This window comes from Talpa occidentalis, unplaced genomic scaffold (assembly GCF_014898055.3).
Source record: "Talpa occidentalis isolate TD23 unplaced genomic scaffold, MPIMG_talOcc4v2.1 talOcc4.9, whole genome shotgun sequence".
Taxonomy (NCBI): Eukaryota; Metazoa; Chordata; class Mammalia; order Eulipotyphla; family Talpidae; genus Talpa; species Talpa occidentalis.
In genome coordinates, this window is record NW_023605305.1 from 73,847,617 (window position 1) to 73,986,809 (window position 139,193).

At 47.1% G+C, this 139,193-nt stretch overlaps 5 protein-coding genes, 2 long non-coding RNA genes, 9 other non-coding genes and 1 pseudogene across 21 annotated transcripts; 5 read left to right on the plus strand and 12 right to left on the minus strand.

Annotated features, from left to right (window-relative positions):
* Positions 1–690: 690 nt before the first annotated feature.
* Positions 691–1,309, plus strand: LOC119236640 (transcription elongation factor A protein-like 3; annotated as a pseudogene).
* Positions 1,310–24,726: 23,417 nt separating this feature from the next.
* Positions 24,727–24,798, minus strand: TRNAP-UGG (transfer RNA proline (anticodon UGG)). The gene has a single exon. It is a non-coding gene; the product is annotated as a tRNA-Pro (tRNA).
* Positions 24,799–25,784: 986 nt separating this feature from the next.
* Positions 25,785–39,060, plus strand: LOC129145204 (uncharacterized). Of its 2 annotated transcripts, XR_008550412.1 has the most exons (4): positions 25,785–25,913; positions 35,167–35,260; positions 35,756–35,949; positions 38,452–39,060. It is a non-coding gene; the product is annotated as an uncharacterized LOC129145204 (long non-coding RNA). The 2 variants fall into 2 exon arrangements; XR_008550411.1 differs by having other exon boundaries at positions 35,756–39,060.
* Positions 26,549–26,621, minus strand: TRNAT-UGU (transfer RNA threonine (anticodon UGU)). Its single transcript has one exon. It is a non-coding gene; the product is annotated as a tRNA-Thr (tRNA).
* Positions 32,435–44,029, minus strand: TRIM7 (tripartite motif containing 7). Its single transcript, XM_037500577.2, has 7 exons — positions 43,517–44,029; positions 42,556–42,651; positions 37,377–37,607; positions 36,692–36,714; positions 36,295–36,410; positions 35,737–35,772; positions 32,435–34,392 (listed from the first exon to the last, which is right to left on the minus strand). Exons 1-7 carry the CDS (start codon positions 44,027–44,029, stop codon positions 33,881–33,883), a joined length of 1,527 nt encoding a protein of 508 aa, XP_037356474.1. The 3' UTR covers positions 32,435–33,880.
* Positions 44,030–47,753: 3,724 nt separating this feature from the next.
* Positions 47,754–47,825, plus strand: TRNAA-UGC (transfer RNA alanine (anticodon UGC)). Its single transcript has one exon. It is a non-coding gene; the product is annotated as a tRNA-Ala (tRNA).
* A 612-nt stretch (positions 47,826–48,437) lies between these two features.
* TRNAK-CUU (transfer RNA lysine (anticodon CUU)) lies at positions 48,438–48,510 on the plus strand. The gene has a single exon. It is a non-coding gene; the product is annotated as a tRNA-Lys (tRNA).
* Positions 48,511–59,420: 10,910 nt separating this feature from the next.
* Positions 59,421–59,493, minus strand: TRNAV-AAC (transfer RNA valine (anticodon AAC)). The gene has a single exon. It is a non-coding gene; the product is annotated as a tRNA-Val (tRNA).
* Positions 59,494–61,599: 2,106 nt separating this feature from the next.
* TRNAK-CUU (transfer RNA lysine (anticodon CUU)) lies at positions 61,600–61,672 on the minus strand. Its single transcript has one exon. It is a non-coding gene; the product is annotated as a tRNA-Lys (tRNA).
* A 404-nt stretch (positions 61,673–62,076) lies between these two features.
* Positions 62,077–62,149, minus strand: TRNAV-CAC (transfer RNA valine (anticodon CAC)). The gene has a single exon. It is a non-coding gene; the product is annotated as a tRNA-Val (tRNA).
* A 1,304-nt stretch (positions 62,150–63,453) lies between these two features.
* Positions 63,454–74,547, plus strand: TRIM41 (tripartite motif containing 41). 2 transcript variants are annotated; one of them, XM_037500575.2, is made up of 6 exons: positions 63,454–65,083; positions 69,048–69,143; positions 71,402–71,632; positions 72,183–72,205; positions 72,405–72,532; positions 72,949–74,547. In XM_037500575.2, the coding sequence occupies exons 1-6, from the start codon at positions 64,274–64,276 to the stop codon at positions 73,548–73,550; spliced, it is 1,890 nt and encodes a 629-aa protein (XP_037356472.1). In that variant the 5' UTR covers positions 63,454–64,273; the 3' UTR covers positions 73,551–74,547. The 2 variants fall into 2 exon arrangements, with proteins under 2 accessions (XP_037356472.1, XP_037356473.1); XM_037500576.2 differs by having other exon boundaries at positions 64,224–65,083; positions 72,468–72,532.
* Positions 74,548–75,513: 966 nt separating this feature from the next.
* RACK1 (receptor for activated C kinase 1) lies at positions 75,514–80,189 on the minus strand. The gene is made up of 8 exons (XM_037500583.2): positions 79,966–80,189; positions 78,897–79,068; positions 78,335–78,482; positions 77,999–78,094; positions 77,484–77,594; positions 76,899–77,039; positions 75,960–76,070; positions 75,514–75,618 (listed from the first exon to the last, which is right to left on the minus strand). The coding sequence occupies exons 1-8, from the start codon at positions 80,072–80,074 to the stop codon at positions 75,553–75,555; spliced, it is 954 nt and encodes a 317-aa protein (XP_037356480.1). The 5' UTR covers positions 80,075–80,189; the 3' UTR covers positions 75,514–75,552.
* LOC119237329 (small nucleolar RNA SNORD96 family) lies at positions 78,637–78,715 on the minus strand. The gene has a single exon (XR_005123268.1). It is a non-coding gene; the product is annotated as a small nucleolar RNA SNORD96 family (small nucleolar RNA).
* On the minus strand, positions 79,588–79,655 carry LOC119237340 (small nucleolar RNA SNORD95). The gene has a single exon (XR_005123278.1). It is a non-coding gene; the product is annotated as a small nucleolar RNA SNORD95 (small nucleolar RNA).
* A 123-nt stretch (positions 80,190–80,312) lies between the features above and the next one.
* Positions 80,313–85,779, minus strand: LOC119236636 (uncharacterized). The gene is made up of 3 exons (XR_005123116.2): positions 83,284–85,779; positions 82,659–82,749; positions 80,313–82,556 (listed from the first exon to the last, which is right to left on the minus strand). It is a non-coding gene; the product is annotated as an uncharacterized LOC119236636 (long non-coding RNA).
* A 1,040-nt stretch (positions 85,780–86,819) lies between these two features.
* TRIM52 (tripartite motif containing 52) lies at positions 86,820–92,431 on the minus strand. Of its 4 annotated transcripts, none has more exons than XM_054691693.1 (3): positions 90,990–92,431; positions 89,823–89,896; positions 88,164–88,182 (listed from the first exon to the last, which is right to left on the minus strand). In XM_054691693.1, exons 1-2 carry the CDS (start codon positions 91,767–91,769, stop codon positions 89,864–89,866), a joined length of 813 nt encoding a protein of 270 aa, XP_054547668.1. In that variant the 5' UTR covers positions 91,770–92,431; the 3' UTR covers positions 88,164–88,182; positions 89,823–89,863. The 4 variants fall into 4 exon arrangements, with proteins under 4 accessions (XP_037356476.1, XP_037356478.1, XP_054547668.1 ...); XM_037500580.2 differs by lacking the exon at positions 88,164–88,182 and adding an exon at positions 88,704–88,736; XM_037500579.2 differs by lacking the exon at positions 89,823–89,896 and having other exon boundaries at positions 86,820–88,182.
* Positions 92,432–93,793: 1,362 nt separating this feature from the next.
* Positions 93,794–109,034, minus strand: LOC119236634 (H-2 class I histocompatibility antigen, Q10 alpha chain-like). The gene is made up of 7 exons (XM_037500582.2): positions 108,995–109,034; positions 102,357–102,464; positions 99,275–99,535; positions 97,980–98,255; positions 95,560–95,835; positions 95,342–95,441; positions 93,794–95,039 (listed from the first exon to the last, which is right to left on the minus strand). The coding sequence occupies exons 3-7, from the start codon at positions 99,435–99,437 to the stop codon at positions 95,018–95,020; spliced, it is 837 nt and encodes a 278-aa protein (XP_037356479.1). The 5' UTR covers positions 99,438–99,535; positions 102,357–102,464; positions 108,995–109,034; the 3' UTR covers positions 93,794–95,017.
* Positions 109,035–139,193: the final 30,159 nt, after the last annotated feature.

Here is a 139,193-nt window from a genome sequence, read left to right on the forward strand (position 1 = left end):
ATATATATTCCTTATATATATAACGCTCTCCATAAACTCATGCCATTCGCAGCAATGTGGATGGAGCTAGAAGGAATTATGCTCAGTGAAATAAGCCAGAAGGAAAAAGAAAAATATCGGATGGGTTCACTTATAGCAGGAATGTAGGGGAACCAAATAAGACATCAGTGTGAAAAAATAATAAGAGTACAAAACACAACAAAGCAAAAATGGACAATTACAAATCAGAGCCATACTGCAGGGGAGGAGGAGGGAGAGGGATCAGAGGGAGGGAGGGAGGAGCACAGGGGACTGAGGTGAAGGTGCAGGGGTGCACTGGTGAAGGAAATTCTATGGGGACTACACCTAGGGGAGTGGGGGAAGCAAATATTGTTTAAAAATGAACAATGATGTAAAAAATCAAAATAAATTAATATAAAAAGTAAAGAAAATAGGGCAGCAGCCCCCGCGCCGCCCGCCTGCCCTGCGGTCCAGTCCCGGTGCGGTCCGCTCCCGTCGCCCGCGCGGAACCGGCTCCGGGAGCTGCCCCGGCGGCGGGCGGGGGCGAGCGGGCCTCGGCGAGCCCGAGGAGGCGCCGGCCTGCCCGGCCCCGCAGGTCTGCCCGCCTGCTTCCAGCACTCTGCAAGGCTAGAAGGACTAGCAACCTGTCCAGAGTCCCCGCAGGCCAGGAGCAGGAGGGGAAATCTCAGCATGGAAAAGCTCTGCACGGAAAATGAAGGGAAGCAGGAAAGCGGGGCCGGCCAGCAGAGGAAGTGGAGCCTGAAGGTGGAGACAAGTCTGAGGAGGACGAAATGCCGCACATAAAGAGGACCCCAGAACACAGGAAGCGCCAGGATGAGGGACAGGCAGGTGATGGGGACAGTCAGAAGGGGAGGGAAAGCAGGAGCAGCAGGGCAAGTCGGAGGAGGAGGGAAACGCGCACGGGGAGGGCGAGCCCGAGGCCCCGGCCAGCCGAGCGCGCGCTGCGGGCAGCTGGAAGCGCCGGCCGAGGATTACGTGCCCGGGAAAGCCAAAAGGAAAATGGACAGGGGGACGGAGGATTCCCCCAAAGACTGTCAGGAGAACGTGCTGGAGAGGCCTGCGGGCGGTGAGGAGGTGATGAGAGAATGTGGAGATGTGTCCCGGGCTCAGGAAGAGCTGAGGAAAAAACAGAAAAGGGGGGGGGGCGGGGGGGGGCGGGGCGGGGGGCTTTCATTGGATGCAAAGAGATGTGCAGGATCCTTTTGCCCCAAGGGGCCAACGGGGTGTCAGGGGAGTGCGGGGCAGAGGTAGGGGCCAAAGGGGCTTACATGATATCCCCTGTCTTTAATACCTTTGGCTTCGATATTCCGGTGTCTCTAATGAGAATATTGCTGACCCCGCTTGCCCTGGCAGGCATTTGCCAGGCTATGTGCTTTAACCTCGTGCTGATCCTTCGCGTTAGGTGTCACTCTTGTTACCAGCGGCCTTCTGACCCAGCTAGAGTGCTCTATCAGTAGGGGAGTTTTCACCCATGTGCATGGAAGAGATGTTCCTGGTGCATTGTAAAATAATAAAAAAGGACAGTTTTCAGAACCGCAAAAAATAAAATAAAATAAAAAATAAAGAAAATAAAGAAAAAATAAATAAATAAATTTTTAAAAATAAAAAAAAGAATTTATGTGTTTGGGGGACACAACTGTTCAGGCCTAGCAGCCGTATGGCCCTTCCAAGGCAGAAGTGGCTCAGCACCAGCCACAGGCACTTGGAGAGTAGGAAAAGGGGTAGTTTGCTTTTAGTCTCTGGATCTTGTGATTCTTGACCTTTGAAGTCCAATGGGACAATATAGCTTGCTTGTCAGCAGAGGAAATACAAGCAATATGTGTGTCCCCTGCTTCTTGTGTTAAAAAAATAATAATTCAATGAAGTAAATTTAGAGACCTAATGGGTTTTATTAGATGATTCTTTTTTTTAAAGATTTGTTTATTTTTGCATACAAGAACTGGGGTATAGTTCAGACGTGTGGAGCTGAGAGGATTCACCAGAGATAGTGGGGAGCAGAGCAGTCAGATCCACTGAAGCACACTGCTGAGGGGTGCAGCAGGCAAGACAGGAGAGGTCTGCTGCACCATGTGGTCTGCTCCCTGGCTGGCCTGGGATCCATCTCCTGCCACAGCAGCTGTGGCCTGGGACAGCTTGACAGCGCTGTCTTTTACCCCTGCACCACCAGGGAGGCCCTTATTCGATGATTCTTGAATCGGGCAGCATCTCATCTAATCAGCAGAAAAGGGCTCCAAGGAGCTGCACAAAATGGAAGATTTTATAGTCAGAAAGATGACAGAGGTAAAGTTGTTAGCAAAAGAAAGATTATTTTTGGGAAGATGACCTTCCCTTAGGGAAGGTGCTCTGATCTAATCAGACAGATTACCTCACCAGTGCTGACCAGGAAATTGCAGATTGATTGATGTAAAATTTCACTTTTGAGGGTGCCTCCCTCAAAAGTGAAACCCTCCCTGGCTTAGGGGTTAAGTCTCAGAGCTATCACCCTTTGGCCTGAGTTTGATCCCCTGCCAGAGAGCTAATCCACATAGCACAGCAGACCTCTCCTGTCTTGCCTGCTGTTCCTCTCAGCAGTGTATTCCAATGGATCTGCCTGTTCTGTTTCCCACTCTCTCTGGTGATTCCTCTCACCCCTCCCCCTGTACCTCTGGCCTACATCCCAGTTCTTCTATGCAAAAATAAATAAACTTAAAAACAATAAAATTGGAAACAAGAACAAGAACAAGAAATGTATTGGAAACAAGAACATAGGATGAAACATCAATTTAAAAAATAAATAAATAAAATTCCACTTTTGGGAGAGGCTGAAACTGCAGTTAGGTTTGGTATTAAGTCTTGGTGGGTTTGACATAACTGACTCTGTGTTGGTCTGTTGTTTCTCTTTCAACACTAGTCACCCCTTTGGTATGCCAGTCATGTCTCGTGGGCTCAGAATTCCACTATGTTGGGAGAGTAGCACCAGCCACAAAGTGAGAACAGGTATGCTGATACCTTAGGACTGAGCTGATGGCCCCAGAGACCATGCCTCCTATAGCCAGAATTTCAAATTAATACTTACTCCCAACAGTCAAAGAACCCGGTGATACCCTTTCTCACCCTGGTCCTTTTCTGCATCAAGCAACTTACTCTGAAAATGACAACAGACCAGGAAAGGGAATAGGGTGACCCATGGCTCCTGTCCCCCTTCAGTCTGTTGTTTCACTTCTCAGTACATAGTAAACAATGTCAGCAGGATATGTGTATGAAGAAGTTAAATGAAAACAGTTGCGTTCATCTTGAGCACTATTAGAGGAAGAAGGAAATACTGTTACAGGGAATAGGCCTGGGTTCTGCTGCCTGTCACAACCAAAAGGCCAATAAATAGAGACAGGAATTGAATCTATAAGCACTTTTATTTTTTAGATCGCTGGCCAGTGGTCTGAGAAAACAGAAGGACCATTCTCCCGTCTCATCTGGAACTGGCCTTTTTTTTAAACTTTATTTTTATTTGTAAAGATATATTTATGCATATAAGAACTGGGGTGTATGCCAGAGGTGTGGGGGGTGAGAGTAGTCACCAGAGAGAGTGGGGAGCAGAACAGGCAGATCTACTGAAATACACTGCTGAGGGAAGCAGTGGGCGAGGCAGGAGAGGTCTGCTGTGCCATGTGGGTTGCTCTTTGGCGGGCCAGGGATCAAACTCCTGCTACAGTGGCTACTGATAGCTTCATAGAGCTGTCTTTAACCCCTGCTCCACCAGGGAGGCCCTGGAACTGGCCTTTTTATGATGAGTTAAACAAAAACACTTAGTCATAAACAAACAGCCCATTATAGTTGATGTTCTTGGTATTCACCGTGTTCAGCCCCCAGAGTTTGTTACAGCTTCTCGGTTATCTTGACCTTGGTACATCCTGGCCTGCTTGTCTTATTTCTGATGGTGTCAATGTCCAGTTGCTCATGTGGGCATAAGCAGGGCAGGAATCTCAGTTTTAAAGCAAACAGATCATTGGCCATATAGTGTGTACACGCAACCTCTCCTGGGTGTGTATTTGCAGATTCGTACACAAAATGGTGCCCTTTCCCCTCATCCCTGGCCTCATCAACACATCTGGTGTATGAGTTGCAAAATGAGAATTGTGGAATTTTGGTGATTCTGTTTATGAGTAAAATGTTGATGTTTATATTTAAAACTCGCATTGCACAATATGAAGGTAAACAGAAGATTCGTGCTAATAAGGTAAATTTTAAAAATGTCTTCACTTATGGGGCCTCCCTGGTGGCTGGCACAAGGGGTGAAGTCTCAGCACTATGAAGCTATTAGCAGCCCAAGTTTGATCCCTAGCCAGGGAGACAACCCACATAGTGCAGCACACCTGTCTCACCTGCTGCTCCTGTAACAGGGTGGTCCCCAGGAAAGGGGGAGGTTCCAGGTTTCTTACCCCACCCACAAGGAGGGTGGAGCTGAGCAGGGAGAGAAGAAGCTGCAGAGGAGACTGAGGAAGGAAGGAAGCAGGATGGAGAGCAAGGAGACCTGGAGGCACGTGGAGCAGAGAGACATGTGAAGAAACTGCGCTTGCCTTTTGGTGGTGGACTGGTTGACACAGATGTGGGTGAGACTTGTGGGGAGGTGACAATGGCGGGTTTTGTCTTGATTTTGATTTTGCTTTTTTCCTCCCAGACTTGTCTGGTTGTTTCTGATCCTTTTCTGTGGGTCCCCACTGGAAGATGTTTTAGACTCATGTCAGGCATTGGGGCCTTGCTCTGGGCCAATCCTGCTTGGGTGGACTTTTAGCCACGAGGGGATGGGTAACTTTGGGTGCTTGATTTAGAAACTGTATTCTTTGCTTTTCCTGTATTGTTTACTAATTGTATTAAAGTTTCTTTTTCTTTTCATTAAAGTCTCATATGTTTTGTGCTGATGTGGCAGATGGCAGAACCTATTTAGAGCAGGCAGGTTTGCAGGGTCTGGGGTGCCCCTCTCCCTGCCCTGTAACACTCCCAGTGTACTTCAGTGAATCTGCTGTTTTGCACTTGCTCTGTATCTGTCCCCCACCCCCCCTGTCTCTCTGGCCTACACTCAGCTCTCGTATGCATAAACAAATAAAATAAATCTTTAAAAAAAAAATTCTAGCAAACAAAACACTTTAACAAGTCATGAGATCACAAAAGAGAGGAGAAAGTTTTGTAAAATTTTAATTTTTTTAAAGATTTATTTATGCATACAACTACTGGGATATAAGCCAGAGGTGCAGGGCTTAAAAGGATTCCCCAGAGACAGACTGGGGAGCAGAACAGGTGGATCTACTGAAATACGCTGCTGAGGGGAGCCGCAGGCAAGACAGGAGAGGGATCGAACTCATGTTGCAGTGGCTAGTGATAGTGCTGAGACTTAACCCCTTGTGCCACCAGGGAGGCCCCTTTGTAAAATTTTAATAACTTTAGTAGCTTTAACATTCTTGCTTATTTTGTGTTATTTATTTATTTATTTATTTATGCATACAAGAATTGGAGTGTAGGCCAGAGGTGTGGGGGGTAAGAGGATTCACTAGAGACAGAGTGGGGAGCAGAACAGGTGGATTTACTGAAATCCAATGTTGAGGGGAGCAGTGGGTGAGACAGAGGTCTGCCATGGCCCGGGATCAAATTCATGCCACAGTGGATGACTTGATAGCACTGAGACTTTTACCCTTGTACCACCAGGGAGGTCCTCCTGCTTATTTTGAACACATGTCCCTATATTTTTATTTTGCTGTAGGCCCTACAAATTATATAGTAGGCCCTATCCTTGAACCTGTGAACTTCACTTCCCCCTACTTTGCAGGGACCCCACTTGACCTTTTGGGAGCAGGCCCACTCCTTTCTGCCACCAGTGAGACTGTCTACAGGAGTTCATCTGGGCCCAATTAGACTTGCTGCCCCTGATGTAATCAACTTTTCCCATGCACCTTGGATAGTAGCAGATCACATATATATTTGTTAAATGAATGCAAAGTGAGTGTGTAAAATGTGGAACCAAGCATAAGTATTCTTAGCCATTGCTTTGTGTAACTGCCATTTTAGAATTTTAGGTTTTGCTGGGAAAAGACTGCATTCCAGAGATAGTTTGGACCCTCACTCTACCCTTACTCTCCGGTCACTGATGAGGGTGAACTTGCTGTAATTGGAGCTGCAGGTTGGAGCTGCATCTTGGCCTGGCCAGTCAGCTTAGAATGATAGCCAGGCAAAGTTGGAGAACGCATCCTTGTAGCCAATGAGTAACTGCCAGCATAATTTAACCTTATTAAAAGATCCCTGCTTCCTTTGTTCGGGGCTCTTGGTATCTGCCACTGCGTTGGTAGGTGCCAGGAACCCGGACTCGAGTCTGAAATAAACTCCCTTTTGTGTTTGCATCAGCTGTCTTTGGGTTCTTGGAGGCTATGCTTGCCGAGTCTGCTGACCTCGGGCACAACATAAAAAAAAAAGAATTAAAAGAAAAGTGAATGTGTAATTAGGAATCTTTCATACAACAAGTGAACTCTGACAAGTTCTCAATCACTTGCACAAGTGGACTCAATTCTTTTTTAAAAAAAGATTTATTTATTTATGCATACAAGAGCTGGGGTACAGGCCAAGTGGGGGGGATGGCGGGGGGAGGGGGGGAGAGGATTCACCAGAGAACAGGAGGATTGACCGAAATACACTGCTGCCAGGGAACAACCTTGGCAAACTGTCATGTCAGGGGTTCCTGTAAGGATGAGACAGCGTGGACGAATCTGAGGGATTGGGGGGAGGGGGAGGGGGAGTGAGAAGTCACAGACATCTAATCAGGGTGCAAACATCATCCTGCTGAGGGTCTCAGCAGTCCTTTATTTATGTATTTCAAGCAAACTGTGAGTGCATAAGCATATGCATTAAGGCAGGAAGATAACAATCATCACATCTTTCTCAAGAACAGCCAAGGGTCTATTTGCCCTCTTGCAGAGGTCCTGACATTTATTATTTTTTATTTAAAGAAGGCACAGTTGCTAAACAAAAGTGTTCTTAGAGTAGTCATTTTCCTTAAACAGTCATTTTATTACTAGCAAAAAGCTTATGTGACTGCAACTAACATTTCTATGTTTGCCATAGTGAACAATTAACTAAGGGCTAGGGGAAACAAAGCACAGGAAGTTACCTGGGGGAAGGAAGACAAAGGGATTTTTTTCTAACTAACCTATAAAGTTTAGACTAACATATAACCATATGATTAAGGCAAAAAACAGAAGGCTTTCATATAAAAATCATCATCTAATAATGTATTGTTTTAATATTGATTCGATATTAAGGAACTAAGGGCCTGGAGGGCGTTAATGCCAGGCAAGCCGCACTGACTCTTTCCTAGCCCCCAGCTCTCAATTAAGGGAGGAATTCTCCTAATCTAACAAAGAATTTTCTACATATTATTCCTCTACTTATCTAGTCAGCCAAGTTTCTGTATCTAACTTTAAGATCAAGGGAAAATTTCTTTCTCTGTAAGATTGCTCATTGTCGTTTTAAGGAACTAACAAATATCAGGGGCAGGGTTGAGATGGTTATAGCTTTTGGTTCCCAGAATGGTTACTACGTGACATATTGTTACAGAGCAGCCCTGATATAAAAAGGGGTTGCCTGGCTGTGGGTCCTCACCCGCCCACTTAAAAGGGACTTATTAATACTTCACTACAGGCACACACAAAAAGTTAATAAAAGGTTTATTTACAAGGGAAAGAGAAATGAGGAAATGTACAACTCAGGGAAAAAATAGGGAAATAAAGTCTTTAATGCGTCCTACCCGATCCCGCAGACCTGGAAACCGTTGTGCCCAAGATCAGCAGACTCGGCGAGCATAGCCTCCAAGAATCCAAAGACAGCTGATGTAAATGCAAAAGGGAGTTTATTACGGGCTCGAGACCGGGCCCTCGACACACGCCGATGCCACGGCAGAGGTCGAGAGCCCCGAACAGAGGAAGCTGGGGTATCTTATAGGGTCACGAGTGGCGCGAACTTTGAAAGAAGCTGGCAGTTACTCATGGGCTACTACAAAGACATTTTGGCGCGCGCGGTTACAGTTTCAAACTGATTGGACGGTTAGAGATGCTGTCCCATTTATGGACAGGATTGCCCTCATTGGCGGCTGGGGTGGTCTGCTTTTTTGTCACCAAGTGGAGTGAGGGTTGTGACTGCTGAAACTATCTCCGGAATGCGGCTGGACAAGGACTAACATATCAAGGTGGAGGATATACAAAATGGCGAAACCTCAGCTAAGCTTGGTTCCACAGAAACCCAAAGGCACTCCAAGAGCTGGCCGAGCTGTGAGCTGGCGGAGAGCCAAAAAAGTGCCCCCCCAAAGCCCACGTGTTTGGTTTTATACCAAACTTGGCTGCTTAACCCCACCCTCAGTTTCCAGCAACCTTCCCTTTGACGGTGATGGGATTTGTCTCTCCCAATGCCTTTTGGCTTTGGTCTGGAGTGGGGGTGGAGTCCACAAAGCCTGTATGGAATTAGCTTTAGGACATCCTTTTCCCCCTAACAATATCAGTAGTTGTAACATTGACTAATTTCAAGTGCATTATTTGTGCTGCCATGGTTATTATCTCTACCAGTCACAAAACTGTTGTTGACTTATTCTTGAATGCATACTCTAACAGCTACCATACCAATTGTCACATCCAGAGGAATCAGCCCTAAACAAACAGGAAGAGTTTAGCAGGAGCCAGCTCTGGCACCTCCTAGTGTTATAGAGCAACCCCGATATTAAACGGGTTCCTGGCTGTGGGTCCTCACCCACGCGCTTTAAAGGGACTTATGAATACTCTACTACAGACACACGCAAAAGGGTTAATAAAAGGTTTATTTACAAGAGAAAAAGAAATAAGGAAAATATACAACTCAGGGAGAAAATAGGGAAATAAAGTCTTTAATGCGTCCTACCCGATCCGACGACCTGGAAACCCAAAGTCACTCTCAGAGCTGGCCGGACGCTGCTAGCTGGTGGAGAGCCAAAATGGGGGAGCCCCCCAAAGCCCACGTGTCTGCCTTTTGTATCCACCTGGCTGCTTAACCCCACCCTCAGGTCCCAGCCACCTTCCCTTTGGTGGTGATGGGATTTGGAGTTCCCAGTGTCTTTGGCTTTGACCTGGAGTGGGGGTGGAGTCCACAAAGCCTATATGGAATTTGCTTTGGGACATCCTTTTCCCCCTAACACTAGCTTATTAGGAATTTTCTTACACCTGGAGCATGTTTGCATCTGCCACCAACTGCTATCTTTAACTTTAAAGTCAAAGAAATTCCTTCTCCATTTAGCCCTTGCCTCAAAAGACCACATCTCCATATTAAAGACTTGGCCAAGGGATGTTTACAGCCTTTTGTTCTGAATGTTGAATGACTGCCTTTTGGCAGAGAATTACTAATTTTATAAAAAATGTAATATTTGTATCACGCAGTGCCATTTGTCATCAAATTGTTACTCAGTAATTGATCAAAAAGCAGTCGTGGTTTTACTTTTAAATGTGTATTTTTAACGATGGTAGAAACTAGCCATAAACAAATAAGGAGAATCTAGAAGGAGTTATTTCCTTTTAACTTTTTGCTTTTTATGACTTTGAGGTTTTTTTTTTTCTTTCTTCTCTGCTTGTTTTTTCCTTTGGCCTATGAGTGAAACTGCATTTGTATGAGATATCCCACGCGTGATAAATGGTAACTAAAGAGCTCTTTGTGTCTATATATATGTTGTATGTCTGTATGTCCTTTCCTTGTGTCCTTGTCTTGGCCTCCAGTGGTTGACAAATTGGTACACATGGTGCCCATAGACGTTGAAAAAAGAAAAAGTGTCTCCAGTTATGAGAAAAACTAAAGGTTATGGTTTGATTGTCAACATTGTACTACTGAACTAAGCCGGTGCCTTCATAGAGATTGACTATTGTTGTTTCTGTTGTTTTTCTGCTATTTATGGCAAAGCTTCCCAGAAATCTAAATTCAAGTACAAATTTGGTAGTCTGTCATTTGGCTGATGCAAGGAAATTTTGTGGAACCTCAGTAGAGCTCCTGAGACACTCCACAAAGTTTCTCCCTTTCCTCCTGGGAAAGGCGTTAGATGAATTTGTTTATTTGGCTTACCCAGTGAAGTAAAACTGGAAGGGAAGCATTGTCACTTGGGAAAATGGTAGAACTTTGGCGTGTACAGAAATGTTAACACTGGTTTTCAAAAATGTGTATAAAACCTCTCAGTACCTGATGATATGTATGTAAATTGTCAATAGTGATTGTCGCCTTGCAATATTGTATACTTCAACTGTTTAATATCTACAGAAATTGTTTCTGGAAATATAGGGAGAAAAGGTCTCAACAGATTCCTATTGATGGAACTGTGGAGAGTAAAACTTTCCTACAAAGGACTGAATGGACCTGGAAATACACCTGATATTTACTAAGTTTTTCTTTGACATAATACTGGTACTTTTTTTTGCATTTTCATCTGAATCCACAAAGTTTTCTTGTTTTGGTGACCAGGATATGCAGCAAGGTTGCAATTTTTTTTCTCCAGCAAAGCTAACTTGTGTTTGCATTTTGTCTCCCCTTGATACCAACACAGCATACAAATAGTGGTAGTAATCTTTTACTACTTATCTCAGAGTTTGGTTTTTTTTTTTTGGTTTTTTTTTTGTTTTTGTTTTGATTTTTTTAATATAATTTTTTTTTATTTTTATATTCCCCATACAATTGTAACCCCCTTATTTTGACCCCAATCCCTCCCTCCCCACACCCCACCCCCCAGAGAGTGTCTCTGGTTCATAGTTGTTTGTTGATTTTGATTTTTACTTTCTTACAGTTATTCTTTTTCCTGGTCCCTTATTTAAGTTTTCTAGATTTCTGCTATGAGTGAGACCATCCGGTATTTTTCTTTTTCTTTCTGGCTTATTTCGCTGAGCATGATCCCTTCCAGCTCCATCCATGTTGCTGCAAATTGCATGTGTTTATCTTTTTTGAATGCTGAGTAATATTCCATGGTGTATATGTACCACATCTTCTTGATCCAGTCATCTATTTTTGGGCATTTTGGTTGTTTCCAAAGCTTAGCTATTGTAAACAGTGCTGCTATAAACATAGGTGTGCAGGTGCTCTTTGGAATTGATGTTTCTGTGTACTTTGGGTAAATACCTAGGAGTGGAATTGTTGGATCATATGGAAGCTCTATGTTTAGTAGGTCCAGAAATCTCCACACAGCTCTCCATAGTGGTTGGACCAGTTTCTCAGAGTCGGTTTTTGCATAACTTCCATAGGGATTTTGTTTGCTTAAACTAAAAAAATTAGACATGAGTTTCCTTGTGTGGCTTTGAGTGGAGTTCTTCCAGAAAGTTGAAACAGAGCTGAAACAAGAAGAGGAGAATGTGTTTGCTTTGTTCATAGCGTTCCAGAGACCTCCAAAGGTGAGGAAGCTTGCCTCCATTGGCAGGACTGGACAACCCAGCCAACGAAAAAGTCCTGGTACCCTCGGGAAGAGGAAAGCCCAGGTGGAGTCTGATGAGACCAACTTTGTTCCTGAAGCCTACATGGACCGGATGTCAACGGTTCGCTCTGATCCTATATGGAGTATTCCAACAAAGCCAGCTAAAATTGCTCTTTAGTTATTCTGCCCTGTGACTTTATGCAAAAATGGGTAAAATGGTTTAAAAGTAGATTTAGTTTGCAAACTTTTGCTATGTTGTTAAAAGTTTGGGATCAAGGTTGAGAAAATTTGTGTTTTACATAAATTCAACCAATTTTAAGATTTTTTTTTCCCTGTGATTTTGATATATTTGCTGTCTTGTTTTAGCTAATGCTCCAGATTTTTTTCTTTTGGCTTGGATAATGGACTATTTTCCAGTAATTGAAAACTGTCATACTGGACATTCATGGACAATGCTGCTGACTAATTGTTGCTTCTCTTACACACATTGTAACCCTAAAAAAAGAATATCTCCTAAGACTACACCCTGAGATTTGTGCCACCATAGATATGGTGGAATAAAAATTAAAAGGGGGGATTGTAACAGGGTGGTCCCCAGGAAAGGGGGAGGTTCCAGGTTTCCTGCCCCACCCAAGGGAGGGTGGAGCTGAGCAAGGAGAGAAGAAGCTGCAGAGACTGAGGAAGGAAGCAGGATGGAGCCAGAAGGAGACCTGGAGGAGGCATATGGAGCCTAGAGACACGTGAAGAAACTGCACTTGTCTTTTGGTCATGGATTGGGTGACGCAGATGTGGGTGAGACCCATTGGGAGGTGACAATGGCAGCTTTTATCTTGATTTTGATTTTGCTCTTTTCCTTCCAGGCTTGTCTGGTTGTTTCTGACCCTTTTCTGTGGGTCCCCACTGGAAGATGCTTTAGACTTGTGGAAGGCTTTGGGGCCTTGCTCTGGGCCAATCCCATTTGGATGGAGTTTTACCCATGCGGGGACAGGTAACTTTGGGTGCTTGATTTAGAAACTAGATTCTTTGCCTTTCCTGTATTGTTTCCTAATTGTATTAAAGTTCCTTCCCATTAAAGTCTCATGTTTTGTGTTAATGCAGTGGATGGCAGAACCTTATATAGAATAGGCAGGTTTGCGGGGTTTGGGCTGCCCCTCTTCCTGCCCTGTAACACTTTCACCCACACTTCTCCTGCACTGTTTCCAAGACTCTCAATCCCTGTGGGGCCATGGTTTCTTGAGCAGACTGATGAAAGTTATGGACTTCTTTTGAGAATAATGTTTTTATATATGCACAAAATACATAAGATTAGGACAGAACCCAACTATACCCACTTAATAGCATATCTAATAATTACCATAATTTTAAGTATATATAAAAGATGGTTCAAGTATCTATAATAACTCTAATGAGATGTGAAAACATTGGTTTACTGGCACTTGAGTCTCAGGTCCTTTTACTCCTTCTGGAATTGTAACAGGGTGGTCCCCAGGAAAAGGGGAGGTTCCAGGTTTCCTGCCACACCCAAGGGAGAGTGGAGTTGAGCAGAGAAAAGAAGATGCAGAAGAGACTGAGGAAGGAAGGAAGTAGGATGGAGAGCTAAAAGGAAACCTGGAGGAGCACATGGAGCGGAGAGACACATAAAAAAACTGTACTTGCCTTGTGGTTGTGGACTGGGTGACACAGATGTGGGTGAGAGACCCGTGGGGAGGTGACAATGGCAGTTTTTGTCTTGATTTTGATTTTGTCTGGTTGTTACTGATCCTTTTCTGTGGGTCTCCACGGGAAGGTACTTCAGACTTGTGACAGGCTTTGGGGACTTGCTCTGGGCCAATCCCGCTTCGGTGGACTTTTACCCACGAGGGGATGGGTAACTTTGGGTGCTTGATTTAGAAACTGTGGAACTGAATTGTTACGCGCTTGACCATTGTTTCATCATTTTGTGTGTGTAACCGCCATTTTAGAATTTTAGGCTTAAGTTTCGCTTTCCGGAAGATGATGCCTGCATTTCAATGATAGCCCCACACCCTCACCCTATTGCAATCATTCAGTAATAAAGAACTCAGACCATGTCAGCTCCCAACGAGGACTAAGCAACCTTAAAAGGAGACTACAGTGTCTTTGGCCAATCAATTTGAACTTTGGGTAGCGTGCATTAGCGCGCCAAGGACAAAGGATGCTTTCTTGTAACCAATGAGCATCCGCCACCTTGTTTTAAAATTTAAGCCTGCTTGTAACCCTATAAATATCTTCCCGTTTCCCCAGTTCGGGGTTCTCGGCATTCACCGCTGCATCGGTGTGCTTCATGAGTCCGGACTCGGGTCTGTATTAAATTCCCTTTTGTGCTAGCATCAGCCGTCTCTGATTTCTTGGGTGCTTTGTTTGCCGATCGTGGGCATAACAGAAACTATATTCTTTGCTTTTCCTGTATTGTTTCCTAATTGTATTAAAGTTCCTTTTCATTAAAGTCTCATATGTTTTGTGTTGATGTGGCAGATGGCAGAACCTATTTAGAGCAGGCAGCTTTAGGGGTTCTGGGGTGCCCCTCTCCTTGCCCTGTAACAGAATCAGTAACCCGCATTAGTAAAGGAAGGAAAGATTCAATTTCAGTGGGAGATGTTTTTCCCTTTCAGGCTCACAGACCTCGCTGTCATTCTCTCCCCCCAGGTGAGCCAAACCACAGCCTGTTGTCTGGATGAATCCTTCATTTTCAAAGTTGCAATCATCGTTTGTCGCCTGTAGAGGGCGCCAATAGCAAGACCCTCCTCTGGTCCGAGATAAAATTTGGGAAGCCCGCAATCTGAACATCAGTTATACAACTGTTATAGGGTAGGGAGAGGGGCACCCCAGAACCCCCAAACCGGCCCACTGTAAATTGGTTCTTGCCATTCACCCCATCAAGACAAAACATACTCTAGTGCATGAGACTTTTAATGGAAAGGAACTTAAATACAATTAGTGTGCAATACTGAAAAGACAAAGAATAGTTTTCAAATCCAGCACTCAAAGTTACCCATCCCCTCGTGGGTAAATGTCCAGCCAAACAGGATTGGCCAAAGCAGGGCCACTGAGGCCCGAAAGCCTGCCACAAGACTAAGGCACCTTCTGGTGGGGATCCATAGGGAAGAGGCAAAAAGGGCCCAGCACGTCTGGGATAAAAGGAGCAAAATCAAGATAAAAGCTACCACTGTTAACCTTCCCATGGGTCCCTCACCCACGTCTGTTTCAATCAGTCCAAGGCCAAGAAGCAAGCACAGCTTCTTCACATGTCTCTCTGCCCATGTGCCTTTGTTAGGGGGAAAGGATGTCCTGAGCTAATTCCATGCAGGCTTTGTGGACTCCACCCCCACTCCAGGCCAAAGCCATCAGGACATTGGGAAAGACAAATCCGTCACCACCAAAGCGAAGGTGGCTGGGACATGAGGGTGGAGTTAAGCAGCCAGGGTTGATATAAAAACCAAACACGTGGGCTTTGGGGGGCTCGCTCTCTCGCTCGCCTCCTGGCTTCACGGCTCCTGGCTTGCGGCCAGCTCTCAGAGTGCCATTTGGGATTCCAGATCAGTAGATCGGGTAGGACGCATTTAAAACTTTGTCTCCCACTTTTCTCCCTGAGCTGTACATTTCCTCATTTGCCCTTCCCTTGTAAATAAACCTTTTATTAACCTTTCATGTTTGCCTGCAGTAGAGTATTGATAAGTCCTTTTAAGCGCGGGTGAGGACCCACAGTCAGGCAACCCCTTTTGTATCGGGGCTGTCCTATAACACCTTCTCCAGGTCTCCTTTTACTCTCCATCCTTTTTCTCCTTCCTTTTCCAGTCTCCTCTCCAACTTCTCCCTGCTCAGCTCCACCCTTTCTTAGGTGGGGTAGGGAAACTGCAACCTCCCCTTTCCCAGGCTACCACCCTCTTACAGGACTAAACTGGCTTAATAAAAAAAAAAAGTCGGTTATATTTTATGAAAGATGTGCATTGAGCTAAGGGTGAGGCAGTCAATGTGGCTGTCATTTCAAGCAGGCCAGGTGTGGTGTTGCAGTAAGTTGTCTCAGGGCCACCCTGCACTCCTCTTACAGTACCAATGTCAGTTTCTGGGTTTATTGCTCTTCAATACTAACGCAAGATGTCATGGATGAAGTTTAAGAGTACAGAATTTGGAAAGAAGTCACCACAAGACCAGAAACCTGGCTCAGGCAAGGCCAAAACCTGGAGGAGGGATAGAAGTGACTAATATAGTCATTAAAACAGCTACAGAAATTAAAAGATCCTTAGGCCAACTGCTATAGCAAACATCAGATGCTATGGGAGTATCACCAGGCCTAGACTAGAGATGGGGATATGGAACCAGAGGCCGCTATAGACAATCACTGGTCCTTACAAACCAACCTAGTCACACCCTACATGTAATTAGGTTAATAAAAGTTAACAATTCCACAAAGGAGTGAGACCCTCCCAAAGAGAAGACTCTATCAGTGCAATTTCTGCCCTGGCGAGGGGCAACAGCCCTTCTGCCCACCTGTGACTCTGTGGATGCTTCACTTCTTGACCTTCTCCCTTTGCAAAGCAGCAGAGGTTTCTCCCCAGGCTGCCTGCCTGTGCCCTATGCAGGCCTCTCTTAGCAAACCTGTCCCTTTTGGGGCAGCTCTCTTTGTCTGCTTGTGTCGGTCCAAGCATTCTTCACCCTTCTCTCCTTTTTATAATAAACCTGCCCTTTTGGATATAACTAACGCCTCAGTCTCATGGAGAAATTTGCCAGTGCTGCTGAAAGAGAAGCTCTGGTGAAGCTTTTCCCAGAGGTAACCCAAGGACCACACTCTCTGAACCCAACATCTCTTCACACTGACTTCATCATCACTGGGTGAAGCAGGTGAAGAGTGCATAAGATCACCTTGTAGATTTCTTTGCAACTTTCTGTGGATCTATAAATATTTCAAAATATAAATGTTTTTCAATATGGTATTGGAATAAAAATAGTTACATAGGGCCTCTCTGGTGGCGCAAGGAGTTAAGCACGGCACTGTGAAGCAATTTGCAGCCTCTGCAACACCAGTTCGATCCTCCCCCAGCCAGGGAACAACCCACATGGAGAGGCAGACCTCTCCTGACCTCACCCGCTGTTCCCCTCAGCAGTGTATTTCAGTCAGTCCACCTGTTCTATTCTCCACTCTGTCTCTGGTGGGTCCTCTCACCCCCCACATCTCTGACCTGTACCCTGAAAGGTCGATGCAGGGGCCAGGAATGAGGAAGCCCACATAGAAAAAAAACAGATGGTCCTGACACCAGTACCACTGATACCATCAAACCGAAACTGAAGCCATAAACAGGAGAAAAAAACTCGGTTCCATGAAAAACAACTTTGTTCCCCTTAAACCTGTTTCCCCACCTGCCAACCCAGTTTTCCTGCCTAACCTCTCCTCACCCTATAAAAGGGACATATCTCCCCACAACTGGTGCGGTTTTACTGACCCACACCTTGGGTCTGTGAGGTCCGCCCCGGGGGGCAATAAATTTTCCCTTCCTTTGAGAAATTTAGCCTGGCTCTCCTTTTCTTTACTGTGCCAAACCTTTCATACCCCAGTTCTTGTATGCATAAATAAATAAATCTTTAAAAAAAATAGATAGATGGATCAACAGAACAGAATCAAAAGCCCAGGAATAAATGTGTATATATGTATATATATATATATATATATATCCATAATTCATGATAAAGGGCTCACTCACGACCATACAATTGGGAAAGGAAAGTCTCTATTAACAGCCACTGCTGGAAAAACTGGATGGCCAGATGTAAAAAATGAAGTCGGATCTCTCTCTCTCTAACTCCATGCACAAAAATTCTAAATGTGTTAAAAACTTAGGTATAAGACGTGGAACAACAAAATATATAGAAGAAAACATTGGTAATGTTTCACGACATCAACGATAAAGATGTTTTGGATACTTAACCCTTACAACTAAGAAAATAGAACAAAACTGAACACCTGGGATAACTCAAATTAAAAATCTTTTTCTTTTTAAAGATTTATTTATTTATTTACACAAGCACTGGGTATAGTCAGAAGCGCGGGAGGGTGAGAGAATTCACCAGAGCCAGAGCGGGGAGCAGAGCAGGCAGAAGGACCGAAGTACACTGCTGAGGGGAGCAGCGGGCGGCAGGAGAGGTCTTCGCGCCATGTGGGACCCTCCTCCAGTGGCCGGGGAGCAGCTGGGGATCGAACCGGCGCTGCAGAGGCTGCGGGCAGCTTTGCAGCCCAGCACTCAACCGCTGCGCTACCGGGGAGGCCCTCAAATTAAAAATCTTTTATACTACAGAAGAAAATATACTGGCCTCCCTAGTGGCGCAAGGGGTACGCATCACTGTGAAGCTATCTGCAGGCTCTGCAGCACCAGTTGGATCCGCTCTGGGCCAGCCAGGGAGCAGCTCACCTGGTGCAGCAGACCTCTCCTGCCTCTCCCGCTGCTCCCGCTGCTCCCCTCAGCAGTGTATTTCAGTCGGTACACCTGTTTTGTTCCCCACTCTGTCTCTGGTGATCCTCTCACCACCACCACCCCACACCTCTGGCCTGTACCCTAGTTCTTGTATGCATAAATAAAGAATCTTTAAAAGAAAAATATATATTTAGGTTAAAAAGGAAATCCTACTGAATGGGGAAAGCATGTTAAATGGGGGAAATATGTCTCATGTTACACAATAGACAACGGATTAACATCCAAAATACACAAAACTTAATTAAAAAACAAGAAGCGAGGCCTTCCTGGTGGCGCAAGGGGTTAAGATGCAATTTATGAAGCTATCTGCAGCCACTGCAGCATGAGTTTGATCCCCAACCAGGGAGCTACCCACATGGCCCAGCAGACCTCTCCTGACTAGCCCGCTGCTCCCTTCAGCAGTGTACTTCAGTCAATCCACCTTTCTGTTCCCCACTCTGTCTCTGGTGAATTTTCTCACCCCCACACACCTCAGGCCTGTATCCCAGTTCTTGTATGTATAAATAAATAAATCTTTTTTTAAAAAGAAGCTAATAAGTCAATTAATAAATGGTCAGTGGATCTAAATAATTTACTAAAAGTAATATTCAAAGGACCAATACACAGGAAAAGTATTCATCATTACTTTTAATAAAGGAGATGCCCACAATGAAATATCATCTCACACCAGTAAGAATGGCAGATCTTAAAAATACCTCCAACAAGTGCAAAGAAAGAGGACCCCTATTACACTGTTGGTGGGAATGCAAACTGGTGCAACCATTTTGGAAAGTGTTCTGGATTTACCTAAAAAAAAAAAAAAAAAAAACCTAAAAATGGGGCCTCCTTGGTGGTGCTGGGTTAAAGACACAGCGCTATCAAGCTATCCGCAGCCATTGCAGCACTCGCTCCAGCCTCTCAATCATCCCCCGCCCCCTGCACCTCTGGACTACACCCTATTTCTCATGTATAAATAAATAAATCTTTAAAAAAAACTAAATATGGAAATACCAGTATTACCCAGCCTCCCACTCCTGGGTATCTAGCCAAAGAACATGAAATTATCAACTTAAAAAATGGCATGTTTTATAATGTTCACTGCAGCATTGTCTACAATAGCTAGGAGGTGGAGCCAACCCAAGTGCCCACTGATAGAAGATTGAGAAGAGGAAATGTTCCTGAAGGAGTTTGTGGAGATGTTGGGTTCTGATAATGGGGTCCTTGAATTAACTCTGGGAAGTTCCACAGAGCTCCCCTTTCAGCAGGACTCAAAGAATTTCCCAGGCAAGTTTCTCCACGAGACAGAGGCGTTAGTAATATCCAAAAGGGCAGGTTTATTATAAAAGGGAAGGAAGCGTGAAGAATGCTGTACAGACACAAGCAGACAGAAAAAGCTACTCCGAAAGGGACAGTTTGCTAAAAGAGGCCTGCACAGTCGCAGATAGGCAGCCTTGGCAGGAGAGCTGCCCTTGCTGCTTTGCAAAAGGACAGTGAAGAGAAGCACCAGCATGGTCACAGGTCACAGACAGGCGAAGTGTTACAGAGCAGCCCCGATATAAAACGGGTTGCCTGGCTGTGGGTCCTCACCCGCGCACTTAAAAGGGACTTATGAATACTCCACTACAGGCACACACAAAAGGTTAATAAAAGGTTTATTTACAAGGGAAAGGGAATTAAGGAAATGTACAACTCAGGGAGAAAATAGGGAAATAAAGTCTTTAATGTGTCCCACCCGATCCGACGACCTGGAAACCCAACGGCACTCTCAGAGCTGGCACTCTCAGAGCTGGCCGGAGGCTGCGAGCTGGCGGGGAGCCAAAAAGGGGGAACCCCTCCAAAGCCCACATGTCTGGCTTTATACCAAATCTGGCTGCTTAACCCCACCCTCAGGTTCCAGCAACCTTCCCTTTGGTGGTGATGGGATTTGGAGTTCCCAGTGTCTTTTGGCTTTGATCTGGAGTGGGGGATGTGTTATAGAGCAAACCCCGATATTGCTGGCTGTGGGTCCTCACCCGCGCGCTTTAAAGGGACTTATGAATACTCTACTACAGACACACACAAAAAGGTTAATAAAAGGTTTATTTACAAGAGTAAAGGAAATAAGGAAAATGTACAACTCAGGGAGAAAATAGGGAAATAAAGTCTTTAATGCGTCCTACCTGATCCAACGACCTGGAAACCCAAAGTCACTCTCAGAGCTGACTGGATGCTGCTAGCTGGTGGAGAGCCAAAATGGGGGAGCCCCCCCCCTCCAAAGCCCACGTGTCTGCCTTTTGTATCCACCTGGCTGCTTAACCCCACCCTCAGGTCCCAGCCACCTTCCCTTTGGTGGTGATGGGATTTGGAGTTCCCAGTGTCTTTGGCTTTGACCTGGGGTGGGGGTGGAGTCCACAAAGCCTATATGGAATTTGCTTTGGGACATCCTTTTCCCCCTAACAAGGAGAGAGAAAACGCAAACACAAGTTAGCTTTGCTAGAGAAAAAAAATTGCAACCTTGCTGCATATCCTGGTCACCAAAACAAGAAAACTTTGTGGATTCAGAAGAAAATGCAAAAAAAAAAGTACCAGTATTTTGTCAAAGAAAACTTAGTAAATATCAGGTGTATTTCCAGGTTTATTCAGTCCTTTGTAGGAAAGTTTTACTCTCCACAGTTCCATCAATAGGAATCTGTTGAGACCTTTTCTCCCTATATTTCCAGAAACAATTTCTGTAGATATTAAACAGTTGAAGTATACAATATTGCAAGGCGACAATCACTATTGACAATTTACATACATATCATCAGGTACTGAGAGGTTTTATACACATTTTTGAAAACCAGTGTTAACATTTCTGTACACGCCAAAGTTCTACCATTTTCCCAAGTGACAATGCTTCCCTTCCAGTTTTACTTCACTGGGTAAGCCAAATAAACAAATTCATCTAACGCCTTTCCCAGGAGGAAAGGGAGAAACTTTGTGGAGTGTCTCAGGAGCTCTACTGAGGTTCCACAAAATTTCCTTGCATCAGCCAAATGACAGACTACCAAATTTGTACTTGAATTTAGATTTCTGGGAAGCTTTGCCATAAATAGCAGAAAAACAACAGAAAAAAACAATATTCAATCTCTATGAAGGCACCGGCTTAGTTCAGTAGTACAATGTTGACAATCAAACCATAACCTTTAGTTTTTCTCATAACTGGAGACTCTTTTTCTTTTTTCAACGTCTATGGGCACCATGTGTACCAATTTGTCAACCACTGGAGGCCAAGACAAGGACACAAGGAAAGGACATACAGACATACAACATATAGACACAAAGAGCTCTTTAGTTACCATTTATCACGCGTGGGATATCTCATACAACTGCAGTTTCACTCATATGCCAAAGAAAAAAAACAAGCAGAGAAGAAAGAAAAAAAAAAAAAAACCTCAAAGTTAAAAAAAGCAAAAAGTTAAAAGGAAATAACAAAATCAAGATTGAAAACCTTTCTGTGTAAAAAAAATACTGGCAGCATATGCATGATCCTAGATGTTAATTCACGTCTCCTAAACTTTGAAAGGAAGAAGATTGGTTAGAGCATTTTAGGGTTTTTTTTTTATCCCCCCCTCAGGGTTTCTTCAGTGAGTCCTTGGGTATCCTGCAACAGTAACTGGAAAAGTCAGTCACATTCAAGTTTTTTTCTGTTTCTTAAACAAATATCTCAAGTCCTCAATGGGTTCACAAGACCAGTGGGACTTCGTCTCTGGGTCAGTTCCTTCTGGCGCTTTCTTAACTCTGGAATGATGTACCCAGGGTTTTATACCTGCAAGTTTCAGAGAAGTATGTGTGCTTAGCAAAACGTCATATGGACCAGTCCATTTTTCTGCCAGCTGGTTTTGGGCATCCCCACTCTGCCAGGTCTTCAGTAAGACCTGGTATCCAGGTCTGAAGGGATGCAATGGTTGATCAGGAGGCATAGAGATCCTCGAGGTTGCAAAGTTGTGAATTACTGCCAGAACCTCCTGGATGTGTTTCACATATTGTGTGATCTGGCAATCTTGTGCTATTTCTGGACTGGCTTTCAGAACTGAGGCCTGGAAGGGTCTTCCGAACACAATTTCAAAGGGGTTTAATTGTAGCCCACTTCTAGGTGCCACTCTTATCCGGAGGAGGGCAAGGGATGGTACCTGGTCCCAACGAAGTTGTGTTTCATGGCACAGTTTTGCCAAGGTTTTCTTTAAGGTGTGGTTCATTTTCTCCGTTTGTCCAGAAGACTGTGATCTCCATGCAGCATGCAATTTCCAGTTGATCTGTAACACACTGCTCACTGCATGAGTAACGTCAGAAACAAATGCTGGCCCATTATCACTCTGGATAGAGTCCGGCAACCCACATAAGGCATCTCTCCCATAGTGAGATCCTTCGTGAAGACGTTTTAGCACTGGATATACCAGGGCCTCCAGGAGGAGTATCATCCCATGGGAGTTTACTCTCCAAGTAGAGCTGGGGTCAAACTCAGTAAAGCCCCATGCACGGGCTCTCTCCTCATCCCGCTCCGTGTATTCAGGAGCATATTGAGTCAGGTCCACAAGAGGGATGAGTGCACCCTGGAGGGCAGAAGGGCAGTGGTTTGGTCTGGAGTGGGGGGTGGAGTCCACAAAGCCTTTATGGAATTAGCTTTAGGACATCCTTTTCCTCCTAACGGAAGAGCCACTGCTCCTGCTCTACAAAAGGAAAAAGTTGGTGAAAAGAAGCACCTGCAGTCACAGGTGGGCAGAAGGACTGCTGCCCCTTGCCAGTGCAGAGATTGCACTGAAAGAGTTTTCTTCTCTTTGAGAGAGGCTCATTCCTTTGTGGAGTGGTTAATTTTTGTTGATTTTGAATAACTATGTAGAATTTGAAAAGGAACAGAGATTCCACAATGGCCCGCAATCTCCATATCCTCACCTCTGGTCTACTGCCCCATGGCACGCTTACAAGGGACTTATAATGAGATTCAACTGCAGGCACACACAAAAAGGGTAATAAAGGCTTTATTTACCCAAAAATTGGGGAAATGATGAATAACTCAGGGAGAAAGAGAGAGAGAGAAATTGGTGAATGAGTCCTTCCAGTTTGCTGAGCTTGGACCCCCCAGTAGCATGCAGAAAGCCCTGGCAAAACCAAGCACTCCCAAGGCCCACGTGTCTGGTTCTGTACCAAACTCCACTCTCAGTTCTCTGCAATCCTCCCTTCGGTGGTGATGAAGTTATGGGATTTGTAATCCTTGGTGTCTTGTATCTCTTTGGTCTGGGGTAGGAGTTGGGTTCATAAAACCTGTCGGTGGAGTTTGTTCAGGACATCTTTTCCCCCAACAGAAGGAGATCGCAACTGAGGATATAGACATATTCTTGCATGGGGAAAATCATCAGAAAAGCAAACTAAAGATTAGGTCACCAGATAATGATGGTGATCGCTGTGTTGTGGGTTTTGGGGTGAATTGTTTATTTTTCCCAGGATTATTTTACATGTTGGGTTACACGGAGCTTGGAAGAGTGGGGGCGGTGGTCTAGTTGGAAATGTAGTACAAATACTCAAGGCCTCAGGCTGAAACACCTTTCCATTTAAAGGGCGAGGCCTCCGAGATCTCCACCAACGCGGCCACTAAAGAGTCACTTCTAAAAGTACTGGTGTTATTACCCACCCCACCTCCGCACACCCCCACCCCTCCACCCCCGCCAGGGCTTCGGGTTTTAAAAACAATCGAGGACTGCAGGGTTTTCCCCTCCTTTGTTAATATGTAAAATAATACCTGCAGGCAGGTGTTTTTTGTTTGTTTGTTTTAATCAGAATGTTGACGGCTTCTCTAGAGTCCACATCCGCTCCCCGAAGGTGTAGGGCCAGAGTGACTCTTCAGTGTCTTCTCCAGAGCCCAGCGCGCAGGGGGGTCCTGGGCCACACCAGGCGGAGCCTGGTGGCGCGGAACCGCCTCGGCGCGGGTGGAGCCCAGACGCCGGCTGTGCGGCCGGCAGGGCGGCGTGTGCTTCTGGAGGGCGCTGGAAGCGTTTTCTGGACTGAAATAGACGCCCAAACGCTGTCCGTGAACGAGGTGACGCAACCGAGCGGTCTAAGGCTCTCATTTCCTTGGGGGCACAGGGTGGGCTCCCAACGCTGCCAACGTGTTGGGCAGCTTCGCGTTTTCTCACAAAAGGACGACCTGGCGGCGTCACCCCCGCTAGGCCGGCCCCGGCCCTGCCCCAGAGTCTGGTGTCGGGGTGTGCCCCGGGCGGGCCCTGCACGGTGGTGACGTGCGGTAACGACGGGTAGCTGGGATCAGGCAGGAAGCGAGCGACTCCCTCTCCGGGCGGCCGCTCAGGTGCGTAAGCAGGTAGATTTGATGGCGGAATGTTCTGCAGTAGGAGCAAATCTGTGTAACAGAACATCTGATTTACCGCTAATGTCATGAATGCATTTCAAATAGTAAGAAAAACCTGCCTCACCCAACGTATTTATGGCGGTTTCGAACCGGGGGCCTCCCACTTGCTAGCCGGCCGTGGTGGCCACTGCACCACAGAGACCTGCCGCGGGGCCCTAGCGGTGTTGTGAGGTGAGTCCCTCCGAGGAGGGGCGCCGCACGAAGGCCGCGTCGTCTCATGGTAGCGTAAAGACCGTCCCCAACGCAGATCGACCGAAACCCCCACTAGCGTCTCCACGTCCAGCCTCTCTCCCGGGACGCGCACTTGGAGCGGCTCACTCGCCCTCCTACCGCATTTGTTCTGAATTCCCAGTCTTCCCGGAATTTTTGTGATGCCAACTTCCCGACCCGGAGCAAAACCGACCGTGTAACAAGAAATATAACGCACGTAGAGCTAATGAAAAAGTGGGCTCGTCCGGGATTTGAACCCGGGACCTCTCGCACCCAAAGCGAGAATCATACCCCTAGACCAACGAGCCAGCTGGTCAGCTTCGCTCCTGTCCGAGATCTGACTCTGAATCGAATTGCTCAGTCGTGGCGGCGGCGAAACTACTAGCTCTGCGGATCTTCCAAAACCAATTCACTTCTGCCCATCGCGACATAGCTCCACATCCCGCGCTGTCCCAGCCGATGCTAATTTGTGCGTCATAAACACTCCATATCCCCTGAGCCACTTGAGGTTTCCTGGATCCAGAGGGGCAGAGACCTCCTTCCTGGAGGGCTCGGAGTCCTCCCGCAGGCAACCCGGGGCGCGGGCCCGGAGGGCCTGGGGCGGCGCCGCGGCGGACCCTGCGGGGTCCCGGCGTGACCTGCGCGGCGAGCCCGGCCGTCTCTCGGGAGGGGGGCAGGGCGAGCCCGGTAAAGGGGCGGAGTTTTTGTTTATCGCTCTATTAAAATGTGAAAAGCAGCGCGTACTGATTGGCGAGACAGTCCTCTGCGGGCACGTGTAGGGCTGAAATGAGATGAGCAGAAACGCCGCCCGCGCGGGGTGCGCGGCGCGGGGGCCGGCGAGCAGCCCCTGGCCCGCCCGGGCGCGACCCCCGGACGGCGGGGAACGCCCCGGGCCTGGGGCGCGGCCCGCGTCTTCGGCCGCGCGGTTACTTCTGCTCGGCCTGTCAGCATTTGCGTGTTTTCCAATGAAATTAAAGAAAGAAAAATGCCCAATTCTCTTCCGGTCTTCTAGAAAGTTTTTCTTTTAACAAGAACAAAATACACAACTAATATATGTTTATTTGATTTATTTATTCATACTATTAACGGAAGTCAACTACACAAACGAGGCCCAGTGAGCTGGGCCCGGGGCCGGGCGCGCCGGGCTCCGGGGCAGCCACCCGCCGCGGCCTTGGCCGCCCCGCGGCACGACCCGCGGGCAAGTGGCCCAGGAGGGGTTGGCCCCGCGCGGCCGCGCCGGCCCAGCCTCGCTCGGGCGCTCCCCCACGCGGAGGGGCCCTCGGGTCGGCCCTGAGCGAGTCCCCGCCCCGTTGGGGACGCGGCTGACGCCCGGACGCGCTCGGAGGCGGCTCAGGAATTGAAAGCCGAGCCCCGGCCGGTGAACCAGAGGAAACTCGCGGGAGGCTGGGGGAGGCCGGACGAGGTGCGGATGGGGAGCGCAAGCGGGGGACGGCGCGTCGGGACCCCGAAGGACGCGCCGGGATAGGCCGGGCCCCGCCCGCCGGGGCATTCCCGCCCGCGTCTCCCGGGGCCCAGAAACCCCCAAGCGCCCGCCTCCCGGGAAGGTCACCGCGGTACCGAAGGCCGATTGTGGGCACCAAGGGGGAACTCGGCTGGGGGAGTTAACTAACCCCCACCCCACCCCGACTAAAACATTCGCAGGCAGTGTGGGGCGGGCTGGGAGGCCCAGTCGCAGATGGGAACATTCAACGAAGAGCGGGAGACCCCCGCGGGCCCCCAGAGGCGGGCCGCGGACGGAAAGGAGCGCCTGCTCCCAAACCCGCCCGTCGCTCTCGCAGCGGGCAGCTGGCGGCGCGGGTGGGGGAGGAGGGGCGAGGGGCTGGGGAAAGTGGGAGAAGCGCACGGACCGGCGTAGGTTGTGGTCGCAAGCTAAGTGTGCCGTGCGTTCAGTTGAGATGCAAAGCGAAGGTAATAAAGGATTGTTGGGCGCAGGCACATGAGGGACAAAATGCACTCCAGTGCCCGGCCTCCCAGGAAGGAAGGGCGCAAGGCATGGTATTTTCCACTTTTCGGAAGAACGGGGAAGAAAAAAAAGTCAGGCCCCAGCGAGATTTGAACTCGCGACCCCTGGTTTACAAGACCAGTGCTCTAACCCCTGAGCTATGGAGCCAGCTGCGAGTTGAGCTTCTGCGCAGCAGTAGTTGACGCTGGCTACGGCACCGCGCAGCCGCAGAGGATCAAATAGATCGTGAACTGGAGGAATCCTTGTATTTTGGGTCGTGAGGGCCCAGCTTTGCCCCCACCGCCTGAAGCGTCCATAAAAGCCTCCCCCACACTCGTAAGCCCTCCGGCTAGCAAAAAAACAAAAACAAACAAAATACAACTTCCCACACACAAACACTGGAAAAGGATGGGGCGGGCCGCGCTGAGGATCTGGGTGCCGTCTCCAGCGCACTGAGCTGGAGGCAGATTGGGCCTTGCTAGACTGGAGGAAGGTTACATAGAGAAAAGAATTCTTATTGCGTGCTAGGACGGGAAGCCCGGGTCAGGGCACAAGGGAGGAGTTAGGAAAAGGTGTCTATAGGTCTGTGCTGTGGAGAACCCAGGTCGGAACTGGTAGGGCGACCCCGGAGTGGGCCAGGCTTTGAGGGCGCAGAGGTGGATAAAGAGGAAGAGGCTGAGAGTGCAGGGGCTATCAGAGTTTGGCATGTGAGGTGTAACCTAGGCTAAGTGGTTAAATTGTTTTCAGACCCTACAAAAGAAAAAAGAAGTTATCTTTCTTTTTGAGGCTTATACTTACAGATGCTGTAACAATCTTGGGCTGAGCTTCTGGGAAGAATGCAAAGAAAGGAGGGGCTATCCAGAAATGGGGCACCTTGAAAAAACTGAATCCTGGCCTTGGACACCTGTTATAAACAAAGTTTTTCTAAGTGGTTTGGAGTGTAGCAGCAGGATGGGCACAGAGGTTTTCTATGATTGGAGCAGACCAGACGGGTAATGGAGAATGCTGGAGCCCTCAGTGGCTTCCTCACGCTTTTATTGCAGCAACCAGGTATATGGCAGAAAGGGGTGTCCCCGGCCAGCAGGCCTTAGGCCTCCCAGCCCCCAGCAAGTCTTCACTCGATTCTCTAACCTTTCTCCTGCCTCTGCCTCTCTTGGCGAGTATCTCAATACTGTAGCCATGGTCCACAGAAGTAAACAACACAACTAAAAATAACAATGTAACAAAATGCAGGTGGCCACATCAGGCATGCAGTCCTAATGGCAGAGGGCAGAAAAGCCTTAAAATCATTTACCCTACAGATAGATGGGACCCTTAATAGGTCCTATAGTCACTGTTAGTATAATATGCTTATTTCTTTTGCTCTTTGGCCCTTGTCTCCTGAATTAGTTTCCTTTGTCTACAAAGGCTGGAGATATTAAAACTTACAAATAATTATAACTCAAGAATATAAACAATTGGGGTGACAACCCCAATTTATCCAGGTAAAGTTATCCAGGGAAAGATTCTGCTCCTCTATGGGCTCCCAAATAGCCACCCATATTTAGCAGGAAGTAGTTCCAGAAGATGGAACTCTACCCATTGCTCCTCAAAAATGAGGGGAAGGATATAGACAGAGGTGGGACTTGTACCCAGCCTGGTAACCATAAATTCCTCTCCCTTGCAGTACTCCTTGTATCCTTGCTTTGCTCCTTTTCTTACAGCCAAAACCAGAAAACCAGGCAAAAGTGGCTGAAACCAAAATGGATGTAGAAGCATGAGTGGTCCCCAGGAAAAGGGGAGGTTTCAGGTTCCCTGCCCCACCTAAGGAAGGGTGGAGCTGAGCAGGGAGGAAAATCTGGAGAGGAGACTGGAAAAGGAAGGAAGCAGGATGTAGAGCCAGGAGACCTGGAGGAGGCACATGGAGCAGAGACATGTGAAGAAGCTCATAGGGTAAATGGTTTTTCAGGCTTTTCTGCCCTCCCACCATTAGGATTGCTCTGACTGATGGGACACCTGCAGTTGTTACATTGTTGCAAACTCTTATTTACTTCTGTGGGCCATAGGAGGAGTATTGAGATAGTCACCCAGAGAAGAGGAAGCAGGAGAGCGAGGGAGAGAACAGAAGCCAAGAGAAGCCCAAAGTGAGGACTTGCTGGGGGTTTGGAGGACCTGCCGGCTTACTGCAACCCCGCCCCACCCCCCTACCCCCCTGCAGTGTACCTGGTTGCTGCTCTATATGTAACAGCACAATAAAAGCCTGAGAAAGCCACCGAGGGCTCCAGGACTCTCCTTTACCCCTCTGCTGGATTAGAAAACCTGCTCAGTGGCCTTCCTGCTCCTACAAAGCTGCACTTGCTTCTTGGTCCTAGACTGGTTGAAACAGATGTGGGTGAGAGACCCATGGGGAGGTTAACAATGGCAGCATTTATCTTGATTTTGTTTTTGTTCTTCTTCCAGATGTGCTGGGCCCCTCCCACCCCTATCCTATGGATCCCTACCATAAGGTGCCTTATACCTGTGGCAAACTTTCAGGCCACAATGGCCCTGCTTTGGGCCAACTCTGTTTAGCTGGGCATTTCCCCCCAAAGAGGATGGGTAACTTCGGGAGCTGGATTTGGAAACTATATTCTTTGTCTTTTCTTTGTTGCACACTAATTGTATTAAAGTTACTTTCCATTAAAGGTCTTACATGTTTTGTCTTGATGTGGCAGATGGCAGAACCTATTTAGAGAGGGCAGGTTTGGGGGTTCTAGGGTGCCCCCCGCCCTGCTCTGTAACAGTAAGACAAGGGTTAAAACACAACCTCATTACCATAGTAAAAACTAGGCCCACCAGCATCATGACAGATCTGGTCCAGAACCAATCTTGGAAGAAAAAAGAACATGAATAATAGTTTCTGGAACACCCTCCCTATTCTTCTGAAATCAAGTTGATGCAGACCTTTTAGCCTCTTCCCTTCCTTAGTAGTCCCCAATGTAAGTCTTTGCTTCTCCCCAATTCAGGGAGATGGCCTTTGTGACAAAAATCTACCATGCCCTCAGGTTTGCTTAGCATCAGATTAAACCTGATTTCTTATCGCCAACTCTTGTCCCTTAAGTTTTGGCTTATGAACAGTGAGTAGCCAGACCACAAAAAATCTTACAACAGAGGTACAAGGCAAGGTAAGACTAGGTCAGGCCTAGGGACCCCCTACTTCCTGCCTCACCCTTAAGATTTGCGTTGATTCTTAGGGGTCTGATTCTATCAAGGCCTGAAAAGGCCCACAGGACAACAGGCCAGGAGACAGGGTAAGAGCTCAGGTGAGGGGCAGAAGACTTAGCCCAACAGAAGTCAGAAAGTGGCAGTTGTAGGTGGTAAATCTGTTACAGGACAGCGAGAGGAGCACCCCAGACCCCGCAAACCTGCCTGCTCTAAATAGGTTCTGCCATCTGCTGCATCAACACAAAACATGAGACTTTAATGAAAAGGAACTTTAATACAATTAGTAAACAATACAGGGAAGGCAAAGAATATAGTTTCTAAATCAAGCACCCAAAGTTACCTTGTAGGTGAAAGTCCACCCAAATGGTAGCAAGCCCTGAAAACCTGCCACAGGTCTAAAGCACCTTTTGGCAGGGACCCATGATAAAGGATCAGAAACAACCAGACAAGTCTAGAAGGAAAAGAGCAAAATCAAAATGAAGACAAAAACCGCCATTGTCACCTCCCCACAGGTCTCTCACCCACATCTGTTTCAACCAGTCCAGGATCAAAAGGCAAGTGTAGTTTCTTCACGTCTCTTGGCTCCATGTGCTCCTCCAGGTCTCCTTCTGGAGCCATCCTGCTTCCTTCCTTCCTCAGTCCTTTCTGCAGCTTCCTCTCTTCTCTTTAGCTCCATTCTCCTTTGAGTGGGGCAGAGGACCTGGAATCTCCCTCTTTTCTGGGGTCCACCCTGTTACAGATTTTGGTTGGGTTGTCCAACCGCCCTGCTCTATGGTCTCTGCAAAGCCAGGTGCCTTATATAACCTGGGTACCCTCCAGCCTGTACGCTGAGGAGCTCAGTGAGAACCTGGTGACAAGAACCTGGGTTCTTGTGGTTCTGTGGCTCACAAGGATCTGGGACTTGTGTGTGGGGTCATAAGGGCACAAAGTTAGGTGTCGGGGTATTATTCAATAAAGTTAAAACTTGGTCTCTGCACTTTGCTCAACTAAACCAGGCTGGGAGACACAAAACAAATAAGAAAGAGGAGCCAATAGGTTGTCATGGGAACCTGGCCACAGGTCCTAACCATCAATGGGGGCTATCGAGAATTTTGGGAGAGATGCAAAACAGAGCAATCAACCTAGCAGGACAACTCCTGTGTGGAAGGCACACACAGAGAGATGTCCCAACAGATAACAACCTGCTGAGACCAACCTTTCAGTCAAGGAAAGCCCATGAAATCAAGGTATAAAGAAGAGAACAAGTCCTCCCTAGGGGCAGATCTCTCCTGTCTTGCCCGCTGCTTCCCTTAGCAGTGTATTTCAATAAATCTCCCTTTTCTGTTCACCACTGTCTCTGGTGAAACCTTTCACCCCCATGCCTCTGTCCTATATCCAGATTCTTCCTCACCGTATTAGGACAGGCATTGCTCTCAGAGACCCGGAGATCTCACAACCCTATAGTCTCCAGACCTCGTCCTATAGGCACCTGTACCAATCACCCCCACCTTCTGTAACCTGTTATATGTGTTGTGAAATTTCAGAATAATTGTTAGAGTAACTGTGATACTCAATCTGAAAGGCATACAAGCCCATATAACATTAGATATGGTGATAACATTAGACAATTTAATTAACAAATCAATGTTAGAAATGGATTTTCTTTGTGAAAACCATGGTTCAAATAGGTGGATTAGCTACAATGTTCTAGAGCTACTCTCCGTGTACGAACAGAACAGAGGACTTCCCCTCTAAAATGCTGCTGTATGCTGTATTCGCACATGCTCCTGGATTCTGATTGTCTGGTGCTATGTGCCGAGTCTGCCTCTAGAACAATGCCATGACTGATTGTAATGCCAAGAAGGACACAGCTAGTTCTATGATCTGGCAGACCTTGGTAGCTTTCTCAGGCTTTTATTGAGCTTTTACATATAGAGCAGCAATCAGGTACATAGCAGGCAGGGGTGCTGGGGGTCCAGGGGGCCGGAAGGCCTCCCAGCCCAGGGGGGAATCTTCACTCTGTGCTGGGCTCTCTACCCTTATCTCTCCCTCTCTCCTGCCTCCGCTTGTCTTTTTTTTTTTAAAGATTTATTTATTTATTTATACAAGCACTGGGTACAGTCAGAAGCGCGGGAGGGTGAAAGAATTCACCAGAGCCAGAGAGGGGAAGAGAACAGGCAGACTGACGAAGCACACTGCTGAGGGGAGCAGCGGGCGGCAGGAGAGGTCTGCGCGCCAGGTGAGACTCGCCTGTGGCCGGGGATTGCAGCCCAGCGCTCAACCACTGTGCCGCCTTGTCCAATATATCAATACTGTAGCCAGGGCCCACAGAAATAAACAATACAACTGAAAATAACAATGTACCAAAATGCAGATGCCCATATCAGGCAGGGTAATCCTAATGGCAGAGGGCAGAAAAGCCTGAAAATCATTTACCCTACACTGTTCTAGAAGAACCTTGTACATAGCATGCTTGAGGCACCTCAATGGGCAAAGCATGGAAACTCCATGACACATGCAGACTACTCAATTGTCACTGTCCCTGAATGCCAACACACACACCTAAACAAACTGTGCAGGACAGAATTAGGTCTGAGAATGACTTTCAGCTAGACTGGTAGTCAGGTAGTGGAGGAGGAAACCTACCACCCACATCTAAATATGAAGTGGCTAATATCTACCAATAAATCAATAATAGGGTATGACCAAGGTCTTTTTGCAACACCAATGCCCTACGCATATGTTCACAGATGCCCGCTCCCAGATCCACATGACCCCGGCCCTGCAATCTGAGATATAAACACACATGCCCGTGTTCCACACGTACATAAAACATGTTCATCCAGTCTGGCAGAAAACCTTGTTAACACTTGGGTTTTCTTTAAGATTTTATTTATTTTTGCATAGAAGAATTGGGGTATGCAAGGAGAAGGGGGGAAGGATTCACCAGAGACAGAGTGGGGAGCAGAACAGGCAGATTTACTGCTAAGAACAGCAGGCAAGACAGGAGAGGTCAGCTATGCCATATGTGAGTTAGCTCCCTGGCCAGGGGTCAAATTCAGGCTGTCTCAAGCTCAGGCTATCTGTCCAGGTGGACTGTAGCAGTGATATCTCTGAGACTTAACCCCTAAGCCACCAGCGGGGGACCCTTCTTAACACCTGTGCTCTTGAATTCGGACTGGAGGAGTCAGGAATGAGGCAAGTCACACCAGAAATGAGATCATACCTGTATTTCCATGTCCCCAATTTACTTCCCCAGGGAGCACTAAACAGGGGACAGTCTACCACCCCTTCACAGAAGCCCAGTCATACAGAAGTTGGGGATAACCAAGGGGATTAGGCAAGGGGATAACACCCACGCCAGCACAGATTCCTTTGTAAGAGGGTCCTTTGGTTTTGGCTACATTTGGCAAGTTCCAGGAGGCACATTTGTGTTCTATGCATTTCTATGCATCTGTCCTGTGATTCAAAATTCCAGAACCCATGGTCTCCTTACCCAAGGGAGACGATCGTTTAGCACTTGAAAGGGGTTTAGACATCTGTGAGAACACAAGACTGTCACTGTGGACGAGGATATACGTATCACTCTCTACTAATAGGCTAACAGGTGACTGAGAGTAGCAATGCCTGTGCTGTTGTCCTGGACTTTTCCCTCATGTACAGATTAAAGGTCTTTTTTCAAATTCTGGCCCAGATTGCCCTCTGAGCTGGGAACACGGTGTTCCTCCCTGAGTAGATAACCTTGTCAGCCTGCTAGATTCAGATCTCTTAAGGCAGAGCTGGTCACTGACAAGAAGTTAAAGTGAAAGTGATTATGAACATGGCTGGCTCAGCCCAAATTCCGTGCAAGTAAGGACAGCATCCAGGACCAGGAATTGCTGCTGTCATGGAACCAGAAGCCGGTTGAGTCAAGTTGGGAAGCTGGTGATAAGAAGGCCTTCTTTTGGGAACTGGGTTCCTTCCCTACCCATAGCCACCTCTTCAAGCAAAATCTATAAGCTGACAACAGACAGGGGCCGAGAGTCCAAGGTATTTTCTCCTCTGCTCAGCTGACAAAAGCCCACTTCCCAGTGGATCACCGTCATGCTCCCATGTTTTGACTGGGGGAAGCCCCTCTGGGGTAGCGTGAGTAGGTGTGTGTGGAGGGCAGTCCCAAAGGGACCTGAGGCTTCCCCACTGCTGGATCTCATCCCCTCCCACCAGCAACCAGGAACAGGAGGAGTCTGTCCTTCACTGGCTCTCTGGGAGGATGGGGGCATTGATCCTCAAGGCCAGATTCTCAAGTAGGTGCCAGTGGAGCAGACAGAGAAAAGGGGAAACACACGCTCGTGGAAGTTGACTCGGAAGGTGTAGAGGTGTCGCATGTCCTCTGCAGCATAAAAGGATACGGCCCCCACCTCCAAGTCCAGGGCCACACGCACTCGGGACAGATGCCCACAGTTGAGTGGCGTCCGCTCAGGACTGGTCACCGCCCAGTACTGCCCATTGTTGAGTTGCAGCGCCCAGACACCCTCCTCAGGTGTGAAGGGCGTGAGGCCCTTGCGGCGCACACTCTCCCGGGCCACTCCAAAGGCCCAGCCATCCTTGGAGCCTACTTCCACCTCCCAGTGGTGCCGCCCGGAGGAGAAGCCACAGGACGCCAGGACTCGAGTGTTGGTGTCAAAGCGGCGCGGGTGGATGGGCAGGTCCTGGGCCCGCTGGCCAAGGCGCACACTCTTAAGATCCAGAGAGAGGATGAGGCGGGGGTTAGCGGTGTCTGGGTCCAAGGTGAGCTCCACTGCAGGACAGAGACAGGGAGGGACGTCACTATGCAGGCCCCTTACACAGCTCCCGCCCTTTTTTTTTTTTTTTTTTGGCTCAATAACTATTTGTTGAAATCTAACAAATGCAATGTACAGATCTGTTTTGGATTCCAATTTAAAAGACAACCCAGGGATTCAAGGACTAGATATTGGAAAGAATTATTGATTTTTGTAGTTGAGATAATGATTTTGTGGTTAGATTTTTTTTTTAAGTCTGTTTAGAGATAACAAATATTGAGATGCTTATGAAAATGGTACGTCTTCTTTGCTTTGTCTCAAAATAATTCAGTAGATAGGGGTGTTTATGAAAAATATTAGCCACAAATCATACTGTTGAAGTTACACTCTGCAGAACATTCACTATGCTCTTTTCTCTACCTGTATATGTTTGAAACTTTCCACAATAAAACATTAAAATATGCACACTTGTAAGTACTATTATGTTCCAGGCCTGTCATAGGTCCTAGGAACCCCATAGTCAAGTTTCTCTGACCACCTGTAGATTCTGAGGTAAGGAGGAGGAAAAACAGTAAATGACAAATGTAGAGGATAAGAGGATCCAGAGAAAAGCTATAATTTCAACTACAGGAATAGGAAGGGCCTCACTGCAAGGGCACACTTGAGGAAAGCCATAAAGGAAGAGAGGAAGCCAGAGGAAGCCACCTGTCTGAGGGAAGGATATCCTAGGCCAAGGAACAGGCAATGCAGTGCAAAGGCCCTGAAGTAGGTGTGCGCTTGATGTATTCCAGGAGCAGCAAGAAGGGTGTATGGCTGCACAGCATGAAACAGAAGAACAGAGGCCAGATCCCATATGACTTTGAAGACCAAAGTCTTGAGTGACAGGTACCAATGAAGGGTTCTGAGCAGAGCAAGGACATCCTTCCCAGATAAATTCTGACTTAGCTGTTTTCATCATGAGGAGTATGTGCATCCACTCTCCGCCCCTGTTCTCCCTGTAGAGCTGGTCCCACTCACCTCAGAGCTCTGCAGGAGTAAGAATCACCTCTGTCTTCAGTCTCTTGCTTCCCCTGGTCCCTCTATACCTCCCCCCACCCCCAGAAGAGGCCTTTGTCTATTAGTGGGGACAGGAGAAAAAGGCTCATCCAGGTAACTGATAAGCCCTCCCCAATCTAAGTATCCCAGGGCATGCCTACTCCCAGATCAACCCACAGCTTACAGGTTGACTGGAACTTCAGATGAGGGGGTAAAGAACAGCAGAGGCAGAGTTGCAGAGGAAGGTGGGCAGAAGGAATCCCTGTGGGCAAAGATTCTCTACGTGATCAAATAACAACTACTCACTATCAAAACCACCATCATACCTTTCTCTTCTTTCTCCAGCTCTCCCCGAAGATCCTCTGAGGAGGAAGACAAAGCAGGGTGTACATGAGAGACAAAGACGCTATCTGTCCAGCAATGACAGAGACATCAAGACATCACCTCCTCTGACATTTATAGTCCCACTGGCTCTCTCACTCTCCAGATACCCCAGAAGCCAAGAGTCAAAGTGCAGATGCTGGGCCAAGCTGGAGTGGGTAAGGGGCAGTATCCTAACTCTGTCTCTTCCTACTTTCTCCTCCTTTTCCTGGAGCTAAGCTAAGCTGAGCTCTCCCTCCTCACTTCCTCTTTCTGCTCACAATACTTTACCCTATCCATCCATCCATCTTCAGGGAAACTTCATGCCCTTGGTGGGGGTGTGAGGGCCTGGATATATTTGCCACTACAGCCTCCTCACATTAATCTGGTCTAGACACACCCCAGCTCCTGTTTTCTCACACAACTTCTGGAAAGGCACATCCTCAGGACCCCAAACTACCAGAAATATACCACCACCCACGTTGTATGGCCCAGCGCTCCCCCACGCTCCCACAGGCCCTTACCTTTGAATTTCTTGAGCAGCCCCTTTAAGACAAAGGTCTTGAGGGAAACATTCCAGACTTTATTCTTCATCTCGGAAGAGACTGTGGTTGGCTTGGGGCTTGGCACATTGCTGCACCTATAGGATGAGACCCAGAAGGAGCCCATAAACACTGCACTTCCACCAGGCTGTGACAATTAGGATGGCAAGGTCTTCTTGGTGAGGAAAGTTAGAAAAAGGAGAGCCTGATTTCAAGTCAGAATGAACACCCATGGCCCAGAAGGTACGTAAAGCAGTGTATGAGGGCTGGAAGCGGTGTTAGGTGAGCAACTGTTGGAGGCATGGCAGTGAAAGACAACTCAATGAAAAAGGAGAAAAGGCAGCTTGGAGAGGCCCAAGGAATTCTTAGGTCCACTCACCTGTTCAGTGTGTTTTTGAATTCCTGGAGAGAAAAATGAAAGAAAACCGTATTAACATCAGGTAAACTATATTCACCTTTGAAACTAGTTCCTTGTCCTGTTTCCAGGGCTATCAGCAAGAAACACTTGTACTAACCATCCCCCACCAGCCTTGGCCTAAGAGGCATTGGCTTCCCACTATGGCTGGTCACTGGGTCTCTCAACATGGTGACCCTGCTGCAGCTCTACAAATGCTCCCTTCATTACAGAATCATTCCTGAGCCAGGTGCTGGAGCCCTCTGTACTTGACTCCAACCAAAACAAGTCACAATCCTTATGCAATGACTGGTCACTCTGGCTAGCACCTAATGATTGTTCTTGACCCATTTGTGATGTGTGAAGTTTAGTAGATTGTGACTATGTTTAAATGAAATAGAAAACATCAAAGTTCATAACATGTAGTAGAGGTACAGAGAAGTTTCTGAGACTTTTGTCTCAAGTGTGTATACACTGAAGAATGATGCAAAATATATTATGGTTCATGGTCAAGAAAGTTTTACCACATTCCTTTAGAGATCTAACCCAAGAAATCCAGGGCACTTTGCTCGAGTCCTCTTTGGTTTTTGATTATGTGATTCTATTAAACTCACAGGATCTCACTCTGTTAGGCTGCTGTTTGCAAAGACTCAGGTCAAGGTAGACTCACCTGAAGGCAGTCAAGGTCAGGCTTTCGCGTTGTCTCCTGGATCTGGCTACTCAGCTTGGAGAGCTGGGCAATCTCACTCCCCAGCTGGGCCAGGTTCTCATTCTGCTTCTGTGTCACCTCCCGTGATACCTCCTCCAGGCGGCCCAGGAGCCTACCCTCCTGCTCCACCAGGAAGGCCCTCAGGGCCTGGAACTCTGCCCCTACCTTCTCTCGCTCTGCAGCCATCTGCTTCTGTCCCAAGTAAGAAAATTGAGAGGCAAGGGCACATAAGCATGGAGCAGTGGTGTTTGGGCAGGAGATTCTGAGTTGTCCCATGGGGCAGGGTTCCACCCCCCCTCTGCTAAGGGGTCAGAGATTCACCCACATAAGCCTGTCCACAGCAAACGCTTTCATTTAAATCCCCCAAATCTGAGTATGCAGCAGCTTCAACACATGCTCTGGCCTCTCCTGTCACACTTGTCCCTGTCCTTGGGTGTCGGCTCTCCCACCAATCTAGGGCCACTTCAAACTTGCCCCAGACCTACTTAGGCTGCTGTTTTCTCATTTGAAAAGGGGAAAGATTAATCAATGCCTCTAGGGGTGCCACTCCACTGATTTAACTGAGGTCACTCTTTCTTCCTCAAACACACTTTGTGCCCAAAATGGAGTTACGTACGTTAAGCCCCACATCACCAAACCTAGACTTAGATGCAGTTTCAGCTCTCCCAGAGATAGACTCTTAAACCAGTCAATCAGGAATCAGCTTATCAGCACTGGTTAGTTAGGTCAATTGCCTGATAAGCCCTTGCTATATCCTATAGGGAAAGTAACCTTGCAATAATCAACCTGCCTTTTTGACTGGTGCAACTTCCTTGTTTCTGCCCCCTTCTGTCTATAAAATCTCTTGCCCTGTAAAACCCTTTGGAGCCCCTTCCTATCTGTTAGATAGGATACTACCTGGTTCATGAGTGGCTGGATGAAGCTAATAAATCTCTAAATTTTACTCAATTGAATTCATTCTTTAACATTCACCAACCCTCCTATTTTCACTTTCTTAAAAAAAAAAAACTATTCTAAATAGACCTTTATTGACCAGGGTGTGTTTTAGGATTTAAAGGCTGAATGGTCCAGGTCACAGGGACATAAGTGAAGTCAACGGTAGGCTGCCTGACTACTGCTGGCAGCAGCCATCAAGGAACATGTAGTCTTTGCTTTTGTGGCAGTCATCCTCTGGTCTCAGCCACCGTAGGAACCTGCTGGTGGTCAGACACCCACTTATTCTCCACCAGGATGCCCAATCAGTTGCAGAGCCAGGTTCTATGGGGCAGTGAGCTCCGTGTGGGGCATCACCACTCTGCCCAGCAAGGCCATCATCTCTTCATTAATGATTATCATGCTGATGATGGAGTGTCTGGCAGGAAGATCCAGCTCAGACAGGGTTTCAGCAGAGCCTCCAAGTTGACTGTCAAGATGCTGCTGAAGGTGAAGAGGCAGATCTGCCAGTGACTCCTCCTGGATCTTCCTAAACATCATGGTTTGAACTTCGCAAAGATCCCACGCTTTGCTATTCATCTTCTTGTTGATAACAAAATGGTGTTAGGTCTCCAGTCATCGATTTTCATGGCCTTGGAAGCAGTGACCATGTAGACAGATCCCCTCCATTTTGCAACAACAACAAAAAACCTCCACTTGACTAAAAATTAGTAATAAATGGAATTAAAGATTATTATTCCTGTATTCTTTCTTCCCTACGCCCCCTCCTCATGAGTAACCATTAACTGTCTCCACCTACATTCCTAGGAACTTGGAAAATTGCTTTTGTTATTACATCGCTAATAAAATTCTGTGTGTCACTGGGGTTGGTAGTGGCATCAGAAACTAACATGCTGATTGCTGAGAATACATCCTGCTGGGAAAGTTGAACACCTGGTCTCAGGTAGTTAGACTGCCCAGCCCCTCTTGAGACCTGGAAATATGAAGCTCTGTACATCCCTTCTCCAATTCCTCCCTTATATAACCATCAGCTCTTCATTAATGATTATCTTGCTGATGCTGGAGTGCCTGGCAGTTGGTGATAGAACTGTTTGCTGGTCACACATTGGTAGGCATCACTCTCATGGGCTGCCACGTAAGGGACCACTGGGGGGCACAGCAAACACCAGATAAACACTCCAGCAGCTGCAGGTTGATGTGCCGATACAAGAGCACCTGCCACACTGCTCCATCTTCTCCTGATCCTGGTTGCACTCCTGGCAAGCTGTGCAGCAGCAGACCCTGGCACAGAAGCTCCTTGACCCGCAGCTTGATGTGTGTTCCTGGTCAGGCTTTGGTGGAAGGCACAGATGCCTGCAGCAGCATGGTGTGGTTGTACAGGATCTGTACTGGCGGGTTCACCAAATGTTGTCTTGTAGGTGGCTCAAGGCATGAGGTTATGGGCCTGATACCAGCGGGAATGCAGTGCACATAAAAAACACCTTTTCTATTGAGCAATTATAAAGGTAACACACACTCATAACACAAAATCTGGGAGATGTATAAGGTTATAAAGAAGAAAGGAATAGTAATGCCAGTGACCACAGATTACAGCCCACCCACAGCAATCCAAGTGGAATATGCTGTATGCAGGCTTCATACTCTATTCTTCCCATTAGTATGATCCTCAGGAGTTTTCAATCCTGTGTTTTCTGATGCAGACCTGTACTCCTGATCCTCTTGAATCTTTATGTGAATGCGCAGGAATGACCTCACACGATAGAACAAGCAAGTCTTCTCACGGCCAGTGACAAGAGAGAAATGACTCTGCCCTTTCAGGACAAGCTTGACTTTCAAAGTTCTTCTTCCCTAAAAATACTAGGGGAGGCTCCCCAGGACCTGCATCATCAGAATGTTAGGCAAGGAGGCTGATGCTGCCTTACAGGTGTTAACTCATTCATCACTGACAACAACCCTATGGCAAGGGTGCACTCTCACCCTATTTTACAAATAAGGAGACAGAGACAGAAGGGCACATGATCAGTAAGTGGGGAGTCAGAAGTCTAATCCATGGAGTCTAAACTTCTTGCAACTATGTCATATGGCCTCCAAGGAGGTAACACAAGTGAAATATTATTTGCCAAAATACTCTGAATAAGGGTTTCACAACCTCAGCACTACTGACATTTGGGGTCAGATCATTCTTTATTTGGAGGGCTGTCCTGTGCATTGTAGGAGGTTTAAACAGTGCCAGTAGCACCCCTGCACCTCTGTTGACAACCAAAAATATCTCCAGATATATTTGGACATTGCCAAATGTGCCCTGGGGGCCAAAATTACCTCCAGTTGAGACCCCTTCGTGGTAACAGCATTTTCAAGCAAAGGTATTCATTCTCCTTATCAGGCAGCAAAGGTTATCCTCTACTTCTATTGTTTAATTTAGTAGGTACTTTATAAAGGATGTGTGGACCAAAAGTGGGGGTAAGTGGGTGGGTGTTGGCAGAGGACAGAATGGAAGGTTCCAAGCAGTGTCAAGGGTTGCTGAGTGGAATTAAAGACAGTGAAGCTGGTCAGGGTGTGGAAGATGCTCTAAGTCATGGATATACCACAGTGGCTAAGGACTCAGGTGCCTACTTGGTTCTCCAGCAGAAGAAGATGGAGCTCTGAAGGAAGGAAAGGGCACTCTTCCTTATGAAGGGAAATGAATGATCAGATGGGAAGACTGGGATGTGCAGCACCACATGCATGTGTACCAGATGCAGTTGAGGGTCAGGAAAGGACCCTGGGGAATCTGAATTTAGGTTCCTCCCCTCCTTCCCACCCATCCCTACTTCCATAAGGGGGCCATACTCAAGTTCCTCTTCCTCCCTTGCTATCTCCAGAATCCAATGACTCTACACTAATAGGCCCCAGTAGATCCTTTTGTTCTCTTAATATCTATTTGTTGACTTAAGAATTTGCAAGTGGCAAATGTGAGTCAGTAGCCCACATCTGCCTACCTTAACCAAAATGAGCCCCATTTCACTTTTCTGTCCCACTGCAAGGAAGACAGAATAAAATCCCAACCCACCAAGGAGTGCTGGGCACATTTGGTTGCGCAGCAGCTGCAGTTGGAAATCAAGTCCCCAAACCTGCAGTCTTCTGCTGGGTTGGAAGCAGCTCAGGCAGATTCTGTGTCCCTTCCCCCTTAGCCTCACTTTCAAAGTTTAAACAGCTCTAAAAATGAAAAAAACGTTTTTTCGGAACTCTTCTGGTGGGGAAAACATGCCCTGGACTGACGCCAGGTTATTTATTTTTTTAAAAGATTTATTTATTTATTTATTATTTATTTATTTATACCAGCACTGGGTATAGTCAGAAGCGTGGGCGAGTGAGAGAATTCACCAGAGCCAGAGCCGGGAAGAGAACAGGCAGACTGACTGAAATACACTGCTGAGGGGAGCAGCGGGCGCGGCAGCAGAGGTCTGTTGCACCAAGTGGGACCCTCGCCGGTGGCCGGGGATCGAACCAATGCTGCAGAGGCTGCGGGCAGCTTCGCAGCCCAGGGCTCAATAGCTGCGCAGCCACCAGGGGAGGCCAGATGCCAGGTTATTTTCTGTATTTTTGTTCCCCACTAATTTAAATATTCTCGTGTTTCTTTGTGGAAACATTAGTGCGTTGGGGCCTCCCTGTTAGCGCAAGGGGTTAAGTCTCAGGACTATGAAGCTATCCGCAGCCACTGCAACAGGAGGCCGGAGAGCTAACCCACATGGCCCAGCAGACCTCTCCTGCCTATCTCACTGCTTCCTTCAGCAGTGGATTTCAGTAGATCTGCCTGTTCTGCTCCCCACTCTGTCTTTGGTGAATCCTCTCACCCATGGCATCTCTGGCCTGTTCCTCAGCTCTTGAATGCATAAATAAATCAATCCTTAAAAAAAGGAAAAAGAAACATTAGTGTGTTCACTTGCAAATAAGCTATATAGGCTTTACTTGAGCTGTTATGTAATACTAGGGTGACTATACCTTGATTCACTGTTCCAGATTAAGCCCCCTGTTCTAGAATAACTCAACACTCCCTTTCACTCTTAAAAGTTCTGATTGTATAATAATTATATGATCACCTTATATATCCTATTAGCTTCCTAAAATTAACCTTGCTGCTTGTTCCACATGCACACACCCCAACACCACACACAGAGCCAGAGCAGTGGGTAGCTCTCTGCTGTTGCACTGGGGAGGCAAGGCTCACCAGGAGCTCCTTGCTCTCCTTCTCTTCAGTGGAACGAAACACCTCATAGTCCTCCAGATCCTTCTTCAAAACCCTCAGTTTGGCCTCCAGGAGCTCCTGTAGGAGGGGAGAAGGGAGACACTGTGGGCAGAGGATTCTGGAACCCCCACATGTGCCTTCCTGGAGTCATCAGGAGAAAGAGAAGGTCCTCCTCATCGAGGAGGAAGAGGCCAGGCTGAAGTTATCTGTGATTGGATAGATACAGCTTTCCTAGAGGACAGGGATATTGCAGGGTGAGTCTAAAAACCCAAGGTGCCACTTCCCCAATGTTGGGCACCACCGGTACCCAGGTCAAACTGAAACGCAAGCGCCCCCCCAGCCCCCCTCCCCTCCCCCAGATGAAGCCGCCTAGTCCTTTCTTCATTCTTCTCCCTCGCGCCGGAAAGCTCTGGGTGGGAGGGATGGAGTAGGGAAAGGCGCAGAGACTGGGAACTGTGTGCCCAAGACCTCCACGCACACCACAGCGGAGACCCCAACCAGGAGGCTGGAAAGGGAGGCTCCCGGAATCAGCAACTTTCGTATTACCCCACCGGCTATCGGCACTGTCCGCGCGCTACGCAGCCCGGGTGCCACCACCCTCTGACCCTCACGTCCCGGGAAGGTGGTCCTGCACTCGGTCCGGGAGGTGAGGACGCCGAGCAGAGCCACGCCCAGAGGCAGGGCTCAGTATAGGGGTAGCAGAATGTGGGTGTGATGAAGACGCCGAAATAAAGAGTATCGCCAGAAGGAGACGCCCTGGGTGGGTGGAGGGCGGCATTCGGCTGCGGGGGTGACAGAACGAGAACCGCCCGGGCCTGGGAGCCAGGGTGTGCAGCCCGGGAGGAGAGGAAAGCGCCCTGCCCGGCGTCGGCTCCGCGGGCGCGGGACGGCGGGCGCGGGACAGGGGCTGCCGAGGGCCCACTCCGGTGGGGCCGGGTCTCACCTTGGCTTCCTGCACCGCCTCGTCGAGCGGCAGCACGGCGTGCGCTCGGTGCTCGCGGGCGCGGTCGCACACCACACAAATGGGGCGCCCGTCGTCCTGGCAGTAGAGCTTGAGTGGCTCGCCGTGCAGCGCACAGCCGACCCCCGCGCCGTCGGAGGGCTCGCGACCCCCCGGCGCGGCCGCCGGGAAGTTGAAGCGCCGCAGCAGCGCCGCCACCGAGGCGAGCTGGCGGTTCGGCCGCAGCTGGCTGGGGCGCGCGGGCTCGCGGCACTGAGGGCAGGGCAGCGGGGCCGACGAGGTGCGGGGCGCAGCCGGGACGGCGGTCCCCGCGCACGGACGCTCCCAGCAGCGCGCGATGCAGGCGCGGCAGAAGCTGTGGCCGCACTCGACCGACACCGGCTCGCGGAAGAGCTCCAGGCAGATGGAGCAGGTCGCCTCGCCCTGCAACTCCGCCGCTAGGGCCAGCGCCTCGGCCCCGACGCGCGGGCCGCTGCGCGGCCCCACCGTCGCCATGCACGGCCTCTGCGCTCCCGGGTCGGGTCGCGGCGGGATCGCACGGCCCCCGGCTCCGATCGCCCAAGAGAGCGGAAGGGCGGGGCTGACGCCCGCGGACTGTGGCTGGAGCCGAGGGCGCGCCGGGCAGGGAGACCCGAGGGTGCGCGTCCGCGGCCAAAACTCCCGGTACCCGGCGGCGCCCAGCGCCTCGGCTCCGCTCCGTAGCCCTCAGTGCCCAGGCTTTCACGTGGCCTTCCTGGTCCCGCGGCGCCCTGTCTGCGTGGCCCTAGAAGCTCTCAGCCCCGCCACGGGTCTTCCTTGGTTGCCCCAGCTTGACCCAGTCAGCAGTGGGAAACAGGCCGGGACAGGTGGGCCCGAACCACACAGCTGGGAGCCCCTCCAGGTCGCCAGCCGGGGCAAGGACCTGCCACTCGCGTCAGGGTGTCAGGTTCCCGGAGTGCAGGTTTCTCCCAGCGCTGTGCTGGGCTAAATTTAGGGTCTGGAACCTGGCCTTTGCCACCCAGCGCCAAGCCTGTCCTTGTATCCACTTCTGTAGTTATCTTTCCAGAGATTGCCCTACCTCACCCCCCGTTTAATCTTTAATTTTTTTTGAACAAATAATAAATTGAAATCGATTTTCCTACTTGGTGTTAACCCTCCCCTCAAATCCTAGCCCTTTCTTGTCCTCGCACCTCCTACCCTCAGGTGGGAGGATTCCCCATATGAGGAGGGTATCCCCCTGAAGAGCCAGTAATGTTTATTACTGCCCTTCTCTCCTCATTCCTTCTGGAGGTCACTCGGATCAGGCTTCTGCACCCACATTCCTCAGAAAGCAGGCTTTTTTGTTTGTTTGTTTTTTTGTCAAGGTAACCGGTGACCTCAGTGATTCCAACCCAAAGGATTCTTCTCAGCTCTCACCTCACCTCCCCTCTCTGATTTTTTCCTACACCCTTTCTCAGGGTGCTGGCAGGGTCAGCTCACACCTCTCTAATTTGTTGTGGTTTCCTAATAGAGCTCTTTTGTGGTTTCCTCATCTCCCGCCTTTGTTCTGTCCTTGAACCTCTCTGTCGCTGCTCTTCCACTTTCTTGGCTTGAAAAGACCCTATCCCTGCTGACTCCACAGTACATGTCTTCAATCCAGGATGCCTGGCCCCACATGCAACTCCCACACATCTCCACTTGTGTGTTGCTTTTTTATTTTTCTAGGGTAACTCTACAAAATCCTGTTTGTTGGCGGACACGTTCACACATACACCAAACAGGCGGAAATAAACAAATACACAGCAACTTCATTGAGGGGAAAAAAAAAAGAAAATTTTTATCTTTAGTCTTTTTAACCATCTCATTAAAACCAACTACTATATAGCACAACCACATACATACACAAAAAAAGTTACTGGGAGGCTTGGAATAAGATTTTTTGTTGTCGTTTTTGCTTTAGTTTTTACAAGTTTTTTTTCTCCCTTGAGATTATTATGAACATGGTCACACCACAAGCAAAGTCAGGAGTGGACAGAATCCTCCAAAAGTTGGTCACTGAGATCATTAAAAATAGCTGACCAGGGCCTCCCCTGGTGGTGCAGGCGGTTCGATCCCGGAGGGTCCCACGTGGCAGGGCGGACCTCTCCTTTCATGCCTGCTGCTCCCCTCAGCAGCGTGTTTGTTCTGTTCCCCGCTCTGTCTCTGGTGAATCCTCTCACCCTCCCGCACATCTGACCTGTACCATGGTTCTTGTGTAAATGAATAAATAAATCTTTAAAAAAAAATAGCTGACCATACCAATATGCACAAAAAAATGTAGATAGAAAGTACAAATGTTACAGGGCAGGGAGAGGGGCACCCCAGACACCACAAACCTGCCTGCTCTAAATAGGTTCTGCCATCCGCCACATCAACACAAAAACATATGAGACTTTAATGGGAAGGAACTTTAATACAATTAGGAAACAATACAGGAAAGACAAAGAATCTAGTTTCTAAATCAAGCACCCAAAGTTACCCGTCCCCTCGTGGGTAAAAGTCCACCCAAGCAGGATTGGCCCAGAGCAAGGCCCCAAAGCCTGTTACAAGTCTAAAGCATCCTCCAGTGGGGACCCACAGAAAAGGATCAGAAACAACCAGACAAGTCTGGGAGGAAAAGATCAAAATCAAGACAAAACCCGCCATTGTTGTCCTCCCCATGAGTCTCACCCACATCTGTGTCAACCAGTCCAGGACCAAAAGGCAAGTGCAGTTTCTTCACGTGTCTCTCAGGTCCATTTGCCTCCTCCAGGTCTCCCTCTGGTTCCATCCTGCTTCCTTCCTTCCTCAGTCTCTTCTGCTGCTTTTCTTCCCTGCTCAGTTTCACCATCCCTGGGGTTGGGCAGGAAACCTGGAACCGCCAGGAACCTCCAGGGCTCCTTCTGGCTCTCCATCCTGCTACCTTCCTTCCTCAGTCTCCTCTGCAGCTTCTTCTCTCTCCCGTCAGCTAGGTACGGGAGGAAACCTGGAATCTCCCCCTTTCCTGGGGACCACCCTGTTACTGCTCCCCTGGGGGTCCAGCCCTTGGCTGCACACAGCGCCCTACACTGTGCTGCTGGGCAGGCGCAGACACCGCCAGATTCTGCTCTTCGTTCTAAGAGCAAAACAACGCAACAAATCTGGTTGTTTCTGAGCCTTTTCTGTGGGTCCCCACTGGAAGATGCTTTAGACTTGGGGCAGGCTTTGGGGCCTTGCTCTGGGCCAATCCTGCTTGGGTGGACTTTTACCCACAAGGGGATGGGTAACTTCGGGTGTTTGAGTTAGAAACTAGATTCTTTGCCTTTCCTGTATTGTTTCCTAATTGTATTAAAGTTCCTTCCCATTAAAGTCTCATATGTTTTTGTGTTGCTGTGGCGGATGGCAGAACCTATTTACAGCAGGCAGGTTTCGGGGTCTGAGGTGGCCCTCTCCCTGCCCTGTAGCAGATTCACTGCGGCCCTTCCCAGAAACGGCCTCCCCTCAGCGTCCTACGGGGAGTCAGGCCTTCACGGCGTCTGCAGGGGCACTTCTGGCCCGCAGCCCCTCGGGAGGCGCCCCCCCACCCCCGCCCCTCGGGAGGCGCCCCCCTCGGACCCCGCCCCTCGGGCTGCTTAAAACCGCGCGCCCGCGCGCCCTCCTGGAGCTGACTCCTTCGGCGCTCGCGAGCTGGGGCTCTGCTCAAGCCTGGAATCCCGGTTTTCTAGAACAGCTCTTGGCACAGAGTGTGCTGCTGGTGAGCTCGTCTTGAATTAAATAAATTCAAACGTGGTTCGAAATTCAGACCGTACAGCGCGGCTCACAGTGACGGGGCCCATCGGCTTCGCCTCAGTCACCGTCCGCCCCGGCATCAACTTTGAGGCTCTGAATTTTAGGCAAAGATTATATAATTTACCACACTCCCCCCCTTTTTTTTTATTTAACAAAAAGTAGCATCCTATATACTGTCTTCCTTACTGTACTTTTTCGGATCACTTTTATTCTGGGCATCGTGCACGGTGGTTTCCGTTTCTGTGCCCACCACCGATCTGAGGTGTTTCTCGGGCTCTTCCCGACACCCGCGCTCTCTCCCCCGCCCCGCGCGGCGGCCAGCGGCGGGCGGCTCGGGGCGCGCGGGGACCCTGGAACAACCCGCCGCGCCGGCGCGAGGTTTTGCCTCTTTAGAGGATCTCCGCGGCCGCCGACACTGCAACGCCCTCCGCGGTGAAATGACTAAGAGAGCAGAGAGAAGACGCTTCCGCCGAGGGGGGATGTAGCTCAGTGGTAGAGCGCATGCTTTGCATGTATGAGGCCCCGGGTTCGATCCCCGGCATCTCCAGGCGAATTGCCTTTTTTTCAACCTGTTTTCGTTCTTTCTAAGCTTTGTATTTTGAGAAGTCGGGCGGAAAACCCAACATTGTGAAGTTTGCACTTGTCAGAAAGGCGCTGGGGCGGCTTCCAATCCATTCCGAGTCTGTGGCATTACCTTTAAGGATTTATTTTACTTATGCATATAAGTGCTGGGGAGGAGGCCAGAGGGGTTTGGAGGGTGAGAGGATTCACCAGACAGGGTGGGGAGCAGAACAGGCAGATCTACTGGAATACGCTGCTGAGGACAGCGGCGGGAGGTCCGCTGCTATGGCGCTACCTTTAAATACCGGCTTAAGAAATCACAGGGTGCGCCAGAGGCGTCTAGATGGGTGTTTTCTCTCTGCGTCGTGTGCTTCGAAGTATAGAAAAGGACTAGATTGCTGATAGAGTGACTAGAAAAGAGAAGGAGGTGGGAGGGAAGGTCAGGCGCTGACAACAAAGTTTGAATCTCCCGGGCTATAAAGAACCCTTTAATAGCCGGTTTATATTTCAACTATTCAATTAATTCAACTTCCAATGTACATTTGGGAGAAGACCTATTGCACCCTGTAGTAAGATCTGTCAGGCAGGTTTCAGAGGTGCCCGGCTAGCTCAGTCGGTAGAGCATGAGACTCTTAATCTCAGGGTCGTGGGTTCGAGCCCCACGTTGGGCGCAAGTTCCATTTTGTTCTAAAATTTCTAAATTGCCCTAAAGAAATAGTTTGTGGATATTAATAGAAATGACTCACAAGAAACAATTGCTTGTATAGTTGGTGTGAGGAAAGGAAAACCAGTTTCAGAAAAGTTCTTATTCAGAATAAGCTTCTTATCTGCTAACAAAATGCTTTTCAAACTTTATTTTAAATACCATTTTTAAGTGTACAGTTCTATGGCTTTAAACACATTTACATTGTTGTGCATCCATCATCATTCGTCTCCAAAACTTTTTCTTCTGCCCCAGCTGGCCCATGATATTAATATTCCATTCTCACCCCCATCCCCATCCTGGACAACCTCCTTTCTTCTTCCTGTTTCTAGGTACCTTATATAAAATGAATCATACAATATTTGTCCTTTTGTGATTCACATCACTTAATGTAATGTCTTCAAATTTCATCCATGTTATGGCATGTGTCAAAATTTCCTTTTCAGACTAGTTACGTTAGATGTACATCTAACAAACAAAAGGTATAATGTATATCTAATAAACAAAAGGTTTTGTTCATTCATCTGTCCATAGAATCTTGAGTTCTTTCCATTTCTTTTGCTATTTATTGAAATGAATGCTGTTATGAACAAAGATGTATAATACCTGTTTGAGTTCCTGTTTTATTTCTGGAGGTAGATAGTCAGGAATGGAATTGATGATCACATGGTATTTCTATATTTTATTTTTTAGAAATCTCCCTACCCTGTTGCACAAAAATTAATTTTAAAACATCTTTTGATTAGGTAATACACTATACTAATAAAAAATTTAACCATATTCAGTGAAAAATGTCTAAATTCCATCTTCCCTCCTTAGGTGACAACATTTATATCTGCATACATATTATTTCAGACTTTTTTTGCGGCAAATGTGTTTTTATTTCCTTCTTTTTTACACAATACTTACAAGTCTATATTTTTAAGATACTTCAATCTCAAATCACAGAAAATATCCTTTTTTCAGTTGCATAAATTTCTGTCGATAAATCAATTTATTTAACACATGACCTACTGATGGATACTTGCATTGTTTCCAACCTCTTATTATTACAATCAATTCTGCAGTTAATAACTCTGTTTTACACTTTACAGCACTGTCATTTTTGCATTTACATCTGCAGGACAAATTTCCACAAGTGAGATTGCAGGGTCAAGGTTTATATGCTATTATAATTCTGGAGAAGTAGATCTAGGATTGGGGCTTCCCTGGTGGTGAAGGGGTTAAGTCTCAGCTCTGCCAAGCTATTGCCAGCCCCACACCTCAAGAGTTTTATCCTCCCCACAGCCCAGCTAACCCATCATGCTCAGCAAACAACTCCAGTCTCCCTCTGCTTTGCACCCTTCAGTTGCACCCTTCAATAGTGTATTTCAGTAGATGTGCCTGTTTTGTTCCCCACTCTGTCTCTGGTGAAGCCTCTCACCCCACCCCCACCGCCCTACCCCCACACCTGGCCTACACCCCAGTTCTTGTATAGATAAATACATAAAAATAAAATAATACAAAAAAAAAAAAAAGAAGTAGTAGATCTAGGATATATTATGCTCCTAAGGGTTGATATTTCCTCCCACTAGCTGTACAGCCCTTTGGGGGTAATGCATTGGGGGTAATGGGCTGTTTTAACTAATGGCTTGTTATTCCACTGCCTTAAACTGCCAGGTTCACTCACTGCCTGTCCTAGGAGATAATACATATTGCACTGCCTACAGGGCACAAACTGGCAGAGAGAGGTGAGGGAGGGGAGGGGAGGGAGGGCAGGAGGGTGGGGAAGAGAAGGGAGGGAAGGGAGAAGCTTTCCTTTTGCCCCTCACAGGAGTGTACTCATTCAAAATAGTCTGATGATCACAGTGACCGTCACATTTATCATTCTAATCCAATTCTGTAGAATAATGTCTTTTCTCTTTTCAGGGCTGTTTTTCATTTGCAAAGCACAATATCATTAGAAAGATCTACTCAGTTATTTCTTCTTTTTTTTCTTTTGTGCATGAGCTGAGGACACAGGAAAAGATGATAAAAAGAGTTTGCTTTACGGTCATGATAATGTTGGGGTTTATGTTATGGGGAATAATCAGGTTGTAGGCCAGAGAAGCAGGGGTAAAAGATTCACCAGAGGCAGACTGGAAACCAGACAAGGCGATTTATTGAAATACACTGCTAAAGAAGCAGCAGGCAAGACAGGAAAGATTTGCCAGTTTTCTTTTTTTTTTCTTTTTTTAAAGATTTATTTATACAAGAAATGGGGTACAGTCAGAGGTGCAGGAGGGTGAGAAAGTTCACCAGAGACAGAGCGGAGAGCAGAGCAGGCAGACAGACTGAAGACACTGCTGAGGGGAGCAGCAGGAGAGGTAGGAGAGGTCCACTGCGCCATGTACGTTTCTCCCTCAAGGGCCAGGAATTGAACCCCCACTGCAGAGGCTGCAGACAGCTTCACAGCTTCACAGTGCAGCACTCAACCCACTGTGCCACTGGGGAGGCCCCAGATTTGCAAGTTTTCAAGAAAAAAAAAAAAAGATTTGCAAGTTTTCTCCCTTGGACAAGAATATTCCAAGCAGATAAAATAAATTTGTATGTGATTTCTATGTGGTCTTGCTGCCATAGAGGCATAATAATTTGTTAGATCAAGTGTGTAGTTTGTGACGTGGTCTACAAAAATGATTAAATATAATTAAAAAATAAATCATCTATCAACTGTCCACTTGATTATTTTCATTTAAAAATCTCACTTGCGGGCCTCCCTGCTGATGCAGGTGTTAAAGACAGCGCTATCAAGCTATCACCAACCACTGGAGCACGAGTTGGATCCCTGGCAGGCCATGGAGCTACCACATATTGTGCCAGCAGACCAGCAGACCACTCTGTCCCACCTGTTGCTCCCCTCAGCAGCGCATTTCAGTAGATTTGCCTGTTCTGCTCCCCGTTATCTCTGGTGAATCCTCTCGCTCTGTCTCTCTGTCTTTCTGTCTCTCTCTCTCTCTCTCACACACACACACACACACACACCACCCCCACACCTCTGGCTTATACCCCAGTTCTTGTATGCATAAATAAATAAATCTTTAAAAATAGAGTAAAATAAGAATCTCACTTGCAAGAGAAAGTGATATCCGGGTTTAATATTTTTATGGCTATTTTCTAACTAGCCTAAAAATATATTCCAGGATCATCTCTTTCTGAAATAGTTGCTAGTTTCCTTTATTGGACTTAAAAAAAATTCTCCCAGGTCTGTGTAGCATTAGAAGAAATGGCTCAACTGTCATCAAATCCTCACCCTGTTAATTTTATTGCTGTTTCTAACATGTCACATCAATTTGAGGGTTCAAGTCACCCAAATAAAAGACAGATCTCAGTCATATCCTGGTGTTCAGAAGAATGTGAACTTTGGGCTAAGGAGGAAGATAAAATGTCAACCAGAGCGATCTAATTCTGGAGGACTGCCTGCAAAGGAGGATCAGCCAAAAAGATGACCCAGAATGACTTGCTCCTCCATTCTGTATCAGGACCAACTGGACTAAAATCACTGGATATTTTGGGAAACCCTCTCTGCTGTCACTTGAGATGTTTGGTGCCTAAGGCCCTTGAGGGGAAAACTTTTGAATGTGGAAAAAAATACATGCCTGTTTTGTGATTACTGTTCAATTTATTGAAATTGTAAATGTTAAAGTTTTAAATTCAACTTACAAATTACTAATATTAATATTGCTATTTTTCTGATAAAGTCAGCAATTTTTTTAAGCAGCAGGAAAAATCCCTTTCACTGGTTCCTTCATTAAGGTTATTAAATGCCATTATCCTGAACATTTAAGCCATTGGTGATGTGGTTATTAGACATTTCAGTCAAAAAGATGACCCACAATGACTTGCTCCTCCATTCTGTATCAGGACCAACTGTATTAAAATCATTGGATATTTTGGGAAACCCTCTCTGCTGTCATTTGAGATTTTGGTGCCTAAGGCCCTTGAGGGGAAAATTTTGATCTAATGGTTATCGGACATTTCAAATAACAATTATAGATTTTTCCACCTGAACTCTCAGAGGCGAAGAGAGGGAGCCATTGATTAGGTGATACAGCTGGAAAACAGAACTCCTTTCTGTACCTCCATTGCTGCAGCTGACTCCTCTTTTAAACAGCAATGCATAGCATTGTTCATTTGCAATACTCCCAAGGAATCTGATGCAGTGAAACAGGACAGGTGTCTCTTTCTGCCCCCTCAGATAAGCATTCCTACCTGCTGCATTTAACAAATTTGTTTTCTTGCAGTTTAAGGAAAAGGAAGGATATCCCTAAGAGGATAATAAGGAAGTTAAACATCAGGTGTTAGCAAAGCAAGCTGGCGCCAACCCAGAATCTCCATATACCTGCATCAAAAGGACATGCTGACCCTTGCCCACTTCCCTTTTGTTTGAGTCCTTTGTATAAATACCCCTGCCCTCTGCCAAAGAGCAGGACAGTGGTCTTTTAGGCAATCTGCTTCCCTCCTCAGTTTGTTGACAAATAAAACTACTTTCCTTCTCTTCAAACTCTGTTTCCTTTTATTAACTGAGGGAAACTGAGTCTGGCGTTCCATGTGAAACTTATGTGCTCATTTATCTGTCCTTAAAAAGTTTGCAGTGAGATCCTACTGTAACTGGAAGACTGGAGTCTGGGCCACCTGTCAACACTGAATGCCAATAAAGTAGAGGCGGGAATTGAATCTTTAAGGTGTGCTATAATCAGACAGCTGGCAATCTGGAAGACAGGGGGTTAACACCTTAAAGAAACTGCCTTAACATTTCATTTCCAGCTGCCTTTTTATAGTGAATTGAATAAAGACAGTTCAGCAGTAAGCAGGTCTTCATTGCTGCCAGGAGGTTGTGATGTCCAGCCCTTGAGCTCCTTATTGCTCTCCTGGATGCCTGGTCTCAGGTTTGTCCCACTGTTCTGAATCTAGTCTTCAGATAGCAGTGGCTCCCCGGCAATCCTCCAGATGTGTCCTTGGGCTGGACAATGAACTCAGGGCAGACAGGCCATAGATAGTATGTGTGTGCAGATTTCCTATGCCAGCTTAGTGTCTCACCGTATCTTCTCCCCCTCCCTAGCCCCTATCATTACAGTGTCACTCACTAGAATGGGAGTCCTCTAAGATTGCAGACTCCACATCCTCCACACATTTTTCTACATACTTGCAAACAAAACAGCAAATGGTGTGGGTAGAACCATCAGAATGCAAAGCCAAAAAGGTTAATTATGGTTCCTTACTTTTCCAGCCCATGGTCTTACCTCTATCCTTGATCCCACTAACTATGCTCCTACTTCAGAGACTTGGAAGTGTCTGCTTCATCTCCCAAAGTTCTCTTTAACAAGATCTTCCAAAGGCTGACTCTTTCCTATCTTACCGACTCAGCTCATTGTCACCCCTTCTGACAAATCTTTCCTGGCTCTTCTGTTCAATACTGCCTGCCCCCATACCCAATCACCCTCAATTTTCTTGAAGTTCTTATCATCTCTGACATTAGTTCTCTGTTTACTTGTTTGTTATTTTAATTGCCCATCAGCAGAGGGGAAGACCCTTGGCCCACCTTTTTCACTACAATGTAAATGAAAGAATAAATGCAGTTTTCTTTCAATAATGGCACATCATTTGTTTGTTGCAAGGATGCAATGAGCTGATAGGTGTTCACTAACACAATGCCTGGTGGATAGTAAGGGCACAATTCATGGCATTTGTAGCTATTAATATTATTTTCTGCAGAGCAACCAAAGAGGAAATGATCAACAGAGTGACTATAGAAGGATAGTCCATGAGAGCTATGATTATAAAGAAAACTGCCAGTGGCACGGGAAGTGATGGAGGTAAAGATAAAACAGGAATAGTGAAAGGACTGGCGCGGTAAAGAGGAGAGCCAGGCCAAGTTTCTGACAGGCAGGAACTTTATTGCACAACCAGGGCGAGGTTCGCAGACCCCCACTGGGTTTCAGAGAAGTGTGCCCCTTGTTGGGGAGAGGTGTCCTTTTACAGGGTGAGGAAAGGTTAGGTGGGAAACTGGGTATGCAGAACCGAGTTGTTTATTTGTTGGGAACCGAAGTTGTTTTTTATTTGTTGGTGGCATTTGGTTGATCGCTATCAGGTCCTGTTTGTGTGGGGTGGAGGCAGCTGAGGCACTGGTGGAATTCCCACTGCAGTTTTAAGGCCCCTCCTTGTGCCTGCAACCTGGGGCCCTCACCAGGCCCCCTGCACCGACCTAATAGTGGAAGAGAAAAAATTGTTGACGTTGACTGATGATTACTTGGGATTTCATACCATTATCATAATACATAATACGTTTTAATGTCCCAATACATTATTCTAATCCTAATAATGGGCTAATACACTTTTATATAAGAAAGCAAATGAAATACAATAACTTTTTAACTGAGAAATTCAATTTTAGGTGCATAATTTTGTACAGTAATGATACTGCAGTTTATTTGAAGAAAAAAGTAAAGAACTGACAGGGGCTAGGGAGGCAGAGAAGATAGGGTGAGACACCTAGCTGGTGTAGTAGGAAATCTGCACACACATATTGTCTATGGCCTGTCTGCTGTGAGAAAATTTTCAGCCCAAGGACACATCTGGAGGAGTGCAGGGAGCCAGTGCTATCTGAAGACCAGACTCAGCACAGTGGGACTAGCAAGAGGCCAGGCATCCAGGAGGGCCTTAAGGAGCTCCCAGGGCCTGGACGTCACAAGCTCCTGGCAGCGGCGAAGGCCCACTTACTGCTGAACCATCATTGTTCAACTCATTACAAAAAGTCAGCTGGAAATGAAATGTTAAGCTGATTTCCTTAGGGTGTAAACCCCCCCCATTAAAGCGCACCTTAAAGATTCAATTCCTGTCTCCACTTTATTGGCATTTGGTGGTGACAGGCAGCCCAAACTCCTGTCTTCTAGCAAATCTACAATTAAATAGAACCCTCTGTGTGAACTCAATTCTTTCTTTCTTTCTTTCTTTCTTTCTTTCTTTCTTTCTTTCTTTCTTTCTTTCTTTCTTTCTTTCTTTCTTTCTTTCTTTCTTTCTTTCTTTCTTTCTCTCTCTCTCTCTCTCTCTCTCTCTCTTTCCCTTCCTCCCTCCCTCCCTCCCTCCCTCCTTCCTTCCTTCCTTCCTTCCTTCCTAAGATTGATTTATTTATGTATACAAAACCTGGGAGACGTCTCCATGGCCAGGGATTGAACTCATGCTATGGTGGCTGTGGACAGCTTCATAGGTTGCATCTAAACCACTCGGGGCCACCAGGGAGGCCCTGAACTCAATACTTCTTTTTTTTAAAAAACAGATTTATTTATACAAGAACTGGGGTACAGGCCAGAAGCACCGGAGGATGAGAGAATTCACCAGAGACAGAGTGGGGAGCAGAACAGGCAGACGGATGGAAGACACTGTTGAGTGGAGTAGTGGGCAAGGCAGGAGAGGTCTGTCGCGCCATGTGGGTATCTACCTGGCTGGCTGAGTATCGAACCCACACTGCAAAGGCTGCAGACAGCTTCACAGTGCAGCGTTCAGCCCGCTGCTGAGCCACCGGGTAGGCCCTGAACTTAATACTTTAAACTATTTACCTAGAGTAATCAGAAATGGGGGAGTCAGGGACTTTGGCACTGCAGTGGAATTCAGATTTTGCTCCTTTCATTTTCTCTTCACTGAAAAAATTGCAAGCTTCCTGAACATTCCCCTGCATCCTAATGAAGTTGTTTTGGAGAGGTGATGGGTTCAGAGAGCCAGGTCCTTGGGTTACCTCTGGGGAAAGTTTCACAAGAGCTCCTCTTTCAGAGGCATGTGGCAAATTTCTCCACACAACAGAGGCATTAGTTATATTCAAAAGGGCAGGCTTATTATAAAAGGGAGAGAAGGGTGAAGAATGCTTGCACAGACACAAGCAGACAGAGAGAGCTGCCCCAAAAGGGACAGGTTTGCTAAAAGAGAGGCCTGCATAGGCACAGGCAGGCAAAGGGAGAAGGTCAAGAAGTGAAGCATCTGCAGAGTCACAGGTGGGCAGAAGGGCTGTTGCCCCTCGCCAGGGCAGAAATTGCACTGACAGAGTCTTCCCTTTGGGAGGGGCTCACTCCTTTGTGGAGTTGTTAACTTTTGTTAACCTAAATATATCTAGGGTATGACTAGTTTGGTTTTTAAGGACCAGTGATTGTCTACAGTGGCCTCCGTCTCCATATCCCCATCTCTAGTCTAGGCCTGGTGATACTCCCATAGCATCTGATACTTGCTATAGAAGTTGGCCTAAGGATCTCTCATTTCTGTAGCTGTTTTAACAACTATGTTAATCACTTCTACTCCCTCCTCCAGCTTTGGCCTGGCATGAGCCAGGTTTCTGGTCTTATAGTGCCTTCTTTCCAAATTTTCTACTTTTAACCTCCATCATTAGGACAGGAAAGATTACAAATGGGTTTGAACCATGAGTAGCTGCTGAGTAACAAGAGTGTTTTTAAATTGTCAGGTATTGCTTAAAGGACAAAAGTTCTCCTTCTGACAAGCAGCTACAGTTTAAACCTCCAAAAGAGATTAATAGTGTTTATTGAAACCAAATGAATCTGTAGCTGTCTAGCCACACTGATAATTTAGCATTAAATGTAACTCCAAAGAAATAGGACTCTCAGCAGACACCAGTGGAGCTTGCTGCCCAGCCCAACTCATTCTTTGGTGTTGCTTTGGCTTTGTTTACTCTTGCCACAAGAAGACATGAGAAGTTTCATGTTAACTGAGGTCCACAAGAAAATGGACCTCAGAGTAACAAGACTAGTGAAGGCCCTGACCCTGCCGTTCCAGAGTTCTGGGGGCAAAGAGGGTCAGCTGGGAGGGACTGCAGGAGATACTTTGACAGTTCAGGGCCTGGGGTGGAGCCTGGGTATGTACTTACTGGGTTAAGTCATCTCAAGTCAGTCAGCAAAGCAGAGGAAAAAAAAAAAAAAAAAGAGGAGGAGGGGAGAGAGATTGGGGATTGGGTGGGTAGGAGAACTCTGGGAGAAATCCCTCAAGTGGTAGAGTTCAGAATCTTCACTCTGTGTTCTTCTGGGTCTCCAAGTTTCATGGCTGGACCCTGACCTTGTTTGATGCAGTGACAAATTTCTTTTCCTGCCCCACTAGATAAGCATCCCTAACAAGTTTGTCTTCTTGCATTCTAAGGAAAAGGAAGGCTATCCCTAAGAAGACAATAAGGAAGTGAAACAGCAGGGGTTAACAAAGCCAGTTGGCACCCAGCCGAAATCTCCATATGCCTACATCAAAAGGACATGCCAGACCCTTCCTAGCTCCCCTTTGCAGACCCTTGCCCATCTCCCTCTTTTGTTAAACTCCTTTGTATAAATACCCCTGCCCTCTGCCAAAGATCAGGACCATGGTCTTTCAGACACAGTCTGCTGCCCTCCTCAGTGTGTCCACAGATTAAACTGCTTTCCTTCTCTTCAAACTCTGTTTCCCTTTATTGGCTGAGGGAAACTGAGGTGGTGTTTGGTATCAGTTGGGTGAGTATATCTATAAATTCTGGGAAGGTATACAAATAAGTATAAAATAGAAATGACTTAAAAGTAGGCAGGATGCTGATAATTTTTGTGTAAGTTGTGTGAATACAGGTGGCCTAACAAATTTGCATCAAAAGGCTATGTTGGGTTATGTTCCATCTGCATTTAAAATGCACAAAGCTTTGAAGATAATTTGAGTTGACTCTGATATTTTATTTATTTGACTTTCAAGTTGGCAGAAATACTGGAAAAGAAATTACTTGTCACAAGAATAAGTCTGCTCCAAGAGGTGGGTAAAAATGTGAAGCTCATTCATCTTCCAGGTATGTCGCGGCACGGTCCGCACCCAGAGCATCTCTACTGACGTGTCTCCCCCCAGGAGCTCTGGACTGGGGGCCCCCCTCTGAAGTCGGCTTCTTTTTCTCCGAGACCTCTGGAGCCCGCTGCCCAGCGCCGGCGAAGAGGCCGCCTGGCCGTGATCCCTCTGGGGAGACTGAGTGCCCTTTGGGCAGGTCCCTCCCTCCGCGGAGGGCACCCCGAGGAGGTGGGGGGGCTGCAAGGCGGGGCAGACGCTCGTGGGGTGCGCCGGGGAGCACTTGAGGGCTGGAGCGTCGGGCGCCCGCAGAGGAGCGGCGGTGGCCGGCGCGACGGGCCCCGGGAGGCGCGCGCTGAGGCGGGCGGGAGCCGGAGCCTGACGCGCGCGCTGGCGGGAGCCGCGGCGTCCACACCAGCCAGTGCGCGGCTGCTCCCGCCGAGCGCCCCTGGACTTTCTCTGGGTGCCTTGTTTCTTGTCCTCTTCTCTCGCCCTTGTAGTTCCTCCTCCGCACGTTTCATCCACCCGTGTGACAGTGGCCTAATCGGTAAAACGGGAGCAACAACATCACCTTCCTCACAAGATTTTTCCTCGAAGGGAGACCCTTAAGACAGGTGGATCAGACACCTATACCCCTGTACTTGGGTCCATAAATAAAATAAATCTTAAAAAAAAAGAAAACAAACACATAAGCTCAGACCCAGTCAGACTGTGGAAGGTGTGATTACCGCTGCTACTGCGGTTTCTGTGAACACTTTTCCTGATTTTCATCCTGTGTTTCCAACTCATTCCTCCCTACAGTTTGTTATTTTACTGTCGTTGCGTGGCGTTTCCTCCGCCTCTCGCATTCTGAGTGGCTGGGACTGAGGGTTCGTTAGATGCAGTTAAATGACATAAACCACCTTCTTGTACTACAGACGTACAGAACTGACCTGGAACGCAATGGGTGAGTGAAGTGCTAATAGACTGGAAAAGACAGGAATACGGACTAAGCGAGAATAAAAACACTTTTACCTATACACACACACACATTTCAATGCAAAATAGTTGAAAAGTCCCGACAAATGAAAAGGAACAAACCACTGTTTCCGCCCGGTTTCGAACCGGGGACCTTTCGCGTGTTAGGCGAACGTGATAACCACTACACTACGGAAACACATGCTACGGCGTCTGCTTAAATATGCTCTATAGTCCTATGACAACGGCCACCACCCGGGTCTCCCAGTAACACCTGTCTGGTCAGAGTCCTTGGACCCGCTTCGTAGTAAAATATCCGTACTCACATAACTATTAGTAATAGTTGTTTATCATATTGCAGAGCGCGACCTGTTAGTGGTAAAATCTGTCACACTTAGCAATTAAAAAGAAAAATACATAAAACTTAAAAAGGAAGTGAATAAAAGCAGCTGGTCTCTCAGGAGGGAGACAACCCGAGGTTTCATGGTCTCTTAATTTGTGCTCTGTTGGCAGTAAAATCTAAAGGATTAACGAAATGCAAACTGCATTTAAAATATATGAGTTGAGTACATTTTTGTCAAAATGTAAATTAAATATAAATAAGCAAAAGGAAATTACAGAATTTTACATACGTACAAAATAATCATAAGTTTCTTCTAAATTATGCAAAATTATCTATTAGCCTTTGAAGAAAAATTTGAAATACCAGATGGTTAAGTTTAAGTGACTTATTAATAGAAATGAAAAATGAACTAAAATAACAAAAAGTGGGGGGGAAGTTGAAAGAATTGAATATAAATATAAAGTCAATGCTATTTAAATAAAACTGAACATTTTATTAAGTTTTGAAAAATATAGTGAATTCTTTTAAGTATTTAATAAAAATAGAACTCATCAATCCTAGCATTCAATGTCCTGAACTGATATGAAGCTTCACGCAGGTAACATGTATACCTACATTTATGCACAGTTAAGAATACTAGTGGTTGTTTAATATTACTAAATGTTTTTCACCCTGCTGACGCTGACTCCAGTTGCGGAAGGAGGCTGAGTAGTGCTGAGTAGGGTTCTCGTGTTCGTGAGGTGGAAGCCCCCTCTCTACTAGGGCTTTGGGCCAAAGGTCCTCTTTTCGGAGTCTATCTAGTTCCAGGTGGTCACCAAGGGCCTGCATAGTCCCTTTTCCCTTGCAGCCTCTTGCGTCAACATAGCTATACAAAACACCTCGGGTGTCATGCTCTAGTCTTACTAGGAGACCAGGAAAAGAAAGGGCTGCTTCAGCGGAATAGTTTTTAGTTCCACTAAATATGGGAGAAAATGAATCTGAAATCACAATTTGCAAACGAATCTGCAAGTATTTGTGCAAAACGAAATGTCAAAGTTCTATTTCCAGCACCAGTTTCTGTCATAAGACCGTAAGACTATAATAACAGTAACTCTCCAGGAACACATGAACTAGGGCTATATTAGAAACTGTCTATTTTACAAACTGACCAAGGCCATTCTGGACTGCCCGCTGAGAGTGTCATACTAAATCGCTAACTCCCCCTTCCACACACTTCTGAGATACAAGGTGATGCTAAGGTCATTCTTCTTTAGCAAGTTGTATAAACCACTATATATGATGAACAGACTTCTTTTATGTCTGGTGTGTATGTCGGGGAGACCTCTGCAGCTGGAAAATACAAAACAGGTCGAATTTGCAGGTCTAGGGAAACAGTTAACACAAAAGAATGAATTTCACGTGAAGTCAAGGAAGAATTTCGTGAAACCAGTAAATTGCAGATGTTTAAATTAGGGTATTTTGCAAAATAACGGATATTTTCACATTAATGAGGAGGGGACATGTGGAGGCTGGCATGTGACATGTGTGGAGCAGCATTTCACGAAAGATAGACTTTTAAAATCGAGCATAAGAGAATAGACTGAAGGCAAGGTTCTAAGATTCCAGAAATCCTCTTTCTTGAAGGGAAATCTAAATATCGAGGGCAAGGGTTGGACGGAAGTCTCACCACTATAATCACTTACGAGGGTGGTTGCGAATCCGTGATGACAAGCAGCGCCCTCGGAGCTCTTTTGGGACAGCTGGGCAAGTGGCAGAATGAACCTAGGAACAGATGCCCGCTTCTCCGTTACTCCCTTACGGCCAGGAGAGCTCTTGGGTTAGGACTCCCTCTCGACTGTAAGCTCTTGTCCGTCTCTGGCGTCCACAGTCTCAGGTGCTACAGCTCATTCCCGTCTGGGCAGGGGGAATGACGTTGTTTTTGATTCAAAAGTTCCCCGCACGGTAGTCTTCCAAAAGTTCTGTCGCCCAACGTGGGGCTCGAACCCACGACCCTGAGATTAAGAGTCTCATGCTCTACCGACTGAGCTAGCCGGGCACATGCGACATGTCTGTTTGCCCCTCAGGAAACCAAGCTTCAGCCTCAGGATTTTGGGCACATTGAAAAACAGCTACATTAAGTATTAGGGAGTGTTTCCTGTGTGCTTGGTTCTGTCCTTTTCCCTAAATATGGGGATCTGAAGTCTATGTCGCATTCTACCATTCTACCTCGGAGAGTGATCCTGGGGGCTTCCGAGGGGAAGAGTAAGTGATCAGCTGAGGTTCGAGGACTGACTTTACGCTGCTAACATTTATAAAGGACCTGCGGTGACAAGTGGCTCTGCCGAGCTGCCGCCTCACTGCCTGTTTCTCCAAAAAAGAGATGTGGATCCACGCGCAGGGCCTGCCTTTCACTTGACTGGCCACTTTCCTCCCAGGCGGGAAGTGATTAAAAGGAGGACCTGTTTCCGCCCGGTTTCGAACCGGGGACCTTTCGCGTGTGAGGCGAACGTGATAACCACTACACTACGGAAACCGACGGGGTACGGGCCCGGGCGACACCGCTTAGAGCATACGCGGGCCCAGGAACGGGCTGGACGCGAGCCGCTCGCACCCGGAGGGGGCTCCCCGCGCAGGCGGGCCGGCAGCTCTCGGCCCGTGGCCGCACTTGTCAAGTCTTCGCTGAGCTGGCGGCTTCCGCCACGCGCCCAGTGCACCCGGGAGGAGTAATGTTTTGGAGGCTTGGGGCCACCCCTTTTAGGAAGTACGCGCGCCCGCCAAGTTTCCCCGGCGCTTGGAGAGGGTAAATGCTGCGCGCCCAGCGTCCCGGACCGCGCGTGCCCGTCACTCGCTGCAGGTGTAGAGTCCAGACGAGCATCACGGCCCTGAAACTAAGCACTTTTCTTTTTCAACAAGATATTTTTCAAAAACATCAAGTATTATTTCTATCGTGCATATGTAGTTGGCAGAGACGCTCTGGGTACTACTGTTTTACATTCCCGCACAGAATTCTTCCAAGTAAACCCCATAACGCCCACCCAGCCCGAGCCACCGCCCTTGGACGGGCGCGCCACGAAGACGCCCCTCACGGCTGTCTGGGTGCGGGGCATGCGGGGCTCAGAGGTCTGGTGAATGGTCAGCGGCACTTACAAAAAAAAAAAAAAAAGTATTTCCCCTTGAAGATAACACACTGATTGGTTCAAAATTCAAGACGCAGCACGACATATGTGGAAAAGTACCCTTCCCGCTCCGGACGCTGCCTCCCCAGAGAAACCCCGCACAGGGTTCTGTCAGAGAGACAATCTGACGTAACAGCGGGCAGCCAAACCGCACGTGCTTGCGTACTAAGTAACATTCTGATCGCTTTAACATTAACTCCATTATCACAACACTGATACTGATATAGTATTACTCTATATTAAGCAATAAAGCTATCAAATACATTTAACAACCTAACTTAGTGTAGAGTCAGCCGCTCGCCTTTTTCGCTTAAAAATGCATCTGGAAAAGAAAGTGTTCTGCGTAAATGCAACGATTTGTCAGCATTCCTTTACTGATGGGCAGTTGGGAAAGTTCATCGAAATGATGCAACAGTGACCAGACGGTAGTTTCTAAATGGGGTGTGGAAACGCCAGCCACCGCAGGGCGCGGGGCAGCGCGCGGGGCAGGGCGCGGGGCAGCGCGCGGGGCAGGGCGCGGGGCAGGGCGCGGGGCAGGGCGCGGGGCAGCGCGCGGGGCAGGGCGCGGGGCAGCGCGCGGGGCAGGGCGCGGGGCAGGGCGCGGGGCAGGGCCGCCGTCCCACCCTCACAGCCGCTCTTTGGACCCCGCCCCCTGATCTGTCTCTGAGGAAGCGCCGGGTCCTCAAACAACAAAGTCCTCCGCCTAGAAGGGCCGGAAGTGCCTCAACGTCCCCGCGGGCCCGCCCCTCCGCTTCCGCCGTTATCCGAGGGGAGTCCCTGGCAGTCCTGTGCGCTCGGCCGGTAGGATGAGCCCGGCCGAGGCGGTGGTGGTGTTGAGGACGGACGGCCATCAAGCGCGTCTACTGTCGCCCGAAGTTTCTATGCAGTGGCGAGGGATGGGGAAGGCCGGGTCTTCAGTTTCCTCTGCGGCTCCCCGCTCCCCCGCATCACACAGACGTAGGCCTCCGTCATTCTAGCCCTTCCGCCCTGTTCCCGAGGGCTTGCTAGAGCGTCTCCTCGCCGTTTCCTGTCGTCCAGAAGCCGGGGCGGGTGCAAGGGTGGGGGTGGAAGGAGGCCTAGCGCAACCGCGGAGGGAACTCCCAAGTTTGGGTGGCTCGCAGCGCCGGAAGTATTGGGAGGGAGGCAGGAAGTGAGGGGGCGGAGCCAGGAAGTGAGGAGGGGCGGGGGTTTATGAGGAAGCCAAGAGAGCGTTGGGGCAGATTTGCACTCAGGGCCTGCTGAGGGACTTGGCGGTAGCGATTAGCTCTGTCCCCTCCCTTTGCAGAGACACGGTTGTCGCGGGAGTAGGAAACTCTGTGGACGGGTGGGCTGTCGGTAGGACATTTCTGGCTGCACTTGAGGCCAGGCGTGGGAAGGCAGGGCTGGGGGTGGGGCCGGGTCGTCAGGGCGCCTGAGAGGGAAGCCCCCCGCCCCCCCACCCCCCCGCACTGCCCGTCTACACTGGCTGAGTGGACACTAAGATGGCTGCCGTTGCCATGGCACCCAACCCTGTGCAGACCCTTCAGGAGGAGGCAGTGTGCGCCATCTGCCTCGATTACTTCACGGACCCGGTGTCCATCGGCTGCGGGCACAACTTCTGCCGAGTGTGTGTAACCCAGTTGTGGGGAGGGGAGGATGAAGAGGACAGGGACGAGTTAGACCGGGAGGAGGAGGAGGAGGACGGAGAGGAGGAAGAAGTAGAGGCTGTGGGGGCCGGTGGTGGGTGGGACACCCCTATGCGGGATGAAGACTATGAGGGCGACTTGGAGGAGGAGGTGGAGGAAGAAGAGGAGGGTGTGTTCTGGACCAGTGGCATGGGTGGGTCCAACTGGGACAACATGGACTACGTGTGGGAGGAGGAGGATGAGGAGGAAGATCTGGACTACTACTTGGGGGACATGGAGGAGGACCTGAGGGGGGAAGATGAGGAGGACGAGGAGGAAGTGCTGGAGGAGGATGAGGAAGAGGAGCTAGACCCCGTCACCCCACTGCCCCCGCCTCCAGCCCCTCGGAGGTGCTTCACCTGCCCTCAGTGCCGAAAAAGCTTTCCCAGGCGGAGCTTCCGCCCCAACCTGCAGCTGGCCAACATGGTCCAGGTGATTCGGCAGATGCACCCAACCCCTAGTCGAGGCAGTCGTGGAAACGATCAGGGCATTTGTCCCAAACACCAAGAAGCTCTGAAGCTCTTCTGCGAGGTGGATGAAGAGGCCATCTGTGTCGTGTGCCGAGAATCCAGGAGCCACAAGCAGCACAGTGTGGTGCCGTTGGAGGAGGTGGTGCAGGAGTACAAGGTGAGAGAAGGAGAAGATGGGAGTTTAGTGGGGCGGAGAGGAAGTAAGAGGAATTGGGAAGGTTTTACCCCCCAAAGAACCTCAAGTACTGGTGAGCTGATTCTCTCTAAGCACTTTTCTGGCACCAAGGTGGGATTTAGAATGAGAAGGACCCTGTACACAGACAAAGCAGACATAGTGAAGATCAGAGAAGACTGGCTTCCTCAAAGAAAATCAGGCAAAGCCAGTGATGTATCACTAAACTGCCTTCTGGGGAAAAACCACTTCTCTTTCACTCTTCCACTGTACCTAAGTGTAGGGGTTCAGGTGACAGGCCCTTAGGGCCTTACTACCAGTCTTATTTTCCTGCAAGTCTTAGGTTTATCCATGACTGAGGCCATTAGAGATGGAAAGAACTTGGAACCTAAAAGAACAAGAATGGGCTCTGAGAAACAGGAGCAGAGATAAGATCTTGAGGTTCAAACCCAAATGCACTTGCCTTCTAATGGGTTCCCCCAACCCGTGATACAACTTGATTCTACCCCTGAGGACTCTCTCTGTGTCTGCCTCAATCTGATGTATGATCAGAGCTACTTACCTTCTCTAGGAATTTTTTTTAAAAGGGAGAGGCTTTTTAATCAGACAGCCTGCATTTGGGTAAGTTTCTGAGTATCTTTTATCATTAACTTCTTCAAGATTGAAAGTTAATGGTTATGGAACACTTACTATGTACACCAGGCACTGTATTAAGCACTTTTCATTTAAAACTGAAACAACCTAGTGAGTTTGATGTAGTTTCTATTCCCATTTTACAGGTTGGGAAACAGATTTAAGTAATACACACCAGTCCACACAGCAACTAATAAGTGAAGGATTTGGTTATGATCTCTCTTCACCCAATCTATATGCTGTCACCAACCATTTGGATGTCGATGTCATTTGTTTGTTTGACTTTTCTGACATGAGTTTTCTTGGAGGCTGATTCTAGTTGGTTAATAGCTGCCTCCTACTTCTGAGAACCTGATTCTCTTTGGACATAGGTGAAGGAGATTTCTCTGTGAGACAGTACAAATAGCACTACTTAGTAAATGTCCTGATAGATTTGAAGCCATGGGACCAGAGGAGAGGATAGCATCTTTGTGATTTGTGCAGAGCTTTTTTTGTTTTATGAGTTGTGTTTTCATACCTTCTGATTTCTAGAGTAACCTCTGTTGGGTATTAACATTACCCCAATTGTGGGGGGGCTTCTCAGCTATGAGTAGAATAGTTAAGACAAACCTAAATTCCCTGATGACAAATAACTGTTACGTCTACACAGTGGCTGTCAACCCTCGCTGATTGTCTATGTTACATCAAAACTACGGTGGATCATACCACTAGAGATTCTGAATTAATGATGGGGGGAAGTACCTTTAGAAAACCCAGACTAGTAAGGGAATCATTGAATTGATAACATTGCCTAGCTTCTAGTTTCTACATTATTAGGGAAGTTGCAAGTGTTTTTGCCCTTCTCTTTTATATCCTTTGATTCTTAATTAAGTGTACCCAACACAATATGCAGTCACTTTATTAACTGAATCCTGAGGTGGACTCTCCATGGGTAGTCCATCTTTTCTCCCCCCCTCCTCCTGCTGGATTCTTCCCGAGAACTTCTGAAACTGGATTTAATTTGTGTTAGCCACATCTATTGAATACCAGCCCAGTAAGGCTCTGCAGTTCAAGGAGACCATGTAGACAAATTTCTGACATTTAACTGATCAGTAAATGTATGTGTGTGTGTGTATATATAAAACTTTCATTACATAGAACTAATTTGAGTGATTCCCTTTTAACCTACAGGCTATTTTATAAGCAAACAGTTTATTACTTTAGGGTATGTATACAGCACTAGCTTGTCACAGTATTGTTTTGTAGAATTTTTTTTTTTTTTTTTTTACTAAATTGGTATTAACACAAATATTCATAAATCAAGCTAAAAAGTTAAAGGTCTTTGGAAATTTTTCAAATAATATTCTGTTTGGATTTGGGCTTATGACATTTTTGTCAACAATTTAGGAAAAATAATGGGATATCTAAGTGTCCTGGATTAGTAGAGTTGAAATTATTGACACTACTAGAGAACAGTAAAAAGTAATATAAAAAGGCAAAACTTGTGGTTTACACTATTTTTATGTAATGGATTGATTATGGCCTTATTACTGTATTTTTTCCTTTCTAAGTCCATTTACCCTGTGCAGTACTGCTTTTTGTACTCTGGGTCAGTGACCTCTTTACTCTTTAGTTCAAGGGTCATTATCAGGCTATCTTTGGCAGCATACGACCTAGGAGGGAACTATAGGTAACAATTACTGCTCTTCAGCTACATGCCAGGCACTGCTAAGTATAGAGACCATAAGATGTAGATTCTGTTATTCCCAATAATCTTTTTTTTCAAAGATTTATTATTTATGCATACAAGAGCTGGGGTACAGGCCAGAGGTGCGGGGGGTGAGAGGATCCACCAGAGACAGAGTGGGGAACAGAACAGGCAGACTGACTGAAATACACTTCTGAGGAGAGCAAGCGGGCAAGATAGGAGAGATCTGCTGTGTCATGTGGGTAGCTCCCTGGCCTGCCAGGGATCGAACTTGTCCTGCAGAAGCTGCGGCTAGCCTCACAGTGCTGTGTTTAACCCCTTGCACCACCAGGGAGGCCCCAATTCCCATTTTAAAATTGACCGAGAGAGAAAGCAGATGGACGGAAAGAAACACAGATATTAAAATAAGTAGAGTCCCTGTCCCAGGAGCTTCTTTGTTGTGGAGGAGGCACACATGTAAGTGATTATAGTGCCTGGGAAATATAATAAAGGTATTATGCGTGTTCTTTGGGGCCACAGAGGAAGCTAGGATGTGGAGGATTAGGACTCTAGTCAGCTAACTGGATTTAATTTAATTTAATTTAATTTTTGCATAGAAGAACTGGGGTGTAGGCCATAGGGGCAGGGGTGAGAGGATTCACCAGAGACAAGTGGGGAGCAGAACAGGCGGATCTACTGAAATACATTGCTAAGACGAGCAGGGGCAAGACAGGAGAGGTAGCTGTGCCATATGTGGGTTAGCTCCCTGGGCGTGGATCGAACTCAGGTCATGGAGTAGTAGTATTGAGACTTAACCCCTCGGTCACCAGGGAGATCCTTAATTGGACTTTATTTTATTTGTTTTTTTAAAGATTGATTTATGCATGCAAGTACTGGGTTGTAAGCCAGAGTGATTCATGTGGGTTGTTTCCTGGCCTGCCAGGCATTGAACTGATGCAGCAGTGGCTGGCGATAGCTTGACAGCATTGTCTTTAACCTCTGTAGCACCAGGGAGGCCCTTAATTGGATTTTAGAAGAAGAATGCCTGGGACCAAATGGACATAAGCAGTCTCAGGCAGTGGAACATCATGGATAAAGGTGTGAAATTATACTCAGGAAAAGACAAATAGTTTTATGTGGCTAAAACTAAGAATCAATGTAGAAGGGTTAGGTGTAGGAGGAAGGCCTGAAAATGTAGAAGCAGTGAAACCTCAAATTTTGTAAGTAGTGGAGAATTGAAAGACTTTTAGCACGAGGCACGGCATCATCAGAAGAAAACTTCAAGGTAAAAAAGGTGGCTTATGAGGGGAAAGGGACCATTGGTAGGAACAATCTTATGGAAGGACTTCCTGGGTTGAGAGGCTCAAGCCAGATCTGCCCCAGGTCTGAATGTGGAACTGTGTAGTTGTAAGAATCCCACCTGAGAAATAGCACACCCAGAGCTGCTGTTCAGGTGTAGGCCCACATGAGGATTGGAGACCTTTGTCATCATCTGAAGAAAGAGGGAGGGAGGGAGTATGATGTTTATTTGGTACCCATGGCAGGGATCAGACTTTAAACTGCAGCCCACTGCAGGGAGGATAGGGGAGGTGGGCTCTGAGAGCAGGGACATCTCAGCTTAGACCATGAACCTTTTTCTCATTTCCTTAGGCCAAACTGCAGGGGCATGTGGAACCGCTGAGAAAGCACCTAGAGGCTGTGCAGAAGATGAAGGCCAAGGAGGAGAGGCGGGTGACGGAACTGAAGGTTGGTAAATGCCTTGATAGGGGCTGACTGGCTATGTGTTTAGAATAGGGTAGAATAGGTAGTCACAAGTAGTGACTAGATCCTCTGAAGAGGGGACACCCAGGTGTGGGAGAGATGGATCTTAGAGAATCAGGAGACATGCTCATTCCTAGGTTCCAAAAGGAATGACAAATGGCCTAGATTGGACAAGTTGGGTGCTTGGGCCAAAGCTGTAGCGTAGGCTTACCACCCCAGATACTTACTCCTAGAACTGGTGCCTCATGCAGCTGTGCCCACAGAGGGCACAGGAAGTAAGGTAGAGTCCACATAACAGTCATCAGAGAAGTCCTAGGGCCCAGTATAGATGACCGGTGGTAGGCAGAGCTACCCCACTCATGAGAGAGGGCCAGTGTTTAATGGAGGGGAGAAATTAGTGAATATTAGCATTGTAGAGGCCAAACATCTTGTAGAGTTTCCCAGTTTTGTTTTTTTTTTAAGTTTTATTTATTTATGCATATAAGAACTGGGGTACAGGCCAGAGGTGTGGGGAGTGAGAAGATTCACCAGAAACAGAGTAGGGAACAGAACAGACAGACTGAATGAAGCACACTGCTGAGGGGTGCAGTGGGCGAAACAGGAGAGGTCTGCTGTGCCATGTGGGTTACTTCTTGGTGGGCAGGGGATTGAACTTGTGCTGCAGAGGCTGTGGATAGCTTCACAGTGCTGTGCTCTGCTTAACCCCTTGCACCATCAGGGAGGCCCATTTCTCAGTCTTTTTTTCATTGTTGCTCACCCTTCTCCAAGGAGTATTTGTATATATTATTCCCCGTAATTCCCACCCCTTACCCACTACCTGTTTGTAAGTCCACTAGGTACTGGAATAGCCTGTCACTGTGAGCTTTGGTGATCAAATTAAGACATATCTTCTGTCCACGCTCTTCCCCACACACTCCCATGCCCAGCACCCTAGTCAGTTTCTGGACCTTGCCACTTCCTAGGACCTAAATTGTCACATGAACATTTGGGACTCTATTGCTGGCCACTGCCAGGCACTGATGATGGAACTGGGGAATCCTCTTGCCTCTAGCCGACTCCCTAGGTTGAGACTTTTGGGGTACAGAGGTGTCAGGATCTGAGTGTCACTGGGGCAGAGAGAATGAAACTTATTTCCTTCATCCATGTAATTAGTCAAGACTCCTCTTCCCACTTTGGCCTGTTACTCTTTGTCCCGGGAATGTCTCTGATAATCTGGCTAAAACCAAAACAAAACAAAACATGCCACCATCCAGTATCACCTAGTCCAGACAAATGGGTGGGAGTGGGCAGAAGTTTTATTTTCTTTAAAAGATTTATTTATTTATGCATATAAGAACTGGGGTACAGGCCACAGGTGTGGGGGGGGGTGAGAGGATTCACCAGAGACAGAGTGGGGAACAAAACAGGCAGATTAACTGAAACACATTGCTAAAGGGAACAGTGGGTGAATCAGGAGAGGTCTGCTGTGCCATGTGGGTAGCTCCCTGGCCAGGGATCGAACTCAGTGCTGCAGTGGCTGTGGACAGCTTCATAGGTTTCGTCTTAACCTTTTGTGCCACCAGGGAGACTCAGAAGTTTTCTTTTATTATCTATAGAAGTACCTATGTAAGAACATCCTTGATTTTGCCTTTTGACTGTTAAAGTAAAAATACTATCTGGCCCTTTGCAGAAAAAACTGGCCAACTCCTCATCTAAGTGGAAAGAGGTCTCCCTTTTCCAAGGTCTCTGGTGTTGGGATCCTAACTTCGTATCTTGATTCCTGAATTTATTTAAATTTTTTTTGCCAACCACCTATTCTGTGATTGGTGCTATATCAAGGTTTGAAGACCCTCTGGCAAATAGACATACCCTGCCCTGTTAGCAAGAAACTTAAGGTGTAGTGGGGGGAAAGGATGTTAAAAATGTTATGTATACATAACATTTCAAATTAAAATGAGTTATATGGGGATGGTCTCTCTCCAGAAATATTTTAGCTTAGACATGAAGAATGGGTGAAGTTAGGTACCCAAGATGTAGATGTGTTGCAGGCAGAACAGAGGTTGGTGAGTTTGGGATCAATGTGCGGGGAGAGAGAAAGTGGTGCCTAGTAAGGCAAGGAAAGGACCTATTTTCATTCACAGGCCTTTCCTGAAACTGGGTATGTGGGGCTCCTTTTCCTTGGATTGGGGGGCAATGGTTGCAAAATTGGAGGTTTGTTTCTGTGTGTCGAGGTGCTATCCTCAATCCCCTTTGCATCATCCCAGAGCCAGATGAAGTCTGAACTGGCAGCTGTGGCCTCAGAGTTTGGGCGGCTGACAAGGTTTCTGGCTGAAGAACAGGCAGGGCTGGAACGACGCCTCAGAGAGATGCATGAAGCCCAGCTGGGGCGCGCAGGAGCAGCAGCTAGCCGCCTTGCAGAGCAGGCCGCCCAGCTGAGCCGCCTGCTGGCCGAGGCCCAGGAGCGGAGCCAGCAGGGGGGCCTGCGACTGCTCCAGGTGAGCAGTGCCCTCTTCCCTGTCCACCCCGCAGCATCCTTGTTTGGTCTGTCAGGCATTCCTTAACCAGCCACCTGTTAAGAGCTGCTTCTCGTCTCATTGGGTGTAACCCACAATGATAGAACCTGAAGACCAAGATTTTTTGAGGCTAGAGATAGAGTTAATGCCAAATGAGGTGGGCATGTGATGATTATGCTCACTGAAAATAAAGGTTGAGTTGTAGAAGGTTTTAAATGAGGGCTGAAAAAGAATTTTTGACAGTAACATCTTTAAAAAAGTGACCAAGTCATACTGTGAATATTCTTTTACTGGGGTTGAAAATTCTGTTTGTGGGCTTATATTCAGGATGAGAAGAATTAGGCATGCTGAGGCATAGGAATTATTCAGATGGATGCACGTTTATTGAGTGCCTTGAGGGTATCTCTTTCTCCCACCCTGTTCAAGTGCAATCCTTTCTCTGGCTGGATTCAGACTGGGAGAAAGGGATGGTCCCTGTGCAGCTGACTCTCTCTTTGTCTCTTTTTCCCCTCTCCCTTTTTGTTATTCCCAGGACATCAAGGAGACTTTCAATAGGTGTGTTCCTACCCTTTATCCTTTGTGATCCATTGGTATCTGGTCTCCCATCCCTGCCTCTCTTGGGTATCCCGCTCCTCTCCTTCCTTCCCCAGGACCCGAGTTTCTGCTTCCTGGACCCTCTTCTCCTTCCCCTCAGCTTCTGCTCTCCCCTCTGGGAATATCCTGGTCCCACCCCCTGCCCGGTCCCCTTCTCTAGGTGTGAAGAGGTACAACTGCAACCCCCAGAGGTCTGGTCCCCTGACCCGTGTCAACCCCATAGCCATGACTTCCTGACAGACGCCATCGTGAGGAAAATGAGCCGGATGTTCTGTCAGGCTGCCCGAGGTAGGGAGGTGACTTGTTTGCACCATCCTTGATCCTTCCCTTCCTGTCCTAGACCTGACAATGGGTTTTGAGAGAAGTTGAGTCCTGGGGGTAGAGCAGAGTAGGGATGGACCTCAGGATAGAGGTAGCTCACCTGGGGTTTCAAGAAAAGAGTAGCTTCTAGGTATGTGTATGGGGGACTAGAAGAGCTAGGACCCAGAGAGATCAGCTGGTTCCTGGAAGTGAGTGGGGAAAGAGGTAAGAGTTCGTTGGAACCCGAGCCTGGCCTCTAGGAAGGAGAGTGGGAAGCTGAGAACAGGCTGGGTAGGGGAGAGAGAGGGCCAAAGGGTAAGGCAGCAGGAAAGGCCCAACCTTGTTGGCTACTAAAGGGGACCAGTCGTTCCACCCCTGGTATATTTGTCTTCCCTCCTCCCAAGTGGACCTGACATTGGACCCCGACACGGCTCACCCAGCCCTGATGCTGTCCCCTGACCGCCGGGGGGTTCGCCTGGCAGAGCGGCGGCAGGAGGTTGCTGATCATCCCAAGCGCTTCTCGGCTGACTGCTGTGTACTGGGGGCCCAGGGCTTTCGCTCTGGTCGGCACTACTGGGAGGTAGAGGTGGGTGGGCGGCGGGGTTGGGCGGTGGGTGCGGCCCGTGAATCAACCCATCATAAGGAGAAGATGGGCTCTGGGGGGTCCTCTGTGGGCAGTGGGGATGCCAGCTCCTCACGCCATCATCATCGCCGCCGCCGGCTCCATCTGCCCCAGCAGCCCCTACTCCAACGGGAAGTGTGGTGTGTGGGCACCAATGGCAAACGCTATCAGGCACAGAGCTCAACGGAGCAAACACTGCTGAGCCCAAGCGAGAAACCACGGCGCTTTGGAGTGTACCTGGACTATGAGGCTGGGCGCCTGGGCTTCTACAACGCAGAGACTCTAGCCCACGTGCATACGTTCTCAGCTGCCTTCCTGGGCGAGCGCGTCTTCCCTTTCTTCCGGGTGCTCTCTAAGGGCACCCGCATCAAGCTCTGCCCTTGATCACCCTGCCACCTGCAAGGGCCCCTCTAGTCAGCACTTGGGGGGTGGGTGGTGGTGGAAGGTGGCCTGAAAGTTTTGGGGGCTCAAAGGCTCCTCCCACCATTTGTTACTTCGTTGCTTCTCACTCCCCCTTGACCTAGGCCCCCTGCTTCTACCTTTAGGAGCCTAAAGAACTCCTCTGGCCTCCAGCAGCTTGGCCTTTTCACCTGTCTATCCAGCAGGTCTGCATGGGTCCCTGATGACAACAGCTATTTGCTCTCCCCTCTGTCCACCCAGGGGTCTAAGTATGGGATAGGGGAGATTGTGATCTTATTACTAAACTCCTGTCCCTACTTCTGCTCTTCATTTGTCAGTTCTGAGATAGAGGGTTTGAGCAAGACTCATGACAGCCCCCATTCCAATTCCATTTTCTGATGCAAATTTTAACTAAGGGATTTGGAAGCCTTTGGGGCTGGGGGAGAAGGCAGGCTGGGCAAAAGGGTAAAACTGGGTTATAAAGAAGTCTACTCTCCTGGGGAAGTAGGAGGGATTCAGCTTTCCTTCCATCCCCAATTTCTACCTCCATAGACCGGCCAGAATTTAGCTTCAGTGAGATCTGGAATGGTCGACATGATTCAAACTACGTACCATTTACACCACCCAATAAATTATTTTCCTGTTTTCCTAGCACTAGGAGCAAAGCTCACCCCACCCTATCCCCCAGGTTATTTTCACTGCCAGGCACCTTTCCTCTTGCAGTGGAGTTCCTTTTGTCAGTTTTCAGCCTCTTTACATGTCACTAGTCGACCCTTCATTTGGTGTGCCCTGATTTAGGAGCCTGGGTGCAGGGGTTTGGATCCCTGGGAGGAGAGCCTTGGGTATAATCTATTTTTCTAGTAACTCCTTGCCTTCTGTCATTTATCAGCTCTTGTCCTCTGCTTTTGGTGGCTGAGGTCAATTTATGTTCCTGGGGAAAGGGAAGATGGGTTGTGTTGTGGAAATAAAGTTTATTTGCTTCTTTTTGGAGTTCATTCCTTTAGACAAACAGGGTAGAATTTAGAGGCCGTGGCTTTCCAGTAAATGAAACACCACAGAAGTAGGAATTATACCTGTCACATTTGGTGGACTTTCTCAGATAAATTTGCTTACTGGTTAGTAAAAGGTACTGTTTACTAAAATACTTGCTGCCTTCTACCACTGCTCCAAGGGCCTAGGACTATGGATTGCCCAACTATCTTTATAACAGAGACTCACAAGTCTAGGGCCTAGGAACACTGCCTTTACCAAAGTCTCTGTGTTAGTGTGTCAGGCTGAACTTTAAGCTAAAAGACACCTCCGTACCATTACCCATGAGGGAGGAAGAGGAGGGTTTGATAGCTGCTTCAATATACTGCATTTGTCATCTGGCTATTAAAGACAGCTCTGACCACATTCATGTCACCAGACTGTCTCATAATTTTTAAGTCTCCAAATATTAATGAAAGGTGTCACCTAGCCTTAATAAAGGCTTAAAGACTAACCCATTTTAACAAAGCCTATTTGTTATACTATCCCTAAATGGCAAGTTTCAGGAAGTCTTCCAAATTGTATATAATCTTAACCTTTGCAAATGAAAAAAATACCTGTTGTGTTCAGATTCAGACCTTAAAACTCTAAATTGATCTGCAACTACTTTAATTGGTCCCTTTTGCTTGAGAACAATTTCTCCAAGCTTAAAAGATGACCCTGAGATTTTTTACACAACACACAAAAACTTAAGGTTACTTGGGTAAACTATCCTGTGCATCTTCCCATAAGTCACACCTGATGGTAGCCCAACTATATAGGAAACTCACAGGCTGAGTCTCCCACCCCCTTCTGCCTAAAGCCTTTTCTCCCTAGCCTGTCAGTGGGCATTTCATTGCCTTGTTAGACTTCTTTTAAACCTGTAAGCAGCATATCTTAGGAAGTAACTTTTTTGCTTATCAGAGAAGCACACTTAAACTCAGAAAACCAGTTTATTTCTAATACTCTGCCATATATTTTAGCGGGTGCCGATTGTCACCTGCCAGACTCGCACCAGGTTGTCTGTGTAGCCAGCAAACAGTGTCTGCAAGAGAGAAATGACAGCAATAGGTCAGGTCAGAGCCTTGGAACTTACAGCACCCCCCCCACAGTGATGGTCTTTTAAATAAGATCCCCACTTTTGATCACCTAATTCCTTAAGGAATTAGTTGGTCAAGTTAATAAAGTAGCCACTGCCCTCCCTGATCACAACTTTCCCTCTGATGCACTCACCAGCACAGCTAGAGAGCCTCCTAAATCAACCCACCTAGTTTTGTCATTAAAATTAAAGCCACTAGTCTTATAGCTGGCAGACTAGACATACTAAGAACAGGTAGGGGAAGAGAGATAAGCTGGAAATAGCCACTGGAGGATAGATGCACTTACCTGGCCATCAGCAGACCAGGCCAGAGAGGTGCACTGGGGTGGTTCTGCCTTGCTGCTGGTACTAATAACTTCTTGTTTCAGTTCATCTACAATGATCTTGCCTTCCAAATCCTGAAGGAGGGGAAAACTCAGGGTTAAGAATGCTATTAATGTTTAATGCTTCTGACGCTTAAAAACAAAACTGAGGACTAAAAAGTTCCCTCTAGAAAGACCCCTTCAGGGCCTCCCCGGTGGTGCAGCGGTTGAACACTGGGTTGTGAAACTGCCCGCAGCCTTTGCAACACCAGTTCGATCCCCAGCCGCCTGGGCGAGGGTCCCATGTGGTGCACAGACCTCTCCTGCCACCTGCTGCTCCCCTCAGCAGTGTACTTCATCAATCTGCCTGTTCTGTTCCCCGCTCTGGCTCTGGTGAATTCTCTCACCCTCCCGCGCTTCTGACTGTACCCAGTGCTTGTATAAATAAATCAATCTATTAAAAACAACAACAACAACAACAACAACAACAACAACAAACCCCTTCATAATAGTGATTCTGAACAGGGTATGAATATTTACTCTGTAGGACACATTTGGAAATGCCTAGCTAGAGTTATTTTGGGTTTGTTTCTAAGACAATTTGCTATAAGCATCTAGTGAGGAAAATATCAAGGATGCTGCTAAATATCCCAAAATGCACAAAGAATGTGTCCTCAACAAAAAAATTTTCTAGACCAAAGTATCAACTGTGCTGAAGTTCAGTAAACTGCTACCATTTTAGTAAATGGCAAACACCCACCCTAGTTAAGTCTTAACTCACTATTCCTGGGTTTCCACTGACAGCCTGACAGCATTCATTTTAAGCATCTCAAATCCACTAAGTGAGTCAGATGACATGTTGAGAAACCAAAACATTGCTAGGGTTTGCTGAGTTTAGCAGCCTCTATAGTTGCCAACACTCACCCAGATCTTGATGCTGGGGCCTGTGGCAGCACAGAGCCAGTAGCGGTTGGGGCTGAAGCACAGGGCATTGATGATGTCTCCACCATCCAGCGTATAAAGGTGCTTGCCTTCGTTGAGGTCCCACAGCATGGCCTGGCCGTCCTGGGCAGACAAGGAAGGTTAGTCAGGGCAATGTCTATTTTCCCAGTAGTAAATCCCCTCGATCTCAATTATTTCCCCCAGTACCCTAAACTCCCCCGGCACCCCTAGATAATTACTTGAAGTACCGATATTTACATCCACACCATCCCTTTAATGTGCGACACCTCACTAACTCTACGAAAGAGACCGACAAATTCTAATCACTATCAGTTTTTAAAACACAGGGCCCTAACCTCATCAATAGCTTCAAGAAACCAACTTTAGAGAAAATGATCTTCTTCTTTTGAACAGTATACCACATTTATACTACTTTCACAGTGAGCTTCAGAAATACCTCTTGGGATGGCTATGTCATTACCTTAGGTTTCTTTCACAAAACACTGTTGTCCAGTGTTCACCCCACCCTCTTCTCCACCAGAGCAGAGGACTCCTGCCCCTGAATACCTTGCCTCCAGAAGCACATAAGGATCCATCTGGAGAGACCGTCACAGTGTTCAGGTAGCCCGTGTGGCCAATGTGGTTGGTCTTCAGCTTACAATTTGCCAGGTTCCACACCTACGTTTGAGGGCAGAGTCCATAGGTAAAACACCTGGCTCACTAACTTAAGGAGTGATCAGGTGAAACGCAGAAGGCACATCACTTGCTAAACAGCATTACTGGACATGGCAGTCTTTTTTAACATCAGCAAAACACACTAAGGTACTTGTCTTGGCCACTTTAGGACAAGTAGAATTAAATCAAGGAACAAATGCTAAGTGCTGCCTTATAGGTGATCCCGAGTTTGCTGACTAGTTACATTAGACCAAACACCAAAAACGTAATATCTGTACTGAGAAAACAGCTAGAGAAAAGGTAAATTGAGGGACAAAAGCTTTCAAAATTGAAGCCTATGACTACCTGGGAGGCCGTGGGAACACATCCTGGCCAGTACAGTCTCCACACCCTGGCTTCAAACTCACCTTGACCAGCTTGTCCCAGCCACAAGATACTATGATAGGATTGCTGCTGTTGGGTGAGAAGCGAACACAAGAAACCCATTCCGAGTGGCTCTCATCCTACAGTGGAGAAAGGAAATATGGGGAAACCACTGTACACCATGAAATTTTATGCCCCCCCACACCCTCACTTATATGGGGTATTTGTTGACAGCCATGTATTTACATCCAGAACCCAAATCTTTTAAGATCACCAGAACATCTTTAGATTTCAGATGAGACATGAAATCACCAGTTAAGGCCAAAGTTAAGGGTGGGAGAGACGTTTCAACATATGCTCTGCATATGCCTTTACTTTACCTGCACAGTGTATTTGCATACACCCAGGGTATTCCATAACTTGATGGTCTTATCTCGGGATCCAGAGACAATCTGCCGGTTGTCAGAGGAGAAGGCCACACTCAGCACATCCTTGGTATGGCCTACAAATCGGCGGGTGGTGGTGCCCCTGAGAGGAAGGACTTGGTCACTCTCTAGATAAAACTTTGCAAACCTTCTTCCAGACAGTTTCCCTGGCTTTGTTCTGTACCAATGGAGCTGTACTATTCATATAACCCAGAACACAGCAGATCATAGCAGGTCCTTGGCTGATTATGTCAGTGAATCCTTTCAGAATTGCAGGACATGTCCTCATTCCCATGTGGGGATCAGCTGACAATGTCATCTGTCATCACCAGGATTCTTTATTATGCCTCTCCATTCAAAGACAGAGCCCACAAGACAAAACCTGTCTAAAATTTCATCTCCCAACTGGACTATCTTAACAAAACTGCTCAACCAGACCATGCCTCAGCAATTATGCACAACTAATTAAACCCAGCTTCTTTCCCAAGGACCCAGAGCTAAGTGAGCAGCTACTTGCGTTGTGAGATCCCAGAGGCGCAGGGTTCCATCCCAGGAGCCTGAGAGGGCAAACTGGCCATCTGAGGAGATGACTACATCACTAACGAAGTGGGAGTGACCCCGAAGAGCACGCTGTGGGATGCCATAGTTGGTCTCATCCCTGGTGAGCTTCCACATGATGATGGTCTTGTCTAATGCGAGGTAAAACAGAAAACAAAACCCAGTTAGGAATTCCAGTCCATTAACTCACCTACTGGATAATTCAGGGTCTCTCAAGGTCATGGATACCCTCCAAATTGAGGACACACAGGGAGAGAGGGAACTACAGAATACGAAGTTATTAGTAAAGACCAACCGATTTACTATTCTAGAATAAAGAAGCAGACAGAGTTAAGAACTACCATGAGAGTTTTACAAAGATTATAAATACCCTTTCAAGATTCAAACCTATTCAACATGTGCCTTACCTGTGCCAACCTAGCACATAAATAGTGCAGCTTGGGTGTGGGTAAACTAACTTTGGGGGTTTCATGTTAACTACTTCTTAAGGTTGCCTTAAGTGGTGAAATTATCACCAGAAAAGTGGCTTTACATGCCACAGTACCGAATAACTTCACTAAAGCGGGTTCCATTCAATAAGCAAGTGCCAGACACGAGTGCCGTTCAAACAGCGTACACCCTGGATGTACACGGGGCAAAGGGCCGGGCGGCAGCTCAGAAACAGCCTCTGGGTCTCAGCATGGGCACTCAGATGGCATGTTGGGCTCATCACCGCTCCGCCCGACTCTTAGGCTCCCGGGCACACAATGCAGGGAGGCAGGTTAAGAGGTTAAAAATGCTTCCATCTCTGCAACATTCCTGGTCGATGTGGGCTAGCCTGTCCCGGTGTTGGCAGAGAGGACGCCTCGCGGGCTTATCCCGGCTGAGGCCTAAGCATGGGTCTGCGCGCCCGAATGCACATACCGGACGGAATTTTCCATGATGAAAATTTTACGATGAAAAGCGTGGCAGAGGTACAGCCACACGACTGGCGCTAGACTCTTACTATCCCCCACCCCTCCATCCTCGACCCTGACCTCAGTTCGTACCTCGCGAGGCAGACAGTATCATGTCTGGGAACTGTGGAGTGGTGGCGATCTGAGTTACCCAGCCGTTGTGGCCCTTGAGGGTACCACGAAGGGTCATCTGCTCAGTCATTGCGACGGAGGTTACGGGAGTCGCCGCAGCGACGAGGATGAACCTGGATAGCTCAGAGAGATGTGCAAGCAGCCGCTCCCGCCGCGGCCCTGCCGAAGAAAAGAACGACCAACCCTCCGCCGGAAGCGGAAATACCTGTCTTCTCGGGCAAGATGGCGGCCCCCATGTTTCACTTCTGCTCAAGATGGCGGCGCCTTGCAGTGCATCGGGCAAGGTGAAATAACAAAACGTCGTGGTCCCCTCCGCTACACAACATATTCTGAGACCAACACGACCGAGTTTTTAAAAGGGCTCCTCCAACTTTGATTGGGATGTGATATCTAAGAAGCGGAAGATGGCAAGTGTACGACACGTCCCCATAAAGATCGCCCAGCGGCTCCTCGCCCCTATGTGGCACAGAGCAAGCCCGGCCCCTTCCGCTTGGTGGCTCGGAGGGGAACGCGGGGTGGGGGCTCGTAAGTGTGAGGTCCCAACTGTGAGTAACGGCGGGCCGCAGGAAAAATACGGCATGACATTTTTAAAATAAGCTGTGTTGTGGTGAACTATTAAGCTCTCACATTTCCATGCGCCGAGGGCTGCTCTTCCCTCAAGAGGCTGTGCTCTGATAGTTTAGCGCAGAGATTAACTCCGGGAGGACTTGGTCCAGGAAGGTATGAGTTACGGAGAGGGAAACACAGAATGAAAGAAAAATTGTCTTGTGCACTGCTGGACCGCCACTCGGCTCCGGTCTAGGCAAGAACTCTGAGCACTCTCGCAGAAACTGAAAGACTGAGAGGAAGGAACTCCCGGGTCAAGCTTCGGAGAGTGATCAAACGCTGACTCGGGGCTTAACCACCCTATAGAAAGGCCTGCGGCTCTGGAGATCCAGGCGTGGCCAGAGGTGCCCCCGGACTGGGAAGCAGGGCTTCCCAGCCTGGCTGCCTTCAACCGCGGGGAGCGTGATTATGTAGTGTCTCCCACTCCCCTCATCCCTGAATGTAAGAGACCATAGCGCCCTCAAAAATTTTTTAAGGGAGAGGGATTCGGATTATAGCGCCTGCTATCTGTGCAAAAAATAAAGGGGGATTATACATAAATATCAACTTCTGTTTGTAATATGTATTTAGTTTCTCATCTGTGAGACTGGAAATATTAGCCCCCACTAGGTTAAAGTGGCTGAAGTGCCCAGGACAATGCCTGGCAGAGTAGTATAGGCAAGTCACTTAGTGATTATCATTTGAATGTCAGGCCATTTTAGTTCTTGAAAATACAGCTTGTGAACAAGACAGATGGGACCTTTTTACTTTCATTTTTTGCGTTTACATTCGATGGGGTGGGGGAGTGGAGGTTGAGGAGGAGAATTGAGCAAAGACACTAAGGTTATTTGGGAGAGAGCCCTGTGGCTATATTGGGGAATAATGTTCGTTAGAGTTATACCTCCATAATGTATTTGGAGGGGGAGGGGGGAAGAATAGGAGGGTGCTATAGATGGAATGGAGTGTTGGAGAAACTTATGTACCAAACAATTAAGTGGAGGTGGGGGCAGGGCAGTTGACAGAGGGCCTCCAAGGTTTGGGGACAAGACCTTGGCAATGCATCCTGGAAGACCAGCCTGCGGGAAAGCAGGCAGAAGTCTGGTGAAAGACAGTGGCAAAGCTGTCGTAGGCTATGGCTGCTGAGGAGTGTGGAGAAGTCCAGGATCTTTCCCTTGAAGCACCAGCTGTCGTTGCCTTGCAGACTTCCCTGCATTCCTCTGCAGCTGCCTTTGGTCTTCTTAATTTGCTGTCCTGGTTATGGCCCTCCTCCCTAGCCTCATGATTATCCTGTGAGGGTCCCAGGCCTTTACATCACCTTCCTTCTTGGTACCCCCAACTGGCTGTCTTAACTTTTCCAACAAGGAACTTTACCCTGACCCAAGAAATTTTGTTTCTCCTGTAGTCATGAGATATCCCCTACTTTCATGCACCCCTGTACTTAGGTTACTGCCCATCACTGGGGTCATGTCAGCACCCCCTGGGTACTCTGCATAAATGGAGAGACGAGTGCCTCCACTCGTCTGTCTGTGTGGACTCAGAGATGTGCTGCCTGAGGGCTTCCCTTCCTTTGGACTTGTACATGCAGAGGATTTCCTTTCCACTCTCTAGAAGGCATGATCCTCCATTCCTCAAAGACTTCACCCAGTGACATTACATTTTTCCTTTATGAAATCTCATTGACTCCCTGTTGCATGGACTTTGCATGTGGAATCCCTGTGGAATCAGCATTCCTGAGGGCCAGGTTTCCCTCACACATTCTCAAGGGATACTTGAAAGATCTGCACTGCTCTGACACTTTCCAGAAGCTGGTTGTTTCCAGGCTAGCCCTACCCTGGGGCCACCTTGCCTCACCTGCCTTGGTGAGAACAGAAGGTGCCTTTAGCCTCCTGTGGGTTTGTGGACGCCCTCCACATGCTGGTCCCATGCTCTATGAGATGATTCTGGCAGCGCCCTACCTTCTATGGTTCCTGAGGGTGAGAAGGGATTCATGTTTTTTTTTTCCCCTGGATCCACTGGGATTGAGATGAAGATGCAAGCAGAGAAGGAAAAGTAGAATGTAGTGGACTTACCGGATGTTCTGGCCTTGTGGAATTAAGGCTTTCCACTTCAGTTTTCCTCCAACTCTAGCCGGACTCCTGTCTTGTAGAGGATACTGGCAGGCTAAGCAAAGGAAGGAGTTGCCCCTTTCCCCCTCAGTCCCAGCTGGACTTGAGCCCCATTCAAGCCTGCTTCCATTAGGAACCTCTCCTGGCCTAGGTTAGCGGCCCACCTAAACTTATTCCTCTCAAGGAGGAATTGGTGTATTCATTCTCAGTCAGCAAAGGGAGCCAAGCCCCTTTCCGGTGGGAGTGATATGACTGAGACGAACCATACTTGCCCCACAAGCCCACATACACCTGTATGGGTTAAGTACCAAACTGCTCTCTGCTCTTCTCACCCAGAGTGCCTTTTTTCCCCCCTCACTGAGGAGATGCATGCTGGAGATGCCTACCAGCCTTTTGAGATTCCTAGCAGAGTTTCTTCCTGTTCTGGCCTGTCCATGTCATGGAGGCAAAATCAGACTTGGATCTTACCCATTTCTCCTAGCCTCCAGGCTTCCCTCTCCCGCTTGTCCCCACAGTTACCACCTCCATTCCACAGAAGCTAAGAATTCCTAGGGAGAAATGGAGAGGCTCTTCTAAGGAAGTCTCTCACCATTCTTTTTCTGGAGGGAGCCCACAGGACCTGCACAAATGGGAAGAGCCCTTTGGGCTTCTCTGCTATTGGCCTATGACTTCTTCTCTAGTTGCAGAGGCCTCCAGCCTCATTCACAGCACTCATGACTCGTGAGAGACACGTCTCCCCTTGAATACTGAGGTGAGGGCTGTTGTAGGTAGTAGGTGAAGGGCTGTGGCAAAGGTGTGTGGACAGAAGAGGGCCTACTGACTGCAGTTAAAGCTCTAGGCATGGAAATCCATCTGTGGCCCTCAGTCTAGATCAGGCTCCTTTGTTTCATCATAGTGATATGGTGTAATATGTATTGGGCCTTCATAGCATTTAGCTCAATCTGAATCCCTCATTGTTCTCCTGAGTGCACTGAGGATGTGAACTAATCTGTTTCTGCTCACATGATGCATTCCTAGCATCTGGTGGAGGGTTTGGAGTCTGAAAGATTCTAACTTTGGTGGTCATCCTCATGGGCCTTTTATATTATTATAAAGAGGGCATATTAAAAAGAGGGCATTCCAGAAAGAGGGTCCAGCATAGGGAAGAGGTATATAAGTGATCTGAAAGCTGAAGCTTGGTAGTGTGGCTTTAAGCGGGAAGGTAGAAGTGCAAGCAAGGAGGGAGCTGCGGGCAGGAAGGAACTGAAGCTTAGGAATCTGGATTTTTTTTGTCCTAAAGCCTAGGGCACTGTCTTGAATGCTGATCTCATCCCTCTCCTCATGTATCTATTCTGTTGTCAGAATAGGTAAGTTGGAAAAATAATACTAGAAAAGGAAGTTCAGAAGCTGAACCAGGAGGGTCTCTAGGAGGATCATGAGAGTCATCCCTTGAAGGAAGGACTAAGGACTTACCAAAGACCTTATGAGTGAGGGGTTGTAATCTTTTTCAACCCTATCTCGCCTTCTTCACTCAAGTCTAGTATTGTGTACTGTATAAAGAAGGTAAACAATGATTGAGGCCTAGGGAATTAAGCTCAAAAAAGTTGGTGACAAGGAAACATGGGAGTATAATTACAGGTTCTATCTCATTCTTCCTATTGAGGTTGGGTGTGGTATTTAATCAATTCTAGGAACAGATATTATAAAGAAATAATTTGTGCATTCATGTATGATAAAAATTCAGTATCCACCTTAGGCAAAAATCTGAAGTCTAATAGTTCTCTAAAAAGTTGCCAAGGCATTCTGTTGGGTCTTCCCTGGGAGTTGGCCTATGGGATTTCCCAGGCCCTAGGCATTTCAGTTTCAGCAGATGTGCAGTCAAGAACTGTAGAAATAGGCATGGTCTAGGCAAGACTATATGAAATGCCTTTAGAAGGCAAGCTTCTGACCTTACTAATGGATTTGAAGTATTATGAGAACCAAAAGGTGATCAAAGGTACCTTTCTCAGCTTTCTACTAAGAAGAGAATTCATATGAACTAGGGTTGGGAGATTATGTTGGAATGGAAACTCAAGGCTGACTAGCTCACAAAATGAGATCCAAGGAAGAGATTCTTCCCTTGTTCTTACCAGCCTGTTGAGAAACTGCAATCTTTGCTGTAGGGAGAGGAAGGGCACTGTATTCTGTGTGCCAAGGAAATGGCAGACGAAAGAGGGGTTGTGTTCTTGGGGATCCTCTTCCAGGCTACCAGAATCCCCCTTTATCTGTCAGGTCCTGCTTTTGGTGCCAAGTGGAACTGTCAACATGACTCAATGTCTTGGATCCTAGTCCTCTGGAATTGAAGGCAAATGCTAGAAAGACCTTAGCATGAACCTCAGTAGGCAGGATGGTATGCTTTAAGGCTATTTCTAACTCAAATCCCTGAGGTGTTCATTTCCCCCTACTATGAAGGGGTGGGGAGAAGTGGAGACAAAAGTAGTAACTTAGAGGACCACTTTCTTCCTTCTTTTCAGGTCTTCTGTTGACAGGAGCACAAACATCTCCTCTTACACTTCTCACATGCAACAGGATTCTCATACTGTACCTGAGGATTTTGATTTGTGGACAGAGATTAACAGTAAGAGTTAAATTTATCACCTCTAGCTTTCTTGGTCTCCTCCTCTTCAGCCCTTTTGTTCCTAGAAACTTGCATCCTTTTCTTTCATCAACAATACCAGAACAAACTACTCACTTACCTGCTTTAATATTAGGTTTTACCTAATATTTCAATTTCAGGCATCAATTAAAACTGTACTTGTATCTTTTTTATTTTGAGGCCCTAGTCCCAGCTCTTTATGGGAAAGGGTAATACAGTTTAATTTTTGGCTATTTTCCGTTTTCCCCTGTCACATCTGCCACATAATTCATATAGGTCTCAAATGAAACTGGCTCAAGGGCATCTTTGTCAGATTTTTTAAAAATACAAGCCTCCTTTAAGTATTTTCTCCTTTTATGCCTAAAAATTACCTTTCTGCCTCCCTCTCCTGATTGGGAAAAGAAGTTGTCTCACTTTTTCATCTTCCCTTTTGTTACCTTTTTTTTTTTTTAAACAAATTTACCTTTTTTTTTTTAATTTTAGTGTAGAACTGGGGTGTAGGCCAGAGGTGCGGGAGGAAAGAAGATTCACCACAGACAGAGTGGGGAGCATAACAGGTGGATCTACTGAAATACACTGGTGAGGGAAGCAGCGGGCAAGACAGGAGAGGTCTGCTTTGCCATATGTGGGTTAGCTCCCTGGCTGGGGATTGAACTCAGGTCAAAGCAATGATAGTGCTGGCTTGACCCCAGACCACCAGAGAGGTCCTCATCTTCCCTTTGACTTGATACTAACCTTGAGGATGCTAAGAACCAGAATTCAACCTGCTTTCTTTGTATAGAACTACTGCAGTTAAGTATGATTTGCTAGCCACTAGCCATAATTAAAATTGAATACTATTAAAAATCCCATCCCTAACTTGCATATCTTTTTTTTTTTAAGATTTATTTATCCTTACAAGAGCTGGGGTGCAGGCCACAAGTCCGGGGTGGGTGGTGAGAGTATTCACCAGAGACAGAGCGGGCACAGAACAGGCAGGTCTACTGAAATACACTGCTGAGGGGAGCAATAGGCAAGACAGTAGGTTTGCTGTGCCTTGTGAGTCAGCTCCCTGGCCAGGGATTGAATTGCAGTGGCTGCAGGTAGCTTCATGGTGCTGAGACTTAACCCCTTGCGCCACCAGGGGGGGCCCCTGCACTGGCCATATTTAAGTAGTTCAAAAGTCATATGTAACTAGTGGTACCTGCGTTATTGAAAAGTACAGATTTAGAGCACTTTCACTCTTGCATAAAATCCTTTTAGATTTGGTGTAGAGGGCTTTTATCCCTATTTCCTGTTTTTGTAATCTCATCAGCCAAAAAATATTTGGAATAGCTTTACCATTACAGGGTAACTTTTTTTTTTTTTTTTTAAGATTTTATTTATTTTTGCATAGAAGAGCTGGGGTGTAGGCCAGGGGTAAGTGTGTGTGGAATAGATGGATTTTCTGAAATACACTGAGAAAGGGGGCAGTGGGTGAGACATTATTATTTAAAATTTCAAAATTAAGTATCATGACTAAAATTAAACAAAGCATAGTAATTTTGAAGGAAAAGTTTATTCAAATGATGTGATAATAATGTCATTTTTAAGCCTTAACTTTTCTTTCCGGGGTGGTGTAGAAGATGCAACAAAACACAAGCTGCTTTTACAACACTTGTACTGTTTTCTCCACATTGCAAAAAAAAGGGGAGGGGGGAACGCTTTTAAGATGTAAGGAGAAAGTGGAAAAATGAATGTAATAAAGCCTTCTATCTGTTTAGACGTTTTACATCCAAATTTCTCTAGAGTATTTATCTGAACGTTTCCAGTCAAAACAGACTGTGAGTTACACAAACTTCTATTGAAGTTCTCCTAGTGCAGATTGAACATCTCCTAGTGAAGACTGAATATGTGTGAAACACATTATTCCCCAAAGCTACAAGTAGGTTTTAATAAGGTCAAGAACACAGCATCCAAAATAGTTGCGGTTACTTCAACTTTTTTCTTAAAATAACACTCATGAGTCTAGTTTTTGAAAGGTCAGCCAAGAAAATGAGACATTTCAAGCATGAATTTGCTATCGGTAGCTGGATTTTTGGCAAGTTTTGCTTAAAGCATTTAATAGCAAGCAGTGATGTTGGTGTTTTTTGCCCCTTGACATTTCAGGGTCAGTTTTATAAGTTTCAATGTGTTATATTCTGCTGAAAGTTTTAATTTTTGAAATTAAATTTTGTTGTTGTTTTTGCTGGTTTTGTTTTTTGTTGGTGTTCCAAAATCATTGTTGTTCTGTTTCTAAGTGCAGCTGAATACAGATCTTTGACAACTAAGGAACCTCAGTATGTAACACAAAACACTCTTGAAGGACATCCACATCTTCAAAAAACCGAGGTAAACTGGGATCAAGTATAAATGGCCTATGATAACGGTAAGGCTGAAGCTTTCCAGTAGATTATGGGCAGATCCATGGGCGTTTATGTTTGGTGGTGCTTGCTGTGGTACATCTTGAATGCCAATTTTTGCCAAAAACCCATATCTAAAAACATGGTATTGCTGTAGCACCAACAAATATACTCCTGTAATTTCAACACTCCTGCAATTTTTTTCCCCCAACTCAGTTCATAGGATACAGCTTCAAGTATATAGTCTTTAGTGGTCAAATTCTAGGCTTGTGAAAATAGCACATTCAGAGTTTTTAAAGCTTTTTTTTTAATTTAAGCAAAGCCCAGTTTTGTCAGTAGATTCATCTCAACTGATAGCAAAGAATGATGAGCTGATGTCTCTTAAAACCCGAAGTCTGAGATGCTCAGTCATCAATTCAAAGTTAATATTGCAGCAGATGAAGAAATTCTGGAATTCTCAATTCCCCCTCAAAGTTGTGGCAGCACTCGGAATGCAGGGTTTCACAAGTTTCTCCTTTGCAATTAAAAGGGCTATTTAATATTAATCATTCATGGTCTTTGAAGATTCCTGTTAACATTCCAATACTGTCCAATCTTAAAGCTCCAGAGAATTGTGCTTTGCAGAATACTCCACTCTTTTTAATGGTGTAAATTTAAGTGTTCAGTATGGTGTCACTGCCCAACATTTTCAGATAACACAACTGAAGAAGCTGACACCTATCTTCTGCACCATAACATGAATATATACTTGGTAAGAGCCTCAATTTTTTTTTTGCTGTCATCTTTTGCTACCTCAATGGAGAAAACAAAACCAAGGAGTACTGGTGATGGAAGCATCTGGTCCCTCTTGTAGAACGATGAATGATTTTATTGGCGGCAGGTGGGTGGCACGGCAATACAGGCATCTAGTTATGCCGGAGCCCAAATAAGTGAAATCTTTGTTCATTTTCTTTTTATACACCCGTCTGCCGCCTAAAACCTGACACCATTTAGTGGTGCCCTTGGTCAAATCTAAACGATCTTACTTTCATAATCCTCTGATTCTAGCTTGACGAGTCAAGACGAACTCTAACTCATGGGATGGACAAAATGGAAGAATAAATAAGTAAGCTTTTCAGGGCTAACAAACCTCTTTGTATACAAAGTTAAACTTTAAAATAACACTGACCTCAAAACAATGTAATTGTCCTGGATATGACAGAAATAGCAGTTATAAATGGCATCACATCTACAACGAACATCTCCTGTGACTACCCAACCTGTCATACACCTCATTAATCTGAGGCCTTACTCTGAATGCTTCTTGTTCTATCTTTATATTCTCACCAGGCAAGTAGTTCCTTTCAATTTTATTTATATTATAAAAAATTGAGTATTCTTTTTAACATTACCACACTAAATATGATTTTATAAGCTATAACTCTCCTCATACCTTGCAATACTGACATAATTTGAGCAGAATTACTCCTTGAGTTCGAGTCCCCAAAACTATAAAGCTTCATCACCTCCAAAGTAAATAAAGTTATATTTAATAAGTAGCTAACAGGAGAGAATTCACTGTCACAAGAACTGTGATGGATAATATATAACATATTAAATAAGCCATTATACCAAAATTGTTCCCTATAATAACTATTGTAAGTCTTGTTCACTAAAATTCTAATTCATGTTACTATTATGTGTGTGTTTTCCCACTGAAAGTAACAAAACTGAAAGGTATAAAGAATGAAAGAGAATGTCAATTAGTTTTACCTCTTCAATGTGGTTCCTACCTTTGGCAACACTATCTACCTCAGTTCTGATCTATCTTTGAAAATAAAAGATTTTTTTCCCCAGAAAATTCTAGCAGATTCAGTGTACTAAAGATCACAAGCATAGGAAATAGTTTTTTCTATGGGAACACTTTATTACTACCTTGGTGAAATGGGTTTGGTGCTGGGGTTTGCCCTTAATGTCAGATTAATATCATGGAATTAGCAATGATTTGTAATTAAAATTTGTGTGAACTGCATGCTTAACAGTTACTATAATATGGGGGGAGTGATGATAATGCTTAATATATGATCCTACAGGACAGTGTTCTGTTTGTGTTTTTACTACAACTGAGATTAAGCAATATATTTTTAACTTAAAGTTTCATAAAACAATACTTACCTTTATTATGCTCTGTGTAATGTGATATTTTCTGTTTCATTTTAAAATAATACTGGACGTGACCCATTAGAGACCTACCAAGCAGTCAAAACCCACAGTTTGAAAATCACTACTGTAGGAGAACCCAAGGAAGTACATTTATAAACTGTAAAGCACTACTAAGATGTAAGCAGCCGCTGCTGAATATCCAGGTTAAGATTTTATGTGCCTGAAGACAATCTTTCTTTCCTTGGGTACTGCTAGGAGTCACATTCCTTTTGTGTAAGGAAGACAGTATTCATGCTGCAATTGAGACAATTGTCTAACACTTAGATCAGGGCTAGGAAAGGAAGGCATTATCCAAATCAGAACCCAATGAAGGGAAGACAAATTAGAGGAAAATAAAATGAAAAATGCAAACATCTGTTTAGTGCTTTATGGTTTATAAAAAAACTTTCACATACATGACCTCTTTCAATCTTAGTAAGCCTAGGGGAAAAGTAAAGCTAAGGGGTTGAGACCTGCCTAAGATTGGATAGTAAGTTGCAGAGCCAGGTCACTTGATCCTAAATCCCTCTTCCACTATAAAATACCGGGAAAGGAAAATGATCAGGACATAAGGTTTATTCTGATCCATTCAAGATGTTTATGCCTTCTGCCTATCTCTACAGGCAAAATGGACCTTACTGAAGCTGTGGGGAAGCAATCCCAGACTCTGGGGGCGGTGTATAGCTAATTAATACAGGAGTCACACTTGCCATTTTGGTCTACCAATACCAGTCATCTGTTCTGATGCTGCTTGTGCTCCGAGAACCCAAATGTCTTAGAACACTGTGGCGTTCCATCCCTGTGTGTTAAAGGTGCTGGAATCTTGATCAGGTATAGCCTAGGACTTACATTAGAGGGGAATTAAGAATAAGGATCTGCCCCTTATACTTGGTACTTTATACGGGAACTAAAAACAGTGGTAGCCTCCCCTCACTTTCATGCCATGTCATATCTTTGCTTCTTCTGGGGAAGCCAATCCGCCTTAGCAATGTCTTTGTCCATTTTTCTCCACAAAAACCAAGAGGTCCAACTAGCAGTTACCTGAGGAGGTAGGAAAATACTGCCATTTCGCAGACCAGCCCCCGCCCCCTTCCTCTCCACTACCTCCTAACCCTCATATACCCTTCCTTTGCCTCTCACCTTGTATTCCTGCACAGCCTCTTCCATTGGCACCACGCTGTGCTGTTTGTGGCTCCGGGATTCTCGGCACACCACACAGATGGCCTCTTTGTCCACCTCACAGTAGAGTTTCAAGGCTTCCTGGTGTTTGAAGCAGATTCCCTGATCGTTCCCACGGCTCCCTCGATAAGGAATGGGGCACATCTGGCTAATTATTTGGACCATGTTGGCCAGCTGCAAATTGGGACGAAAGCTCCGACGTGTAAAGCTCTTTCGGCACTGCGGGCAAGTAAACTGCCGTGGAGGGGTCCGGGTACGAGGCAGGTGAGCGTCAGGATACAGCTCTTCGACATCGTCTTCGTATTCTTCAGGGTAGACGTCAATTCTCAGTTCATGTCTGAAGCCTCCCAGGTAATAGTTCTGATCGTCCTCTTCTTCCTCTTGGTCCCACACATGGTCTATGTCCCAATTCCTCACGCCACCATCACCGACCCAGGATTCATCATCCTCTTGGTCCTGGAACAACTCTTCGTCAGTATCCCCCTGGTACAAAACCTCTCGAATGGAGTTGTCCCATCCACCGATGGCTCCCACGGCCTCGTCGTCTTCTTCCTCCTCCCATTCCTCCTCTTCGGCCCTGTCGTCATCTTCCTTGCCCCACAGCTGGGTCACACACCCTCGACAGAAGTTATGCCCGCAGCCGATAGACACGGGATCCTTGAAGTAGTCCAGGCAGATGGCACACACCGCTTCTTCCTGAAGGGTCTGCATGGGGCTGGGCATAGTGGCATGGCCTGCCATCTTAACGCGCTGCCGGCGGGTGTAGCTGCGTCAGCTCGGAGCTGAGGAGCCGGGGTCGTTCCCGCAAGCCTGTCTGCTAGCTATGCTGGTGACCCACAGCTGTCCTCAACTCTGTTCTCCCACCTCAGGCCCGTAGTGAAGCCGTGTTCCCCTATCCCAGCCTCTTCTCAGTTCAAGGCGCGATGGCTGCAGTCTGGACTCAACAGCTGCCCTCCGAGGGCAGCTCAGGCAGAACCAGGCAGCCCACACTACCTTTCGGGGCTCTACGTGCTAATCTTGATCACACCAAGTCAAGCTGCTCGTCTCTCAGAATTAGTCAGACTCCGCCGAGCTCCCCTCAGAAGCCGGCACTACTCACCCCGCCCCGGGCGACAGAATGTGACGTAGCCGCAGACCCACGCCGCCCGGCTGAGCTGGGCTGCCGGAGGACCACATCTCGATGGTGCTCCAGGGACGCGCCAGCTGGGGGCCCCTGCGGCCCAGCCGGCTTCCCCAAAGAGGGAACACTGGGGAGAATGAGCGGAGGCGGAGAGAAAATCTCCCGAGAGGTGCGAACGACGCTCTAGCTAACCAGACACAGACCGCCCAGCGGCCGGTGCTGAGAGCGGGTACCAGGAAACCGGCCCGGAGGCGGTAGGCGTCCGAGTTCCGATTTTGCGCGGGCCCTTCTAGCCACAGGCCTTTGTGGTATGGAGGACTCAGGCGTCGCCGGGGCTGCGCTCGGGGGCGTGCTCTGTGGAAAATAGGCGGGATCAAGCTCGTGGCGGCGCTGAGTGACTAGAGGTCTGAGTATTTTGTGTGGGAACTTGTGTACAACTTTTTCTCCTCAAACCGATTCATTTTTCTTACTCATTCTCTCCCCCGCCCTTCCACCTTCTCCCCAGAACCTCGGCCTCCTATCCCTGATCTTATTTACTCGCCAGTAATTTTATGTCAGCCTCCTCACACACAGCATGCCCTAGACCGTCTTCTGGACATCTTTTCTTTTCCCTCAAGCCATAATCCTTTCATTCAGTATCATTTACTATCCACTCACCTATCTGTGAACACGTGCACGCATCAACCCAGCTGTCTAACAACTCATTTATTTTTAATGCAGTTATCCTTCCATCTTTTAGATGCATACATAGGTAACTCATCTATCCATTTATCCATCCACTTTCATCTATCCACATATAAGAACAACGGCAACAAAAGTGTAAGTCAACCTTCATCCAAGGTTTTTCAATTTTTGACCCTTGGTAAGTACTTGGCACACATTGATGAAATACAGACTTGCACATATCTAACAGAAACAAAATTTCCAGAAATTGGTCTTTTCCTATGATATCAAGGAACACTCTGTTATATTCTGTTTTACTTTAGTAAAATGCTGTTCGTTTGACCCCTCTGTTCATTGCACCCCTCTCTAATAGGTGTAAAGATACCACCGGTCCTAATGGAATCTTTGGGGTACCTTGGAACTGATAGGGGCCTAGGGAAGAAGGGAAGGGCACCATGCCTAGTATAGGAATCTGCACATATACACCTAGCAGAGGCTTTAAACTGATAATCCTAACCCAATGATGCCTGAATGTGTGCTGGACATTGACACCATCAGATGTACCAGGGTCAAGATAACTAAGAAGCTGATAAGTTCTGGAGGCTGAACATGATGAATACCAGGAATATTAACTGTGACGGGCTGTTCCAATGGGCTTTTTTTTTTTTAAGATTTATTTTTATTTATTTATACAAGCACTGCGTACAGTCAGAAGCACGGGAGGGCAAGAGAATTCACCAGAACCAAAGAGGAGGGCAGAGCAGGCAGACTGACGAAGTACACTGCTGAGGGGAGCAGCGGGCGGCAGGAGAGGTCTGCACGCCATGTGGGACCCTCGCCCAGTGGCTGGGGATCGAACCGGCCCCGCAGAGGCTGCAGTCAGCCTCGCAACCCAGCGCTCAACTGCTGCGCCACCAGGGAGGCCCGGGCTCTTTTTTTTTTTTTTTTTTTTTTTAAAAGATTTATTTATTTATTTATGCATACAAGAGCTGGGGTACAAGGTAGAGATGCAGAGGGTGAGAGGATTCACTAGAGACACAGTGGGGAACAGAACAAGCAGATTGACCGAAGTACACTGCTGAGGGGAGCAGCGGGCGAGTCAGGAGAGGTCTGCTGCCATGTGGGTTGCTCCCTGGCTGAACAGGGATCAAACTCGTGCTGCAGTGGCTGTGGATTGCTTCATAGTGTGGTGCTAAACCCCTTGCGCCACCAGGGAGGCTCTCCAATGGGCTCTTTAGTTATGACTGTCTTTGTGTAACTCATTATAAAAAAGACGAGCTTGACATGAGATGGGAGAATAGTCCTTCTGTTCTCACAGGTCAATGATCATGAGACAGTGGTCCCTCCAGAAACTCATGCATGAGGGAACCAATGCCAGAAAGAATTTAGCCTGACTCCTTGAAGGGAATTAAGAAGAGGCAGGGAGGGGAGCAGCTTCATAGGTTGTTCTGGCATGTGCAGATGACTCATACTCCATCTGTGTGTGTATGGAGGGATACTCAGCATTCTCCCTGCAGGATTGTGAGATAACACATGTTGTCTATCATGGTGTCTCATCACCAGTGTGGTGGCCAAATTGTTTGGAGATCACTGTCCATGCTTTAGTCCATCTGCTCAAATAGGACTTGGGGCAACTCATTTTACCAGCTTGCAATTTCTTTTACCAAGGCTGTCTCATAATAGCTCCTCTATCATAATGCTGAACATACAACAAATATTCCCTACATATCTGCTGGATAAATAAATGAACAGCCCCCACAAATTTCAGCCATCAAGTCCTACTGATTTTTATTTTCTCAAATCTAGCCTTCTGTACCCTTGTTCCTTCCACTCTAGAGCTGACTCACATGGCTTCCAACTGAACAAGTGTGTCAAATTATCAGGGGTTGTGGTTTGGCTGGCAACTCTCAGCTACTGACACTAGGCTTGTCTGCGGCAGAGCTGAGTAGCCCCTTCTCTCAGGGTTTTTGGGAATTAAGAGATCCTCCACCTTCAGGGAGGAGGGTGGGTGGTGAAGCTGGGTCTCCCTGAAACCGGGCAGTGGCTCCCCTCCGGGATTGCAGGGGACGTGAGGGACTCAGCCTGGGCATGTGTCTGTCTCACTGCCCCACCTCCGCCTTGGGTTCCAAGGCATCTCCGTCATGCTTGGGAGTTCCTGGTGCTTCCTCTCCCCAGCTCGCCCATTCCACAGTCAACAGGAGCTTGCTCATAAGAGTCTTTTTTCCTGGCTGAGGGAAAAAGAACACAGAACATGAGACAGGTGGCTTGTGGTCAGAGGTGGAGCTCTGGGGCCTCCCCTCCCCTCCTGTGCCCTTTCCCAGGTCAAGCCTAATGGTCTCCCTTGACTGGAAGATCCACAAAGTACTCAAAGGTGCAGGTTGGGTGCCTGCATTTTTCCACAGGTGGGGACCGGGCTGCAGCTGTAGTTGCTGCTCCCCATGAGGGAAGTTTCAAGGCAGGGGCTGGCAGCAGAGCATTCCTCCCTGTGGGGGTGGACCAATGGGAGGGCCTTTGTTTCTTCTTCACCTACCTTGAAGGCACCGCTTGGTAAAGATCACAATTACAACCAAGACAGTGGCCAGGCTGGTGAAGGTAGCGATGGCAATGAGTCCAGGAGAAAGAGGGCAATTCTGAGGAAAGCAGAGCAAAGGGGTTAGCCCCAGACCATTGGGTGTCTGGGGAGCCTCAGGACCCTCCGCTGACCCTCCTCCCCACCCCTGGCCCCCACAGTCAAGCCCAGCTCCTTACCCCAGGCCACAGTGAGTGTGTGGTTCAGGCTGGAGTGCTGCACGTGGCAGGTGTATAAGGTCTCCTTCCCCTCTGGCACCCACACGGCCGCCCAAGTCTGGTAGGTGCCATCCCCACTGGGGCGCGTCTCCACATTCTCTGTCTCCACGGCCAGCTCCTTCTCATCCAGCCACCAGCTCAGAGAGATGTCCCGTGGGTAGAAGCCCAGGGCCCAGCACCTCAGCAAGGTGCCCCTGTCTTGGGTGGGATGCCTTGTCACCTGCACCGTGGGGGGATCTGCAGTGGGGTGGAGGGAGGAAGACTGATGAGGGCTGCTTTCTGCCTTCCCTCCACCCCCTTCTCCCCGCACCCACGGGCTTTTCTCAGACTTTCATTCTTCCCCTGTGACTCCCTGTGCACATTAGGTGCCCAACAAGCGGCTGTTAAATGAAGGTGAGAAGGAATACCTGTCTCTCCATGGAGTGGGGTGGGCTGTGATGTGGGGTGGGCTCTCTCTGGCTTGAATCCCTGCCTGACTTTTGTCCACAGCCCTCAGTTTCTCAGGGCTTAGTGGGGTGCATTACTCCTGTCTCAGAGTTGTTCCGAATGAGAGTCCAGGCGAAGAGGGGGTGGGCCAGTGGGAGGGCCTTGTTTCTTCTTCGCCTACCTTGAAGGCACCGCTTGGTGCCTTAGTGCATGTGATGATGGCTTAGTGCCATGTGGTCACTTCCCTGGCCCAAAGAAGAACCAGGCATTTGGTCAAAAGTTATGCTGGGGGGCCTCCCCGGTGGTGCAGCGGTTGAGCGCTGGGTTGCGAAGCTGCCCGCAGCCTCTGCAGCGCCAGCTCGATCCCCAGCTGCTCCCCGGCCACTGGAGGAGGGTCCCGCATGGCGCGCAGACCTCTCCTGCCGCCCGCTGCTCCCCTCAGCAGTGTACTTTGGTCCTTCTGCCTGCTCTGCTCCCCGCTCTGGCTCTGGTGAATTCTCTCACCCTCGCGCACTTCTGACTGTACCCAGTGCGTGTATAAATAAATAAATAAATAAATCTTAGGGAAAAAAAAAATTCTAAAAAAAAAAAGTTATGCTGGGTATGTATGTGAGGGTGTTTCGGGGTGCTATTAACATTTGAATGAGTGGATTTGCTAAAGCAGGTTGCTGTCTTTATGTGGGTGGACCTCATGAAAACAGCTGGGGATCTGAAAAGGACAAAGACTGAGTAAGAGGGACTCTTCCTGCCTGACTGCCCTGGGCTGGGACATCAGTCTTTTTGTGCCTTCAGACTCAAAGCATACACTTGCTCTCCTGGGTCTCCAGCTGTCAACTGCAGATCTTGGAACACACATACATACACCCCCCCCCCCCGCCCCACACACACACCCTTTGGTTCTGGTGAAAGGTGCAGAATGCCCCCTGGTGCTGAATGAGAGCTCAATGCTCACTTATTTAACACAGTGCTTTGGGGAGGCGGGGGGGCTATTATTATCACCCATGTTGTACTCATGAGTAAACTAAGGCATAGAGAGGGCGAGCAACTTTCCCAAGGTCACACAGCCAGCAAGCCCTGTGGAAATGGAGACTAAGCTCCACTACACTCTGCTTTCATAATTTTGCCTTTTCCCTATATGTTATTTATCTTGTCTTCCTCATTACTTGTGTGCATTCGCATCCATCACTCAGTTACTAGATATCCGTGGTCTGCTGGGTGCTCCGATCCATTCAGCTTCCCACAGCCTCCCTTACACCACAGTCCAAGAAGCCTCCACCTTGGCTCCCTCAAGCACCGGCCTCCCCTAGTGTCCATCCAAGCCCTTGTATCTCCAGTTCTGCTTCCCAAGATGAGAAGTTTAGGTTGCATCTAAGCCTGGGGAACATATTTCAGATGAGAGGTGTTTGGGAAGAGAAGGCAAAGGGCATCAGTTTCCCCAGTGGTCCAGTGACTGGTGAGGCACTCTATTTCTTGGGCCCTGGGGTTCATTTCCCAAGCACCAAACCACAGGACAATAAGCTCCCAAAAGAATTCATGAAACCACCTGTTTTGACACACTTGCCCTACAGATGAAGAAAATGAGGCCCAGAATGAGAAGGCTAGTTTTCCAAGATGACACTGGAATAGCCTCTGGGGCTGAGAACCTGCTGAGCTTCTCTGCACCACAGTTGCCTCATATGGGAAGAATATTTGAGTTCATTGTATACATGATTATAAATGAAAAAACTCAATTTATATGTTTAAGATGTTTCCTGCTCTGCAGGAGAAAGCTACTGACTAGTTGGCTATCTTTGTAGGCCCCCATGGGATCATCTGAGTCAGAGGGATACAGTCTGTCCTCCCACCCTTTCCCCCAAGGCTGAATGGAAAGGCTGTCAATAACAGGGGCATGGAAAAAAACAAAACAAAACAGGAGCATGGAAGCTATGTCTGAATTGTCACCAGCTGGGCCTTACCTCTTCGTGTGAGGCTCTTGCTTCCCAGCTCCAGGTACCTGAGCAGGGAGATGAGGCAGAGGCCTTCCAGGTAGGCCTTGTCATACTCGGCATAGCAGTGCTCCATCTCCCACCAGCGTTTGGTCTGCAGGGCCACGGACTGCGCGGACACCCAGCTTAGAGTTTCCAGGTCCAGCATCAGGTGATCCTGCCCATCGTAGGCAAATTGCCAGAAGCCACTGGAGGTGCCATCCTCCTGGATCTCACAGCCAAACATGCGCTGAGTGCTGTGCATGCCTGTAGAGGTGGCAAGAAGGCTTTGGTTGCTGGGCAGCATCTGAGAGCTGGAGAGAAGCCCCCACACATGGGGCCTCCAAAGTGTGGCAACATTAGGAGAAATGCTCTCCAGGCAATTTCTTTGAGCACCCTGGGCTGAGAAACTGTTAAGCTTCTCTGTACTTCAGTTTCCTCATATGGTAAAAATATTTCAGTTCATCATATACATACAAAGGAAAAAACTTATTTATGACTGTAACATGTCTCAATGGTAAGTCATGTCCACTTTGGTTGTAAAATGTGAAATCTGGTGATTCTGGCTGTTATTGCTGCCACTGGGGCTGGTCATGCTTATCCTGGGTTCTTGGGCTGATGCAGGCCTCCCCAGTCTTGGTCCTTGGTATCTATTCCTTCCCAGACCTCTGGGGAACTGAGGCTTTTAGCCTGGTCATGGGTATCTGGGCACAGAGCAGAGTGACTGTGGACAAGCTGTGCTCCACACAGCACGTCACTCAGGATCATCAGCAGCCCTGCAAGTGGGGTGTGAGACAAGGGGACTGAGGCTCAGAGAAATGCTTCCTGTCTCTGCTGATACCAGAGAGGGGTCCTCACCCAGTTCTCTCTCCCACCCTGAGCTATGTCCTTAGTTCAAGCTCATCAGACCTCCTTCCCCTGCCTGGCAGAGATGGCATCTGAGAGCCTGGGGTTGGGTGTGATTTGATGCATTCAGGCAGGGTTGGTGCGAGGGGAAAAGCCTCTGCCAGTTTGTTGAGGTCTAGAACCCTGGATGACTATGTGGAGAGGTGTCATGGGCCCTAGCTCCTGTGGATGCTTGCTGCTCAACTGATTCTGAAGCCCCCTGTGGCCCCTGCTTGGCAGTGGGGGAAGGAGGCTGGGGAGACCATGTGGCAGGAGTGTGCCTGGACAGGCCTGACAGAGCAGTCTGTATCCCCTATAGGATAGGCACGGCTGCCTGGAGGCTCAGCAGATAGTGTGAAGAAAGTATGGTTTGGGGAGTCAGCAGGGCCTGTTCCACGCACCGCTGCTCTGGTTGTGGTAGCTCATCAATCTCCGCGTCTCGACCTGCTGCACCTCAGGCCAGGTCCTCTGCTTCTCTGTCTCCTTAGCCCAGTACTGAGGTTCCACAGGTGCCATCCACTGGGCCTGGGGCTTGGCCTCGTCCACACGACTGTCAAATCGCATGAAGGGCTGGTTGTCCACGTAGCCTACAGCCAGGAACTGGGGGAGGCCTGGGCCTGGCTCTGACAGGAATAGGTAGTGTTAGTGGAGGGAGTGTGTACCTGCAGAAATACAAAACGGCTCAGGCTCACATGCACAGCCAGGATCTGTACCGGGCTTGGCCTGTGGAAACCCATCCAGAGTGTTTGCTATCAAACACTGGTGGAAACCCATCCAGAGTGTTTGCTATCAGCAAGAGCAAGAGCTGTGAGTTTCCATAAGAAAAATAATCTTACCCAAATAGTTTAAATAAATAATGAATTGATCAAACATTGAGGCCAAATTCATTCACTAAGTCGCCTTACTCAGGCCCTACTTATACTTTATAATCATCTTTTTTAAGTGTAGCTATCAGGTTTTTTACCTCACAATTAAAAATATTATGATTAAAATGTTTGTTGGTAGGAAGCTTAATTCATGTGGAGCATCCTCAGAAGTGCCTGGACATATCTCTCAGCTAGGACTGTTGCTGCTGAGCTGGTGGCATCTGAGTTCACTCCCCCTTCCTCCTGCTCCCACACCAGACATTGCTAATAGATCTTCTTGCTCTTTAAATCCAAATGCTGCTTCAAGGTTGTTCTCCACCAAGGATCCAGAAGCACCAACTCATTGATTCAACTTGGTTTTTGTATATGAAACCCTGTTAGCAGCCAGTTTTGACTCAAGCTATTATTATAACAAATGCTGTATCTTTAAAAACTCAGTCAAACTTTCTCAGAGATAGTCTTGGTTTGTCACTCCCTTGACTAACATTAAAAAATTTTTGTTCTTCAAGAGTTCCTTTCTTGGGGGCCTCCCTGGTGGCGCAAGGGTTAAGATGCAACCTATGAAGCAATCTGCAGCCACTGCAGCATAAGTTTGATCCCCAGCCGACCAGAGAGCAACCCACACGGCGCAGCAGACCTCTCCTGTCTTGCCCGCTGCTCCCCTCAGCAGTGTATTTCAGTCAGTCTGCCTGTTCTGTTCCCCACTCTGTCTCTGGTGAATCCTCTCACCCCCCACATCTCTGGCCTGTACCCCAGCTGTTGTATGCATAAATAAATAAATCTTAAAAAAAAAAAAAAGGAGTTCCTTTCTTACCAAACTTATGAAATATATACATATACATATATATGTATATATTTTATCCCTCAGCACTCCCTTCTCGGTGTTATTTTTTTCTAGAGCACTACCCCCAGAATCTGCAATTTGTTTTTCTTGTTAATGGTTTATCTCCCCACTGTGGTGCAAACTCCCCAAGGGCAGATGTTCCTGTAGGGATTACTCTATTTTTCCAGTGCCTAGGACATCTTCTGGAACACAGTAGTTGCTCAGTGTTTGAATATTCAAATGTGAACAGAGAAATCAAGAACCTCTGTTTGTTCACGACACTGTTTATGCTGGATTTAGCCACACCACCCAGGCCTCTGCACTGTGTTCCTGCTTTCCAGGCACTCCTGTCCCTCTTTTCTTTTGGTCAGTGTGTCCTCCCTCAGATTTATCTCTCAGGTGTCCCTCCTCCAGGAAGCCCTCCTCATGTCCCCAAAGGTGTCTCAACAGTGTCCTGTGCTCCCTGTGAAGTCTGTTGGCTCTGTAAGGGCAGGTAACACACTGCATCACTCTATTTCCCAAGGCCTCACATCATGCATGGCACAAAGTGGGCATTTACTGAACTGGACAAAAAACAACAGCATGAATAGTAGTGACGATAATCACAACTGTCATTTTTGGAGTGACCGCTGTGTGTTCTGCACTGGTCTAACTGCTTTTCATTCACTATCTCGGTTGATGTTACGATACACGGAAGACATCTGTGTAATTGACTCCATTTTACAGATGAAGACATCGAGGCCAGGGGTGGTCTGTATGGCACCCAAAGGCATCTACTAGAAAGAGGGGAGCCTGAATTCTCTCACCACAGCCTCTGTTTTTTCTCAACTGAGGAAGAGAAGCTCTGTCTCATGGTCAAACAAACCTCCTTGGTGGGAGGGGGTCAATGTTGAGAGTGTTTGAGCCAAGGGTTGAACTTAGGTCTGGGTGTTGCAAGCATCTTAGGAAATGACAAGCGTCTCATGGTGGGGTTTCCTTGCAAATCACTGACTTAAGATCAGAGTGAGGTGCTCCTGAGCTGGCAGCTGTGACAGGCTTGCAGGGCTTGAGGGTGATCTCTATTAGACAGACCCTCCCTGGCTTTGCTCTGCAGCAGGTCAGCCTCCCTGGTGTAAGGGAAGGGAAAGATCCTATGTCCCTGGGTGGCTGCTGTGCCTCTTGGGTAGTGGAAGGTGGGTGTTTCCCATCCTATCTCACTCTTCACAGGAAGCAGTACCTAAGGCTGGATAATGGCCCTTCATTATCATTCTCAGGCCCTGGAACCTGAGAATTTTACCTGCTGTGGGATTTTGCAGATGGGATTAATGAAGGATCTTGAAATGGGGAGATCATCCTGGGTTGTCTAGACAGGACCTAAATGAGTCCTTATAAACAGGGAACCGGAGGGAGAGTCCATGATTGTCACAGGACAAGGTGACATGCAGATGGAGCAGAGAAAGATGGAGAAAGGCACCCTGAGCAAAGGAAGAAAAAGCACAGGGCAGGCTATGGCAAGGTCTCCTCAGACATCATATTCTTAGGCTGCCTTTCTTGTTCTCAGGGAAGAGGTGGACATGGGAAGAAGAGCTGGAGTGGGATGGGGGTGGGGGAAGGTGCCTGAGTGAGGTGCCAGTCCTCTGGAGATCAGACTCCAGCCCCTGGGGCACCTTTCAGAGGCTCTGGATTCTGTGTTGCCCACCCTGGCAAGGTTCTCCCACCCTGACAACTCATCAAATTCCCAGACTGTGCCATCTTGCAGGCTGTGGCTCTTGGCCTCTGCCATCCTGCTCCTTCAGCAGGCAGGTCGGGTCTTACCTCCAGGCTAGGGCTTGTTGTTTAACTTCAGGTTGGCCAGTTTTGCTATCTCCACCTTTGCAAAGGAAGCTGGCTTGTCTTCCACCACGGGCAGCCCCCAGGGACTCTCTGCAAGGGATAAATGTATGGGAAGTATGAGTCTCAAGGTGTAATTATCCTACATGTCTTTGTGTCTGCTGAGAAAATCTGCACTTAGCATGTCAGAGAATGACAGTAAGAGCCCATGGAAGGGAAACATAGGCTCAAAGCCAACAGGCCAAGTTCTAGGCCTCAGTGCCAGGTGTGACTCCTCAGCTTTGCACATAGTGATTTACTGCCTTTTGCTGTGTTCCTGTGATTTGGGCCTGTTTCCACTTAAAAAGGAGGGAAGCCAGGGTTGGGTTCTGCCTCAGAACCACCCAGCAGCCTGGAGAATCTTGCCATCCTGGACTGAGTGGGCCTCGAGGTGGGGACCCGATACCAGCAGGCACTAGAGCTCCCAGGCGATGCTCACGTGCTGCAGGCAGGGAGCCCACGTCCCGCCTGGCCATGTCCACAGACTGAGCTGTGCAGCCCTGACCTCTCCTCTGTAGTATTACTCACCTGACAAACACCTGTGGTCTTTCTACTACAACCCAGGGACTGAGCTGACCGGAGTGTGCAGGGGCAGAGATGAACTGGATAGACATGGTGCCAAGGGGGCTCAGGTCTGGTAGGGAGAGGAACAACTGAACAATTAAGACACTCGGGTCCAGTAAGGCTGACCAGTGCAGGACTGCAGAGGCACCAGGTGCCAGAGTACCCTGGGGCGGGCAGAGCTAGGGGACAGGGGCCTTTTGGCTGAAGCCCGGAGAAGACCTTGCTAACTGGATTACCTGGCAGTGGGTGGCTGAGGGAGGAGCATTCTTGTCTAGGGAATCTTAGGGTGCTATACCCTGACCATCCCAGTCCCCCCAGAATCAAATACTCTGGGGGTAAGCACAGCTTTCTGTAGTTGTAGTCCTTTGGCGATTCTGAGGTAGTTCTAAAGTTTGAGAACAACTGCTCTTGGCAAAAAGGACTAGCAAGTGTGATGCCTACAGTGAGTGTGGTAAAACCAAGGCCAAGGGCAGACTGCAATGGGAGAGATGGGTCTGGGCAAGAAAGCAAGGGCTAGAGTGCCTGCCTGAGCCTTGGTCTCCCTGTCTGAAAGGGCTGTTATAAGTGTTTGCCAAGTTGATAGTGTAAAGTGCCTAGAAGAGTGGCTGGTGTCAAGTTAGTTGAAGGAAGAGTCAGGTCAGTGCTGGTCTTTGGGGCTACTGTTCAGGGGCAAGGTCTGGGCCAGAGGAAGGGTGTGCTTGGCAGGGAGGGGACACTGACTCTCTGGGCTTGCATGAGTCTGCCATGCAGGGCAGGAAGGGTGAGGCAGAACATGAAGAATTTGCGGAAGTACCCACGTGGAGAGAATAAAAGGGGAGGAGTTCTCAAGGGTCATGGTCCTTGAAGTTCCACAGAGCTCTCCCTTAGTTTCCACACACATCTCTGAGGCACCCCCCATCCCCGCATTAATCACATTCCCCCTCCCTAATCACACCAGGTGCCCAGGTTAGACACCAGAGAGCGTCTAACCCCTCACCCCGCATGCACTCCATTGTCCCTATTTTCAATGCTGTATTCACCTAGCTTGCCATTGACCTGTCTCTAGTGTTCCTGCTCCCTGGGCCGGAGGTTAGCTCTGCCTTCTCACCTCTCACATGGTCAGGACTCCTTGCCTTGACTCTTCCCCTAGGCAGCCTGCTGGGGTCCACCTTCTAACCAGTCATGGGACTTTGCTGGACCAAGGGATAATATAGGCACACCTTATTCTATTGCACGTCAAGGATTTTTTTTTTTTGTTCTGCAAATTGAGGGTTTGTGGTAACTCCATGCTGAGCAAGCATACTGGCACCATTTTTATTTTTTTAACAGCATGTGCTCCCATCAAGTATGTTAAGGATACTTGGTAATTCTTGTATTTTAAACTATTTCATTATTATTATACCTGTTATGATGATCTGTGATCTCATAATTGTTTTGGGGTACCACAAAGTGCACCTACGTAAGACAGTGAATTTAACAGATGAATAATATTCTGACTGCTCCATTAACTGGCCATTCCTGTGATCTTCCTATTGCTTGAGATACAACAATACTAGGCCAGTTAATAACTGTACAATTGTCTGTATATTTTCAAATTATAGGAGGAGTTGCACATCTCTCCTTTAATCATAAGCTAGAAATGATTAAGCTTAGTGAAAAGGCATGTAGAAAGCGGAGATAGTTTGAAAGCTGGGCCTCTTGCACCAGTTAGGTAAGTTGTGAATACAGAAGTTCTTCAAGGAAATTAAAAGTACTACTCCAGTGAACACATGAATGATAAGAAAGCAAAGCAGCCTTATTGCTGATATAAATTAGTGGTCTGCATAGACAATTGTATTAGCAACATCATTCCATTAAATCCAAGTGTAAACCAGAGCAAGGCCTTAACTCTCTTCAATTTTATGAAGGCTAAGAGAAGTGAGGAAGCTGCAGAAGGAAAGTTTTAAATTAGAGGCTGGTTCATGAAGTTTAAGGAAAGAAGCCATCTCCATAACATAAAAGTACAAGGGAAGGCAGCAAGTGCTGATGTCGAAGAGGCAGCAAGTTATCCAGAACTAGGTAAGCTGAAGGAGGCTACACTGAACAACAAATTTTCAATGAGGACAAAACAGCCTTCTATTGGGAGAAGATGCAATCTATGATTTCCTTAGAAAGGAACAAAGTCTGGGCCTCCCTGGTGGCCCCAGCACTATGAAGTCACAGCACTATGAAGATATCTGCACCATTAGTTGGGTCCCCAGCCAGGGAGCTAATCCACATGGCCCAGCAGACCTCTCCTGTCTTGCCCACTGCTCTGCTCAGCAGTGTATTTCAGTCAGTCTGCCTGTTCTGCTCCCTACTTTGTCTCTGGTGAATTTTCTCACCCGCTGTACCTCTGGCCTATATCCCAGTTGTTGTATGCATAAAGATTGCTGAAATACACAGCTGAGATGAGCAGTGGGTGAGACAGGAGAGGTCTGCAGTGCCATGTAAGTTAGCTCCCTGGCTGGGGATTGAACTCATGCTGCAGTGGCTGCGGATAGCTTCATAGTGCTGCGACTTAACTCCTTGCACCACACGGAGGCCCAAATAACTAAATCTTTAAAAAAATAAAAAGAAAGGAACAAAGTCTGGCTTCAAAGGACAAGCTGACTCTCTTGTTATGGGCTAATGCAGCTATTTACCAATGCTCATTTACTATTCTGAAAATCCTAGGGCCCTTATACTAAATTCATTCTACCTGCCTCTATAAATGGAACAAAACCTGGATGACAGCACATCTGTGTACAACATGGTTGACTAAATATTTTCAGCTTACAGTTGAGACCTATTGTTCAGAAAGACTCCTTTCAAAATATTAACTGCTCACTGACAATGTACCTGGTCAATCCAAGAGCTGTGACAGAAATGTATTAATGTTTTCATGCCTGCTGAAATAACATTTATTCTGCAGCTCATGGATTAAGAAGTTTTTTTTTTTTTTTTTACTTCAAGTCTTATTATTTAAGAAATACATTACAGTAGGCTGTAGCTACCTGAGATAGTGATTGGTCTGATGAGACCTTTGTCTGATGAATCTGAGCAAAGTGAATTGAAAACTTTCTGGAAATGATTCATCATTCTAGAAACCTTTAAGACTATCCATGATTCAGGCTTTCCCTGGCAGTGCAGTGGTTGAGTTCTGTGCTGCGAAGATGCCCGCAGCCTCTGCAGTGCCAGTTCGATCCCCCACCACCAGCGAGGGTCGATGGTCCCACATGGCCCAACAGACCTCTCCTGCCGCACCTGCTGCCCTCCACAGCAGTGTGTTTTGTCAGTCTGCCTGTTCTGCTCTCCATTCTGGCTCTGGTAAATTCTCTCACCCTCCCGCTCTTCTGACTGTACCCAGGGCTTGTATAAATAAATCCATCTTAAAAAAAAAAAAAGAATATTCATGATTCATGGGAGGGAGTCAAAATATTAACACTCAACAGTTTTTAAGAAGTTGGTTCCAACCCTTAAGGAGGAGTTTGAGGTCAAGATTTCAGTGGAGAAAGTAATTGTAGATATGGTGGAAATAGCAAGAGAGCTAGAATCAGAAGTGGAGCCTGGAAGCGGAAGTGGAAGATGTGACTCAATCTCAAGATAAAACTTTAGTGGATGAGGATTTGCTTCTTATGATAAGCGAAGTAGTTTTTTTGAGATGGAATCTACTCAAACTATTACTGAATATTGTTGAAATAAGAACAAAGGATTTAGAGTATTCATAAACTTAGTTAATAAAGAGGTGGTAAGGTTTGGGGGGGTCTCATCAATTATGAATGATGCTCTACATTTACTGTGGGTAAAATGCTACTCACAGAAATCTTTCTGTGAAAGGGAGAGTCAACTGATGCAGCAAACTTCTTTGTTGTCTTATTTTAAAATACTGCCACAGCCACCTCAGCCTTCAGCAACCACCATCGTGAGCAGTCAGCTGCCACCCACAGTGAGCAAGTTACTTCAGAGCAAAAGGCTATGACTCACAGAAGATTCAGATGATGGTTAGTGTTCTTCAGCAATAGTTTTTTTTTTTTTAATTTATTAAGAGAATTTTCATTAGGAAAAGGAAAAAAGAAGACACTTGCCCAGAAACAAGTGGGCAGAAAGAGAATACAGTAATTTCAAATTAAGTATCTACATTTTTTGGAAACCATGTTTTGTACACTAGTGTCAAAGCAACTAGCGCAATCCATCTGACTTGCCTTACTGTGATATTTGCCTGTAACTGAATCCTCCTCCAAAGGTGGGCTGAGAGTCAGTACTCCCTGCTGTGGCTTTCATGATATCTGTCCCTGAAAGTCACTTCCTCACTCCCCACCTCCTAAAGGGGAAGTCTGGTCTCAGGGAACCTATCTGCCTCCAAGGTGCCATCTCCTTCTGACACTTTGGCATACATTGGGGTTATCCCTCTATTTCTTCCTTCCTATTGGGCTTGGGATTCCATCCCTCTGGGCCAGTCCTGACATTTCTCCATAAAAGGCAAACACACCCATAGCCATCCCTGTCACAGAACCACTTGTGAGCTCCTATATTACACCAGTGAGGTGCTGTAAGAAGGGCAGGGTCTTACCTTGAGGTTCTCAGATCCCCAGGGCCTGTGTGGACTTGAAAATGTGAGTTCAGGAGCCTTAGCTCAGAGGGAAAAATAACCTTTATTTTCACTTACTTCTACTGAAATTTATTTTTTAATTTATTTTTATTTATTTATACCAGCACTGGGTACAGTCAGAAGCGCCGGCGGGTGAGAGAATTCACCAGAGCCAGAGAGGGAAGCAGAGCAGGCAGGACCGAAGCACACTGCTGCGGAGGCTGCGGGCAGCTTCCCAACCCAGCACTCAACCGCTGCGCCACCGGGGAGGCCCCACTAATGTAATATTTTAGTCTTGTCTCCATGATGAAAAGCAACAGAGTTCAGCAGGATTAGCAGCACCTGTCCTTTGGTCCTAGATAGAAGCCACAGTATCTCAAATCACATAACAATTGTTGCAGACACCCAGAAATGCCCTCCTAGTTCCAATTTTTTGTGAATTCTTAGTGTTTATTTCAGGGTGGTATTTAATGCATTATTTAATTCAAATGTGTTAACTTAGAAGCAAATACATTACATATCACAGATGTCTATTTCTAATTTAAATTTTTAACAGTTTATAGAAATCTTATTAGGTTTCTCTGTAATCCTGTGCATTTCACTTTATGTATTAAATCCTGAGAAGGGGGTTCCATGGCACAAAAAAAATTAACAATTTCTATTATAGCTCCCAGTGTTGCCACCTAGCGCCCTCTCTTGGGCTCTATTTTAATCTGTAAATCAAATCAGGAAGCTCTGAGAGCTGTAAAGTCTTCAGGTATGTGAAGGGCTCACCTAAATAGAGCTGAGGTTAAAGACACCAACTATTGTATTATTACTCCAGGATGGTAGTGGATCCCTCCCCCCTGTGCTAACAAACGTCAGGGCATCAGGTGCGGGTACAGTAGTGCATCCCAGATGCGGTCAGGCGGGGCCGGCTCTGTGCACAGAAAGGAAATTCTCGGTAGGTCTGAGAAACCGTTGTTACACCCTTTGCCCGCTGCCCCCTTCTCAGGGGCCGCCTAGACAACCCAGACAGCCTGGCCAGGGGCCGGGGAGACCCGCGCGATGGCGGGGCCTGGCTGAGTTAGTTGGAAGGGACGGGCGGGCCACCCTCAGCTTCCTGCCCTCAAGAGCTTCTCCAGGAAACTGGCGCTGGTTGCGTCCCCGGCGAAAGCTCGCAGCCCGGCCCCGCGACCCGCCCGCCTCCAGCGGCTCCCACCCTCGGGGCGCTCACCCCAATCCCGGGCCGCAGTGGGCGGCGGCGGCGAGCTGGAGCCCTGCCTAGCGCGGGCTCAGGGCCTCCCCCACCCCCGTCCCCCAATCCTTAGTTCTCCAGCTCACCATCCTCCCAGACCACAGGCGGCCCACGCACTCTGGCCGGCCTCTCCCCGCACCGCACCCCACCTCGCTGCTGCGTGGGGTCCTGTGCGGTCCGTCCCCCGCCGCCATCCCTCAAGCAGCCTCTACTCACCTGCCGCGCGCTCCGGGGCGAGACCCCAAAGCAGAGGGAGCCACAGCAGGTGCCAGGTACTTGAGCTCCCGGACACCCGCGGGCCCCAAGCCATCAGGCTTAGGTGCTGCCCAGGGCGCGGGTCCCGATGAAGCTCCTTTTCAGCTGTGTCGTCCGTGACCTGGCGCCGGAGCCCGCCCGACTGCACAGCTGTCCCGCCCTTCAGGGGATCCAAGGTGGGCTAGTAGAGCTCGGCGTCCGCAGGGCGGGGCGCAGGCAGCCTGGCCGGGCCGCCCACAGCCCTGTCTTTGCTGTGCCACCCGCCCGCCCTACTTCACCCCACCCCACCAACTCCGACCCCCCCCCCCCCCCCCCGACTAGCTGCGATCGCCCTCTGCCCCAGCCCAGCTCAGCCCAGCTACGTCCTTGCCCCCGACCCTGGGCCGCTCGTCCTGGGTCCCGCCCGGGCTCCAGTCCTTTATAATCTAATATTTCCTGGCCCTGCCTCCCCTGTTCCGGACCAGCCAGCGCCTCCTTGGTGCTCTGCTGCCCACCTGCCACTCCTCCAGGGCGCCCTCTCCTAGATCTTGGGTGGGGGTTGGGGGGTAGAGGGGAAGGAAAACCCATCCTCTTGGTAATAGTGAGATTCAGTTTCAGTTTACATGGTCTTCACATCCTGGTGAAACTAGATTATGTTTCTACCACTTGGGTAGAGCAAGTGACTGCAATATCTATCACACGATTAAAAAAATCCGTGATTTCTGTTGGGGACTCAGGCACGGCTTCTGCTAATCTTAGTGAGTTTTGCTATCTCCACTCACCGTGGGAAAAAGGCTAAATTGGGCCTCCCTGGTGGTCTAGGGATTAAATCTCAGCGCTATCACTGCTATGGCTGGAGTTCGATCCCCAGCTAGGGAGATGACCCACAAGGCGCAGCAGACCACTCCTCCCCTCAGCACAATAAGTAATTCAATAGATCTATCTGTTCTGCTCCCAACTCTGTCTCTGTTGAGCCCTCTCACCTCCCACACCTCTGGCCTGTACCCCAGTTCTTCCACGCGAAGAAAAGCAGTGGTGTTGTGTGACCATCCTAGGCTGGGCACGTTCACTGTTGATTCTGGCAAATAAAAAAAAGAATCTTGGAGCCTTAGGTGTATCTGATATGCCTTCAGTGCTAAAACAGGGGACCAGACACACAGGCAGGCCCGCAGGCAGGGAGGCAGGCAGGCAACAATTGAGCCTCCTAGCCTCTATGATCTCTGGCTTCTTGCCCGTGGACTGTCCACATTTATAAGTGTGAGTGCATCATGCTCATGCTCCTAAGCACTTTTTGCAATAACATGGTATATCCTGTGGGTAAATGAAACCTGGGAGGAAAACAAAGCCATAGGTGGCAGCCACAGAGGCTGGCAGCAGGAGATGAAAACTAGTTTGAGTTATCCCATGTTCCTTACAATGGTTTTTAGCTGGACAGTTTCTGATATTTGAAAATTCAAATATTCAAAAGGAGGGCTTTGGTAGTCCTGATTGGGGTGGGTGTGTGACGCTCCCCACATATTAGAGGATGAGGCCGAGAATGACATAGGTCCCGCCTTGACCAGTCTTCTGGTCTCGGCACCCTTCATGTCCTGTTAAGCTTCACGAAGGGGAAGAAACCGGATTATAATGATCCAAGCCTAGAACACAACATTTGTTGAGTTATAATATCACCAAAAGAACATAGGGACAGCAAAGTATAGACTTGCAAAGAAAGTCTGCTTACTCAAATAAAAATAAGGGGGAAAACCCTGCAAAATTATTTTTCACATTATTCACAGTGATGTATCTGAAGACATTATTGTTGCAAAAATCAAGGAGAAAGTTATTTTTCTAAGCAATCCAGGTTCGGTAGAACAATCTCATTATTTTTGGTCTGTTTCAAGGTAAAGTATATTTCCCAGAACATACCTGTTTTCATCACTGAAATTTCTACCTGCCAGGAGCCCCACAGTGCTAAGCAAACCAGGACAGTTGGAGGTAGGACTTGATGGACCTGGTCACCCAGACAACCTGACTACAGGTATCATTCTCTTAGGCTTTCCACCTTTGAAACCCTAAGGACTACAGGGCAATCTGAGTCTATGATCAAGTTCAGAAAGGACACTGAGAGGGGTTGGACAGTGTCTAGTGAGGGTTTACCAAGGGCATCCTGACTTTTATCTCCTGTCGAGAGTGCAGGACAGGAGGCTGGCTTTGTGAGAAAGGAAGAGAAAGACCCCATGAGGGTAGCCTCATACAGCACCTCTATGGGAAGGGCTTTCTGAGAGGTCTGGGGATCCATTCAGGCACCCTGCTGTGCACTCCCTGCTTCTCCTGGGGTAGTCACTCTCTCTGAAGCTGCCCATTGGCTCCTCTTGCTTGCCTAGTTACATAGTCTTGGCCAAGAGACAGTAGTCCACTCCTCTGTGGCCCTTTCCAGGGACTTTGGACAAACTTTCCCTCTGATACCCAATGCCAGCCTCAGTTTCCATCTGCCAATAAAAGGAAACAGAGTTTGAGGATGGTAGTTTAATTTGTCAACAAACTGAGGAGGGCAACAGACTCGTGCCTGAAAGACCACCGTGCTGCTCTTTGGCAGAGGGCAGAGGTATTTGTACAAAGGAGTGAAACAAAAGGGAGATGTGTAAGGGGTCAGCATGTCCTTTTGATGCAGGCATACAGAAATTTTGGGCGGGCGCCAGCTTGCTTTGTTAACACCTGATGTTTAACTTCCTTATTATTTCCTTAGGGATAATCTTCCTTTTTCTTAAACTGCAAAAAGACAAAGTTGCTAAATGCAACAGATAAAAAGGCTTATCTGTTGGGGCAGGAAGAGATGCCTATCCTATTTCACCTCATAATCAATCCTACTTTTATTCTCTCCACCAATTGTCTGCCAAGATATCCAGGGCAATTCTCAATGTGTTTGCTATGGGGAGCTCAGAGTTGAACATTCCTATAGCTGTATCTGAGATTCTTAGATCACATATCCCTCCCACTGGGATAGCTTACCTACCAGGGTTGAACACTTCGGCACTGGAGCAGAATCTCAGACCTGCTCTAGCAAGGCGGGGATGCTCACTGCCAAAGTCAAGTCAAGGTGTTTAAATCAATCACCTTATAGGGTCCTCCCTGGTGGGGCAGGCAGCTGAGCACAGCGCTGTGAAGCTGTCCATAGCCTCTGCAGTGCCAGCTTCCATTCCAGCTGGCCGCGGAGATACCCACATGGCACAGCAGACCTCTCCTTGCCCGCTGCTCCCCTCAGCAGTGGATTTCAGTCAGTCAGACTGTTCTGTTCCCCAGTCTGTCTCTGGTAAATCCTCTCAACCTCCTGCACATCTGGCCTGTACCCTGGTTCTTGTATGCATGAATAAATTAATCTTTAAAAAAAAACAATTACCTTATAGCTCAAGCAGTAAGGTAAAGACAAGTCAGTTAACAAGATAATCTGCTGAAATTAACAATATTAGTTACATGGACAACATTACTTCCACAGAACTCACTGGACAAGGATTTCTGCTGGTCAGGACTCCCACAGACTTCTGTTGTATATGTTGCTCTCTGTTGAAAGACCTTAAGAAAACTGGGCTCTCAGGGATCTCATTTGATTGTCAAAAACCCTAGTTGAAGGAAGAAAGGCTCACTCAAAAGCTGAGATGGAGAGTTGAATTTATTGAGACCCTACCCACCACACGGCAGAATAGTGAGGTTGGGATCACCCTCTCACCTAAGAGGAACTATTAAAAAAATACCTTTGCTCACAGAAAGATCAGATGGTCTTTCCAGTCATAGAGTCTCAGGACTTTCCCACAAAGATCTTGAACTAGATGGGTGGCTGCTGAGGGGATGGAGTGGGAGGAATTGAAGGGGAGTGTGACTGGGGAGTACATTTCCTGGCCAGCAGAATGGGTTGCTCCAGCCGGGGAGGAGCAACACTGGGCATTGTGAAATACCTGGAGGAAATTGCTAATACCCACGTGGGTGCAGACCAGGCCCTGACATTGGGAACTTTGCAGGTGCAGACCCAGGAAATGGGGAACTCTGTGGTAGGTATAGGCACCAAAATCTCCTTCCCTACCTGGTTCCTGGGAGAGATCAAAGAGGTGACTGGCTGATCCAGGCCAGATTCAAAACAAAGCCCAATAGCAGAGAAAAGGACTTGTGAGGTAACTCATGGATCCCTTGGGAAAGTAAACAAATGGCACACAGATACTGCAGCCCCTCAGAAACTGCAGTAGAGGTAACGTTGAGGTGGTAACAGCCTTTGTTGAAAGTCATTGTGACAAGGTAGCACATACCTGACCACCATCTGGCCTGGAACAGGGTCACCTTCTGGACAAGCACAACTTGTTCCTGGAGCACAAGCCTGCCTCTCCCCACCTGGAGGCTCATGCTGCTTAGATAGATGAGAACACTTGACACAAAGGAGCAGCAGGGAGGTGGGGAGGGAAGTTAGGGCAACTTAAGCAGAGAATTCAACTTTCTTGGAATAAAAGAAGAGGCGGTAGAGATGAATAGAGTATTAAGACCTCAGACTCGGGCCTCTCTGGTGGCACAGGTGGTTGAGCACCGCACTATGAAGCTGTCCGCAGCCTCTGCAGCATGGGTTCAATCCCGGACAGCTGGCGAGAATCCCAAATGGCGCAGCAGACCTCTCCTGTCTCGCCTGCTGCTCCCCTCAGCAGTGTATTTCGGTCAGTCTGCCTGTTCTGTTCCCCACTCTGTCTCTGGTGAATCCTCTCACCCTCCTGCACATCTGGCCTGTACCCCAGTTCTTGTATAAATAAATAAATCTTAAAAACAAAAACAAAAACAAACAAAAAAAGACCTCAAACTCCCCAAAACCAGTGCGACCTCATGCCAAGGTAAATGAAAAAGAAAAACACAAAATTATGTCTCCAGTGAACACACACAAACACACACACACACACACACACACACAAGCTAGTATGGCAATACACATGCCTGAGAAACATGGAACATCAGAAAACAAGATGAAAAGCAAAATGAGAAGAACAGAAGTCTTGGGGCAAATATAAAGGAATCAGAAATAGAGGACCTATCAGACAAAAACTTCAAAACACAATGTTAAAAATACTGAATGAGCTACAGGAAGGTCAGTTAAAGGCAGATAAGAAGGTGCAAGAACTTAGAAAGGAGATCAAGGAACCAAGAGAGTTCTTCACCAAAGAGATAGAATATATTTTTTAAAAAAAAAACACAAAAACGGAATCTGAGTGACCAGTAGACCAAGTTAGAAAATGTTTTAACAGGAATAAATGGCAGAAGAATGGCAGATTTAAGATGTAGAAGACTCAAATGAACACATTACCTGATTAGAAAAATAGAATCAAGACAAAGGGAAAATGAGGACACTACAAGAAATATCACACTCAATTAGGAAAGGAAAACTAAAGAATAATTGAGATCCCAGAAAATGAAGAGAGAGAAATGGGAGCAGAAATCCTATTCAAATAAATAATAAATGAGAATTTTCCAAACCTAAAGAATGAATTAAATATGGATGTCCAGGAAACAGAAAATCCCAAATTTTAAAATGTGAAAAGACCTACATCTAGACATAGCATTATCAAGCTATCAAAAATCAAAGATGAAAAAAAAAATTTGCAGGAAGCAAAGAAAAAGAAAATAACTTACAAAGACTCCTAAATTAGGATTTCCTCAGACTTCAGCCCAGACACTATTCAGGCAAAATAGATGGAAGAAAGTGTTCACAATCCTACAAGACAAGAGCTGTCAGCCAATAATATTCTATCCTGCAAAATTATCTTTCAAGTATTAAGGTGAAATAAAGGTTTTCCCAGTGAACAGAAGCTAACAGACTTTAGCATCACCAGACCAATCCTTCAAGAAATGTTGAAAGGAGTTCTTCTACAGGAAAAGAAAAAATAAAAAAAGAAAAGCAGATTCCTGAGCAAAATACCAATAGCAACACAACACTAGAATCATGAGAAAGAATGCTAAAAATCAACACAAAACACTAAGAGTGAGGACGAAATGGACAGAAGCTGTATGGTTAAGTGTCGGAAAGCAGGCACCAGGTCATAAAGGACTTAAGACACAAGAATTTAAGTAAAACCCCCATGGTAGCCATTAACCAAAATCCAGCATAGAGATCCAGAGATGAAGAAACAATGATATTGATAGAAATACCAAAGAACACCATCCAGAAAGAGCATAGAGAAACAAATGGAAAAAGAATCAACAGAAAAATAAAACAATCCAAGGCAATACAATGGATAATAAATATTTCATATCAATAATCACTCTAAATGTAAATGGTCTAAGTTCACAGATGAATGAATCAAAAAATTGTGGTAGATATACACAGTGGAGATCTACTCAGCAATCAAAACAGATAAACTCATGTCATTTGGGGCAACATGGGTGGAGTTTGAAGGGATTATGTTAAGTGAAATATGTCAGAAGGAAAAAGATAAATATTGGATGGTTTCACTTATAGGTGGAATATAGAGAAACTGAAGAAAAGGTCAAGAAAAAGACAAAATGTGCAAGCTGACCATAGATCTGAGGCACACAGCAAGGGAGGAGGGGGAGGGGCCAGGAAGAGGAGGGAAGAGCACATAGAACTGTGGTGATGGTTCATGTGTGATGTGGTGGTGAGACAGTTATGGGAACTACACCTGAGGGAAGAAAGCAATTCCTTTACAAAAATGATGTAAGAAAATACATTTATTTAGGAAAAAAGTAACAATAGTGTAAAGCAACCAACCCATTCTGAGCAGGTTTATGAACGGTTCTAGCAGCCACATGCTCTTCGCCGTGGTTTGTAGTCGCTCCAACAGTCCTCCGTACACTCCACTCCTCCTCCCTTAACACCGCACTACCACCACACCACACTCTGCTGCACCACCCTTATAAATCAGTCTCTTAGCTCAGGTGGACCCACTTCAGGTGCCCGCCATCAGGCATGCACCCAGGATCACAGGGCTCCCTCATCTATCCTGATGGCGGAAGGGCAGAAAAGCCTGATATTTTCTTTACCCTACAAATAGGATGAAAACATTTTTCATTCATTGATACTTGGCTTATGAGAGGGCCATTTAAAATCAAAAGACAGGGCCTCCCTGGTGGCCTAGGGGTTATGTCTCAGTGCTACCACCATGAAGGCCCACCACAATGGCCTGAGTTCAATCTCTGGTCAGGGAACTAACTCACATGGTGCAGCAGACTTCTGTTTCACCACCTCTCTCCTGAGCAGTGTATTTCAGTAGATCGACCTGTTCTGCTCCCCACTCTGTCTCTGGTGAATCCTCTCACTCCTCCCTCCCTGCCAAGGAGGTTCAGGTCTGGTAAGGTGAGGGACAAGTGAAGAATTAAACACTCAGTCCAGTAGGCAAGTGGGGGCTGATGAGTGAGGGACTGTAGAGATACCAGGTGCCAGAGTACCCTGGGGTGGGCAGGGCTAGGGACAGGGGCCTTTTGGCTAAAGCCTGGAGAAGACCTTGCTAACCTTGCTAACTCCACAGAGTAGAGTCTTACCTGGCAGTAAGTGGGTGAGGAAGGAACATTCTAATCTAGGGAATCTTAGGGCATTACCCCTGCCCCCCTCCAGAATCCATACTCTGGGGGTAAGCACAGCTTTCTGTAGTTGTAGTCCTTTGGCGATTCTGAGGTAGTTCTAAAGTTTGAGAACAGCTGCTCTTGGCAAAAAGGATTAGCAAGTGTGATGCCTATGGTGAGTGTGGTGAAACCAAGGGTAAGGGCAGACTGCAATGGGAGAGATGGGTCTGGGCAAGAAAGCAAGGGCTAGAACAACTTCCTGTGCCCTAGTCTCCCCATCTGAAAGGGAGGCAAACTAGGGCTATTGTGTTAACTAAGATATTGTAAAGTGCCTAGAAGAGTGGCTGGTGTAAGGGCGTGCGCTGGGAAGCATTTGTCACATCAGTGTAAGTAAGAGGTCAGTGCTAGTCCTCAGGGTTAGAGTGCAGGGGCAAAGTCTGGCCAGAGGAAGGGTGTGACTTTGATTGGCAGGGAGGAGACCCTGACTCGTTGGGCTTGGATGAGTCTGCCATGCAGGGCAGGAAGGGCATGCAGGGCAGGGTGAGGCAGAACAAGAAGTGCTTGTGGAGGCATTCAAGGGGGGGAGGAAAGAAATAGAAGGGTAAGAGAAGTCTCAGGGGTCATCTTCCTAGAAATCCCACAGGAGCTCTTCCTTGGTGCCCACACATGTCTCTGAAAATCCTAGGGCCTTAAGAATTATAGTAAGTCTACTCTGCCATGCTCCATAAATGGAACAACAAAACTTGGATGACAGCACACTTGTGCACATCATGGTTGACTAAAATATTTTAAGCCCACTATTGAGACCTACTGGTCAGCAATAAAGATTCCTTTCAAAATATTACAGCTCATTGAGAATGTACCTGGTCACCCAAGAGCTCCAATTGAGATGTATTACACTATTGTTTTCACATGTGCTAGAACATTTATCAAGGAATATTTTTGACTTTTAATTAATGTATTTAAAAAATCCATTACATAAGGCTATGGCTGCCAGGGATAATGATTCCTTGCATGGATCTGGGCAAAGTAAATTGAAAATTTTCTGGAAAGGATTCACCATTTTAGATGACATTAAGAACATTAACGATTCATGGTGGGGAGGGTCAAAATACCAACATTTAACAGGAGTTGGAAGAAGTTGATTTCAACCCTACAAATGATTTTGAGGGGTTAAGGACTTCAATGGAGAAAGTAATTGTGAATATAGTGGAAATAGCAAGAGAGCTAGAATCAGAGTGGAGTCTTGTAAGAGGCAGGACTGGGCACAGTGCAGGTTTTCTAATCCAGCAGACCGGGTAAAGGAGGAGTCAGAGCCCTCAGTGGCTTTTTGCAGGCTTTTATTGGGGTTTACTAGGTACACAGCAGGCAGGGGTTCTGGGGGGCCAGGAGGCTGGAAGGCCTCCCAGCCCCCAGCAAGTCTTCACTCTATCTGGGCTCTCCGGCCTTCTCTCTCTCTCTTTTGGCTTCTGTTCATTCTTGGCTTCTTCTCAGCTTCTCTTTAGGCTTTTGGCTTCTGCTGGCGTCCCCGTGACGCCGCCCTTAAAAGCCCAGTCTTAGCCCAGGTAAATCCCATCTACATCTGCCCACACCCTATTCCAGATGCCCACCATCAGGCATGCATTCAGGACCGCAAGGATCCATCATCTATCCTGATGGCCGGAGGGCAGAAAAGCCTGACGTTTTTTCCTTACCCTACAAGTCTGAAGATGTGACTCAATCTCAAGTTAAAATTTCAGTGGATGAGTTGTTTCTTATGAGCACAATAGTTTCTTGAGTAGAATCTACTCCTGATGACTACTGTTAAAATAAGAATATTTAGACTATTCATGAACTTAATAAAGAGGTGGCAGGGTTTGAGAGGACGCCAATTTTGAAAGAAATTCTACTTCTACTGTGGGTAAAATGCTACTCACAGAAATCTTTCTGTGAAAAGAAGTCAACCGATGCAGCTAACTTCTTTGTTGTCTTATTTTAAAAAACTGCCACAGCACCCCAGCCTTCATCAACCATCAACCTGAGCAGTCAGCTGCCACCCACAGTGAGCAAGACACTCCAGAGCAAAAGGCTATGACTTAGGGAAGGTTCAGATGATGGTTTGTTTCAGCAATAAAGTATTTTTAAATTAAGGTATCTACATTTTTAAGCTGTTATTGCATGCTTCATAAATTATGGTGTAAACACAACTTTCACAGTTACTGGGAGCCCAAAGACGTCCTCTGCCTTGCTTTATTGTGATATTTGCTTTATTGCAGTGGTCTGCAGCTGAGCCTGCTTATCTCCCATGTGTGCCTGTAGGGTAAATGATTTTCAGGCTTTTCTGCCCTCCTGCCATTAGGATTGCAAGCCTGATGGTGGTCACCTGCATTTTGTTACATTTAGATGTATTATTTACTTCTGTGGGCCATGACTGGAGTGCAAGAGAAGCAGAGGCAGGAGGGAGAACAGGAGAGAGCTAAGAGGGAGAACGCTGGAGAACCCAGAAAATTTGCTGGTGGGAGGCCTGCAAGCCTCCCGGCCACCCCCCTCCCTACCACCTGCTGTGTGTATAACTGGTTGCTGCACTACATGTAAAAGCTCAATAAAAGCCTGAGAAAGCCACTGAGGGCTCCAGGACTTTCCTTTACCCTGTCTGCTCAGATCATAGATATGCCGCTCTGTCCCTTCCTGCCACTACAGTTGGTGTAAGTCTGCAGGATGAGTGGAAGCAGACAGGTATGGAGCCCTCTGAAGACCTCTGGAGGGACTGAGATGCAGCAGACTGTGTTTGCCTGTGACAACGCTGGAGGCGCCATGGCAGCACAGGAGCTGCGGGAAGAGCTAAAGATGCTTGCTTATAGGGGCAGGAACGGCCACTGAGCGGGTTTTCTGATCCAGCAGACTGGGGTAAAGGAGGAGAGAGTCCTGGAGACCTTGGTGGCTTTTACAGGCTTTTTATTTAGATTTACCAGGCACATGGCAGGCAGGGGTACTGGCAGGCCTCCCAACCCCCAGCAAGTCTTCACTCTTTCTGGGCTCTCTGGTGTTCTCTGGTGGTTTCTGCTCTCTGCTCCTCCATTCGTTCTGCTTCTCTCTTGGCTTCTGCTGGCGTCCTTGTGATGCCGCCCTTATAAACTCAGTCTCTCAACCCAGGTGGACCCACTTCAGGTGCCCGCCATCAGGCATGCATTCGGGACCACAGGGTTCCCTCATCTATCCTAATGGCGGGAGGGCAGAAAAGCCTGATACTTTTTACCTTACCCTACAATGCTGCAGGAGCACAGGAGGTGGACAAGTCCAGGAGCTGTGGTAGAGGACCAGCCCACGACCCCTGAAGCAGCAGAATCGTAGGGGAAGAAAGGACCACAATTCAGAGTTCACCTGTGCTGACATGAGGAACAATGGAGGAACTTGGACTGACAATCCCGCCAGAAGGTGGAGGAATTTTGGCAGGTTAATGTTATGTTTTGGGGACCCTGCAGGAGGATGGTATTGTTTGTACACCCCAGGAGATGGGAATCTGGGGGTGACCAGTGGGCCTCGGTGTTTAAAAGCAGCTTGTGTACTGTCCAGCAATCCTAGAGCCACAGCCCAGAGAGGCAATGGACAGATGTAGGGTAAGGAAAAATGTCAGGCTTTTCTGCCCTCCTGCCATCAGGATAGATGATGGATCCTTGCGGTCCTGAATGCATGCCTAATGGCGGGCACCTGGAGCAGGGTGTGGGCATATGTAGATGGGATTCACCTAGGCTGAGACTGGGTTTTTAAGGGCGGCATCACGGGGATGCCTGCAGAAGTCGGGAAAGAAGTAGCAGAAGCCGAGAGAGAAGCAAGAGCAGCAGAAGCCGAGAGAAGGCCGGAGAGCCCAGAGTGATAGACCTGCTGGGGGCTGGGAGGCCTGCCAGTGTACTGGCCTCCCAGCACCCCTGCCTGTCATATACCTGGTAATCCCAATAAAAACCTGCAAAACCCACCAAGGACTCTGACTCTTCCTATACCCGGTCTGCTGGATCACAGAAAACCTGCACTGTGTCCTGTCCTGCCTCTACACCAGATTAGAGGAAGGGGCAGGCATGAGAAGAGCCCAAGATTGGCTGAGGGAGGAAGCCCTTATCAAGGGCCCTCTGAGGCAGAGGAGATGTATCAACATCCCTACTGTAGGGTAAGGAAAAATGTCAGGCTTTTCTGCCCTCCCGCCATCAGGATAGATGATGGATCCTTGCGGTCCTGAATGCATGCCTGATGGCGGGCACCTGGAATAGGGTGTGGGCAGATGTAGATGGGATTCACCTGGGCTGAGACTGGGCTTTTAAGGGCGGCGTCACAGGGACGCCAGCAGAAGCCGAAAGAGAAGCGAAGAACAATGGAAGCAGGAGAGCAGAGAGAACACGAGAGAAGACTGGAGAACCCAGATAAAGTGGAGATTTGCTGGGGGCTGGAAGGACTGCCAGCCTCCCAGCACCCTTGCCTGCTGTGTACCTGGTAAATCTAAATAAAAAGCCTGCAAAAGCCACTGAGGGCTCCAGGACTCTGACTCCTCCTTTACCTGGTCTGCATGGGATCCTTGAAAACCTGCACTGTGTCCTGTCCTGCCTTTACACCAACTTAGAAGGGCAAAATCTGGTGCTGAGATTGGGAAGCCCTGAGTGGCCATTAAGCAGCTTAAATATGCTAAAGAAGGCCAGTGAGTCTCTTAAAATTACCTGTGGGTGATGTCCCGCTCATTGTTGAGTGAGGATGAGGAGCTGAGGACCTCGTCCTTGGAAGACAGGTGGGGAACATGGCTTGTGGTGGAGCGCACAGCCAAAGAAGGGACCCAAGAGAAGCTGCATGTGGAGCTTGTGTCCGTGGATCCCTGACCCATGCGCATGTGCAGTGGGTTGGCCTGAGTGCAGGGGTCTGCGTGTCGCATTGGTGGCTATGAAAGCCGAGTGTTGGAGCTACCGCAGACAGAAAACCCTGGAGATTGATTGGGTGATTATCCCCAAAGTACAGAATCGTCAACCCAAGAGTTAGTGCATCCTGGGGGTGAATGCGGTGTGTGGCTTGTGGCAGAGACTACAGCCAGAAGGTCAGGAAGCCTCACGGCTCCTGGCATGTGAGGGCAGATGCCTGAATGGTTCCTTACATGAGCAGTGCCTTCCGCAGCAGAAGTGATGAATCATCTGCTGGTGCCAATAATAGTGTCTTTTGCCTCTAGGTTGGTGCCCTGCCTGGACTTAATTTGTGTTCTGTTATTTCATTATTATGTATTCAGTTGCCTTCTATTTTCTTTTGTGGGCCATGGCTGCAGTGTTTGTTTGCTAAGGGAGAATTGTATATAATTTATATGTAGACTGTATAGCAGAAAGCCCTGAGGGAGTGGATTGTAGGGTAAAGGATTTTCAGGCTCAATAAAAGCCTGAGAAACCACCAAGGGCTCCAGGACTCTCCTTTACCCATCTGCTCAGATCATAGAAAACCTGCTCTGTGCCTTCCTGGCACTACAGTGCAATAACTGAATCCTCCTCCTACGGTGGGCTGAGACTCGGGACTCCTGCTGTGGTACTCATAGTATCTGGCCCCTGAAAGTCACTGTCTTACTCCCCACCTTCTGAAGGGAAAGTCTGACCTCCAGGAACAAGGCTGCCTCCCTACCTGCCATCTCTTTCTGACACTTTGGCATTCACTGGGATTATCCCTCTATTTCTTCCTCCTATTGGGCTTGGGGTCCCACCTCTCTGGGCCGGTCCTGACCATTCCCAATGTTAGGGGGAAAGGACGTCCTGAGCAAACTCAGTGCGGGCTTTGTGGACTCCACCCCCACTCCATCAAGACACTGGGAACAAATCCCATGATCACCAAAGGGAAGGTTGCGAGGATCTGAGGGTGGAGTTAAGCAACTAGGTTCCTGGTTTGAGTATTTAACTGACCATGTGGCTGGGGGTCGCCCTCTTGGCCACGCCATGTGCTCGATTTTTCACCAGCCCTGCGGGTCATTGGGATTCCAGGTCAGCGGAATGGGTAGGACGCGTTTAGGAACCTATCTTCCTCTTTTCCTCCATGAGTTATTCCTTTCCCCTTCCCTTGTAAATAAATTATTAACCTTTTGTGTGTGTCTGCAGTTTAGCATTAATAAGTCCCCTTTAAGCGCACGGGTGAGGACCCACAGTCAGGCAACCCATTTTATATAGGGGTTGCTCTGTAACACCAACACAAGGTTCGAGGGCCTGTGCACACACCCATGACCATCCCTGCCACACTGAATCTCCTTGTGGCCCTATACCACAGCAGCGAGGTGTTGTCAGAGGGGCAGAGGTCCTTACCGTGGTCCCACAGATCCTCTGAAGCTGTGTGGACCTGGAAACTTGACTTTAGTGTTCTCAACTCAAAGGGAAAATAGTAACTTTTACTTTCACTAACCTCCACTAAATTTTAGCTTTTTCCTCATAATGAATAGCAAGAAGAGTTCCTCAGCAGAATTGACAGGACCTATACTTTGGTTCCAGATGAAGCCACAGTGTTTTCAAATCACATGACATTCATTGCAGACACCTGAAATAGCTTCCTCACTTTTCTTATTTTGGGAGTTCTTAGTGTTTTTTTGGTAGGGGTCAGTTGTCCGCCTGGTTGCTATTTAATGCATTAACTTAAAAGCACATATATTATATATAAAAGTGTCTATTTCTAGCTGAAATAACGTTAACAGTTTTATAGAAAAGTTAATCGGTTTCCTTCGCAGTCCTATGCATTTAGTGTACATGAAATCCCGAGAAGGGGTTCTAGGCAGCAAGCAAGGCTAAGACCCCAGCTGCGCATCTCAGTGCTGCCACCTAGCGCCCGCTCTGGGCCCCCATGGACTCTGCAGAGCAAGGAGGCTGGTCTGAGAGCCCCAGTGGCTTCCAGCAAGTGACGCGCTTACTCACATACACAGAACCCGGCTTGAAGGGTACCTGCTGGTATTGCTGCCGTTATTACGGTAGGGCATCTGTGTGGCCAGGGTGAACTAACTGCGCAGTGGGCACGGTGGGGAGGCTCAGATTGAGCTCTGCGCCCCAGAGATGAAATTGGGAAAGAACGGAAATTCCCGGCTAGGTCAGAGAAATCCTAGCTGCAGTCCTTTATCCCCTAAGTCCTTTTCAGGGGGGTGGGGGCAGGCGCTTGGCCTCACCAAGGGGCCAGGGAGACCCACCGCGATGGCGGGCGGGGTGGGGGGATCTGGCCGGCTTAACTGGAAGGGGACGTGCGGGCCACCTTCAGATTCCTGCCCCCAAGAGCTTCTCTGGCAAACTGGCGTCGGTTGGGTCCTTGATGGAGACTCACAACTAGTCCCCCCGCACCCCCCAGCCCCCAGCGATCCCCACCCACAGGGCCACTCATCCCTAACCTGGGCCGCAGTGGGAGGCAGCAAACTGGAGCCCTGACTAGCTCGGGCTCAGCGCCTCATCTCGCCACCTCTCACCCTCCCTCCATTCTGGGGCAACCCTCGGTCAGTTCTCCAACTCACCAATCTCCCCCAAATCCGAGGTGGCCCACCACTCATGGCAGACTTTTATTTCGCCTCCACCCCACCTGCGCCCACCCGCGTTTGCAGGTGGGGCACCTGTCTATGCTTCACTGTCACCACCCACTGCCGCGCGCTCCGGCACCAGACCCCAAACCAGAAGGAGCAGCGGCAGCTGCCCCGGGCGCGCGCTCCCCGGGCTCCGCCGGCTCCCGGCCGCGGATCTCGCGTGCTGACCCCGGGCGCCGGTCCCCGTGCAGTCGGTCTTTAGATGTGCCGCCCGCGTTCTGGGGCCAAAGCCCGCCTGATCCCACCGTTGTACGGGTTCTTAGCCTGGCGAGAGGCCGACAGGTGCTCTGCGTCCGCAAAGCAGCGGCGCAGCAGAGGGGTTCAGTCCAGGACTCCGGCTCCGCCCCCCGGCTCTGGCCGCGCCCACCCAGCTTGGGAACAGTAAAACAGCTTCTGTGCTTCCCCACCTGCTGGTGAAACGCCTTTTGGAGAGCAAAGCAGGTGTCTGCAACATCTGTCATGTGATTAGAAAACACCTGTGATTTCTATTGGGCACTCAGGTACAGTTTCCGCTGATCCTATAGAGCTTTACCACATCCACTCACCATGGGAAAAAAGGCTAAATTTCAGCGACACGTTAGTAACAACAATGGTTATTTTTCCTATTCAAGTACATAGACCCTCTGAATTCTCACCAGGGATTCCCATGTTCAGGACAACTGCTTTCAGCTGGGCAGTTTCCGATATTTGAAAAATTGAAACATCAGAGGGAGGGCTTGGTGGTCCTGATTGGGATGGGTGTGGATCTTCCCACGCATTAGAGGCAGCGGATGCCTTGTGGGGTCTCGGGCCTCGGCTCGGCTCGCCTGTCCTGTCAGGCTTCCTGAAGTATGAAGCAGGATTGTAATGACCCGAGTTTGGAACATGACATTTGTTGAGGTCTATATTAAGAAAGGAACACATGGACGGGAAGGTATAGAGCTGCAAGGAAAGTCTGGTTAATCAAGTAAAAATAACGAGAATACCCTGAAAAATTATTGTTTACATTAGGATACGATTATTCAATTCACAAAGGTTGTGATGTATATGAAGACATTAGTGTTTTTTGCAAAAATCAAGGAGAAAGTCACTTTCCTCGGCAACTGAGGTTTATTTTAATAGCATGACCTCATATTGGTTTGTTTCAAGGTCTCTGTTTTCCAGGGCATTGCCATTTTTCAGAACACTGAAAATTTTGCATTTCGGGGGCCGCCTCAGCCCTGGGCAAACCAGGAAAGTTGACTGTGGGTCTGGATGAGCCTGGTCATCCAGAAGCAGTCAAATGTCATTTTTGCTTCCATGGTTTGTACTGAATCTTCCAGGAAGGCAGCTACACTGTGGAGGCTGAGAGGTGGCGCTTCACTAAGAGGGGGCGCTTCACTAAGAGGGGGCGCTTCACTAAGAGGGGGCTCACCTTCTGCAGGTGCTATCATTCCTCCCCCCCTTTCTGTCTGTCTTTGTTTTTTGCTCTGGTATTTACAGAAATTTTGCAGCATGTACTTGCAAATGACTACCCACTCATTATGTTGTCTGTATAGTCAAACCAAACCTTTGTACCTTGAAACTCATGTCATTTATTAATTTTTGGTTTTAATACTTTTTTGTGACAAGTAGGGCACTATATTGATTTTAATTTTTAATTCTGTGGGCATGGAGTTTAAATTATCTTTCAATTTCCTTTTAGGATAGGAAAGGATGCTACAAAATCTTTGATATAAGGAGAACTGTTCTGATGAGACTCAGAACAGTACACACAGACACACCCCACTGGTAAAACTCAGGACTGCAGCAGGAAAATAGTTGAAACAGGTGGGGAGAGCCTCATGGAGTCGGTGACAAATGACCTGAATCTTGACAAAGAAGGCAAGGAAGGTAAAAAGCAGTTTTGGGCAGGGAAATGCAGTTTATCTTAAGGCAGGGAGAGAGGCGCCTGGTGCAAAGCAGACACCTTTGCCAGCTGAATGGATGGGTGGATATGGTCACCTTTCAGTGATCCTAAGAGTCATGAGACTGACGTCCAGATTTCCTTAGCTCCGCTCAAGGCCCTCTGTAGTTTGACAACCTGCCTGGTTTCATGGCCTTGTTTTCCCCTATCAGTTCTCTCTGCTCCCCACCTCTCTTGGCCAAGATCTTCATTGCTCCAGTATGAAATCTTTGAGGGGAGGAGGAAGAGCGGAAAATGATGAATAGGATACGTTGTGTGTTTCCTAATTTGCCGGGGACCAGCCTCCAGCAAAATGTCGTGTCAGGGGTTCCTGAAAGGATGAGACGGCCTAGGCGACACATTAAGGGGCTGAGGGGAATGGAATGAGGCAGTGAGGAGACACTGACACTCGATGAGATGCATGTATCTTCTTGCTGAGAGACTCAGCAGGTCTTTATTCATTCATTTTTAGTAAGCAGAGAAAAAAAATACATCATCATGTGTAAAGCAGAAACAATTAGTGTATTTTATTCCCATGGACTACTGGCTCCTAGGGGGTCTCAGCTAGATGGTAGCCTTCAAGGTTAATAGATAAAAAACCAAACCTAACACTAAAACTTATTATTTCAGCTAGACAATTACCTAAGACAGTTGATAGCCGCCAGTACATCCCTATCAGCTAAAACCTAAGCATCAAAACTCTTCTATGCATATGGCCTTCAGCTGGAGACCAGCTGCTACTCAGCTATCAGAACTTTTTCTACCTAGAAACTTCTTAACACAGTTAACTTCATTTAAAAACTTTCCTAAGAAACTTCTAAATAAAAAGGAACTTCTAAAAAAGCAAAAGAAGGACTTACTATAATAGTTGTGCTGGATTGCTTGTCAGATATGTATAATAAATTGTCTCCCATTGTCAAGGGGGCCAAATTGTGCAGTAACTAATTTCTAAACAGGTAATTTTCCATGCCAATTGCTTGCAGTATACTGATACATATAATTTATTGACTAATGTACTTTCTGATAAATTTTTCTCTTTTTATGACCAAGAACAAAAAATAAAGGGATGTTAAATCTTCAGCCCCACGGTGTGAGGCCCTTTAGCTTCGCTGCTTGCCAGTGTCTTATTTGGCTGAGGCATCAAGGCCCCCTGCAGCACTAAGTAGTGTCAGCAGTGTCCTCCTGTGGAGTAGAGCTGGCCTGAGAGCAGGAAGGAAGCACAGTGTCCTCTGGACTGGTTCCCTTGATTTCTCTTATGCCTCCCTCATTCCCAGGGTCAGCTTATGCCATCTTTAGAGAAGCATGAGGCAAGAGAATGTTCGCCACGTCTTCAGTTAGGATGGGGGAGGGGGCGTCGAAGGAGAGAAGAGACGAAGCGGATGGACTCCTGGTAGGTGAGGATGGGAAGCTGAAGTGACCACAATCCTGGTAACTTCCTGTTGAGAAACCTGCTTTATGGAAGCAAGCCATGTTTGAATTGCAAGTGACTGGCTGGGACCTGGCAATCCTGGTGGGACAGCCAGCCTTTCAAAGCTCCCAGATTCATGTTAAAGGACAAGTCTGAGATCAGAGATTCATCCCCTGCTCCACACCCCTCACTGGCCTGGCACGGGCCTCTCCCAGTGCCTCCGCCTCCAGTGCTGCCTCTCTGCATCAGTGTTTGTGGACTGCTGCTTTAATCTGTTCCTGCAGAGAGGCCATCAAGAGACAGGAGGGACAGAAGGACTCAGACCCTGTGGATACACCACTCCAAGTATCCCAATCCAGGAAAATCATCCCTTGATCCTACTTAACTTGTAAGTCCCCATGATGCAGCCCACATTGGCTTCCCACATGCTGGGGAGATGATAGGCATTGGGAGGTGGTGAGAGGAGGACCAGGGAGGAGCATCTTAGGGTTTTTGAAGGTCTGATCACAGGGCACCAGTAGAGACTGTTGATGTAACCATTGTTTTGGTAGGCAGTCACTGTCCCACAGCAGGACGTTGCCCTACTCTCCTTTTGTGAGGCCACCTTCTCATGTGTTTCAAAACCTCCCAGTGCAACAGGAGGACCAGGGGACAGAAGGACAGGAGGATACGATTCTAAGATCAGCACAACACTGACCCATGTATATTCCTGTGGTATCAATGGGCCAGGTGCTGGGTCATTTAGGTGGACAGAGTGAAAACGTTTATCTTCACTCCTTAGTCCTACTTGGTACAGGACCTTGGGGGACTTTTGGGCAAATACGAGCCACATCTCCTGAAGAGGGTTAACTGCACCCTTAAGAGCAGCAGGAATCCACTGTGCTTGCTTTTAAGAAACATTTGTACATGGAAACTTTTCAAATATAAGTTAAAACGGAAAGAATAAGATAAAGACCCCTTCCTATACCCAACACCTGGATTGCAAAATTACGTTTGCTTCTTTTTTTTTTTTTTTTTTTTGGTGGATTCAGTCCCCAGAGCAAATCCTCAACACCAAACCATTTCACCTTTACATACCTCAGGAAATACTTATTTAAAAATGTGCACGCTTTCTTACAGGACTTTAGGACTTTTTTAAAAAAAGATTTATTTATTTACACATACAAGAACTGGGGTACAGGCCAGAGATGTGGGGGATGAGAGCATTCACCAGAGAGTAGGGAGCAGAAAAGGCAGACTTTTGACTGAAATACACTGCTGACGGGAGCAGGGGGCAAGGCAGCAGAGGTCTGCTGCGCCATTTGGGTCAGCTCCCTGGCCAGCTGGGGATCCAACTCCCACTGCAGTGGCTGACGATAACTTGATAGCTCTGTCTTTAACCCCAACACCACCAGGGAGGGCCACTAAATGTGTCTTTTTAGAGCCATTTTTTGGAATCAAGATCCAAACAAGCTGCACTCAGTTACCCTTTGGTCTGTGCCTTCCATGCTGGGGCCTCCATGCTGGGGGTTCCTTTTCAGATGAAGTTTGCTGGTCCTAGGGATAAGCTGCTCTCAAGATTTGGCTACTTCTCTGTGAGATCATTTAACTTGCTTCTTCCATGTCTGGTATTTTCTTCATGTGAAAGTAGCTTTAGAGCCCATTTTTGCCTCTAGTAATCATAATTGGAGAAGATTACATGTACTTGTTCACCTAGATGCTGTTTATAACTCACTGGAGGCAGTGTTCTTATTCCTGGAATTGCTGAGGTTGAACTTTTTCAAGAAAGAAAAAATGCAAACTGACTCAGATCAGGTCTCCAGGGTTCTGTGGCCCCAGGTGATGTAGGAACTCTCTAAAATTGTGGGTCAAATGTTGAATGTGTGCTTTTTCTTTTTTATGGGGAGGAGTATTGGGGTGTTGCTTAGAGATTTAATAATATTGTCAAAGTACCTCTGACCAAGGAAAGGTAAGTGATGTCAGCGGAAATAAATGGAGGCAAGCAAAAGTAAGTGAATTTATGGAGGGAACAAGATTGAGGATTCAAATCTGAGAGCAGCCTCCAGATGGCTCTGGGAAAGCTGCCTGAATTTTGAGTATCTCAATAAGGATAATACATAGTTTGTAAGGGGAAGCATTTCAAGAATTTCTACAAAGAAAATCTGGGACCAAGGGTCCAGTTATTGTAGCTATCCAATGTTACCTATGCATTGAGAAAAACAAAGAGGGATGTTAAAATTTACCCAATCTATTAAGTGTCTTATCTTCTGGGAACTGGAAATTTTAGCATTGTCACATCTAGGAGCTGACATTCTTTGAAGTTACAGATTTGTCTGGAAACAACAGTTCAAAAAATGCTGCTATTTCACAGGGAGGTATTTTTTTCTGGGTACAGTTTCCTCTGAACCACATCAGCTCTGTCCTTTGGTTCACAGTGTCAGGAAGCTTAGAAGTGTGCTTCTCCAAATCATCCCAAATGAAACAATTCTGGGATCCCATTGGTAAAGCAGAGAAGAGAGAGAATATATGTGGGGGAAGGGTAGAGACACAGACATAAAGACTGAGAGATAGAGAAAGCTAGGGGGAAGGCAGGCACTATGACTGAACACTCCCCAGAGTGGGCAGAGGTTAAAAACTTGCTTGTTAATTGCAGGCTTCTGGGATCCTGACAGTATTTTAGGTCAGTGCCCATCTGGAGAAAACAGCAGCCCAAGGGCAAGGATCTGGGTGGCATCTTTTAGGATTGGTCCAGCTGGAGCCACTTTTACCAATGAAAATGAAAGCCAAACTGAAGCCGCATCATCAGTTACCATGCAGATTAATCCTACTCTACCTCTGCACTAGTGAAGTGTAACTATGTCACCAGTTTTTCAGGTTGGATTGGTTCTATCAGTTTAGAAACAAAGAAAGTGTAATTTAAGTTTGTTATTTACGTGTATACTTATATGGTCAGATGACCAGTTAGTCTGTCAAGTATGTGAGCAGGAAATGAATTTTGCTTTCTTTGATCCATTATGTATTTTGCCTCTGATATAGAAGTTTGACACTGCGACTCTCATAGAACACAACTTCTCCCTGACATTTGCTTGGTTCAGGAATATTTGTTATTATTTCCTCGGTGAGGGAAAAAAATTCTATAGATGCTGGAAAGGGAATGAGAATGGAGAAGTGGGGGTTTCAGAGGTTCCAATGAGGCATTAATGAAGACCTCACACCTCCCCTCCACAGCCAGAACCTTTCCTGGTCTCTGGAAGGAGTTCAAGAAAGGCCCAGATTATACAATGGGAGTATTTTCAGAGACTGTGGCAGGTGAGTGTGTGCGTGTATGCCCATGTAGGAAATATGAGGAGGAATCAACTTCCTTCAAAATAGAGGAGCAGTCCCACTCTGGAGTCTGGAGTGTTTTGACTGCAGCATGAGGAGAATCAGTGGGCAAGCTTTGAGTTAGAGGTAATGGAGGAGTCAGATAGAGGAAGGGTTAGAGGTGTGGGATACCAGATGTGAAGAGAGAAAAACATTTTATGATCTAAACCTGCCTTTAGCTTGAAAGGATCCTGGGATAGCTGAGGGGTGTCATGCGGCATGTCCCCTCTGAGAATGCCAAAGGAAATCCCATGTGCTTAGGCTTCTGGTTTCAGGTCCAAGCAGTCTGGCAGTTGACAGTCCCACCAGCCACTTCACAGTGAAGTCCTTGACATGTGAACCTGAATAAAAGACTATTTAAAAAGAGTGGGCAGGACAGGAGTGGGGACTCTCTCACATCAGTTAGAGATCTATACAGGAAGGATTATTAATTACAGGCCCCAATGGAAAAAGACTCCCTTTTTCCAAGTGACTCAACCAGTGAGAAACTGCCACTACCCTGAATTGTTGATTTCCACCAATGCATTTTATTCAAAACAATCCTTCCCAACTTCCTCCTTTTTCTTTACAAAATAGTATTTCTCTCCTTCATTTGCTGAGCTTGTCCGTAGCTTCTGCTATAGCTTATTGCTTATTTATTCTGAAGTGCAATTCGTTTGCCATTCCTGAATAAATGCAATTTTCTGGTTTAAAAAAACTTGCTTTTTTATTTTTGAGGTCAACATATTTCATAATGGGGATGTAGATGCAGCCAGCACTGAGTTTCCAGCACTTTAAGAGATGCCTTCCTGTCTTTTTTTTTTTAAACAAGTTAATTTTTTCTCCCTTAAAAAACTATTCCTTTTTGGGGGGGGCACCTTAGGTGCAGAAGGATGGATTTTAAGAAAGATGAATTGGGGCCTCCCCTGGTGGCGCAGGCAGTTGAGCGCAGCACTGTGAAGCTGTCTGCAGCCTCTACAGCGCGGGTTTGATCACAGCTGGCTGGTGAGATACCCTCTAATAATCCTTCCTGTTGAAAGGATCCTGGGATAGCTGAGGGGGTGTCGTCCGGAATATCCCCTCTGAGAATGCCAGGAGGACAGGTCAATGCAGTGTTCCTGCAGCAGGGGCTACAGGAGTACTTCACAGGCTCATCTTTTTCTGCTGTCATAGTGGAAATATTTGGGATGCTGACCTTGTGCCTGGAGGGCTGAGGATGAGGCCAACTGGGGGAGTGCTCTCCTGGAACAGCAGACCTCTCCTGACTCCCCCCTGCTCCCCTCAGCAGTGTATTTCAGTCAATCTTCCTTTCCTGCTCCCTACTCTCTCTGGTGAATCCTCTCACCCCTCGCATCTCTGGCCTGTACCCCAGTTCTTGAATAAATCTTTAAAAAAAGAAAGATGAATTGGTTCTCTTTTCCAGATCATGGCACAGCATACACAACAGCTCCAACTGTTATTTTTAATATTAATTTTAATATTAGTTCATAAGTGAACTGGGTCCTGTCTCCTGCCCTTATCCCTCTCGTCTCACAAACCACAGCTCTCCCCTAGTTGGCCTCACCCTCAGCCCTTCAGGCACAAGGTCAGCATCCCAAATGTTTCCACTATGACAGCAGAAAAAGATGAGCCTGTGAAGTACTCCTGTAGCCCCTGCTGCAGGAGCACTAAATTGACCTGTCCTCCTCTAGGAAATGTAGCCACTGTGTGTTCCTGGGGACACCCAGACAGAAAAGATGGCAAATCTCTGCCTTGCTTGGGGTAATGAGGCTCCAAGCACAAGGGGACAGGAAGAATCATAGCTGGTGACTCCAGCCCCTTGCTCAGGGGACCTGCCTGATAGCTGAGGACCTACATCTATAAGAAGTGAAAAAGACTGAAAGCATAAGTTAAAGAGTTTATTTTAAGAGAACATTGAGGTGGCAACATTTGATAACACAACCTCTTTAGAAATGCAAAGTGCAATCCTAAATTATCATCTAAAAGAATTAAAAAAAAATTATCATCTAAAAGAATGAGTTAAGTATTGCTTATATCCAGTGACCATAAATGTCTACTGAACAAAGTTCACCCAGCCTAGTGAGGCCAAGTTCTTTTTGTAGCAGAATAATAGCAGGCTTGCCCCATTTTTCATAAATACAATTGTGCTATATATTTACTATAGATGCTCAGGAATCCTCTGACTTCAAAATTTTTGTTAGTGATTGCTTTAATTAAGTATAGGGATCCAGACTGTAACTGGATCCCTGCTGCCCCCAAGGCGGCTTTGTAGGGGCTAAGGCAATCAGGCCTCAGTCCCTGCCTGTGGATGTTCTTCCTCCCCCAACCCCAGCAGGGCTGGCTCCAGCCATGGCTCTCTGGAACCAACAGGCCCACCAGTCTACCCAGTCCAGAATGCAGGCCTGGATGGGCTCCTCCCCACGCCCTTTTTTTTTTTTTAAAAGATTTATTTTTCTATGCATACAAGAGCTGGGGTATAGGCCAGAGGTATGGGGGGTGAGAGGATTCACCAGAGACAGATCAGGGAGCAGAACAGGCAGAATGACTAAAGTACACTGCTGAGGGGAGCAGCGGGCGAGACAGGAGAGGTCTGCTGGGCCATGTGAGTTGCTTCCTGGCTGTCCGGGGGATCAAACTTGTCCCGCAGAAGCTGTGGACAGCTTCATAGGTTGCGTCTTAACCCCTTGCACCGCCATGGAGGCCCTAGGCTTTTCCCCTGTTTATAGATGGCTCTAGGATTCTAAAGTGGACCAATCAGGTGTGGGCTAAATGTACCAGTTTCAAGCTCACTTCATTAGTTAATTATTCAGATTGAAAAATGGAAAATGCACTGAGTGGTGCTAAATACTCCATCAGATGCATAGGATTAAAAATGGTCCAATGAGGCTTGTATGGTGGGGGACCCTAAAGGGCAGGGGCAGAGCAAGAACCAGCTTGAGGCAGTGTGTAGCTAGCCTCTGGAGTATTCAATGGGCCACCTTCAAAGAAGTCAGCAGCCGGCCTTTGAAGAGGAAGCATTCATAGGACCACTTTTGAAGAAGGATTCTCCTCCCATCCTCTGAAAGGAAAGATGCATTGAGCAATTGACCTTTGTGGGATTCACCAGATCTTTGTAGACTTCATAGACTGCTAGACAGCCACACTTCTGTAGACCTTTGCAGAGACTCAGCAGCTGCACCAGCCTCTGGCCCTGCCTCTGACATCGCCTAAAAGGAGCACCACTCCAGAGGCTTAAAAATGCTGACTGCAGTCTTTGGTTCTCCAGCTATACCTCCTGGTGCTGTTGAGCCTGTCCCTGTCTGTGCCTGTGTCTGGCTCAGCCTTCAGACTGCTGCTGCGGGCTGCTGCAGTGTACTTATCTTCCATGAGCAGCCTTCGTTTGGGTGCCCTGGACACTGCGGGCACTCTCTGGAGTGAGACAGCCAGTTAAGGCCTTAGAAACTTTCATTTTCCCCAATCTCCTGTTTGTTAAATAAACCCTGTTGTTTTTGGACCTTGAGCCTGAGTGGTCTTGCACTAACAGTGATGTGTTCCCTATCTTGGTCACTGTCCCTTAGCACTGTTTGAGCACTGTTCTAAGTGTTTTAGTACTGTTTCAAGACTGTTAACAAAGAAGACTAGATAATACAACAAAATACGTTTATATGGTGTCTGTGAGATTGTTACAGGGTAACCCTGGGGGAAATGAGTTGACCTAGGTTGTGAGTACCCACCTGTAGCTTAAGAACATAGGACAAGACCCAAAAGCATACGTGATTAAAATTAAAAAGCTTTAGTTACAAGGGGAATGAGAAGATGGAGAATAGAGAGAGAAGGGTAACAAGATGAAGAAGAGGACAAAGAGGGCCAAGATATAGAAGAGTGGGCCTCCCTGGTGGTGCAGGGGCTAAAGTCTCAGCTCTGTCAAGCTATTACCAATGTCTGTGGTATGAGCTTAATCCCCAGCCAGGGAGCTACCCACATGGCGTAGCGGACCTCTCCTGTCTCTCCCGCTGCTCCCCTCAGCAGTGTACTTTGATCAATCTGCCTGTTCTGCTCCCCACTCTGTCTCTGGTGAATCCTTTCACCCCCCACCACCTCTGTTCTTGTATGCATAAATAAATAAATCTTAAAAAATGTGAATTACTTGGCACAAGGGGTGCACAGTCTGAGCAGATTCTCAAAGCTGGAGAATCAACATAATGAGGTCCACGTGTTTTCAGTTTTTTAAAAAAATTATTTATGCATACAAGAACTAGGGTACAGGCCAGAGGTGTGGGGTGGTGAGAGGATTCACCAGAGACAGAGCAGGGAGCAGAACAGGCAGATCTACTGAAAAATACTGCGGAGGGGAGCAGCGGGTGAAGCAAGAGAGGTCTGTGCTTGGTTTGTCAAAGTATAATTTTCAAAACCTTCCTTGAAGTAGTACCATGAGAGTCCATGACCATATTAAAGAAAGTATTCAAAGATGCCATCTCATAAATCATCTCAAAGAATCAGTGAATTGTATAAATTTTTAAATTTTAATTAATTAATTAATTTTAAAGATTTATTTATTTATATAAGCACTGGGTACAATCAGAAGCACGGGAGGGTGAGAGAATTCACCAGAGTCAGAGCGGGGAACAGAACAGGCAGACTGACGAAATACACTGCTGAGGGGAGCAGCGGGTATGGCAGGAGAGGTCTGTGCGTCATGCGGGAACCTCGCCGGTGGCCAGGGATCGAACCAGCGCTGCAGAGGCTGCTGGCAGCCTCACAGCCCAGCGCTCAACTGCTGCGCCACGAGGGAGGCCCTAAATTTTAATTTATTTACATGGGTACCACCAGGGTGACAAATCTGGTTTAAAGGAGAATCTAAGAATGTGGGAATGTTAGAGTCAGTTGAGAAAAAAAGCTAAACTAAGATTGCTAAAGTGAGTACAACACTATTTTGTGTCCTATAGGGCAATAAAAATATTATCTTTGGGTTATCTGTTCTATTGGATGGAAAGTAAATCATTGTCTCTTATCAGTTTTACAGAATTGTAAAATGTCTAGGCTTAATTAGCTGTGCAAACAAAGTTTCTTAAGTTGATCAACTCTACATTGAAAGGATGGATAATCATTTTTTTTTTTTGCATTATTTCAAGTGGAAAATTTGTTAGTAGTTTATTTAAAGTAATAAATGATGTGTGATGGAGAACTGCATTTTCTCCTCAGCTTTGTGATAAGACCATTTAGTGTAATCATCACTAGGTAAACTATATAAATTAGGAAAATTCCTTAGATCTTAGTCTTAATTTCTAGCTGTGTGATTAAGAATAAGAGATGTTAATAGCATATTCATTTAAAAACACACAATACAAATTCCTTTCTTTTATAATTAGATATATTCTGTAGTTGATATCTGCATTACAAGATTGTGGGATATATTTGTTAATTCAAAAAAATAGCATGATTTGTTACCTGCATCAAATCATGTTTCTAATTTATTACAAGGCAATGAATTGGAATTAAAAATCTATTAAAATCAGACTACTTTCTGGAAACTGCTCTTAGTATCAGGAGAGAAACAGAAGAAAAAAATGCAAGAGGCACCTTATGTTGGTTTTCTAGGGCTGCCATAACAAAAGACCACAGACTGTTCTGGAAACTAAAACTTAAAATCAAAGTGCTGGCAGATTTTGCTTCTCCTGAAGTCTCCCTCCTTGGCTGGCAGATGGTTACCTTCCTGCTGTTTCCTCACATGGCCTTTCTCTGTGTATTTGCATCCCTGGGATCTCTTCCTCATCTGTTGTATATAAAAATCCCAGGGTTGTTTTTTTTTTTTTTGCATCAGGCTCAACCCATATAGTGTCATTTAACTATCATTACTCCCTTAAAGGTCTTGTCTGAGAATACAGTCGCAACTGGGATTGGGGCTTCAACATATGAATTTGGGTGTGGGCACAATTCAGTCCAGAACAAATCCTTAGCCTGCTCTTTGTTTTCATTAATTTATGTTTGAGTCCCTCTAGTGCATTTTTCAGTTCAGCTAATGAAGTCTTCAGTTCTGTTACTTTTCTTTGGAATTTTCTTCTATCTTCTGTTTCTTGGAGCTCTTACTTTGCTCATCCATTCTTTTCTTGACTTTGGTGGGTATTTTAATGACCATGACTTTAAAAAATTATTTTCATCAATAGTTCTATTTTTATCTTTTCTTACATAATATCTTTTATTTATTTTAATGTGTCATTTTTAATTGTGGTAGTATTAGTTTACAACACTGCATCACTTAGATGTAGAGGTTCACACCTTTTCAGGTGTATGCTGTCATGCCCCACCCATCACACAAATACCATGATCCTCATCATAGTCCTCCGTGACTTTGAACACATTATATATAGATAACTTATCTCCTGTTTCGTTAAGGTCATTTTCTGAGGTTTTATCTTATTTTGCTTGCAGAGTGTGCTGTTCCTCCATTTTGCTTGACTCTGCATTTACTTCTGTGTATTAGTCACAGTTGTCTGAGTGTCCTTGCCGGGCTGTTGCTAAGAACTTTCCCTCCAGTTGTTACAGACAGTGTGCCCAGGAATGCAGGTTCTCCACCCCTGACAGGGGGCCAGGGAGGAAGGGAAGGCCACCATACCTTGTGTAGGAATCTGCACATACACACCCAGCAAAGGCTGCGTGACCACACAACATGACTAATGATCTGTTTGCTTTAAACTAAAATTCTTGCTGTGAACTGAGATTCCTGCCCTGATGATGCCTGAATGAGTGCTGGACATTGATGCCATTGGATGTACCAAGGTCAAGGTAACCAAGAAGCTGAACAAACTCTGGGGATTGAACATGACAAATACCAGGAATATTGACAATGATGGGTTGTTTTGATAAACTGTTTCAACAATGATGGGCTGCAGGACCAGATGGATTTACAAATGAATTCTACCAAACATTCAGAAATGATTTAGTGCCTATCTTTCACAAACTTTTTCAAAAAATTGAGAAGGAAAGGATAATACCAAACACGTTCTATGAAGCCAACATTATGCTAATATCAAAACCGAACGAGGACAACACTAAAAAAGAAAAATACAGGCCAATCTCTCTAATGAACACTAATGCAAAATCCTCAATAAAATTATAGCTATCAGAACCCAACAATGTATCCATAAGATAATTCACCATGACCAAGTAGGATTTATTCCAGGGACACAGGGATGGTTCAACATCTGTAAATCAATCAATGTAATCCAACACGTCAACAAAAACAAATATAAAAACCATATGATAATATCAATAAATGCTGAGAAAGCTTTCGACAAAGTATGATACCCATTTATGATAAAGGCCCTTGAAATCCTTGGGTTACAAGGAACATACCTCAACATCATAAAGGCCATCTATGACAAGCCAATAGCCAATATCATTCTCAATGGTGAAAAGCTGAAAGCATTTCCATTTCCATTCTAGAACAAGACAAGGATGTCCACTCTCACAACTGCTATTTCAATATAATACTGGAAGTCTTAGCCAGAGCAATAAGACAAGAGAAAGACATACAAGGAATCCAAATAGGGAAAGAAGAGGTCAAACTATCACTATTTGCAGATGATATGATAATATACATAGAGAACCCCAAAAACTCCACAGAAAAACTAATTCAACTCATCAATCAGTTTAGTAAAGTGGCAGGATACAAAATCAACACGCAAAAATTAGTAGCCTTCCATTACACAAACAATAAATCTGAAGAAGAAGAAATCAAGAAAACCATCCTTTTTATTATTGAAACAAAAAAAAATCAAATACTTAGGAATAAACCAAACAAAAGAGGTAAAGGACCTATACAAAGAAAACTATAAAACACTGTTAAAAGAAATAGAAGAAGACACAAAGAAATGGAAAGACATCCCCTGCTCATGGATTGGAAGAATTAACATTATCAAAATGGCCATCCTACCACAAGCAATTTACAGATTTAATGCTATTCCAATAAAAATTTCAAGGTCATTCTTCAAAGAAATAGAACAAATATTGATGAATTTCATGTGGAGCCACCAAAACCCCCAAATAGCCAAAGCTCTCCTGAAAAAAAAAAAGGGAATGGAGGCATCACATTCCCAGATTTCAAACTATACTACAAAGCCATAATAACCAAAACTGCACAGTATTGGAACAAGAACAGACACACAGACCAATGGAACCAAACAGAAAATCTAGAAATGAACCCAAGGACCTACAGTCAACTAATCTTTGACAAAGGAGCAATGAATATACACTGGAGCAAAGAAAGTTTGTTCAATAAATGGTGCTGGGAAAACTGGGTCACTACATGCAAAAGAATGAAGCTTGACTACTACCTCACACAATGCACAAAACCTACTCAAAATGGATTAAAGAACTAGACATAAGACCTGAAACTATAAAATATATAGAAGGAAATATAGGTGAAATGCTACATGACCTGCACCTCAAAGACATCTTTACAGACACATCACCCAAAGCAGTGATAGTGAAAGCAAAGATAAACAGCTGGGACTAC

What these genes read in the sequence shown, in the direction of transcription:
- RACK1 (XM_037500583.2), bottom strand. Translation starts at nt 80,074, where the DNA reads ATGACTGAGCAGATGACCCTTCGTGGTACCCTCAAGGGCCACAACGGC. An exon ending in TATGCAAATACACTGTGCAG is followed by an intron (nt 78,095 to 78,334) that starts GTAAAGTAAAGG and finishes TCTCCACTGTAG; the next exon opens with GATGAGAGCCACTCGGAATG. An exon ending in TATGTGCTTCTGGAGGCAAG is followed by an intron (nt 77,040 to 77,483) that starts GTATTCAGGGGC and finishes TTGTCTGCCCAG; the next exon opens with GACGGCCAGGCCATGCTGTG.
- LOC119236634 (XM_037500582.2), bottom strand. Translation starts at nt 99,437, where the DNA reads ATGCGATTTGACAGTCGTGTGGACGAGGCCAAGCCCCAGGCCCAGTGG. An exon ending in CTACCACAACCAGAGCAGCG is followed by an intron (nt 98,256 to 99,274) that starts GTGCGTGGAACA and finishes CCACCTCTACAG; the next exon opens with GCATGCACAGCACTCAGCGC. An exon ending in TACCAAGCGGTGCCTTCAAG is followed by an intron (nt 95,040 to 95,341) that starts GTAGGTGAAGAA and finishes TTTTTCCCTCAG; the next exon opens with CCAGGAAAAAAGACTCTTAT.
- TRIM41 (XM_037500575.2), top strand. Translation starts at nt 64,274, where the DNA reads ATGGCTGCCGTTGCCATGGCACCCAACCCTGTGCAGACCCTTCAGGAG. An exon ending in AGGTGGTGCAGGAGTACAAG is followed by an intron (nt 65,084 to 69,047) that starts GTGAGAGAAGGA and finishes TCATTTCCTTAG; the next exon opens with GCCAAACTGCAGGGGCATGT. An exon ending in GGGGCCTGCGACTGCTCCAG is followed by an intron (nt 71,633 to 72,182) that starts GTGAGCAGTGCC and finishes TGTTATTCCCAG; the next exon opens with GACATCAAGGAGACTTTCAA.
- TRIM52 (XM_037500579.2), bottom strand. Translation starts at nt 91,769, where the DNA reads ATGGCAGGCCATGCCACTATGCCCAGCCCCATGCAGACCCTTCAGGAA. An exon ending in AGGCTGTGCAGGAATACAAG is followed by an intron (nt 88,183 to 90,989) that starts GTGAGAGGCAAA and finishes TTAATTGCAAAG; the next exon opens with GAGAAACTTGTGAAACCCTG.
- TRIM7 (XM_037500577.2), bottom strand. Translation starts at nt 44,029, where the DNA reads ATGGCGACGGTGGGGCCGCGCAGCGGCCCGCGCGTCGGGGCCGAGGCG. An exon ending in AGGAGAGCAAGGAGCTCCTG is followed by an intron (nt 37,608 to 42,555) that starts GTGAGCCTTGCC and finishes TACTTGGGACAG; the next exon opens with AAGCAGATGGCTGCAGAGCG. An exon ending in CTGACCTTGACTGCCTTCAG is followed by an intron (nt 36,715 to 37,376) that starts GTGAGTCTACCT and finishes TTTTCTCTCCAG; the next exon opens with GAATTCAAAAACACACTGAA.